We start from the raw sequence: 144,179 nt of genomic DNA, 5'->3' as shown, positions 1-144,179 counted from the left end.
ACACACTGGGGCAGATTGCTGGACAACATGGGGGTAATATGCTGGACACACTGGGGCAGATTGCTGGACAACATGGGGGTAATATGCTGGACACACTGGGGCAGATTGCTGGACACACTGGGGGCAGGACTTGAGGCATGGGCAGAATGTAGATACGGGGCATGATTGGAGACACGGGGCAGGATTGGATCATGGGGCAGGACGGATACGATGGAGGCTGGTGGGGCAGGATGGGGAGATCATATGGGGTAGAATGGATACTCATGAGGGCAGGATACGACAACATATGGCTGGAGCCAGGAATGAGATAAACGGGGCCAGGGTGGGGAATATTATTACCATAGGGGATAATTAAGGGATATTGTTACTGCAGTGATGTATTTATTTTATTTTTTGAGTATACTGTTTTAAATGGGGGGGCGGTCCTGTTACTGTGCAGAGTGACACTATATCACCTTTTTTTCTTCATGTGGTGTAATGTAGAAGTTGTGAAAAATTAAGTAATGTGTTCTGCAAGCGGAGCTCGAGATAACTGTGTTATTTCCTGCAGAAACGAGTCCTGGCTGGAAGGAATGATGGCGGTCTGTGCTGGATGAAAGATGAAGGACTTCACCTAGAGACATCACTGGTGAGTCAGTGTTACCTATACACTGACACTATACACTGTATACTATATAGAGGTCCTGTGTATAACGTCACCAGTGATCTCTGTATTACCTCTACACAGACACTGCATACTAAGTACAGATCTCCTGTGAATACTGGCACTTATGGTGATAGTATTGTGTTTTTTTTTTTATTACTGATCAGTATTGTAGTATTCAGTCACTATGTGGTGGTAATATGTGGTCTGGAAATGGTGCGGTGGTATTTGTCCCTTGTATGTAGTATTATTCGGTCACTATGTGGCCTGGTCATGGTGTGGTGGTATTAAGTCGCAGGTGTGGCATGTGGGGGTGACACCATTAGGCCCAGTTTAAGTTCTACAAAACAGGAAAACCATTTTTGGTAACCTTTGTGTGTATTGAGCTGGGGGGGGGGGATGGGGGGGGGGGCGCCAAACTCGGGAACAGCCCCGGGCGGCAAAAGCTCTAGCTACGCCTCTGCCACGTGCAGAACTAAGGCTACTTTCATACTTCCGTCTTTTGTCCTCCGTCGCAATCCGTCGTTATGGGCAAAAAAAACGGATCCTGCAAATGTGCTTGCAGGATGCGTTTTTTGCCCATAGACTTGTATTAGCGACAGATCGCGACGGATGGGCACACTTCGCATCCGTCATGCGACGGATCCGTCGTGTTTTGGCGGACGCGACGCACAAAAAAAGTTCAATGTAACTTTTTTTGTGCGACGTGTCCACCATTTTCGACTGCGCATGTGCAGCCGAAACTCCGCCCCCTCCTCCCCGGACTGCAGAATGGGCAGCGGATGCGTTGAAAAACTGCATCTGCTGCCCACGTCTTGCAGTTATTTCACATGTCCGTCGGTACGTTGGCCCGACACATTGCGACGGGCCTGTTCCGATGGAAGTGTGAAAGTAGCCTAAGATGTCCGGGGCCCTGTCCAAAATAACGCCATTATGAATTTCCCATAAAACTCTATTGCAGGCCATCCCCCGAAAGCCAAGCCACCGGACCACCGCCATCTTCCGATCAAGCCAAGCTGTCTACCCTCCTTTCACATGTCTGCACGCAAGGCTCCCCAATGGACGAATGAATGCCCGAAAATCCACACCAATAGCGGCAAAGGACCTGAAAAAATACAAACACAAAGCACTCAAAATACATGCTAACAAGGCTGGATATGAAAAAACACAATTGACATAACAAAATTAAAACTCCGCGACCTGTTCTTATGGCCTAACATAACTGCGATACCTATTGGAACGCCATCTCCCAATACGCCGGATAACATTAGGCTCCAAGCCCCCAACTGCCGCATCTGTTGCAGCCCCAATCCGAAAACAGTGAGAAGCAAAACTAGATACATCCATTCCCAAAAAGGTAACCGCCTTCCTAAAAACCACAGTAAACTGATAACGAGATAAAAATGAACTGTCAGCGTGACACAATAAAGATCCTTCCCGATTAGGCTGGAGCTCCCAAAAACTCAAACAATTAACCGGACACATAGCAGAACCAGTCACGGAGCCTACAACGATCCGTTTATCTCTCCCCTCCTGATCAGTCTTCGAACGACGCAACCAAAACTCAACTCGCCCTGCCGACAACAGTACATCCAGAGCAAAAATTCCTCCCAACACTGTTTTACTAGGCAAAAGAAAAAGCCAACCTAAACAGGCAAATTTCAAAATTCAACACACAAATAGATGGTAACGCCTCCCCCAATCTTTCCAACAAATTAAATGATACTGGCCGCCTCGAATCTACCTAACAACTCTTCCTACGAAAACCTTTGACGCCTGTCGCACCAAAAAGACCTTGGACAAATCCTGCTGACCCCTCAACTTAAATCCAAAGGTCAGGGCTGCCAAGACACGTGAAACCTTTGCGGACGACCAACCTTCCGAGGCCCCCAGACTCAACCAAGGCAGCAATATTCCCACCTGCTCATCTGCAGTAGACCCACAGGAACTCGCTACCAACACACCCTCCCAAGACAACCAAATCGCCTGATAAGCCTCCCAAGTTTTTGGAGCCAACGATGACCTTATCAATTCCTTGGCATCCCGGATACCACAAGCCAAAGTTCCGCAGGGTATTCCAAGCCGACAACGGCTTCTGGAGCCAACGACCGAAAGCGATCGAACTGAAAACGAGAAAGAGTCAGCGATGGAATTACGTACACCCGGCACATGAGACGCAATACACGCACAACAGGAGGTGAGGACGCGGTCACCCCGTTGATTGCACATACAACCCCCATATTGTCGCAGTTAAAACGAACCCGCCTATCCACAACTGTACCGCCACTAGAATAGGAAAGATCTTCAACAGCGCAACATTTCAAACCAGACCTGAAGAAACCCTTGCTGCACACCACTGGCCCTTAAAATGTGCTCCAAAACCGATCCCTCCCGCTGCGTCAGTGAACAATTCCAACGCATCACTGTCAATCACATCTTCCATAAGCAAAGAACGACCGTTATAATCTTTCAAAACATACTCCAAACAGCCAAGTCATCCTTCAACTCTGCTGACAACCAGATAAAATGATGAGGAGCCCGAACTCCAGTCATCGGCATGACACGACACGCAAAATTAAGCTTCCCCAGCAATGACTGAAAATCGCGCAATGACAATTTCTTCAAACGACGAGCCCAGGCTACCTCTTCCCATAACTCGACCACTTTCTCTTCAGGCAATCTGAACTCCCAATGTACCGTATCAATGACAATGCCCAAGAAACTTAAACACGTGCTCGGGCCTTCTGTTTTACCGGGAGCCAAAAGAACACCAAATCGATCCGCCACCCACTCAATTGCTCTCAATAACATATGGCAACAATCAGACCCGGCAGGGCCAACGCACAAAAAGTCATCCAGATAGTGAATTACAGAATCACAACCCAATACCTCCCAAACCACCCACCCTAGAAAGGAACTAAAAGCCTCAAACAGGGCGCATGATAAAGAACAACCCATTGGCAAACACCTATCCACAAAAAACTCCCCTTTCCAAAAGCAACCCAAAAGTTTGACACTGTTTGGATGAACCGGCAACAACTGAAATGCTGCCTCAATATCCGTTTTAGCCAAGATGGCCCCTTTGCCAAACTTACGAACCCCAAAAAACGGCTTCATCGAAGGACGTGTAAACCACAGAGCATAGCTCAGGGGCAATACCATCATTGACAGACAACCCCCGAGGATAAGACAGATGGTGAATCAAACAAAATTTTTCGGCTTCCTTCTTAGGAACTACCCCCAGCAGGGAAACCACTAAATCTTCAAAGGGCGGCAACGCAAAGAAAGGAGCCAGCCATGCGACCCAATGCCACCTCCTTACCCAATTTTTTCGGAGATCCCATGTTGTGAATTCCGCTCTTGGGCTCCCTCCGGTGGTTGTAAGTGGCACTTTTGTGAGTTCTGCTCTTGGGCTCCCTCTTGTGGTTTCAAGTGGTATGGCTGCTCCTTGGATTTAGCTGTCTGCAGCTGCTTCTACTGATTGTCTTTTCTGCTCGGTTATTTATGCCTGGCTCTTTCCTTCAGCCAGTGCCACTTGTAAATGGCTCCTGGTTGGATTCACATCTCTTTGGATTTCCCTGTTATCCTGACCAGTTCAGCAAAGCTAAGTTCTTGCTTGCTCTTTTCTGTCCACAGATTGTGGACTTATCCGTTCTGTGCTTTCTATGTTTATCCAGCTTATCAGTGTGAATTAACTCTGTGTTGCTGGAAGCTCTGGGAAGCAGATTTACCCTCCACACCTTTAGTCAGGTGTGGAGATTTTTGTAATCTCTGCGTGGATTTTTGTAGTGTTTTATACTGACCGCACAGTATTCCATCCTGTCCTATCTATCTAGCTAGACTGGCCTCCTGTGCTCATCCTGGTTTCATTCTGTGTACAGTTAGGTCCATATATATTTGGACAGAGACAACATTTTTCTAATTTTGGTTTTGGACATTACCACAATAAATTTTAAACAAAACAATTCAGATGCAGTTGAAGATCAGACTTTCAGCTTTCTTTTGAGGGTATCCACATTAAAACTGGATGAAGGGTTTAGGAGTTTCAGCTCCTTAACATGTGCCACCTTTTTTTTTAAAGGGACCAAAAGTAATTGGACAGATTCAATAATTTTAAATAAAATTTTAATTCTTTGTACTTGGTTGAAAACCATTTGTTGGCAATGACTGCCTGAAGTTTTGAACTCATGGACATCACCAGACGCTGTGTTTCCCCCTTTTTGATGCTCTGCCAGGCCTTCACTGTGGTGGTTTTCAGTTGCTGTTTGTTTGTGGGCCTTTCTGTCTGAAGTTTAGTCTTTAACAAGTGAAATGCATGCTCAATTGGGTTGAGATCAGGTGACTGACTTGGCCATTCAAGAATATTCCACTTCTTTGCTTTAGTAAACTCCTAGGTTGCTTTGGCTTTATGTTTTGGGTCATCGTCCATCTGTAGTATGAAACGACGACCCATCAGTTTGGCTGCATTTGGCTGGATCTGAGCACACAGTATGGCTCTGAATACCTCAGAATTCATTTGGCTGCTCCTGTCCTGTGTCACATCATCAATAAACACTAGTGACCCAGTGCCACTGGCAGCCATGCATGCCCAAGCCAGCACACTGCCTCTGCCATGTTTTACAGATGATGTGGTATGCTTTGGATCATGAGCTGTACCACGCCTTCGCCATACTTTTCTCTTTCCATCATTCTGGTAGAGGTTGATCTTGGTTTCACCTGTCCAATGAATGTTCTTCCAGAACTGTGCTGGCTTTTTTAGATGTTTTTTTAGCAAAGTCCAGTCTAGCCTTTTTATTCTTGATGCTTATGAGTGGCTTGCACCGTGCAGTGAACCCTCTGTATTTACTTTCATGCAGTCTTCTCTTTATGGTAGATTTGGATATTGATACGCCGACCTCCTGGAGAGTGTTGTTCACTTGGTTGGCTGTTGTGAAGGGGTTTCTCTTCACCATGGAGATTATTCTGCGATCATCCACCACTGTTGTCTTCCGTGAGCGCCCAGGTCTTTTTGCATCGATGAGTTCACCAGTGCTTTCTTTCTTTCTCAGGATGTACCAAACTATAGATTTTGCCACTCCTAATATTGTAGCAATTTCTCGGATGGGTTTTTTGTTTTCGAAGCTTAAGGATGGCTTGTTTCACCTGCATGGAGAGCTCCTTTGACCGCATATTTACTTCACAGCAAAACCTTCCAAATGCAAGCACCGCACCTCAAACCAACTCCAGGCCTTTTATCTGCTTAACTGAGAATGACATAACGAAGGGATTACCCACACCTGTCCATGAAATAGCCTTGGAGTCAATTGTCCAATTACTTTTGGTCCCTTTAAAAACAGGGTGGCACATGTTAAGGAGCTGAAACTCCTAAACCCTTCATCCAATTTTAATGTGGATACCCTCAAATGAAAGCTGAAAGTCTGAACTTCAACTGCATCTGAATTGTTTTGTTTAAAATTCAATGTGGTAATGTCTATAACCAAATTTCGAAAAATGTTGTCTCTGTCCAAATATATATGGACCTAACTGTATGTCCTTTCCCTCTCCACTCACAGTCATTATTTGTGGGGGGCTAATCTATCCTTTGGGGATTTTCTCTGAGGCAAGATAGTTTTCCTGCTTTTATCTTTAGGGGTAGTTAGCTCTTAGGCTGTGACGAGATGCCTAGGGAGTGTTGGGAGCATTCCACGGCTACTTCTAGTGTTGTGTTGAGCTTAGGGACTGCGGTCAGCACAGATACCACTTCCTTCAGAGCTCGTTCCATGTTACTCCTAAACCACCAGATCATAACAAAAAACCCCAACCACCCCCCCCCCCCCCCGGAAAACGCTGCTGACCACAGATTTTTAAACGCACAGCGAACAACAAAAGGAGGGGCCGGAGTAACGAAACCTTCCTTAAAAGCCCAAAAAAACAGATCCGCCTTTTCTCTATCGGGATATCTACTTAAATAAGGGGCCATCCTTTCCAGCTTCACTGGAGTCTCCCCCATAGGAATTACTGGCCCCCAATTTTGACTTGGCTTTTTTTAAGCATTTTGCGGCCCCATGAAAGGAGCCACTGCAGTGGGAGCACAAATGCTTAAATTTGCAGTTGGCCCCGAACTTGCACTGTCCGTCATTGAACTGCCAGCATAAGCCCAATTTGTGCCCCCTGGATTGTCCCGATTGACCTGCTGACCCCAACGCACTGGACTGATTAGCTTCAATGAACACAGGCGGAATCACCGTGTGAACAAAGGGGGGCGGCGCATTGGGTGGAGCAGGGTATCTGCTGCGTCCAAAGCGCTATGTTTCCTGACCGTGGAAACATAGCTTTATAGTAGTTATATTCTTGTACATAAGGGCAGTATTATAGTAGTTATATTCCTGTACACAGAGGCAGTATTATAGTAGTTACATTCTTGTACATAGGGGCCATTATTTTAGTAATTATATTCTTGTACATAGGGGTAGTATTATCTATATATATATATGATTGTCTAAGAGGTACTTCCGTCTTTCTGTCCCGGAAATCCCGCGTCGCTGATTGGTCTCAGCAGCTGCCTGTCATGGCTGCCGCGACCAATCAGCGACGGGCACAGTCCGATTAGTCCCTCCCCTACTCACCTGCAGTCAGTGCCAGGTGCCCGCTCCAGAATCCCCTCCAGTAAAGTAAATGTTCAGCACAGCCCGGGGTGGAGGTGCGTGAGAGTAGGTGCCCAGACCTTAAACTGTGATGGAGGATATATACACAGCACACTCCAGAAAGTCTGATGCAAAAGGGGGGTGTTTAATACATACAGTATTTATATTTACAAACGTTTCGGTCTGTGAAGACCTTCATCAGTGTGCTCTATCTAGAGCCGTGACTAGATCCCATCTTCATATTACATATTCTATATACAGTTAGGTCCATATATATTTGGACAGAGACAAAATTTTTCTAATTTTGGTTATAGACATTACCACAATAAATTTTAAACAAAACAATTCAGATGCAGTTGAAGTTCAGACTTTCAGCTTTCATTTGAGGGTTTCCACATTAAAAATGGATGAAGGGTTTAGGAGTTTCAGCTCCTTAACATGTGCCACCCTGTTTTTAAAGGGACCAAAAGTAATTGGACAGATTCAATAATTTTAAATAAAATGTTCATTTCTAGTACTTGGTTGAAAACCTTTTGTTGGCAATGACTGCCTGAAGTCTTGAACTCATGGACATCACCAGATGCTGTGTTTCCTCCTTTTTGATGCTCTGCCAGGTCTTCACTGCGGTGGTTTTCAGTTGCTGTTTATTTGTGTACCTTTCTGTCTGAAGTTTAGTCTTTAACAAGTGAAATGCATGCTCAATTGGGTTGAGATCAGGTGACTGACTTGGCCATTCAAGAATATTCCACTTCTTTGCTTTAATAAACTCCTGGGTTGCTTTGGCTTTATGTTTTGGGTCATTGTACATCTGTAGTATGAAACGACGACCCATCAGTTTGGCTGCATTTGGCTGGATCTGAGCACACAGTATGTCTCTGAATACCTCAGAATTCATTTGGCTGCTTCTGTCCTGTGTCACATCATCAATAAACACTAGTGACCCAGTGCCACTGGCAGCCATGCATGCCCAAGCCATCACACTGCCTCCGCCGTGTTTTACAGATGATGTGGTATGCTTTGGATCATGAGCTGTACCACGCCTTCGCCATACTTTTCTCTTTCCATCATTCTGGTAGAGGTTGATCTTGGTTTCATCTGTCCAAAGAATGTTCTTCCAGAACTGTGCTGGCTTTTTTAGATGCTTTTTAGCAAACTCCAGTCTCACCTTTTTCTTCGTGATGCCTATGAGTGGCTCGCACCGTGCAGTGAACCCTCTGTACTTACTTTCATGCAGTCTTCTCTTTATGGTAGATTTGGATATTGATACGCCGACCTCCTGGAGAGTGTTGGTCACTTGGTTGGCTGTTGTGAAGGGGTTTCTCTTCACCATGGAGATTATTCTGCGATCATCCACCACTGTTGTCTTCAGTGGGCGCCCAGGTCTTTTTGCATTGATAAGTTCACCAGTGCTTTCTTTCCTTCTCAGGATGTACCAAACTGTAGATTTTGCCACTCCTAATATTGTAGCAATTTCTCGGATGCGTTTTTTCTGTTTTCGCAGCTTAAGGATGGCTTGTTTCACCTTCATGGAGAGCTCCTTTGACCGCATGTTTACTTCACAGCAAAACCTTCCAAATGCAAGCACCACACCTCAAATCAACTCCAGGCCTTTTATCTGCTTAATTGAGAATGACATAACAAAGGGATTGCACACACCTGTCCATGAAATAGCCTTGGAGTCAATTGTCCAATTACTTTTGGTCCCTTTAAAAACAGGGTGGCACATGTTAAGGAGCTGAAACTCCCAAACCCTTCGCCCAGTTTTAATGTGGATACCCTCAAATGAAAGCTGAAAGTCTGAACTTCAACTGCATCTGAATTGTTTTGTTTCAAATTCATTGTGGTAATGTCTATAACCAAAATTAGAAAAATTCTGTCTGTGTCCAAATATATATGGACCTAACTGTAAATAGATACCATGTTCAGTTCCATGTGTAAAATGTTATGACCATGTGTGTATCATCACCCATTATCAAAAATGGTTTTGGGGTGCTCACAGTAAGTATCGGTGCTCAGGAGAAAATAACAATCTCAAATACTACGATGAACTCCGGCACTCTTCTGAGTGCCGGAGTTCATCGTAGTATCACCCATTATCAGTCAGACATGTGAGCAATGATATTACATTATCGCTGGGTTACTATTACAACCCATATGACCATGAATTTAAGTCCGCTTTGTATATACCTTTGTTTTTTCTTTCCTTTTATGTCTATGCAAATGTTGTTGTTATTTTGTTATTTTTTCTTTAGAGCACACTGATGAAGGTCTTCACAGACCGAAACGTTTGTAAATATAAATACTGTATGTATTAAACACCCCCCTTTTGCATCAGACTTTCTGGAGTGTGCTGAGTATATATCCCCCAGAATCCCCTCCAGTCACCGCTCACACAGGGTTAATGGCAGCGGTAACGGGCCGCAGTGTAACGCACTCCGTTACCGCTGATATTAATCCTGTGTGTCCCCAACTATTTACTATTGATGCTGCCTATGCAGCATCAATAGTAAAAATATGTCATGTTAAAAATTAAAAAAAAAAAAACCTGCTATACTCAACATCCGTCACATTTCCCGCTCCTCGGGACGCTCCATGCAAGCGGCAGGTTCCGGTGCCAAGGATTGTATGCGACAAGGACTTGCCATGATGTCACGATCATGTGACCGCGACGTCATCACAGGTTCTGCGCTCATACCAGCCCTGGGACCGGAAGCTGCTGATTGCAATGGAGCAGTCACCGGAGCGTCCAGAGGAGCGGGAAAGGCAGCGGATGAGTATAGCAGGACTTCAACGGGCCTTCGGAAGGTGAGTATATGTTTATTTTAGTCTCTATACTACGTGACTGGCCAATATACTACGTGACTGGCCAATATACTATGTGGCTGGGCAATATACTACGTGGCTCTGTGCTGTATACTCTGCCGCTGTGCAATATACTACGTGACTGGGCAATATACTACGTGGCTCTGTGCTGTATACTCCGTCGCTGTGCAATATACTACGTGGCTGTGCAATATACTACGTGGCTGGGCAATATACTACGTGGCTGGGCAATATACTACGTGACTGGGCAATATACTACGTGGCTGGCCAATATACTACGTGGTTGGGCAATATACTACGTGACTGGGCAATATACTACGTGACTGGGCAATATACTATGTGACTGGGCAATATACTATGTGGACATGCATATTCTAGAATACCCGATGTGTTAGAATCGGGCCACCATCTAGTCTACTATAGAAATGTCTAAGGGTCACTTCCGTCTGTCTGTCTTTCTGTCTGTCCGTCTGTCACTGATATTCATTGGTCGCGGCCTCTGTCTGTCATTGAAATCCAAGTCGCTGATTGGTCGTGGCAAAACAGCCACGACCAATCAGCGATGGGCACAGTCCGGCGGCAAAATGGCCGCTCCTTCCTCCCCGCAGTCAGTGCTCGCTCCATAATCCCCTCCAGTCAGCGCTCATACAGGGTTAATGGCAGCGTTGACTGCGGTGTAACGCATTTGGTTAACGCTGCTATTAACCCTGTGTGACCAACTTTTTAGTATTCATGCTGCCTATGCAGCATCAATAGCAAAAAGATCTAATGTTAAAAATAATTAAAAAAATAAAAAATCGTTATATACTCACCGTCCGTCGGCCCCCCGGATCAGGAACAGGCCTTTCCCGCTCCTCGCGACGGTGATCGCTCCATGCATTGCGGTCTTGCGAGATGATGACGTAGCGGTCTCACGAGACCGAGACGTCATCATCTCGCGAGACCGCAATGCACTCTTCAGACCGGAACGCGCGAGGAGCGTCGGTAAGCGCTTCCTGGATCCGGGGGCCAACGCAGAGTGAGTATATAACTATTTTTTATTTTAATTCTTTTTTTTTTTAACAGGGATATGGTGCCCACATTGCTATATACTACGTGGGCTGTGAAATATACTGCGTGGGCTGTGCTATTTACTACGTGGGCTGTTATATACTACGTGGCTGTGCTATATACTACGTGGCCGGCCGCGAACAATCAGGGACAGGCGCAGTCCGGCCGCGAATTGGCGCGGGATTTGAACCACGCTTCGCTCATTTGTCGCGGCCGGCCGAATCCTGTGTATTCAATATATTATTCTAAAATCTTCATAAATAAGCTACATACATATTCTAGAATACCCGATGCGTTAGAATCGGGCTACCATCTAGTAGTAGTTATATTCTTGTACATAGGGGGCAGTATTATAGTAGTTATATTTTTGTACATAGGGGAAGTATTATCGGAGTTACAGTGGGTATGGAAAGTATTCAGACCCCAAAAAAGTTCACTTTTTTCTAATTAATGTACACTCTTCACCTCTTCTGTTTTTTTCTCAATCAAGATATGTAGTAATTTTTGCAAATTTATTAAAAAAGAAAAACTGAAATAGCCCCTGAAGCTTCACATTTCAGACACATTAATTGCAGCTTTTTATGGGCAGCCGAGTCATCCTATATAGATTATTAAGCCCCATTATATGCAGACATGAATCAGATGTTCTGATTTATTCCTTCTCGACTTCTGGCACACATCACAATTTACAATGTCCCTATCACAGCTCGCAGCTCATATGGATACTATGATTCTTCCCCTTTATTATGATCCGTGGTGAAGACTGCCTGTGCATACATTGATACATGGCGAGTAAACCCGCATTCCATGGGTTCAGCTGTCAGGGGGCAGTTAGCAGCCACATGTCCTAGTGCTTGGCACTGCGGCGCCGTTAGTCCATGAGACTGGTTTAGGGGAAACAGGTCTCCTACCAATCTCAATATGGGCTTGGTCCTGACTGGTACCAGCAGAGGGTTGGGTCCCTTTCCTAGGCTCCTGGGCTGGCAGGGCCCGGCATGATAACCGTAGTGGGGCAGTGTCCCATATAAAGTCCTGAGTAGCCAAACACTGCTGGATCAGGCTAACCACCTGATCTAGGGTGCCTTGATTCCCTTCGGCCCACCCAACTCTGAATAGCGGCTGGCAGAATTCTCGCCAGCTGATCGGCCACCACCCTCTCTACCATCTGGGAAGGGGTTAAGGTCTCAGGCTGAAGCCATTTATTTACTAGTTGCAGCAAGTCATATGCCTGAGACCTGGCGGGTTGGGCCTCCACAAAAGGACCACTGTAACACCCGTTGTGCCCATACATAAGTGCTAATCCTCATTCGGGCAAGAATCTCACCTTTCAGTTTCCCATAATCCAGGACATCATTCCGACTGAGGTCAAAGTAGGCCTTCTGGGCATCGCCCATCAGGAAGGGGTCACCACTTCAGCCCACTGAGAAAACTGAAAGCTCTCCCGCTCTGCTGTGCACTCAAACATGGTGAGGAAAGTCTCCTCAGGACTCATCTTCCTCAGCGCTGACTGCACTTTGTCCCTGGCCTCAAAACGGATCGGGGTCGCCGCAATCTGCAGTATCAACAGGTTATTCATCTGCTGCTGCTGTTGCTGAGTGAGGATCAATTGTTTCAGGATTTTCTCCATCTTGTTGCCTGCAAATCCCTCTAAAAATAAAAGCCCTTGTCGGGTTTTCCTATAAGTCTGACTGGGTCAACTACTTGGACCCAGTCCATACTTCCTTTTTATTTTGCCTTGTGATTCACAGGCATTCTGCTATAAACACAAGGAGATCCAGCAGGTTTAATATGACTACGTCCACATCCTGGGGGACACATACCGACCCTCGTACACGATCCCCTCACTACCTCACAGGGGTTAACTAAAATGAGTGATTTGGTTATACACCGTCTATACAATACAACTCAAATGTTCTTTCTGTCTTATTAAAAGCTCTGTGCTGCTCTGCTCTCACGCTTTACACTGGAGCTCTGCTTAGTTATTTTATAATAACCATTGGTGCCTGCAGATGAAGACAGAATACAGAGACGGAAGGGTGGAGGAGGCGATCAAGTAGCGATGAGCATTTTTAAAGGAAAAAGACATCTGTAAGATCCATGCAACCCAATATTAGTTGTGATCAGCCTGGATTTATAAAGTGTATTCTCTCATAGGATGGTGGTTGATGGGAGAAGCTGGATTATTCGCTTCTGTACAAGGCTCCAGGTTTGGCGATTCGAGATACATAGGACACCTCTGTGAAGGGTGGACGCCTGAATCAGGTAGAATAATCATCTCTAGCTGCTCACAAACAACACTTTTCTAGGGCTATTCATAAAAAATGGTAAATGACTGCTATTGTCATGACAACGGGAGAATAGCCTGTAATCAGCCTGTAGAGGAAAAAAAAGAAAAATCTATTGTTCTGACCTAAAAAAAAAACAGAAGAGCATATGTCCTGGAAATGCTGGCCTGTGATAGGCCGAGAGCTCATCATGTGACCAACTAGTGGGAATTATTATCACACTCACGGGAAACCAAACAGAACAAACTGCAGAGACGCTGGGGCCGAAGGTACAGACGCACCTGACAAACGCTGCGCCATGTAATTACCATTATTATCAGCGTCCTGTAACTTCAGAACCGTCTGTGTGCTTTGTAAAATGTCTTCCTTCCATAGAATTTATTAAAGGATATTTAAAGGCACTTTCTGGGCAGAGAAGTCTGCAGTCGCTGTATGTGTGATAAGCTCACTGTCACGATTCTGAAAGTGCGGCTGTGTGGACTGCAAGTACGAGATTTGTTCTACTGAGAGAAGTGGAAGATAATTTCCTGGGCGCGTAAACGCAACTATACAAAGTATATTCCTGCAGTCATTTCACAGCTGCTCACACACTGGATATAGGGGCATGGTAACAGTGAGCGCATTACACACGGCCACGATTCCGCTATCTGCACTGGCATAGAGGGATGCAGACTTTTCCAGACTGGAATACCCCTTTAAAAAAAGAAAAGAACATTCTGAGATATCTAAATGGATATTCAGTTTCCACTCATTTCCACATCAGGAGGAGAGGGTGATGGGGATGTCACGTCTTCTGATACCTGCCAGGTCTCAAAGATTGCAGATACCCTGAAGATGTTTAGGTTTTTGTATGCCCTTCTGATGCAACTAAAGGAGGCCACAAATGTAGAACTTCATCTCTTCTGAGAGCTTTTACTAACGAGTATATTCCTGTGCAACATCTTTATAGTGAAAAACCTCTCTACCCGTCTCTCTATAGTGTGAGGCCCCTGTGCCCATTTATAGTGTAAGGCCCCTCTGCCCTTCTCTCTACAGTGTAAGGCCCCTCTGCCCTTCTCTCTATAGTGTAAGGCCCCTCTGCCCTTCTCTCTATAGTGTAAGGCCCCTCTGCCCTTCTCTCTATAGTGTAAGGCCCCTCTGCCCTTCTCTCTATAGTGTAAGGCCCCTCTGCCCTTCTCTCTATAGTGTAAGGCCCCTCTGCCCTTCTCTCTACAGTGTAAGGCCCCTCTGCCCTTCTCTCTACAGTGTAAGGCCCCTCTGCCCTTCTTTCTATAGTGTAAGGCCCCTCTGCCCTTCTCTCTACAGTGTAAGGCCCCTCTGCCCATCTCTCTATAGTGTAAGGCCCCTCTGCCCTTCTCTCTATAGTGTAAGGCCCCTCTGCCCTTCTCTCTATAGTGTAAGGCCCCTCTGCCCTTCTCTCTATAGTGTAAGGCCCCTCTGCCCTTCTCTCTACAGTGTAAGGCCCCTCTGCCCATCTCTCTATAGTGTAAGGCCCCTCTGCCCTTCTCTCTATAGTGTAAGGCCCCTCTGCCCTTCTCTCTATAGTGTAAGGCCCCTCTGCCCTTCTCTCTACAGTGTAAGGCCCCTCTGCCCTTCTCTCTATAGTGTAAGGCCCCTCTGCCCTTCTCTCTATAGCAGTGATGAGCAACCTTCTGAGCTTGGTGTGTCAAAATTCACCAAAAAAAACGAGCATAACTTGGGTGGTGTGTCACTTCGAGAAAAAAAAACATAATTTGCAATATTTATAGTTGAAATAACAAAAATGTATAATTGTAATATATAACTGAATTTAATAAACCAAAAACTAGTTATTTAACTTACATGCTTAGTGACTTCTTTGTTCATCCGTCAGTCAGTTTCTTTTGTTGGTCTTGATATTATTTAACTTGTGTGGGGTGCCGTGAACTAAGATAAGTGAGTAAAGGGCAGGGTTAATAAGCAGAAATAGGGGTTAATAAGGATGCACAACAGTAATAATGGTGAAATGGAGCCTGCACTATGCTGCAAGATGGAGTTCCTTATGTAAATTAAGATGGCTGCCGCTATTTCTAATGGCGGGAAATGGCACCATAGCACAGGTCCTTGCCTCTCCCAGCCTCCTCCTCACTTATCTCAGTAATGATGGTCAATTAGAAATCTATTATGATGGTATTGTGGTTATATGGTTGCTGGTAATGGCGATCACAGGGCCCCAGCGGCAATCCACTGCTCCCTGCTCCGCCGGCCAGAAGTGAGGTCAAAGATCCCATAACCAGCCCTCGTTCTCCTGTAATAAAACTAAAATAAAAAACAACAATATACCATACCTGTCCGTAATTCTGTCCCACGCCGTAATCCATGTCTGCGGGATAAACAGTTTTCAACCTAGATGGTGCCAAGATGCGACCGTCCAGGCTGAGAACCACTGAAGAACTGCTGCAAGAACAGGTTCAGAGACCGGTGGTGACGTCACCAAGGTTACCTCCGGTTACTGAGGCTCTGTTCTCAGCTAGGCTGAACTGCGGTAAACCTCGGTGACATCCCCGCTAGGACCGTGGGAGTTTTTCTCACAGTGCTAGCAAGGATCTCACAGAGGTCATCGCAGTTCAGCTCAGCTGGGAACGCAGCCTCAGTGACGTCACCGCTAGTCACTGAGGCTGCACTCACAGCTGCTCAGTCACCAGTGGTTCTCAGCCTGGCCTGGAAGGTCGCATCTTGGCACCGTCCAGGTTGAAAACGTTCTCCCCCAGACATGGATTACGGCGTGGGACAGAACGACAGACAGGTATGGTATATTGTTGTTATTTTCTTTTAGTATTATTGCAGGAGAACGAGGGCTTCAGTGGAAATAGGCAAGGTCATAAGTATGGTTTAATTAAGATTATTAAATGAGTCTGTGTCATTTTTTCAATTAAAATTCAATTATAAATTATATAGTAAGGCCCCTCTGCCCACCTCTCTATAGTGTAAGGTCTCTTTGCTTATCTCTCTATAGTATAAGGCCCCTCTGCCTATCTCTCTACAGTGTAAAGCCTCTTTGCCTGTCTATAGTGTAAAGCCCCTCATCGCATCTCTATAGTGTAAAGCCTCTCTGAGAGCCTATCTATAATATAGGGCCCCTCTGCCCACTTCTCTATAGTGTAAGGCCCCTCTCCCCACCTCTCTATAGTGTAAAGCCTCTTTGTTCGTCTCTCTATACTATAAGGCCCCTCTGCTCATCTCTCTATAGTATAAGGGCCCTCTGCCAGTCTCTCTACAGTATAAGTCCCCTCTACACGTTTCTCTATAGTGTAAGGCCCCTCTGCCTGTCTCTCCATAGTGTAAGGCCATTCTGCCTGTCTCTATAGTATAAGGCCCCTCTGCCCGTCTTTCTACACTATAAAGTCCCTCTGCCCGTCTCTCTATACTGTAACAACAGTGTAAGGCCCCTCTGTCCGTCTCTTTATAGTTTAAAACTTCTCTGCCCATCTCTCTATAGTATAAAGCCCCTCTGCCAGTCTCTCTAAAGCGCAATAAGGTAAGGCCTCTTGGCCTGTCTCTCTACAGTGTAAGGCCCCTCTGCCCGTTTCTCTAGTCTCTGTTTAGTGTAACAGTGTAAGGCCCCTTTGCCAGTCTCCCTATAGTGTAAAGCTCCTCTGCCCATCTCTCTTTAGTGTTAAGGGCCTCTGTCAGTTTCTCTATAGTGTAAATCCTTTCTGCCCATCTCTCTATAGTGTAAGGCCCTTCTGCCAGTCTCTCTATAGTGTAAAGCCTCTTTGCCTGTCTCTCTATACTATAAAGGCACCTCTGCCCATCTCTCTATACTATAAGGCCCCTTTGCCAGTCTCTCTATAGTGGAAAGCCCCTCATCCCCTTTCTCTATAGTGTAAGGCCCCTCTGCCCGTCTCTCTATAATGTAACAGTGTAAGGCCCCTCTACCCATCTCTCTATAAGCCCCTCTGCCTGTCACTCTATAGTGTAAAGCCCCTCTGCTCATCTCTATAGTATAAGGCTCCTCTGCCATTCTTTCTATAGTGTAATAATGTAAGGCCCCTCTGCCCATCTCTCTATAGCGTAAAGCCTCTCTGCCCGTGTCTCTATACTGTAAGGCCCAACTGCCCGTCCTTCTATAGGGTAAGGCCCCTCTGCCCATCTTTCTATACTATAAGGCCCCTCTACCACCTCTCTATACCATAAGGCACCCTCTGCCAGTCTCTCTATAGTGTAATTGTAATGCCCCTCTGCCAATCTCTTTATAGTGTAATCGTGTAAGGCCCCTTGGCCGTCTCTCTATAGTGGAAGATCCCTGTGTCCCTGTGTCTGTCTCTCTACTGTATAGTGTAATGCCCCTCTGCCCATCTCTCTATAGTGCAAGACCCCTCTGCCAGTCTCTTTATAGTGTAATATTGTAAGGCCCCTCGGCCCGTCTCTCTATAGTGGAAGGTCCCTCTGCCTGTCTCTCTACTGTATAGTATAATGCCCCTCTGACTGTCTCTCTATAGTGTAAGGCCCATCTGTCCATCTCTTTATACTGTAAGGCCCCTCTGCTCTTCTCTCTATACTGTAAGGCCCCTCTGCCCATCTTTCTATAGTGTAAGGCCCCTCTGCCTATCTCTTAATATTATAAGGACCCTCTGCCAGTATCTCTATAGTGTAATACCCCTCTTCCCCTCCTCCATGTTATTTTATCATCTATGTATAGATTTTTCCCATCTGCTGTTGATAATAAATTTCTGCCCAGACCTGCAGATTTTTGCTGGAGGAGCAGGGGCCATCGATCATACATATAATGCACAGAAAACGGCCACTATGCCCATGCTGCTCTGCCAGTCCATGTGTTGTGTGCGGACATCAGGAGCATCTCAAGGACAAAGTCAACAGTTCATCAGTTAATGCTCCTGATAGCCTTCCTATAAAACTTGTCTCTCCCATAATAAATGTCACTCTCAGCTTCTCCATGTGCTGTTTTATTTATAGTCTTGGCCTTTTTTTGTCGTGATTTCATTACGATGAGTGGAGACATAAGGGTCCTACAATGCTTGTAGCTGAGTGTCGTACCGCATTGTGGGTTCTACAGCACCTGAAGCTCAGTGTTGTATGAGATTGTGGGTACTACAGCGTCTTGAGCTGAGTGTTATATTGCATTGTGGGTCCTACAACGCCTGGAGCTGAGTGTCGTACCATATTGTGGGTCCTACAACGCCTAGAGCTGAGTGTTGTACCACACTGTGGGTCCCACAACACCTGGAGCTGAGTTTTGTACCACATTGTGCGTACTACAATGCCTAGAGCTGAGTGTTGTACCACACTTTGGGTCCCACAACACCTGGAGCTGAGTGTTGTACCACATTGTGGGTCCCACAACACCTGGAGCTGAATGACATACCACACTGTGGGTCCTTTAACGCCTGGAGCAGAGTGTTGTACCACATTGTGAGTCCTACAACGCCTGGAGCTGAGAGTGTTGTACCACATTGTGGGTCCTACAATGCCTGGAGCTGTGTATTGTACCACATTGTGAGTCCTACAACACCTGGAGCTGAGTTTTGTACCACATTGTGGGCCCTACAACGCCTGGAGCTGTGTGTTGTACCACATTGTGAGTCCTACAACGCCTGGAGCTGAGTTTTGTACCACATTGAGGGTCCTACAACGCCTGGAGCTGAGTGTCGTACCATATTGTGGGTCCTACAACGCCTAGAGCTGAGTGTTGTACCACACTGTGGGTCCCACAACACCTGGAGCTGAGTTTTGTACCACATTGTGCGTACTACAACGCCTAGAGCTGAGTGTTGTACCACACTTTGGGTCCCACAACACCTGGAGCTGAGTGTTGTACCACATTGTGGGTCCCACAACACCTGGAGCTGAATGACATACCACACTGTGGGTCCTTTAACGCCTGGAGCAGAGTGTTGTACCACATTGTGAGTCCTACAACGCCTGGAGCTGAGTGTTGTACCACATTGTGGGTCCTACAATGCCTGGAGCTGTGTATTGTACCACATTGTGAGTCCTACAACACCTGGAGCTGAGTTTTGTACCACATTGTGGGCCCTACAACGCCTGGAGCTGTGTGTTGTACCACATTGTGAGTCCTACAACGCCTGGAGCTGAGTTTTGTACCACATTGAGGGTCCTACAACGCCTGGAGCTGAGTGTTGTACCACATTGAGAGTCCTACAATGCCTGGAGCTGAGTGTCGTACCACACTGTGGGTCCTACAATGCCTGGAGCTGAGTTTTGTACCACATTGTGGGTCCTACAACGCCTGGAGCTGAGGGTTGTACCACATTGAGAGTCCTACAACGCCTGGAGCTGAGTGTTGTACCACACTGTGGGTCCTACAATGCCTGGAGCTGAGTTTTGTACCAGATTGTGGGTCCTACAACGCCTGGAGCAGAGTGTTGTACCACATTGAGAGTCCTACAACCCTGGAGCTGAGTGTCGTACCACACTGTGGGTCCTACAATGCCTGGAGCTGAGTTTTGTACCACATTATGGGTCCTTCAACGCCTTGAGCTGAGTGTTGTACCACATTGTGGCAAGCGTCGGACAGCTAGATCTGAGGCCATATATTAGAAAAATTAAATCATATTTAAAGGGAGTTGGACATCACGAAACAACTGTTCAAAGAAGCGGAGCTGCTGGGTGCACCCTTGTTGTGGTTGAGCAGTAAAGTGCACCGTCCCACCCAGACTCGTGTGAACAGTGTGCTGTGACAGACTTCTATGGGGAGAAAAAAAATATGAATACCTTTCTAGCTGCAAAATGTCAAGGGGTCTACACTAAAAAAAAATGCAAAAAACTCTGCAGCAAATCTGCACAAAAATCAGCAGTAAAAACTATCAGTGAAGTCTGTTACTGTGGATTTCGCTGCAGAAAAAAATGCACATTAGAACATAGTATTAATCATCCTGCTTCTTCTCCGTCATAGACTGTTCCAATACCTCCAATTTCAGTAATTTTCAAAATAATGAACTCACTGTTGCCCCCCATTAATTGCTACAATCATCTCCCTGGTATTGAGAGAAGTTACGGCTCTTGCCTCCGATGCCGCTACTGTAGCAGATTTCCATTGTAAGAAAGAAGTGTGTTGGACCCCCGCCATGTTATCTCCATAAATCCATAAGGTAATATGAGCATAAATTATGTAAAGAGAACAGAGTCTTAAAGGGGTTGTGCCTCTCTTCAGCCAAGAGCAGGGGACCCTTTTAATGATCTCCATAGGACATAACAGACAGTAACAGACAGCTACGGTAATTTTATGTAGCAGACAAGCAATTTCCTCACTCTGTCGGATCCACATGGGAGAAGAGTGGAGCTATAAGTGGCCGATTTACTAATTATTAATTGATGCAATCCAATCGATAGCTCTTAACAAGCAACGTATTGTTAGATACATGATGGCGTAGGGCAGATTGGTTAAAGCAAGAGCAAAAATATGCAAGAAGAGCAGAGTCTGATGAAGGATTACTGCCGATGACGAGATGATGGGAGATTAAAAAAAATACAATCGATAGGGATTGTACAACAGGTCTTTACACTGTATTATATCAGTAACGTCTGGGCTGAAGATTGGGCTCTATGGTGTATGACAGAGTGAGGGGGTGCAGGGTCTCATCAATGGTGGACACAGACAGGAGAAGGGCCCTGTGCAAGAGCAATTTATAGGCACTTTGCAGTCCAATAGCTCATCATAATGCATAATTCCACCTGTTTTGGAGGTGGCTGTGACCGCCTCAACAGTTGTGCCCAAGTGCAGCTGCACAGGCTGCACCAATGATATGTCCATCCCTGGGTCTCATGTCCCATACTGTGGTACAACGCGTAGGCTATGGCGTCTACTTCTAATGCCGACATGGTAAAATGGTAAGTGACAATGCTCTCCTCGGCTCCTCTCCTGGGGATTGGAAATTATTCTCCCTGAGATTACAAGACGGCACAAAGTTCTGATGGCAACAAGCCAGGAAGGATAACGGGTCAGTGCCCCAGATGGGCAACACTACAATTCCCAGCAAGGCGGGATAAATTACAGGTTTTATTTGATTCATTGAACAAAATATTCCACTTTCATTGAATGCGAAACTCAGTGCTGGGAAATAGTACGTCCACTGGTCTCCTGTACTACTGACCTGCCCAAGACAAAACCGAAGTAACAGCCGGAGCACGGGGGTGAGAGACGATCAGTGGAAGATGCACTGTTATGGGGGGAAACTGTTGATTACACTATAGTGAATGAAAAAAATAGAGGTGGCTTGCAGCACTCCAATATTGGAAAAGGACAAAGAGACGCCCAGGAGACCGGGATACCCAGCACCGGACCAATGGGGTCTGTCTCTTAAGGGGGATGTCACGGGTGGCTTGACCCGGTGCTGTAGCCTCAGGCAATGCACAGTGTAAGGGGTATCGTGAGGGAGCAGGCACTTACTTGATCAGCAGCAGGTTCTCCCAGCGGCGATGATCCCGATCCTGGATATTGGCTATTGTCCAAATGAAAGACTGAGGCACTGAAACGTTTAACCAGTTTACTTTAACATAAAGGGATTTACAACCAGTCCTGTCACCGGAGTCTGTATGGGAACTCTGAGTTACTTTGACCCTGCCGGGGTCTTCGCCTCTTATTGTACGCAATTTCTGTGTGGCCCTGCTGCTGTATGTGAACTGGCTGCCGGCCCAATCTGTCCCCTCCGGGTCCTGGTTCGACGGGCAACCCGAGTCCTTTTATCAGCTTACCCCCTCCGGGAGTACCGCTGAACTCTGTGTCTGTTGCTGCGTCCGGCCCTAGTGAAGCTGATATCACCTCACGTTTTTCCGGTTGCTGTATTATATATAATGAATACAGCCACGGATCCGGTATCCGTCTTTGCGCCTGTTCTGGGTAGTGATTAATGCTACCCGGTTCTCACAATGTCCTTTTTCTCTGTCCCTTTTCTCCTCAGGCCGGTGATTTGGGCCTGGAAACCGTCATAGGGCTGTTAGAAATTCAGCTGTATGACCTCTCACTTTCAGCTCCTTGGCCCAACTGCCATTTCTTCTCTCAGACCAGAATGGATCAAGGGGAGTCTCTGGAGCTCCCCCTTCTGGCCGGAGGTGGTAGTGCAGTCTTGCTATTTTAGTATTTGTATTTACTGTCAGTAACTATTTTTGTGGCAAATACCCCTAGGGGTGCCACATTCCCCCTTAGTTAAGAACAGTACTCCGGGACTGTGGGACGATAACATTTTGAAATAACAATTAATATGTACAAAGTCTTAAAAATGAAAAGTTACAAAAACCACTCAAGGAAACAAAAATAGAGTTCTGTAAAAAGTCACTTCAAATAGCGTCCATTAATACAGTTCTATCCTTGAAGGTACTAGGAAAGGCACTGCACTTTGTGTCCAAGAATTTAGTTCCATTTTTCCAACGAAGTTGTCAATATAAAGTCTAAAGAAAGTTCAAAAAGAGCAAAAAGCAACGTTCAAAAAGCAGTCTTTCCGGAGCTTTGATTTAGTGCCTCCGGGCTGATAACAAGTTCAAGAATATGCAAGAAGTTCATACAGACAAGTCTCTGTAGGTACTGGGCTTAAACGTTGCAGAATGATAACAATGACTATAGTTTTATAATTGGTAATCTGCATACCTGGCCGGTAATTGACCCTGGGTACTACGCTGTGATCTACGTAATAGCGGTATCTCTTCATGTGGTGTACTACTGTCTACTGCGGATGTAGTATCTGCCCGCTCTGCTAAAGATAATTCCATGACTATGGAGTTGGCAAGTCCACCGTGAATGGGATTACTCTGATCAGGAATCTGTTCTTCCTGGCCTGGAACCTCCTGTAGTACGGGGTCAGCCTCTTCCTGTCTTGGGACTTCTGGTATTAGGTTCGGTGTTGGGTAAAAGGCCACCATGGGAATCACTACTGCACCATGGTATGTTAGTAGGGTTTTGGGAAAGTCTCCTTTACAGGTGTGATACATTTCCTCTTCTTTTTCCTTTACTGGTTGAACCTGTATGGGTTGAATAACTTCTGATTCTGGCTGGACAACTTCTGGCTCTTTCAATGCTTCCGGACACAATTTAAGATTGTCTCTTGACACTAATACAGATGTTAAGCCTCCGTTTTTGCTAATGAGACACATTTTAGGATTATCCATTCTTGTTGGTAAAACTGTGTAGGGTACGGCTTCCCACTGATTGTCTAGTTTATTGGTTCGACGGTTTCTCTTGAGCACTTGATCACCCGGTCTTAATGGGGTCGCTAGAGCATTCTGGTTGAAAGTTCGCTCTTGTCTTTCTCTAGTTTGCTGAAGGCTTCTTTCCACACTCTCTTGCACTTGGCGATACTGCTTTTGCCGTATGATATTCCAATTGGAGTCTTGAACTTCTGCGTCTGGTTTCAGAATTCCCATTTCTAGATCGATTGGTAATTGGCCGGGTCTTGCACGCATAAGGTAAGCTGGGGTGCAGTTGGTGGAGCTCACCGGGACATGATTATACAGGTCCTTCTAAAAAAATTAGCATATAGTGTTAAATTTCATTATTTACCATAATGTAATGATTACAATTAAACTTTCATATATTATAGATTCATTATCCACCAACTGAAATTTGTCAGGTCTTTTATTGTTTCAATACTGATGATTTTGGCATACAACTCCTGATAACCCAAAAAACCTGTCTCAATAAATTAGCATATTTCACCCATCCAATCAAATAAAAGTGTTTTTTAATAACAAACAAAAAAAACAACAAATAATAATGTTCAGTTATGCACTCAATACTTGGTCGGGAATCCTTTGGCAGAAATGACTGCTTCAATGCGGCGTGGCATGGAGGCAATCAGCCTGTGACACTGCTGAGATGTTATGGAGGCCCAGGATGCTTCAATAGCGGCCTTAAGCTCATCCAGAGTGTTGGGTCTTGCGTCTCTCAACTTTCTCTTCACAATATCCCACAGATTCTCTATGGGGTTCAGGTCAGGAGAGTTGGCAGGCCAATTGAGCACAGTAATACCATGGTCAGTAAACCATTTACCAGTGGTTTTGGCACTGTGAGCAGGTACCAGGTCGTGCTGAAAAATGAAATCTTCATCTCCATAAAGCATTTCAGCCGATGGAAGCATGAAGTGCTCCAAAATCTCCTGATAGCTAGCTGCATTGACCCTGCCCTTGATGAAACACAGTGGACCAACACCAGCAGCTGACATGGCACCCCACACCATCACTGACTGTGGGTACTTGACACTGGACTTCAGGCATTTTGGCATTTCCTTCTCCCCAGTCTTCCTCCAGACTCTGGCACCTTGATTTCCGAATGACAAGCAAAATTTGCTTTCATCAGAAAAAAGTACTTGGGACCACTTAGCAACAGTCCAGTGCTGCTTCTCTGTAGCCCAGGTCAGGCGCCTCTGCCGCTGTTTATGGTTCAAAAGTGGCTTTACCTGGGGAATGCGGCACCTGTAGCCCATTTCCTGCACACGCCTGTGCACGGTGGCTCTGGATGTTTCCACACCAGACTCAGTCCACTGCTTCCTCAGGTTCCCCAAGGTCTGGAATCGGTCCTTCTCCACAATCTTCCTCAGGGTCCGGTCTCCTCTTCTCGTTGTACAGCGTTTTCTGCCACATTGTTTCCTTCCAACAGACTTACCATTGAGGTGCCTTGATACAGCACTCTGGGAACAGCCTATTTGTTGAGAAATTTCTTTCTGGGTCTTAGGGTACTGTCACACAGTGGCATTTTGATCGCTACGACGGCACGATTCGTGACGTTCGAGCGATATATCCGTGACGTTCCAGCGATCTCGCTGTGTCTGACACGCTCCTGCGATCAGGGACCCCGCTGAGAATCATACGTCGTAGCAGATCGTTTGAAACTTTCTTTCGTCGTCTAGTGTCCCGCTGTGGCGGCATGATCGCATGGTGTAACAAAGGTGTGCACGATATTGTATACGATGTGCGCATAGTAACCAACGACTTCTACATCGCACATACGTCATGAAATTATCGCTCCAGCGTCGTACATTGCAAAGTGTGACAGCAGTCTACGACGCTGGAGCGATATTGTTACGATGCTGGAGCGTCACGAATCGTGCCGTCGTAGCGATCAAAATGCCACTGTGTGACGGTACCCTTACCCTCTTGCTTGAGGGTGTCAATGATGGCCTTCTTGACATCTGTCAGGTCGCTAGTCTTACCCATGATGGGGGTTTTGAGTAATGAACCAGGCAGGGAGTTTATAAAAGCCTCAGGTATCTTTTGCATGTGTTTAGAGTTAATTAGTTGATTCAGAAGATTAGGGTAATAGGTCGTTTAGAGAACCTTTTCTTGATATGCTAATTTATTGAGACAGGTTTTTTGGGTTATCACTAGTTGTATGCCAAAATCATCAGTATTAAAACAATAAAAGACCTGACAAATTTCAGTTGGTGGATAATGAATCTATAATATATGAAAGTTTAATTGTAATCATTACATTATGGTAAATAATGAAATTTAACACTATATGCTAATTTTTTGAGAAGGACCTGTACAGATCCACCAAGTCAGGCAATTTCTCTGGCCATTGATTCCTTTCTGTCTCAGGTAAAGTCTTTAGTAGGTCTATTACAATATGGTTCATCTTCTCGCATAAGCCGTTTGTTTGTGGATGATAGGCCGTCGTCCGGATCTTTTTGCAACCATACATATTACAGAATTCTCTGAAGATCTCTGATTCAAAGGCTGTACCTTGGTCGGTGAGAACCTGTTCCGGATATCCATGGGGTCTACAAAAGTACGTTTGGAATGCTTTGGCTGCTGTTTTTGCTGTCAGATCTTTTACGGGTACTACTACCAAGAAGCGTGAATAATGGTCCACGATGGTCAAGGCATAGACATAGCCGGACCGGCTTGGTATTAACTTCACGTGGTCTATGGCTACAAGTTCAAGTGGTTGTTTGGTGATTATGGGCTGCAGTGGTGCTCTTTGGTTCTTTTGATCGTTTCTTCTGAGGTTGCACGGGCCACAATTTCTGCACCACTGTTCGATTGATTTTCTCATCCCGACCCAATAAAATCTTTCTCTTAGAAGTACTTCTAACTTTTTCCAACCGAAGTGACCAGCACCATTATGGTAAGCTTCGAGGACCATCTTCACATCTTGTTTAGGCACGATAATCTGCCAAACCAATTCATGTGTTTTCGGATTGGTGTACCTTCTACAGAGCTTCCCTTGATACAGGAACATTTTGCCTCTCTCTTTCCAGAGTTGATGCGTCTCTTCTGGGGCATCCTCATCGGGATATGCACTTTGCTCAGTTAACAGTTCCTTCACCAACTTCACAGCCGGATTGCTGTCTTGGGTGTCAGCCCATCTATGGTTTGCTAACGGATTAAAATTCACCTCTTGTTGTTTCTGATAGGTACTTGACTGATGATGTTTCGCCTTGGGATGATGGAAGGCTGGTAGTTCAATTTCTTCAAGCTCCCCCGTTTCTTCTTCTACATCTCTCAAGTGTGGCATCCGGGATAGGGCATCGGCATTTCCATTCTTGCGACCTGCTCGATACTTGATCTTGAAGTTGTAATTAGATAACCGGGCTATCCATCGCTGTTCTAACGCACCTAATTTGGCTGTGTCCAGGTGGGTCAACGGATTGTTGTCAGTATAGACAATAAATTCTGCAGTGGCCAGATAGTGTTTGAAACGTTCAGTCACAGCCCAAACTACTGCCAGTAGTTCCAATTTGAAGGAGCTATAATTTTCTGGATTTCTTTCAGTAGGCCGGAGCTTTCTACTTGCAAAGGCGATGACTTTCTCCCGACCTTCTTGCTTTTGTGACAGCACCGCTCCTAGTCCCACATTGCTGGCATCGGTGTAGAGGATGAAAGGCTGATGGTAATCTGGGTATGCCAGAACCTCCTCTCCGGTTAGTGCCTTCTTTAGTTGTTCAAAGTAGTCTTCCCTTTCGTCGTTCCACTGGAAAGGAGGGTTTCGGTTTGAAGGTTTTTTCGTCTGCCCTACCAAGGCGTCTTGCAATGGTGCTGCCAACTTGGTAAATCCTTTTATAAATCTGCGATAGTAACCCACCAATCCCAGGAATTGCCTCACTTCTTTTGCGCTGGTAGGTCTCGGCCAATCCCTTATGGCGGTTATTTTCTCGGGATCCGGTGCTACTCCCTCCGAACTCACAATGTGTCCCAGGTACTGTACCTTTGGCTTGAGAAGGTGACATTTGGATGGCTTGATTTTCATGCCATACCTGGATAAGGCTTCAAACACTTCTGCCAGGTCTTTTAAGTGTTGTTCGTAAGTCTTTGAGTAGACGATCACATCATCTAGGTACAGGAGGACGGTCTCGAAGTTCTTGTGTCCGAGGCAGCATTCCATCAGCCGCTGGAAGGTACCGGATGCATTGCAGAGTCCGAACGGCATGCGATTAAATTCACTTAGACCCATTGGTGTGGTGAATGCCGTTTTTTCCTTATCTCTCTCAGCCACAGGGACTTGCCAATACCCGCTTGTTAAGTCTAAGGTGGAAAAATAATTAGCAGATTTCAAAGCGGTCAAGGACTCTTCTATCCTAGGATAGGGGTAGGCGTCTTTATGGGTGATGTTATTAATCTGCCGGTAGTCTACGCACATTCTCATGGTTCCGTCTTTTTTTTTGACAATCACTAGAGGGGCCGCCCAGGGGCTACAGCTGTCTCTTATTACCCCGGCCTGTTTCATCTCCCTCAGCATATCTTTTGCACATTGATAGTGAGCGGGCGGTATGGGTCTATATCTTTCTTTTATTGGGGGATGGGCACCGGTGGGGATTGTGTGTTCTACCCCTTCTATCCGTCCGAAGTCCAATGGGTGTTTACTGAAGACTTGTTCATATTCCGTCACTAGCCTATACACCCCTTGTTTTTGATGGGTAGGTGTTGAATTTATGCCCACGTGTAGCTGTTGGCACCAATCCTCCATTTCTCCATCTGAGCCATTGCCTTCCACCTGACAGGTTGGTTCTAAGGGCTCAATGGTTGTGATGGCATTGTTGTCAACAGTATATAGCTTTGCCACTGTAGCATACCTTGGCAAAGTGACCTCTTCCTCTCCACAGTTCAAAAGTCGTACCGGCACCCGTCCTCGGTGTACCTCGACTATCCCTCGTGCTGTGAGTATAGTGGGCCTGCTGTCGGTGTACACTGGTTCTGTTAAGGCTTGATAATCTCGTCCCTTAGTACCAATGGCTGCTCTACACCATACCAGCATTTCTGTTTTTGGTGGGATTACAATAGACGTTGGATCACTTACCCTCACACTGCCGATTTCTCCACCTGCAACTTCTACCTGTTGCCTTAACATTAATACTTTTATTTCCCTCCGGAGAACTCTCTGCTGGCAGGATTGGGCAGTTTCAGCAATTTGCTGTAAGACAGAAATGACTTCGGAAAAGCAGTTCTCTAACACATTCATTCCTATCAATACAGTTGGTTCACAGTTCCGCCGGTCAACATCAACAACAATTATACCCTGTTTCTTCAATTCTACTTTACCAATCTTTATGGTCATCTCCCTGAAACCTAGTTTCGATACCAACTTACCATTACTGGCCCATATATCTAGTTCAACATCAGAGGGCCCTTTATCAATATCTGCATCAGCCCAGTACCTCTTATAAAGGATATACGGTATAGATGAAATCTGGGAACCTGTGTCCAGCAAAGCGTTGAGGGGCATTCCGTCCAGCATGATAGGGATAATGGGTCGTCCTCCGATATACCTGTCGTGCCAGGGTGTTGGGCCTTGAGAGTTCATTCCTGCGAAGCGGCCCGCATTCCCAGGGGATTCCCGTTTAAATCACAATCTCGTGCAAAGTGGCCTGGCTGCTGGCAACGGCGGCAAATGGGCTGTCCATCCGATTGGTAGCGGTCGCGGGGTCGTCCTCTCCATGTCGGGTATCTCCGGGGTCTCATCCATGGAACATCTTCACTACGGTTTGCCAACTCCATCTTGGGTCCTCTCATCTCCTGCATGGTTTTAGCCATTGAAGCAACAACATCAGTTAAAGAGTCAAGCTTTTGTTGAAGAGCCTCATTAGTACTGGGCCCCAGGGGCTTAACAATGGCCCCGGACATAGCTGATGTCACTGGCACTCCCTGTTGTTGAGGAGCCTCTGCCATGGGTTGCGCAGGCTCCTGATCCAGAGGTGCCTCTGCCAGCTGGAGACGTATAGCGCTCTCCTTTAATTGGGCAAATGTCAATTCAGGGTTCTTAAAAACAAGCATGCTCACATGCCCCCGGTGAGAAGGGGTGTACAGTCCCTCAATAAATTGATCTCTTAGCAGTTTATCCGCTCCGGTGTTAAAAATGGGTTCAGCCAGTGTAAGTGATTTAAGGGCTTCCTGCAGATTTAAGGCAAAGTCTCTCACGCCCTCATGAACTTTTTGTTTGCAATTAAAGAATCGTACTTTAGCTTTGCTGCTGGCAGTGGTTTCAAATGTAGCTTTTAATCCAGCAAATATGCGTTCAACAGTGCCTTTCAGATCAGCTGCCCATGCTGTGACTTCTCGCTTAGCATGGCCACTTAACTGCATCATCAGGAGACTAACACGCTGAACTTCGCCCACGGGGAACATGTCAAAATGGGCCAGCATCTTTTCTCTGAAATCGTCAAGGGTATTAGGCTCACCTTCATACATTGGAAGCCATGGGCCACCCGGGGTATATGGCATCAGCACCGGCATGATGGGCGCCACTCCTTGCACCACTGCGCTACCGGACTCTCTATCAACACTCTGTCTTTCAGCTGCATTAGCGTCGCCGGGTGCTGCGGCATCTCCGTGCTGTGACATACTGTGCCCCCTTAGTTAATCCGGACCCTTCCGGTCCTCCGCTTCCGTCGGGATAGTGTAGATTCGTTCCGCTGTGCAGCAGGATCGGTTTTCCCCTTGCTCTGACGTCAGAGCGCTCAGCTTGGTGCCGGCCACAATGACACGCCCCCTGCTGCTCCCGCCCGCCGCGCGCTCTGTAATGGCGGATTCTGAAGTTTTTCAGTCAGACTGGGGTTCAGGTGATGGCGTAGCTCAATTAACAGTCTCGTGCCTAACGGTTATGAGGTGATTACCTCAGGGGATGGCGGCCATCTTTACTCCATTATAACCAATGGGGAAAAGTCACTTTCAATAGTTTTCAATGGGGAATGGATTTTTCTTTAATAAAGTCAATTTTCAAGATTTTTCATCCAAGTTTTCACAGTTTTGGGCTCCAATCACGGCACACAATACCCGGTATACGGGCTGGCTAGATCCTGTTCGTGACGCCAATGAGACCGGGATACCCAGCACCGGACCAATGGGGTCTGTCTCTTAAGGGGGATGTCACGGGTGGCTTGACCCGGTGCTGTAGCCTCAGGCAATGCACAGTGTAAGGGGTATCGTGAGGGAGCAGGCACTTACTTGATCAGCAGCAGGTTCTCCCAGCGGCGATGATCCCGATCCTGGATATTGGCTATTGTCCAAATGAAAGACTGAGGCACTGAAACGTTTAACCAGTTTACTTTAACATAAAGGGATTTACAACCAGTCCTGTCACCGGAGTCTGTATGGGAACTCTGAATTACTTTGACCCTGCCGGGGTCTTCGCCTCTTATTGTACGCAATCTCTGTGTGGCCCTGCTGCTGTATGTGAACTGGCTGCCGGCCCAATCTGTCCCCTCCGGGTCCTGGTTCGACGGGCAACCCGAGTCCTTTTATCAGCTTACCCCCTCCGGGAGTACCGCTGAACTCTGTCTGTTGCTGCGTCCGGCCCTAGTGAAGCTGATATCACCTCACATTTTTCCGGTTGCTGTATTATATATAATGAATACAGCCACGGATCCGGTATCCGTCTTTGCGCCTGTTCTGGGTAGTGATTAATGCTACCCGGTTCTCACAATGTCCTTTTTCTCTGTCCCTTTTCTCCTCAGGCCGGTGATTTGGGCCTGGAAACCGTCATAGGGCTGTTAGAAATTCAGCTGTATGACCTCTCACTTTCAGCTCCTTAGCCCAACTGCCATTTCTTCTCTCAGACCAGAATGGATCAAGGGGAGTCTCTGGAGCTCCCCCTTCTGGCCGGAGGTGGTAGTGCAGTCTTGCTATTTTAGTATTTGTATTTACTGTCAGTAACTATTTTTGTGGCAAATACCCCTAGGGGTGCCACAAGCACATGGGCTCAAAGAAGTTCCAAGGAGCCACTTGGAAAAAATTAAATAGAAGAAAGAGACAGTGTCCAATTTATGACAAGTAGGAGATATATTAGCACTGGCACTCGGTTTAAAAATCGATTTTAAAATAATAATAATAATAATAATAATAAAAAAACGATTCCCAGCTGCTCATTTGGAAAGCACCTTCCACGTGTTACTGGTAGAAAAAAGAACGGAAAATCAGGGAGCGTCTAACCAACTGCACTATGGGAACCAAAGGAGAGCAATGTGGCTGCATACTTATAACACACTTTTCAGCACAAAAATGTCAGTACTGCCTCTCCACATGTATCCTATGGTTAGTTTAAACTTACCTATCAGGGGAGCGCCCCGTCAGGGCAAGGAAGGGTACTCGGTACCGGGTCCTGCGGTTCACAGGGGATGTCACGGTGGCTGTGACCCGGTCCGTAGGCTTGGGATGTCCGGATAAAAGGGAAAGGTCTTTAAAGGGATAAAGTTAATGTTCGTGACGCCACCTGTGGTATTCGGTCAGGGTGACCAACACTGCTTTAAGGGGGTCCGCTGGGGTGATGTTATGGCAGCTAGATGGTATACATTCCTACAGGTGAAGTATATCCCAGGGCTTCCCAGTGTGTAGGTAATAGAATGGTGAGAGGTGCAGTGAAGAACAAGGACACAGGTTTGCAGTCTCTTTACCTCGTTTACTGAAGTCTTCAGCAGCCTCAGTCCAGGGCACCAGATCACAGGGCAGGCAGAGTCCAGCCGGTTCGAAGGCAAGTCCAGAGTCTCCTTGTCCAGGTGGAAATCAATATCCTTCCCTTGCGCTGTAGTGGTGTAGTCCCTTACTGCATAAGCTTCAAATAAGGGCCTCACAGATGTGGTATCTCTCTCTCTGTTTCCCGTAGTCGGATAGGACAAAACCCGTATGACTGGTGGCTTGAGGCGGTTTATAGGGACTCTAGCATGCCCCGGCTTCTGAGGGGTGCCACCGTGCCTACTGGGTGTAAGTGCGGACAGGTAACATGCAATTAGCTGTCCTGCCGGTCTCTGAAGTAAGACATAGAGGTCCTTACTACCTTGGTGTTCCGGCTACCGGTGCTCTGCGCCTCAGAAAGAGGCAGCCTGCTCGGGGCTTGTCCTCTTTTGGTATCCTCTCCTGTGCTTTGCTTTTCTTCATGCTCGCTGCAATACAATTCTGCCTTCAAAATGTCTATTTCTGGGAGCTGCAGCTCTTAGGGCATGCACAGCTCCGTGGACCATCTGTCCTCCTCAGACAGATGTCTGGAAGTGACTGTGTCAGGAACTGACTCCTGTCTGGAACTAACTAACTTTTCCACCAGATATATATATATATATATATATATATATATATATATATATATATATATATATATATATAAAATATATAGGGAGTCACCTAGTAAATAGGAACAAAAGCTCCCCCTGGTGGCCTAGAGTGTGAATGTGTTGCATGTTTGTGATACCTGGATGCAGTTATCCTTCCTTGCCTCTGAACTTAGCATCACTCTCCCCTGGAGGAAAGCAATACCACTGTGACGACCAGGACCCTGGGGTGCTATATCAGCATCGGAATATATCTCCAGTTGCTCACAAGGCATATGCTACATGTGAGTCAGGTCAGAGGAGACCGGAGACATATCCCTCCCAGTTCACTGACATCTCCCCTCTCACTTCATTGACATCTCCCCTCACACTTCACTGATGCCTCCACTCACACCTCACTGACGTCTCCCCTCTAAGTTCACTGACATCATCCCTCACACTTCACTGACATGGGGCAGCAAGGTGGCTCAGTGGTTAGCACAGCAGCCTTGCAGCGCTGGAGTCCTGGGTTCAAACCCCACCAAGGACAACATCTGCAAAGAGTTTGTATGTTCTCTTCGTGTTTGCGTGGCTTTCCTCTGGGTACTCCGGTTTCCTCCCACATTCCAAAGACATACTGATAGGGAATTTAGATTGTGAGCCCCAACGGGGACAGTGATGATAATGTGTGCAACCTGTAAAGCGCTGAGGAATATGTTAGCGCTATATAAAAAGATTATTATTATCTTCCCTCACACTTCACTGACATCTCCCCTCACACTTCACTGACATCTCCCCTCTCAGTTCACTGACATCTTCCCTCTCAGTTCACTGACATCTCCCCTCTCACTTCACCGACATCTCCCCTCTCAGTTCATCGACGTCTCCCCTCCCAGTTCACCGACGTCTCCCCTCCCAGTTCGCCGAAGTATTCCCTCTCATTTCACAGACGTGTCCCCTCTCAGTTCGCTGACGTCTCCCCTCTCAGTTCGCTGACGTCTCCCCTCTCAGTTCGCTGACGTCTCCCCTCTCAGTTCGCTGACGTCTCCCCTCTCAGTTCGCTGACGTCTCCCCTCTCAGTTCGCGGACATCTTCCCTCTCAGTCCCCTGACATATCCCCTCACAGTTCACGGACATATCCCCTCATCATTCACAAACATATCCCTCGCAGTTCACTGACTCATTTGCACAGTGCTGGTCTGACAGCAAGGATACTCTATAATTGAGCTTATATCTCAATACAGTATAGGATCATAGGTTCTTTGGCATCCACACATGTAACTGTATTATTGATCCTTAGAGTCTGTCGGAATGAGTCACTTTTTTGGCTAGTAGTACTGACATTTATACGCTGAAAAAAGTGTTAGAAGTACGCGGCCATACTGCTCTCCTTTTTGTTCCCCTATGGGTCTTTAGCCCATAGAGCTATTTGGTTACACAGCCTCTGAGGGTCCAATTTAAACTTCAAGGGTCGGTATATTCTGCCATAGATGCCACATTTCAACTAGCCATAGGTCTTTTTCAGGCATACGTATGCGTTGCATCTTTGGCAAACTAAACGGAACCTTGAAGTTTTTTTTACCTAAATTGGACACTGTCCCTTTCTTCTACTATTCTATTATGGAGGATCTGCAGATGATGCAGTTATGGAGGGTGGGGAGGATCAGTAGATGACACACTGTTATGGAGGGATTTGTAAATGACAGTTATAGGGGACTTATGGGGGATTTGTAGACGGCACACTGTTATGGGGACCTGGGAAAATGCACTCTGGGAACTGTGGTTGATGCACTGTTATGGGTGATCTGTGAATGACACACCTATGGGGATCTGTAGTTGATGCACTGTTATGGGGGGGATCTGTGGATGATGCACCGTTATGGGGGATCTGTAGTTGATGCACTGTTATAGATGATCTGTAGCTGATGCACTATTATGGGGATCTGTAGTTGATGCACTGTTATGAGGGATCTGTGGATGATGCACTGTTCTGGGGGTCAGTGAATGACAAACGGTTATGGGGGATTTGTAGATTTCGCACTGTTATGCGGCATAAGGATGTGCTGTTATGAGGCATTTGTAAATAGGGGGATCTGTGGATGATGCACTATTATGTGTAATCTGTGGATGAGGCACTGTAATGAAGATCTGGGGATGATGCAGTTATGGGGAATTTGTGGATGATGCACTGTTATGAGGGATCTTCTGAGGATGCGCGGTTATGAGGCATTTGTAAAGGATGCACTGTTATGGGGAAACTGTAGACAACACTGTTATGGAAGGGATCTATGGATGATGCACTGTTATGGGGGAATCTGGGGATGATGCACTGTTATAGGGATCTGTGGATGATGCACTATTATGGTGAATCTGGAGATGATGCACTGTTATGGTGAATCTCTGGATGATGCACTGTTATGGGGGATCTGGGGATGATGCACTGTTATGGGGGGATCTGGGGATGATGCACTGTTATGAGGCATTTGTAGTGAATGCACGGTTATGGGGGGACTGTGGATGACATTTATGGGGGATCTGTGGATGATGCACTGTTATGGGGAATCTGTGGATGGTGCACCGCTATGGGGATCTGTGGATGATGCACTGTTATGGGGGATCTGTGGATGATGCACTGTTATGGGGGATCTGTGAATGAAGCACTGTTATTGGGGATCAGTGGATGACAAACTGTTATGGGGGATTTGTAGATGACACACTGTTATGGGAATCTGTGGATGTCAGAATGTTATGAAGATTTGGGATGATGCACTGTTATGGGGGGGAACTGTGAATGATGCACCGTCATGGTGAACTGTGGATGACACACTAATGGGAGATCTGTGGATGACACATTGTTATGGGGATCTGTAGTTGACGCACTGTAATGGGGGATCTGTGGATGATGCACTGCTATGGGAGGGATCTGTGGATGATACACTGTTTTGAGGGATCTGTAGATGATGCACTGTTATGGAGGATCTTTAGAGGACACACTTATGGGGGACCTGTAGTTGACACACTTCTGGGGGTGATCTGTGGATGATGCACTATTATGGGAAATCTGGATGATGCACTGCTATGGGGGGATCTACGGATGACGCACTGTAATGGGGATCTACGGATGATGCACTGTAATGGGGATCTATGGATGACGCAATGTCATGGGGGATCTGTGGATGATGCACTGTCATGGGGCGATCTGTGGATGATGCACTGTTATAGGGGATCTGGGGATGATGCACTGTTATGGGGGTCTTCTGAGGATGTGCTGTTATGAGGCATTTGTAAATAGGGGGATCTGTGGATGATGCACTGTTATGGGGGGATCTGAGGATGATGCACTATTATGGTGGTATCTGTGGATGATGCACTATTATGGAGAATCTGGGGATGATGCACTGTTATGGGGGATCTGAGGATGATGCACTGGTATGAGGGATCTTCTGAGGATGCGCTGTTATAAGGCATTTGCAAAGAATGCACTGTTATGGGGATCTGGGGATGATGCTCTGTTATAGGGGATCTTTTGAGGATGCTCTGTTATGGGGGATCTGGGGATGATGCACTGTTATGGGGGAATCTGTGGATGATGCACTGTTATGGGGATCTGTGGATGATGCTCTATGATGGGGAATCTGTGGATGATGCACTGTTATGGACATCTGGGGGTGATGCACCGTTTTGGGGGATCTGTGGATGATATACTGTTATGGGGGATTGTGCTGTGCTGTGTTTTACAGGAGGAAAATGTTTCCATCAGTAAAAAAAAGTGTTATGGGGATCTGTGGATGATGCACTATTATGGGGAATCTGTGGATGATGCACTGTTATGGTGAATCTCTGGATGATGCACTGTTATGGGGATCAGGGGATGATGCACTGTTATGGGGGATCTGGGGATGATGCACTGTTATGGGGACCTTCTGAGGATGCGCTGTTATGAGGCATTTGTAGAGAATGCACTGTTATGGGGGGACTGTGGATGACAGTTATGGGGGCATCTGTGGATGATGCACTGTTATGGGGGATCTGTTGATGATGCTCGGTTATGGGGGAATCTGTGGATGACGCACTGTTATGGGGAATTTGTGGATGATGCACTGTTATGGGGAAACTCTGGATGACGCACTGTTATGGGGAATCTGTGGATGATGCACTATTATGGATATCTAGGGATAATGCACCGTTATGGGGCATCTGTGGATGATATACTGTTATGGGGGGATTAGTTTCTTTCCTGTGCTGTTTTTTACAGGCGGAAAATGTTTCCTTCACTAAAAAAAAAAAAGTGTTTCAGTGACAAAAAGTGAGTGGCACAAAAAAATAAACCACATTGCAAATTGTGGCAGTTCGCTATACAAGAGCATCGCTTTTTTTTTGTGGCCACAAATGATTTCTAGCACTAGAAACTCATAGTATGTTCACACGGACGTTAATAATGTGGGCAAAAAAAAAAGTAATATTCAGATTTTACCGCAATCAGGAGCTGACCCTCGGGTTACTGCCACAGATTTGTGGCAAAGGACTAATGTACATGTGTCTTGTTCCTTCCTCAGTTCCAGAGCCACATCAGGACTAAACACGCATCTAGTGACTTGTCACTTACGGAAATTGTTTTTAGAACTACAGTAAAAATAAATTTGAGGCCGTATATAAGTGGATTTCCTTTTGGACTGCATTTTGATTCCTTTATCAGGAGTGACATTTAAAGAAGCACTCCTCCTCCTCCCATCAAAGTTTTTATCCTCTTAATATATTGCACTCATCATATTATACAGCACGGTGCACTTACAATTGATCATTTTGTCCTTCTACCCAGATAATTCTTCTCTTTTCCTTTAGGTGTATGCCATCATGTCATTAAAAACTGACCAACTGACTCCTTCTAAGCTTTGTGTGGAAACAGGAAGTCAATTTTCTCTGCACAAGTTATGAAATCACTGCAAAAGTGCCTGGCAGGGTGAGGGGTGGGGCAGCTAGGTCAGAAGTTGAGGAGGGGAATGATTTCTGCAGGGACTAGAGACTTCCTGTTTTCTACAGAGAGCAGCGAAGGGTTCAGCTAGTCAGTGTTTAATCAGGTGATGTCATAGACCTAATGGATAAAAGAATTACCTGTGTAGAGGATTTTGAAATTGTAAGTATACAGCGCTGTATAATATGATGACTGCAATATATTAAGAGGATGAAAACTGGTGGGAGGAGGGCTTCTTTAAGCAGAAGACATGGAGGATGCACCTGCCTTCTTCCTGCAGCTTTCCAGGCTGTTGACCCCCAGAGCTGCAGCTCCCTCTCTGCACTAGGCTCGGATTTGTATTTTCTGCATAAAGGGAAGACAAATTTGGTCTTGTGCCTGTCTGTGTAATGTGGCAGCGCAGCCAGAGACGGAGCAGGTCGCTTCCTCCTGCATTGTGCATCTGTGCATTGTTATTGCTGGAGGAGACGAGAACAAAAGACAGGCGGCGGAGGGGACGACAGCCTCCAATCACAGGAGCGCTGCACACCGACTGACAGGTCCGGTAAGCGAGCTGGGCAGGCAAATATTAATGGCCAATCTCAGCCGGGAGCACGACAGCCAATCAGCGATGCTCTTACAGCTTCCATATTGCTGGCAGAAATTCAGTCCTCTAAGGAAAAATTGTGGTACCTTTTCACTAGCTGCATCACTGCTAACCACCGCTTCTGTATTTTTTTTCCTCCCCTCTATCCCTGCCCTCCCTTTCAAGGCAAACTTTTGACAAAAGCAATACCATCATTTTGTGCTCCATTGAGTTCCTCCTTGCAAATGCCTTTCAATCCAGGAAGCCATTAATAAGCCCCAACACACAGAGACACAAGACGAGGAGCTGGGATATCGTACAAATATGCAAAGTGTGCACTCCACACAGCAGACTCCTCGCCTCGTCTCCTAGGGCTGCCGAGACGCGCCAGAAGGAACGAACAACGGACCCCCTCTGGAACAAAAGCACAGCGAACAGGAGGAGGAAGAAGAGAAAGGGAAAAAATCCTCAAGGCAGAGAGTGAGAGGAGGAAAGCGGATCCAGACTGGACCGGGCACCAAGAAATGCAACCCACAAGCAAGCTGATGAGCCTGTTCTTCCTCATCCTGATGGGCACTGAACTCACCCAAGTAGGTTACCCTGCAGCCGTCCTCGTCTCTGATCCCCTCCCCCATTCCCGTGAAAGTGATGGAGTGGCTCCGCCACTTGATATGGTGTATCCGAACCGGAGCATGGTGGCTACTGGCTCAAAATTCTGCTTGGTGCAACCTCCACCCCAGGGACCCACATTGTGTGTTGTGGTCGGGCGGGAGCAGAGGGCATGTGGTGGTGCTGCTGGAGGGGTGTAGTGGTCGGCTCAGCATGTACATACAGTCAGCAACCCATCGGCAGGGCACATAAGGGCGGATTCACACATGCCAGATATCTTGCGGAAATTCCTGTGTCTGCAGGTCTGCTCCCTGCACCTCAGTGGGGCTGCTTCTGCAGAGAGTGCAAGGATTTGTGCAAACCCTGTTCAGATGAATGTGACAGACGCAGAATATTCTGCAGCGTGTGAATGAACCCTATGACAATGTGCCGTGTACTAGGGTAATTGTGCCCTGCGCCGGACACACACCGCACCCCCATCCTTGTAAGAACAGGCATCGCATCTCCGACTACCCCTGACTACATTCGGTGGCATCTCCCTCGCTCCGCCGTGGACTTTTCTTTACACGACTATTCCTTCTGATTGACGGTGACATTTAAATGTCCTTTCTGGGTCTCTGGTGGGAGATATCCAGGGGGTAATTAGTTTCCAGTCTGCTGGAGAAGTTCACCTCCATGAGCGGCTGGGAATCGGCCCAGAGACTTTACGGATTTGTTTGATTACCAGCATAGGAGTCAAGTGAAAGGGGATTTACACTTTCCTAATGAGATTAGGGCTAAAAGTGCTCAGAGCAAGCAGGCGCTGAACCCAATTATATCAGGCTTACAGGACGCTGGAGATTGGCAGGGATTTCTCACCAAGTTTTTTAGGGGGATGTACGGAGGGGAGAGGGGCATTATGTGGATCCCCGCGAGTTGCACAATGTCCTTCCACTTTCCTGCACCCTGTGGTCGGTGTGGTGTGTGGGACAGATTTTCAGTGGGAGGGCAGCATTAATTATGTGTGACATGTATAGCACCATCCTCCTCCGTGGTGCAGTACACTGTGACCACTCGCCAGCAGAGAGCACATACATTGTACAGTACTGTCAGAGAACAGCTGCTTTATTACAGAAGCAGACATAAGTGGGAACCCTGAGAGGCAGCACTTGCACCTCGCTCAGGCGCAGGACGCGGCCCCCATGGGAAGCACAATCACAGCCAACATCAGACAACAGCCAGTGGCACAGCTGAAGCTTTTGATCTGCCCGGGCACAGGACACGAGGTTCCTGAGGGGGCGCTGCGCTGTCCAGGTTAGTAGGCAGTTTACTGTGGTGAGAAACATTGCAAGGAACGACTGTCAAAGTCCCTTTCTTGCACAAGGTGGGACAGAAACTGTAAGGTCAACAGAGGTGACATGTCCTACCCTGGAGATGGCTCATCTGCCGACATCTGGTCCTAGCACGGAGATTACCGACCGCAGAAGGAACAGTGTCCAGAGGTAGCAGAGCTGAGTAGTCGGATCACGGCCACTGGGACATCTACAGCATTACCCTAAATAAAAGAAAACCAATGGGTGGAACTGCAGTCCTATGTAACATCCCAACTAACAGTGATCACTACTGTATCATACAGTATTACCTGCAGTCCTATGTAACATCCCAACTAACAGTGATCACTACTGTATCATACAGTATTACCTGCAGTTCTATGTAACATCCCAACTAACAGTGATCACTACTGTATCACACAGTATTACCTGCAGTCCTATGTAACATCCCAACTAACAGTGATCACTACTGTATCACACAGTATTACCTGCAGTCTTATGTAACATCCCAACTAACAGTGATCACTACTGTATCATACAGTATTACCTGCAGTCTTATGTAACATCCTAACACACAGTGATCACTACTGTATCATACAGTATTACCTGCAGTCCTATGTAACATCCCAACTAACAGTGATAACTACTGTATCATACAGCATTACCTGCAGTCCTATGTAACATCCCAACTAACAGTGATCACTACTGTATCATACAGCATTACCTGCAGTCCTACGTAACATCCCAACTAACACAGTGATCACTACTGTATCATACAGTATTACCTGCAGTCCTATGTAACATCCCAACTAACAGTGATAACTACTGTATCATACAGCATTACCTGCAGTCCTATGTAACATCCCAACTAACAGTGATCACTACTGTATCACACAGTATTACCTGCAGTCTTATGTAACATCCCAACTAACAGTGATCACTACTGTATCATACAGTATTACCTGCAGTCTTATGTAACATCCTAACACACAGTGATCACTACTGTATCATACAGCATTACCTGCAGTCCTATGTAACATCCCAACTAACAGTGATAACTACTGTATCATACAGCATTACCTGCAGTCCTATGTAACATCCCAACTAACAGTGATCACTACTGTATCATACAGCATTACCTGCAGTCCTACGTAACATCCCAACTAACACAGTGATCACTACTGTATCATACAGTATTACCTGCAGTCTTATGTAACATCCTAACTAACAGTGATCACTACTGTATCATACAGTATTACCTGCAGTCCTATGTAACATTCCAACTAAAAGTGATCACTGCTGATCCCAACTAACCCACATTAAACACTACTTTATCATAGTGTTTCCTGCAGTCCTATACAACACCCCAATACAGTGTTCAATACTGTATCAGTGTTATCCACAGTCCTATGTAATGTCCCAACTAACACAGTGATCACTATTGTATCGTACAGTATTACATGCAGTCCTATGTAACCCAACAGATAACACACTGATAACATATTCTATGTTATCTGTACTCAGTTATGTACAGACCTGTATAACACATGGAGATTGTTTGATCACCACTAATGTAGAGGGTGTTATTTACTATCCTATGTACACGGCAAGAAATTGTTACCTGTAGTCCTATGTAAAATAAAAATAGCATTCTGGTATAGGGATAATCTGCACAAAATTATGAACTCAGGTCCATAACATCTTTAATTTAGCAGCACATTGTCCACATATTACCAACAGCCGCAGAAGAAGACTCAGCTGTAAATGCCCCCAGGTGCTTTATAGAGGAACATTCAACACATTCTTCATGTTGAACTGGACACATGAAGTAACAGCAGCTGCAGAGCGGAAAAAAACATTATAAAAACACAGCACAGAAGTGTGGGAATAACTGGAGTTCACAGCTCCACACCTCTGTGCCGTATAATGTATCCTCAGTGCGTATTTAAGTTTCACATTCTGGCTGGCAGGACCTGTGCACTCAGGTCATGTGACCATGATGACATCATCACAGGTCCTTCTGCACTTCTATGTTGCTCTCTGCTTATGATTGGCCAGCCTTATACCAGTGGCAGAAGTGCACACCCCCAGTGATAACCATCTAATAACACCCACTTGTAACTTAGTTAGCAAGGCCGAATAAAGACATTTGTCCATCCAGTTCAGCCTATATTCCATCAGAATAAATTCCCAGATCTGCGTCCTTCTAAAGAACCTAATAATTGTATGATACAATATTGTTACGCTCCAGGAAGACATCCAGGCCTCTCTTGAACCCCTCGACTGAGTTCGCCATCACCACCTCCTCAGGCAAGCAGTTCCAGATTCTCATTGTCCTAACAGTAAAGAATCCTCTTCTATGTTGGTGGGAAAACCTTCTCTCCTCCAGATGCAGAAAATGCCCCCTTGTGACCATCACCTTCTTTGGTATAAACAGATGTTCAGAGACATTTGTATTATTCCCTGATATACTTATACATGGTTATTAGATCGCCCCTCAGTCTTTTTTTCTATACTAAATAATTCTAATTTTGCTAATCTCCCTGGGTATTGTAGTTCCCCCATCCCCTTTATTAATTTTGTTGCCCTCCTTTGTACTCGCTTTAGTTCTATTATATCCTTCCTGAGCACTGGTGCCCAATACTGTACTCCATGTGCGGTCTAACCAGGGATTTGTACATACTGTACTCCATGTGCGGTCTAACCAGGGATTTGTACAGAGGCAGTATAATGCTCTCATCATGTGTATCCAGAAATGCACCCCATGATCCTGTTTGCCTTGGCAGCCGCTGCCTGGTACTGGCTGCTTCAGGTAACTTTATCATTAGCTAGGATCACCAAGTCCTTCTCCATGTCAGATTTACCCAGTGGTTTCCCTTTTAGTGTGTAATGGTGATATACACTTGGACATAACTAAAGATAACTAATTAGGTGCCAAATATTTGATTGCTGATATTTCTGCAACAGAGAGGCGAAATAGAAAAAACGTTAAAAAAAAAATAATTAATCCGCTGTGCAGCCACTGTTACATTGTGTGTACAGTTCAACATGAAAAATTTAGTGAAAGGTCCTCAAGCAAATGCGCATTGGAGAATAGGTGGCCGGGTGCTGGAGGCAAGCTGCCAGACTCTGGAGGATAGGTGGCTGGGCACTGGAAAGTGAGCAGGAGGGTGCTGGAGGATAGGTGGTTGGGTGCTGGAGGGCAAGCGGCTAGGCTGTGGAAGATAGCTGGTCAGGCGAGTGGCCCGGTGGTGTAGGGCAAGTGGCCGGACGCTGGAGGATAGGTGGCTGAGCACTGGAGAGTGAGCAGGAAGGTGCTGGAGGATAGGTGGTTGGGCAAGTGGCCTGATGGTGTAGGGTGAGAGGCCAGGCGCTGAAGGATAGATGGCTGGGCAGTGGAGAGTGAGCTGGAGGGTGCTGGAGGATAGGTGGTTGGGCGAATGGTGTAGGGTGAGAGGCCGGGTGCTGGAGGAGAGGTGGTCTGGTGCTGTTCGCAGAGTGGCCGGACGCTGGATGATGGGTAACTGGGCGCTGGAGGATAGGTGGCGGGTGCTGTAGGGCGAGTGGCCTGAGGATAGGTGTCTGGGAGCTGGAGCACAAGCTGCCAAGCTCCCCCCTCTTCCATCATCCAAGAGCAGATGATTCTGCAGATGACCCCGGTGGGGCAAATTGCCTGGGATAAGGCAGTCTTAAAAATAAGACTGTCACTGCCCAGGGTCTGACCACTGCACAGGTCAAACCAAATTCTCCAGTGTGTAGTGCCCTCTTTATACAGGGTGTAGGTTATACTCTCCGGGCAGAGCTGAGGGGGACATAGATGAGCAATAGAATAATCAATAAATTGTCAGAGGGGTCCAGGTGTCTTCACACATGTTACATGCATATATACATACATTGGTGTAGCAGGGCCAAAACTGACAAAGCCCTTGTGCAGGACACTATATGCTCAGGGATCCAGTGAGCTGCAGATCAGGGCAGCCATTGCCCCTTACAATGCTATGCTCCAGACTAGGACCGCCCTGTGTGTGATTTATGGAGAAAGTATCTCTTGCAGTTAATGACTTTGGACCGAGAGGGTGTAAATCTCACTACCTGCACTGACTTAATTCAGGAGCAAGAGGGACAATGTGTCTTTACCCTGTGTGCTCCAGAGCAGTCTGTATCTGGAGGAGGGGAACATATGAAGGTGCTCAGACTAGGGCCGGGCTTCTCAAACCTCTACTGGGGCCTCAACAGACAGACCAATATGGTATCTGGGCCCCATCACCTGGAGTAGAAGTTAATGGTGGAGTTCACAGTATCTCTAAGGCCAGTCTCACACGTCCAGATAATTCCGGTACCGGAATTATCGGTGTCCGTGTGCTCACGTTGAACATCAGTGTGGCACACGTGCGGCAGCCGTGTGCTGCCCGTGTGCCTACTGAGGACCACACGGACCGTGCAGGAGACAGCGCTACAGTTAAGCGCTGTCCCCTGCTTCTGGTGCTGAAGCCGCCACTCATTTGTTCTCTCCAGCAGCGTTCGCTGGAGAGAAGATATGAAAAATCTTTTTTTTAAAAAAAAAGATCCCTGTCCCCAACCCCCTCCCACCCCCTGTGCCCAACCCCCCCCCCCCCCCCCCGCTGTTAATAAAATACTTACCCGGCTCCCTCGCTGCTTCCTGTCCTCGCCGCAGCTTCTCCTGTATGAGCGGTCACGTGGTGCCGCCCATTACAGTGATGAATATGCGGCTCCACCTCCTATAGGGGTGGAGCCGCATATTCATAACTAATGGGCGGCACCACGTGACCGCTCATACAGGAGAAGCTGCGGCAAGGACAGGAAGCAGCGAGGGAGCCGGGTAAGTATTTTATTAACAGCGGGGGGGCGCACAGGGGGTGGGAGGGGGTTGGGGACAGGGATTATTATTGTTTAAACAAAAAAAACAAAACAATTTTTCATATCTTCTCTCCAGAGAACGCTGCTGGAGAGAACAAATGAATGGCGGCTTCAGCACCACGCTGGGGGGACAGCGCTTACTGTAGCGCTGTCTCTTGCATGGCACACGGACAACATCCGTGTGCGGTACGTGTTTTACACGGACCCATTGACTTTAATGGGTCCGTGTAATACGTGCGCTCCCACGAACACTGACATGTCTCCGTGTTTTCCAAACGGACACACAGTCCGTGAAAACATGCTGACATGTGCAGAGACACATTGATTTTAATATGTCTACGTGAGTCAGTGTCTCCGGTACGTGAGGAAACTGTCACCTCAGGTACCAGAGCCACTGACGTGTGAAACCGGCCTAAATGTTACTTTTTTTTCTCCTGACAACATTACAATAAGTACAAGTGAAAAAATTATGTGGTGAAACTGAATATTGCTGCAGCCATAGAAAGGATTGTGAAGAACATTGGCATTTCTAGGTGTCAACACAACACGTGTGCCTCGCCAACAACCAGGGGGTGCCTCGCTGAGACCATCCTCACAGCTGAAGAAGCGCTGTCACACTGACATCTACCATGTGTATAGATGAAACAAAGCTGAAATAGTCAGAGCGGTTTTCTTGCTGTAAGCGGTGTGCACCCATATAACAGCGGCATCGACATTACAGGAGGTGTCAACCTGCTATCCTATGTAACACCACAGATAATATCTCATGATGTTGTCCAGTATATTTGCACGGAGGACCCATTGCGGTGATCTGTCATCTATGTGACACGCGGCGACTCCCGCCGATCAGCTGTGTCCAGATGTAACAATGTACAGAGCAGAGCTTCAGGGATCTGTACATCCGACCGCTAAAGGCTTCTTTTACACTTCCGTTTTTACAATCTGCACAGGATCCGTCAAAATATTGAAATGACGGATTCTGTGCAGATTGTAAAAAACGGGTGCACTGGGCCCGTTTTTCTGACGGACCCGTCGAGGCTATGTGCACCTGTTGTGTTGCGTCTTTGCAGCGGGTTTCTGCTGCGAAAACGCATACATAACAAAACTCAGGTTAAAAATAATAATAAAAAATTGCAATATTCTCACCTTCTGGCGTCCCGCGCAGCGTTACCTATGCTCGCGATGCTCCAGGCAGCTAGCGTTCCCAGTAATGCTTTGCGTGCAGTGACCTCTGATGACGTCGGTCTCGCGAGACCACGACGTCATTGGGTCATTTTGTAATGCATTACTAGGAACGCTAGCTGCCGGGAGCATCGGTAACGCTGCGCAGGATGCTGGAAGGTAAGAATATTGCGATTTTTTTTTTTTTTATTTAGTAAAAAGAGAGAGCAAGTGAGAATTTCCCTGACTGGAAATTCTTCCACGCATGCTCAGTTTCAAAAGATGGAACCTGTCACTGGATTCCTGCTTTTGACGGTCAGCGACGGATCCTGTGTCCATAGGCTTCCATTATAGCCAACGACAGGCAGAGCAGGACCTGTCACTGAGCGATTTTCCAACGTGCAGAAAAAAACGTTCCTCTGAACGTTTTCTCCGCCAGACGGACAGCGATTTTCCGACGGATCCAGTGCACGACGGATAAAACGGTTGGCCATCCGTCACAATCCGTCGCTAATACAAGTCTATGGGCTTGTTTCCATTTGCGAGAAACACGTCCGTGTCTCGCATGTGGAAACAAAGCTCTGGTGCCGGCACTCCGGAGCGGAGCGTGCGGCTCCATGTGTTGCTATGCGGCCGCACGCTCTGCTCCCAAGTACCGGCGCCAGAGCTTCGTTTCCACATGCGAGACACGGACGTGTTTCTCGCAAATGGAAACAAGCCCTATGGGAAAAAACAGGATCCAGCTGAAAAATTTGCTGGATCCTGTTTTTTCAAAAATCGACGGATTTCAACGCGAGCTAAAAGATGGAAGTGTGAAAGAGGCTTAACCCCTTAATGACCGCCAATACGTCTTTTAACTGACCTGAGATATTAGAGAATAGCCTCCCCATACAGGTGACAATCCAGCAGCTGTCGGCTGTACACTATAGCTGACAACTTGCTGTATCAGCCAAGATCAGTGTTTGCACCTCCCAAATCTGGTTAACCCCTTAGATGCTGCTGTCAATAGTGACTACATCATTATAAATGGTTAACAGAGAGTGAGGGTTTCCTCTTTATCCAAACTGGTGCCCACAGATCATGATTTTGTGGTCCTGATGTTTGCGATGGCAATTCACGACCAATAGAGGCCTTAGAGTCTGATGGCTATAGTAACCTGCTCAGAAGTTTGCGTCATTTAGGTGGTAAAAATACACATTTTCATTTCTGTCATGTCACTTTGCATTAATTCCTGTAAAGCACCTGAAGGATTAATAAACTACCTGACAGCAGTTTTCAATATGTCTAGGGGTGCTGTTTTTAAAATGGTATCATGTTTGGGTGTTTCACCATATATGGAACCCCTAAAGTCACTTCAAACATGGATAGGTCCTTAAAAAAAATAAATTTTGTAAATTTCCTTGAAAAAAATGAAAAATTGCTGCTACATTTTTAAACCTCCTAAAATGCTAAGGAAATAAAATAACATTTTACAAATCATGCTGATGTAAAGCAGACACGATGGAAATGTTATTTATTAATGGTTTGATGTGGTATGACTATCTGGATTAAAGGGATAATCATTCAAATTTAGAAAATTGCAATTTTTTTAACATTTTTCTCAAATTTTTGATATTTTTTATAAATAAACACAAAACATATTGACCTAAATTTACCATTATCATAAAGTACAATGTGTCACGAAAAAACAGTTTCAAAATCACTGGGATTTGGTGAAGCGTTGCAGAGTTATTACCACATAAAGTGACACTGGTCAGATTTCAAAAATTTGGCTCTGTCACTAAGGGGTTAATATCCGTTGATTGGTGTAATGCCAAGAGTCAGATCCTAAATGCTCTTATATAATGACCCACCCTGAATATAAGTCATTAATATAAAAGTCACCACTGGGTGTATTTATATTACCGGTACTTTGTTTCTTACCATATATCGATTTTTTTACTTAAATGCTCCAAATTGGATTATGCAATCCTATGGTAAAAAGCTTTTCTCCTCTACATCAGTGTTTTCCAAATGTATCTCTATACATAGCTAGTAATCAGTCAGTGAGCTTGTCTCTGGTTAGTAAAGCTCATCTCTCTTCTCCTAAACCATCTTCTATATCCTCTATATATGACTGTACATACAGTGGGGCAAAAAAGTATTTAGTCAGTCAGCAATAGTGCAAGTTCCACCACTTAAAAAGATGAGAGGCGTCTGTAATTTACATCATAGGTAGACCTCAACTATGGGAGACAAACTGAGAAAAAAAATCCAGAAAATCACAGTCTGTTTTTTTAACATTTTATTTGCACATTATGGTGGAAAATAAGTATTTGGTCAGAAACAAAATTTCATCTCAATACTTTGTAATATATCCTTTATTGGCAATGACAGAGGTCAAACGTTTTCTGTAAGTCTTCACAAGGTTGCCACACACTGTTGTTGGTATGTTGGCCCATTCCTCCATGCAGATCTCCTCTAGAGCAGTGATGTTTTTGGCTTTTCGCTTGGCAACACGGACTTTCAACTCCCTCCAAAGGTTTTCTATAGGGTTGAGATCTGGAGACTGGCTAGGCCACTCCAGGACCTTGAAATGCTTCTTATGAAGCCACTCCTTCGTTGCCCTGGCGGTGTGCTTTGGATCATTGTCATGTTGAAAGACCCAGCCACGTTTCATCTTCAATGCCCTTGCTGATGGAAGGAGGTTTGCACTCAAAATCTCACGATACATGGCCCCATTCATTCTTTCCTGTACCCGGATCAGTCGTCCTGGCCCCTTAGCAGAGAAACAGCCCCAAAGCATGATGTTTCCACCACCATGCTTTACAGTAGGTATGGTGTTTGATGGATGCAACTCAGTATTCTTTTTCCTCCAAACACGACAAGTTGTGTTTCTACCAAACAGTTCCAGTTTGGTTTCATCAGACCATAGGACATTCTCCCAAAACTCCTCTGGATCATCCAAATGCTCTCTAGCAAACTTCAGACGGGCCCGGACATGTACTGGCTTAAGCAGTGGGACACGTCTGGCACTGCAGGATCTGAGTCCATGGTGGCGTAGTGTGTTACTTATGGTAGGCCTTGTTACATTGGTCCCAGCTCTCTGCAGTTCATTCACTAGGTCCCCCCGCGTGGTTCTGGGATTTTTGCTCACCATTCTTGTGATCATTCTGACCCCACGGGATGGGATTTTGCGTGGAGCACCTGATCGAGGGAGATTATCAGTGGCCTTGTATGTCTTCCATTTTCTAATTATTGCTCCCACTGTTGATTTCTTCACTCCAAGCTGGTTGGCTATTGCAGATTCAGTCTTCCCAGCCTGGTGCAGGGCTACAATTTTGTTTCTGGTGTCCTTTGACAGCTCTTTGGTCTTCACCATAGTGGAGTTTGGAGTCAGACTGTTTGAGGGTGTGCACAGGTGTCTTTTTATACTGATAACAAGTTTAAACAGGTGCCATTACTACAGGTAATGAGTGGAGGAAAGAGGAGACTCTTAAAGAAGAAGTTACAGGTCTGTGAGAGCCAGAAATCTTGATTGTTTGTTTCTGACCAAATACTTATTTTCCACCATAATATGCAAATAAAATGTTAAAAAAACAGACAATGTGATTTTCTGGATTTTTTTTTCTCAGTTTGTCTCCCATAGTTGAGGTCTACCTATGATATAAATTACAGACGCCTCTCATCTTTTTAAGTGGTGGAACTTGCACTATTGCTGACTGACTAAATACTTTTTTGCCCAACTGTACATAGACTGCAGAATGATGTAACAGTGATCTGTTAGTGAGCTGGTCTCTAGTCTATAATGCTCATTTATCTTCTAAACCATTTTCTCCATCCTCTATGTATCACTGTACATATCAGTGAGTGTTTCTCTTCTCCTGAACAATCTCATACTTTCTTGTGAAAGTCTGTGATTAACAGACTACATAATGAGTTACCAGTGATATGTTTGTCAGTTTTTATTTATGGCCTGTAATGCTTATTTCCCTTCAACTGAACAATTTTCTACATCCTCTATGTATCACTGGACATAGATCACTGGAAAATTATTCTGTGGTCTGCAATGTACAGTGATACATAGAGGATGTAGAAGATCATTCAGTTGACGAGAAATAAGCATTAGAGGCCATAGAAGAAAACTGGCAAACATCACTGGTAACTCATTATGTGGTCTGGTAATCACAGTGATGCATAAAGAATGTAGGAGATTGTTCAGAAGGGAAACACTCACTGACAGATCACTGGTAAATCAGTCTGCTATGTACAGTTATACACAGAGGATGTGGAAAATGGTTCAGGAGAAGATAAATAAGCATTACAGACCAGAGACTATTTCACTGACAAATCACTGGTAAATCATTCTGCAGTCTATGTACAATGATATATAGAAGATGTGGAAGATGGTTCAAGAGAAGAGAGATGAGCATTAGTAACTAGAAAAAGCTCACTGATGGATCACTGGTAAATCATTCTGTGGTCTGCTATCAGTTAGCTCGGCTCTGGTTGGTAACGTCCATTTATCTTCTCCTGAATCATCTTCCCCATCCTCTAAATATCACTATGTAAATAGACTGCAGAATAATTTCCCATTGATCTGCCAGTGAGAATCTGTGGTCTGTAATGCTTACTTCTCTTAACATGAATGCTTCTGGGTAGATTTCAGGATAATGATATTCTCTCTACTTATACCACAGATATACAGAAAAGTGTAATATATCATGAACACAGGAAAGTGCAAGATCCAAAGATCTGATGATCATCACCATCTACAGATTAGTGCCTTGCAGCTCTTTAGTGATTTTACTACTCCCAGCAGGATCACGTTACAGAGAGCACACACATTTCCCCTGTCGCAGCGTCTTCACAGCCCTCCGTGCATGTGTGGTGAATTCGCGTTCACGATCGTGCCTGACGCCAGCGGCCGGTGCAGGACCTGCGGACCACAGTGCGCACGCGCCACAAACACTGACATGGTTGGCCGGTTTATAACATGTGACCGGCTTTAATAGTAACCACCAATCTAATATATAAAGGTGTGTGTGTGTGTGTGTGTGTGTCTGTGTGTGTGTGTGTATGTCCGGGATTGGCATCTGCACCGTCGCAGCTACAGCCACAAAATTTTGCGCAGTCACACGTCTGGACCCCGAGACCGTCATAGGCTATGTTGTGAGGCGAAATTTTAACCCCGCGCGTTCCAATTCACCAAACAATTTTGCCCCTATCTACATAATGGGGAAAAAGTGAAAGGAAAAGTGTTGGAGGCAAATTGACAGCTGCCAGATGTGAACAAGGGGGACTTAAAGAGTGAGAGCGATGGCGCCAAAGAGTATATACCGTACAGTTGCTAAGGTGGGGCCCCGACATGGGATACTCACCACACACGGGGATATGAACAAACACACACAAAATGCACGCCACACTACCACGTGCTTGAACACATATCCCACCCTCAGCACACATTTCACCACACATACACCAACCTCGCCACATAAAAGTCGAAACACAAAAGTCGCCGCTCAAAACTCGCCACGCGCAAAACACGCCACGTGCAAAACTAGGCTCACGCAAAACTCGCCACACGTGCAAAATTCACCTCATGGAAAATTCGCCACACGCAGAAAAATTGCCACATGCACAAAAAGCCGGATTACTAATGAGTTCACGACAGCACCCCACATGAGAGAGGGATCCGCCCATAGGAACAGGAAACCTACAGAATAAAAGGAGGCGGTCCCCTCTCCTCCTCAGTTTAGTTTACAGAGTATAAAAAGGGAACCGCAAAAGCTTTAATATTCATTCTTAGCAACATAAATTTCTTAACTCTATACAACCATTACTTGTGAACTTAAAAGAAAGAACTGTGCATAATTTAGGGAGGGTAATACATGGGTGCTGTTGTGGACTCATTAAAAGAGCATTACCGGTAAGTAATCCGGCTTTTTACCCTTCGCCACGACAGCACCCCACCTGAGAGATTTTCAGAGAGTCATTATTTGGGTGGGATTACTGTACTAAGAACAGCTCTACCAAAGGTCAGATCAGAAGACGTAGAAAGGTCAAATCTGACTCTGTAATGGTTGTAGAAGGTAGAAGGTGTGGACCAGGTTGCGGCCTTACATATTAAGTGGATCGGTACATCTGCTTGTTCCGCCCAGGAGGAAGCCATGGCTCGTGTTGAATGTGCCTTTATCCTCACTGGAGGGGTTTCGCCCTTTGATGTGTAGGCCAGACAGATAGCTTCTCTGATCCACCGAGATATGGTAGCTCTTGTGTCCCCATGTCCTTTCTTGTGGCCCTGAAAGGAGATAAGCAGAGCCCTACTCTGCCTCCATGTCTGAGACCTCTCTATATACGTCAGGATGGCTCTTCTGACATTTAAGGTGTGAAACTTATGTTGTTCTGCAGTTACAGGTGAATCAAAAAAGGAAGGTAGAAAAATTTCCTGAGATCTGTAATAGGTGGATGCTACCTTAAGGAGGTATGAGGGGTCAGGCTTTAAGACTATTCTATCTTGAAATACCAGTAAGAAAGGCGGGTCTACTGATAGGGCCTGGATGTCGCTAACCCTTCTAGCTGAGGTTAGGGCTACCAATAGGGCTACTTTATATGTTAGAATATTTAGAGGTATGGAATCTAGCGGCTCAAATGGGGAGCCAGTTAAGGCCTCTAAAACTAAATTTAAATCTCACGGAGGTAGACGGGGAATATGGACCGGATTACTACGTTCACAAGACTTAATAAACCTGGAGACCCACTTGTTAGCTGCTATATTGTCTCCATATAGGGCTCCTAACGCTGAGACCTGAACTCTCAAGGTGTTTACCGATAAACCTAATTCTCTACCTTTTTGTAGGAACTCTAGAATAGGTATTACCGGGACTTGCTTAGTGAACGGTATTGTATAAAAATTTAAGAATTTTTTCCATACCCTACTATATAATAGGGTGGTAGATCTTTTCCTACTTAATAAGAGGGTGTTTACCAGTTCTTCTGAAAACCCCCTTGAACTTAATAACTGCCGCTCAAATTCCACGCCGTCAAGTGAAACCCTTTCACTTGCGGGTGGAAAAATGGGCCCTGGGACAGCAGTTTCTTGTCTAATGGGAGGATCCATGGATCGCATAGACACATGCTCTGGAGACAAGAGAACCATGGTCTCTTTGGCCAAAAGGGCGCAATCAGGATTATTCTTGCTTGTTCCCTCCTGATCTTCCTGATCACTAGTGGTATCAGAGACATCGGAGGAAAGGCGTATGCCAGTTTGAACTTCCAAGGGTGGTGAAGGGAGTCCAACATGTCTGGGTGATCCATGAGGTTCAGGGAGGCAAATCTTTTTACCTGTCTGTTGCCTCTTGTGGCGAACAGATCTATTTGAGGCATGCCCCATGCTTTTGTTATTATCCTGAATATGTCTCTGTTTAAAGTCCATTCTCCTTGGCGTAGTCTGTTTCGACTGAGGTAGTCTGCTTTGGTGTTTTCTGCCCCTCTGATGTGTAGGGCTGTTAAGGATGCAAGATGAGACTCTGCCAACTGGAAGATGTCTGCTGCTATGGTCATCAGGGTTCCTGATCGCGTACCTCCTTGACGGTTTATATATGCCACTGCGGTGGAATTGTCCGACAGAACTCTCACATATGCTCCCTGAAACTGTGGAAGAAAATGACTTAAAGGGACACTGTCACCTGAATTTGGAGGGAACAATCTTCAGCCATGGAGGCGGGGTTTTCGGGTGTTTGATACACCCTTTCCTTACCCGCTGGCTGCATGCTGGCTGCAATATTGGAGTGAAGTTCATTCTCTGTCCTCCATAGTACACGCCTGCACAGTGCAATCTTGCCTTGTGCAGGCGTGTACTACGGAGGACAGAGAATGAACTTCAATCCAATATTGCAGCCAGCATGCAGCCAGCGGGTAAGGAAAGGGTGTATCAAACACCCGAAAACCCCGCCTTCATGGCTGAAGATTGTTCCCTCCAAATTCAGGTGACAGTGTCCCTTTAAGGCATATTCTACCGCTTTTAACTCTTTCCAATTGGAAGAACATGTTAACTCTGCCTGATTCCAGGTGTCTTGGACCAGATTATCTTCCATATGTGCACCCCACCCCATAGGGCTGGTGTCAGTGGTAGTCCTCTTAGAAGGATCTATCATCCATGGTACACCCTTTAAAAGGTGATCCATATCTAGCCACCAGGATAGGGATTTTATGACATCTCTGGAAAGAGTTAATTTACTCTCCAGATGCCGTCCTCTTCCCCTGCACTGACAATACTTCATACTGTAATTGGCGGGTATGAAATTGAGCCCACGGTACAGCTGGTATACATGAGGATAACGATCCTAGTAAGGACATAGCCTTCCTCAGGGTCATGTAGGGTTTTTTCATTGCCTCTGACACCTTTGATTGTATAGTTACTTTTTTTGAATGCGGGAGGAAGCTTTTCTGACTTACTGAATCTAGCTGGATTCCTAGAAATATTTGAATGGTGTCTGGATTCAGCCTGGACTTTTCGAAGTTCACGATCCAACCCAACTCCTGTAGGGATGAGATCGCATTAGATGACCGCATTTTACATTGAGTTATGGAATCTCCTATTACTAGAAAATCATCCAGGTAGGGTATTATCAAAGTGTCCTGCTGGCGTAGATGAGCCATCACTTCTAGAATCACCTTTGTAAAGATGCGGGGAGCCATAGAAAGCCCAAAGGGCATTGCTACATATTGAAAGTGACGAACCTGTCCTGCCAGGATGACTGCTACCCTTAGGTACTGCTGGTGTTCGGCATGTATGGGGAGATGATAGTAGGCATCTTTTAGGTCTATCCCGGCCATGACACACCTAGGGAACAAAAGTTTGATGGCAGAACTAATAGATTCCATTTTAAAGGTATGGTTACACAAAAAGGAATTTAATTTCTTAAATTTATGATGGTTCTAAATGACCCATCTGGTTTATTGATCAAAAACAAAGGGGAATAGAACCCCTTTCCTTTTTGATCCTGGGGAACCTCTATCAAGACTTTTTTGGATAGAAGAGATAGGATTTCTGACTCTAGAGCTTCTTGTTGTTCCCGTCCTTCTGGCAATGTTACTATAAAAGAATCCCAAGGGATTCTATTAAACTCTAATTTTAATCCATATCTAATAATGTCCAGAATCCAATGGCTAGATGTTATTTGTTCCCATTTAGAAAAGAAAAATTTTAATCTACCGCCTACTTCATAGTTAGCGGTACTTGCCATGCTTTGTATTATAGGATCCGCTAAACAGAGGACCTTTTTGTTTAGGATCCTTTGTCTCCCAGCGATCCCTTTGCTCAAACGGTTTGTTTCTGGTAAAGGGTCGTCTTCTGAAGGCTCTCCTGTAAGACGGAAGATATTGGTTAGGGAAGCCTTTCTTTCGCTCTCCCGCTTTATTTAAAAGCTCATCCAGTGTTTTTCCAAAAAGGAACTCACCCTGGCAGGGGATCGCACAAAGTTTTGCTTTTGCCTGTGCGTCCCCTTTCCAGTTTTTTAACCAGAGTGCTCGCCGGGCTGTGTTCACTAGACCGGCTGATCTGGCTGCTAAGCGTAGCGAATCCACAGAGGCATCTGCCAGGAATGCTATCGCTTTTTTAATTAGAGGGATTTTCGGTAGGATTGACTCTCTCGAAGTTCTACCTCTAATTTGTTCCTCCAGCTGTTCCATCCACACTAGCAGCGACCTTGCAGTGCAGGTACTAGATATAGCTGGCCTGAATGCTCCCGTGTTAGCCTCCCACGATCTTTTTAGTAAGGCTTCTGCTTTACGGTCTAACGGGTCTGTCAGGACCCCTGAATCCTCCACTGGCAAGACCGATTGCTTAGATGTGGAAGCTACTGCGGCATCCACCTTCGCCCAAGAATTCAGCTCCTCGTCGCTGAAGGGATAGCGTCTTTTAGAGGATGATGGTAGGAAACCTCTTGTATTTTGCTTATCCCATTCTTTTTTGATAATCTCTTTAATAGTGGGTATAACGGGGAAGGATCTACGTTTTTTCTGTCCTAACCCCGCAAACATGATGTTTTGAGCTGTTTTCTTCCCTTTCTCGTCTGGGCACCCCATTGTGCTCCTGACAGATCTTACTAGGTTGTCTACACTGCTGTTGGGTAGACAAAGCCACCCTTCATCTTCAGATGAACTTGGCTGGGATCCAGACTCGTCCGAGGATTTTTGTATCTCCTCTGACTCTGAACTTGCTGGGGATCGGGACCTGCTTGGTTGGCGGGTACTGGTGCTACTTGTATGTGCTAACCCCTGCATTTCTTCCCGGATTATGGCTCTGACATCAGATGGAGTCATTATATTCTCCTGCCTCAAGGTTTGCATGATGCACTCTGAGCACAACCTCTTAGTATAAGAATCCGGGAGGGGCTGCGAACAAAAGGCACATTCCTTGTGCTTGGACTTATGTGTCCTTTTTTTAATCTAGAGGAAGGATATAGGAGGAACATATATCAGAATATGGGAAGAGTTTTTTTTTTTTTAAACTCACCCAGTGAAGCTGACAGGTACAGGTTCTGGAGGCGGATCTTTTTTCAGGTGATCTTTTTGTTTGGTGGTAGATCTCCTCTCTGGAGGCTGACCACCACTCTTAGTGCTGCTCCTAGCGCTCCTCTCCTTGCTGGGAGAACACTGCTCTGCTGCGGGCAGTTGCGCTTCGTCGGCCGGTGAAGCCATCTCGTACACACCGGCCCGACGCCATTGCCGCTTTTTTAAACATGGCGCCGAATCTCCTGCCTCCCCGGACCAACCCGGAAGTGCTCCGGCGACTTCCGGGTTAGACACGACGCTCTCACTCACCATGCAGCGGCCAGAGGTATTAAGCAGGCCGCTGCAGTGCGCGTCCTCATGGAGCCGGGCGGACCCACGGTGACCGGACCCGGACCACGGATGTTTGGCCAGACGAGGGGGGGAGGCTGCAAGCCGGGGCTCCCCCGCCGCTGCTTCTGGAACCGCAGCCCCTGCCGTTCTCACAGACACTGACGCAGGCGGGTGCATGGCCCAGGGATCCTCTTCATCTGTAGGTAAGCAGGGATTCCTATAGGAACAGGAAACCTAAACTGAGGAGGAGAGGGGACCGCCTCCTTTTATTCTGTAGGCTTCCTGTTCCTATGGGCGGATCCCTCTCTCATGTGCGGTGCTGTCGTGGCGAAGGGTAAAAGTTGCAACACATGCAAAAGTTGCCTCACACAAAACTTGCACATACTCAAAACGCACCACACATAAATCTCACCACGCGCAAAACTTGCTGCACACAACTGGCTACACTAACCTGTCACATGCAACTCGACACAAAAAGTTGCTACACGCATATTGCCACACAAAACTCATCTCACAAAAGTCGCTACATGCATGTCGCCACACGCAACTCAACACACACAACTTGACACATGAAACTCGCCCTAAAACACACACAAGTCTGATATTATCCTTCAAAAATAAAAATCTGATTAATAAGCAAACTACAAGAGCAACAACTGTACCATATAGGAAATACAGCAGCTGTCAGTCACATGACCTGTCTATTATGTGTATGTGTGAGCTAATATATACTGCCAGGGGGGAGGGCTTCCTGTTGGCTGGGGATTTATCAGGCTGCCAATTTAGCTTACAAATACTGAGGTAAAAATACTGAGCAAACAAAGTGTGAACAAGGTCTAATACAGGAGGAGATGACACACAGGTATATACTATACACAGGGGAGATGACACACACACATATATACTATATACAGGGGAGATGACACAGGTATATACTATATACAGGAGGAGATGACATACAGGTATATACAGGAGCAGATGACACACAGGTATATACTATATACAGGGAAGATGACACACAGGTATATACTATATACAGGAGGAGAGGACACACAGTTATATACTATATACAGGAGCAGATGACACAGGTATATACTATATACAGGAGGAGATGACTTACAGGTATATATATATATATATATATATATATACAGTAGGAGATGACATACAGGTATACACTATATAAAAGAGGAGATGACACATAGGTATATAGAGGAGGAGATGACACAGCAGGTATATACTATATACAGGAGAGATGACATACAGGTATATACTATATACAGGAGATAACATACAGGTATATACTATATATAGGAGATGACATACATGTATATACAGAAGAGATGACATACAGGTATATACACTACAGTTAGGTCCATATATATTTGGACAGAGACAACATTTTTCTAATTTTGGTTATGGACATTACCACAATGAATTTTAAACAAAACAATTCAGATGCAGTTGAAGTTCAGAATTTCAGCTTTCATTTGAGGGTATCAACATTAAAATTGGATGAAGGGTTTAGGAGTTTCAGCTCCTTAACATGTGCCACCCTGTTTTTAAAGGGACCAAAAGTAATTGGACAATTGACTTCAAGGCTATTTCATGGACAGGTGTGGGCAATCCCTTCGTTATGTCATTCTCAATTAAGCAGATAAAAGGCCTGGAGATGATTTGAGGTGTGGTGCTTGCGTTTGGAAGGTTTTGCTGTGAAGTAAACATGCGGTCAAAGGAGCTCTCCATGCAGGTGAAACAAGCCATCCTTAAGCTGCGAAAACAGAAAAAACCCATCCGAGAAACTGCTACAATATTAGGAGTGGCAAAATCTACGGTTTGGTACATCCTGAGAAAGAAAGAAAGCACTGGTGAACTCATCAATGCAAAAAGACTTGGGCTCCCACGGAAGACAACAGTGGTGGATGATCGCAGAATAATCTCCATGGTGAAGAGAAACTCCTTCACAACAGCCAACCAAGTGAACAACACTCTCCAGGAGGTAGGCGTATCAATATCCAAATCTACCATGAAGAGAAGACTGCATAAAAGTAAATACAGAGGGTTCAGTGCACGGTGCAAGACACTCATAAGCATCAAGAAGAAAAAGGCTAGACTGGACTTTGCTAAAAAACATCTAAAAAAGCCAGCACAGTTCTGGAAGAACATTCTTTGGACAGATTTAACCAAGATCAACCTCTACCAGAATGATGGAAAGAGAAAAGTATGGTGAAGGCGTGGTACAGCTCATGATCCAAAGCATACCACATCATCTGTAAAACACGGCGGAGGTAGTGTGATGGCTTGGGCATGCATGGCTGCCAGTGGCACTGGGTCACTAGTGTTTATTGATGATGTGACACAGGACAGAAGCAGCCGAATGAATTCTGAAGTGTTCAGAGCCATACTGTGTGCTCAGATCCAGCCATATGTAGCAAAACTGATTGGTCGTTGTTTCATACTACAGAAGGACAATGACCCAAAACATAAAGCCAAAGCAACCCAGGAGTTTATTAAAGCAAAGAAGTGGAATATTCTTGAATGGCCAAGTCAGTCACCTGATCTCAGCCCAATTGAGTATGCATTTCACTTGTTAAAGACTAAACTTGAAAGGCCCACAAACAAACAGCAACTGAAAACCACCACAGTGAGGGCCTGGCAGAGCATCAAAAAGGAGGAAACACAGCGTCTAGTGATGTCCATGAGTTCAAGACTTCAGGCAGTCATTGCCAACAAAGGGTTTTCAACCAAGTACTAAAAATGAACATTTTATTTAAAATTATTGAATCTGTCCAATTACTTTTGGCCCCGTTAAAAACAGGGTGGCACATGTTAAGGAGCTGAAACTCCTAAACCCTTCACCCAATTTTATTGTAGATACCCTCAAATGAAAGCTTAAAGTTTGAACTTCAACTGCATCTGAATAGTTTTGTTTAAAATTCAATGTGGTAATGTCTATAACCAAAATTAGAAAAATGTTGTCTCTGTCCAAATATATATGGACCTAACTGTATATACAGGAGGAGATGACATACAGCAGGTATATACTATTTACAGGGGAGATGACATACAGGTATATACTATATACAGGAGATGACATACAGGTGTATACTATATATAAGGGAGATGACAAACATGTATATACTGAGGGGAAAATGAGGTGTGAGGTGAAAATGAAAAGGTGTGAGTGCAAAATGAGAGGAGTGAAGGAAAATAGTGGAGTGATCGGAAAATGACAGATGTGAGGTGGGAATGAGAGGAGTGAGGGGGAAAATGAGGTGTAAGGGAGAAAATGAGAGATGTGAGGGGGAAAATGAGAGGCGTGATGGGAAAATAAGAGAAGTGAGGTGCTATAACTAACCACAGATATTTACTATGCCCAGGCAACGCCGGGCTCTTCAGCTAGTGAGATATAAAGGTCCTTGTCTGGCTTAACAGTTATCCCCTTGAGAAAGCTACAAACTAAGAAGCGAAACGTACGTTGGGGCTCTGCTGGATTAATTTTGGTGCCATTTACCCCATCTATTACTTGCTGGTAAGCGTTGCTCTAGTAATACCGTATTTATTCAAAGACCACCTGGTCATGATATGCTTACACTTTGATTAGAGTACGCTTCCCATTTTTACTTGTCCATTATTATGGGGCATGCGGCACCTGTGATCGTACACATCATCCTGTCTTTATCTTACTTTGTTGTATTTAATGTCATTTTGATATGTTGACAATAAAATATTCTATTTTAACCTAATTACTCTGCTTTTCCTCCGATTTTTCACTAAGTTACCATACATATATACCGTATTTTTCGCTTTATAAAGACGCTCCGGATTATAAGACGCACCCCAATTATTGAAGAGAAAAATAGGATTTTTTTTATATATATATATATATATAAAATGGTGGTGCTTCTTATAATCCATGCGTCTTATTGCTTACCGAGAAGGTGGCTGTGATAATAAATAAATTAAAAAATAAAAATAAAAATCACATACTCGCCTCTCCGTCGCTCAGGCCCCCGGCACTTTCAATATTCACCTAACTTTGTTCCGGCGCCGCTCCATCTTCAGCGTCTTCTGCACTAACGTTCAGGCAGAGGGCGTGCATTAACCAAGGCATCGCGCCCTTTGACCTGAGCGTCACTGCAGAAGACGCTGAAGATGGAGCGGCGCCCGGAACGAGGAGAGGTGACTATCGCACAGCGCAGCGCTCCCCTCCCCGTTATACTCACCTGCTCCTGGCGCGGTGCAGTCCCTGCTTCCCGGGCGCCACATCATCTTCCTGTACTGAGCGGTCACCGTTACTGCTCATTACAGTAATGAATATGCGCCTCCACCCCTATGGGAGGTGGAGCCACATATTCATTACTGTAATGAGCAGTACCATGTGACCGCTCAGTACAGGAAGAAGCTGGGGCGTCGGGAAGCCAGGGACCGCGCCAGGAGCAGGTGAGTATAATTAGACAGCCCCCGCTCCTCCTCCCCTGCCGACCCCTGGGTATGACTCGAGTATAAGCCGAGAGGGGGACTTTCAGCCCCCCCCCAAAAAAAAATGGGCTGAAAATCTCGGCTTATACCTGCGTATATACGGTATTACATATAACTAACTTATGGACATTTATGGTTTGATTTATTTGCCTGTGTGGATTGGATGCGTTGTTACCAACAACTGCTGGGAATTTCATGTCAATAGCACCTTTAGAAATCAATTTACTTAGAAAATTGGTGACCGTTCAATACTTATTCAGTATATCAAAAAAGTGAAAACGCCCTTCAAAATTTTGTAAATATTTTATTATATATTTTCATGGGACAAAACTGAAGATATGACACTTTGATACAATGTAAAGTAGTCAGTGTACAGCTTGTATAATATTGTAAATTTGGTGTGCCCTCTAAATAACTCAACACACAGCCATTAATGTCTAAACCACTGGCAACAAAAGAGCGTACACCTCTAAGGGTAAGTTCACACAGGGCGTTTTTACTGCAGCAAAATCTGATCTTCTTGGCAGGAAAGAAGCTGCGTCAAAAACGCAGGTTTAGGTGCGTTTTTTTTTCTCTTTGTGCATGCCAATAAAGTTGAATGTCCTCAGAGAGAAAAAAACAACTTCCTGTATATAGAATGAATAGATCGATAATAGAAGAATAGATCGGTAGATTACTTGCGGTAACCTCTTCACTGGCATTTTCCCATGGTGCAGAGGTTATCTCAGATCAGGCTGTGAGGGAGCGCAAGCTCAGTGAAGTCACCACTAGTTACTGAGCCTGCGCTTGCTGCGTATCATTCATTCCCCAGTAGTTTACAGCCGGTAGCAGTCGCATTAGCAGCCCTCCTGGTTGTAAACTTTATCTCCCCGAGATATGGATTACTGCGTGGGACACTTTATACATTATATTGGACTGCGTCGGAACAGGGAGTATTTGTGTTGGTTTATTATTTTTATTACAGGAGATCAATGGCTTCGCTATGATTACCTGAATAATAAAATGGTAAAACTGTGTGGTGTTTTATTTCATTAAAGGACTTTATTCTTGCCTTTTCTTTATTTACAATTAACAACTATAGGATTAGTAATGGATAGGTGTCTTGTAGACACTTCTCCATTACTAAGCCGTGGGCTTAATGTCACTGGTGACATTAAGCCCACAAATATTACCCCGCTTGCCACCGCTACAGGGCAAGTGGGAAGAGCAGGGCAAAGCGCCAGAATTGGCGCATCTAATGGATGCGCCTTTTCTGGGCAGCTGCGGGCTGCTATTTTTAGGCTGAGGGGGCCTATATCAATGGCCCCTTACCAGCCTGAGGATACCAGCCCCGAGCTGTGAGCTTTAGCAAGGTTTGTTGTCAAAAATGGGGGGGACTCCACATTGTTTTTTAAAATTATTTAAATTAAAAAAAAGCTCGAGGACCCCTCTATTCTTGATAACTAACCTTGCTGACAGCTGGGAGTTGCAGCTCCTAGCTGTGTGTTTTGTCTAGCTGGTTATCAAAAATAGGTAGAAACCCACAACGTGTTTTTTTTTTAAATTATTTATAGCGCAGGAGCGGCAGATGAAAACTCCCATCCACCGCTCCTGCTGTCACTGTTATAAGCGTTAGCAGGTGTCAGATGATGGAATCAGTAGTCCCATCAGCTGACACCAGATTTCCCCACCGATCAGAAGCGGTGTTTGCCGCGCTGTCAAACACTGTATTGTCGGATCCCCCCATTCAAGTGAATGGGGTTCTGGTCCGCTCTGCTGGGTCACAGGCTGTATGGACGCATCATGCAGCCTGCCATCTAGAGGTAACAGAGCCGAATGTGAGGTTGCATCTGGCTGTCCTTGACTTTTCTGCAGCAAATACGCTGCAAGAAAAGTCAACTCGCGTATTTGCATCGTTTTTTCACCATTTAATCAATGGGTGAAAAATGCTGAAAGTAGTAACATGCTCTATGTCCAAAAAAACACAGCAAAGCACAAAATCCTGATGACCCCCAAAAAATCAATGTGTGTGCATGAGATTTCTGAAATCTCATAGGTCTTTACTGGTACTGTAAAACGCAGCTGAAAATTAGCATAATGCAAAAAAACGCAATAAAAACGCCCTGTGTGAACTTACCCTAAGTGAAAATGGCATGGGCATGGAGTTCACTAGAGCTTCACAGGTTGCCAATGAAATTCTCTTTCACTCCTTCATGGTGACATCACAGAGCTGGTGGATGTTAGCCACCTTGTGCTCCTTCACCTTGCAGATGAGGATGCCCAACAGATGCTCAATAGGGTTTAGGTCTGGAGACAAGCTTGGTCAGTCCAGCACCTTTACCCTCAGTTTGTTTAGCAAGGCAGTGGCCATTTTGGAGGTGTGTTTGGGGGTCATTATGTTGGCATACAGCCTTGCATCAAATCTTCCAAAGGGAGAAGATCATGCTCTGCTTCAGTACGTTACAGTACATGTTGGCATTCATGTTTCCCTTATTGAACTGTAGCTCCTCATATCTGGCAGCTGTCATGCAACTCAAACCATGACACTCTCACCACCATGCTTGACTGTGGGCAAGACACATTGTCTATGTATTCCTCACCTGGTTGCCCCCACATACGCTTGACACAATCTGAAATCTGAACCAAGTAAGTTTATCTTGGTCTCATCAGACCACAGGACATGGTTCCAGTAATCCATGTCCTTAGTCTGATTGTCTTCAGCAAAGTGTTTTCTAGTGCATCACCTTTACAAGACGATTCCTTCTGGGATGACAGCCTTGCAGACCAAAATGATGCAGTATGCGGCATTTAGTCTCAGCACTGACAGGCTGACCACCAACTCTTAACCTCTGCATCAATGCTGGCAGCACTCATATGTCTACTTTGAAAAGGCAATCTCTCAATATGACGCTGAGCACTTGCACTCAACTTCTTTGGTTGACCATAATGAGGCCAGTTCGGAGTGGAACCTGTCTTGTGAAACCACTGTATCGTTTTGGCCACCATGCTGCAGCTCAGTTTCAGGGTGTTGGCAATCTTCTTATAACCTAGGTCATCTTTATGTAGAGCAGCAATACTTTTTTTTTTTTTTCAGATCCTCAGAGAGTCCTTTGCCATGAGGTTGCCATGTTGAACTTCCAGTGACCAGTATGAGAGAGTGTGATAGCGATAACACCAAATGTAACACACCTGTTCCCCATTCACACCTGAAACCTTGTAACACTAATGGTTCACATGACACCAGGGTGATAAAAATGGATATTTGGGCACAATTTGGCCATTTACAGTTAGGGGTGTACTCAATTTTGTTGCCAGTGGTTTAGACATGAATGGCTGTTTGTATTGAGTTATTTCATAGAATCATAGATAGAAAAATAGGAGACAAAAAAAGCGCAAATAGGGTCTTATCCACAGGATTGTTTCTAATCAATAGTGAGAGAACTGCTCACCTGATGGTACACAGTAAAGGCGTGTAGTTTGTCAGCTGCTGCAGATCCACAGGTCGGCGCTGCGACCTCTCAGAACCGTTATAATAAATGAAATGTGGATTACATCCGCGCTGCTGCGACAAATAATAGATCCAGATATACTTGTAAGATGTTCAGGTGGTTTATTCAACTCCTTTCGAAGCTCATGGCTTCTTCTTCAGGAAGTTTCCACACAAAGATATCTTTGTGTGGAAACTTCCTGAAGAAGAAGCCATGAGCTTCGAAACGCGTTGAATAAACCACCCGAACATCTTACAATTATATCTGGATCTATTATTTGTCGCAGCAGCGCGGATGTAATCCACATTTCATTTATTATAATAGAATCATAGATGTTAGTGTTAGACTTCAAGGGTCATCGTATCTAACCCCCTGCTCAATGTAGGATTCACTAAACCATCTCAGACAGATGTCTCTTCAGCCTCTGTTTGAAGATTTCCATTGAAGGAGAACTTGTCACCTCTCGTGGCAGCCTGTTCAACTCATTGATCAACCTCATTGTCAAATACTTTTTTCTAATATCTACCTAATCTGTATCTTCTTTTCAGTTTAATTCCATTGCTTCTCATTTTTCCATGCGCAAATGAGAATTTAAGGATGATCCCTCTACACTATGACATCCCCTTGGATATTTGTAGAGAGCTATTAAGTTTCCTCTTAGCCTTCCTTTTTTGAAAGCTAAAAATTCCCAGATCCTTTAACCATTCCTCATAGGACATACTTTACAGTCCGCTCACCATCCTGATAGCTCTTCAATGTACTTGCTCCGGTTTTTCAATGTCTTTTTTTTTTTTTAATGTGGTGCCCCGAACTGGACACAATATTCCAGATGCGGCCTGACAAAGGAGGAGTAGAAGGGGATAATTACTTTGCGTGACCTAGACTCTATGCTTCTCTTAATACATCTTAGAACGGTTTGCCTTTTTTTTCTGCTGCATCACACTGTTGACTCATGTTCAGCCTGTGACTTATTAGTATACTCAAGTCTTTTTCACAGGTGCTGTTGCTTAGTTCTATTCCTCCCATTCTGTAGATGTAATTTTCTTTTTTTCCCTAGATGTAGAATCTTACATTTCTCCCTGTTAAATACCATTCTATTAGCCGCTGCCCATTGTTGAAGCTTATCTAGATCTTTCTGAATCATTTCTCTGTCTTTTCTAGTGTTAGCTATCCCCCCTATCTTTGCATCATTTGCAAATCTGATTAGTTTCCCTTTAGTTCCCGTATATAATCATTTATAAAAATGTTGAACAACACTGGAGCTAGAATAGAGCCTTGTGGTATTCCACTTGAAACACCCTTCCAATTGGATGTGCAACCATTTATTACCACTCTCTGAATATGAATACTAAGACAGTTATGAATCCACCTACCTGTAGCCTTGTCAATCCCATACTTGGTAATTTTTCCAATAATGATAGTATGAGATACTTTAGCAAATGCTTTGATGAAGTCGAGATATACTGTATCTACCGCATTTCCCTGATCCACCCAGTCAGTGATTCCATCATAGAAGGAAATTAGATTAGTCTGGCATGACTTGTTTGTTACAAATCCATGCTGGCTCTAGTTAATTAATTAATTCTTATCCAAGTACTTACATACATGTTTGTTATGAACTGGTGATTCAGAACCACAATGGACCTAGAGGTTAAGAGCACACAAGGTGACCTGATAGTTACTAATAACATAGGACGAGCTCTGAGACGTGGGAACTCTGCTGACCGCAATCCCTAATCCTATAATACCACACTAGAGGTAGCCGTGGAGCGCTCCTGACCAGACCTAGGCGCCTCGGGCACAGCCTGAGAAACTAACTAGCCCTGAAGATAGAAAGATAAGCCTACCTTGCCTCAGAGAAATTCCCCAAAGGAAAAGGCAGCCCCCCACATATAATGACTGTGAGTAAAGATGAAAATACAAACACAGAGATGAAATAGATTTTAGCAAAGTGAGGCCCGACTTACTGAATAGACCGAGGATAGGAAAGATAGCTTTGCAGTCAGCACAAAAACCTACAAACAACCACGCAGAGGGCGCAAAAAGACCCTCCGCACCGACTAACGGTACGGAGGTGCTCCCTCTGCGTCTCAGAGCTTCCAGCAAGCAAGAAAAACCAATATAGCAAGCTGGACAGAAAAAATAGCAAACAAAAGTAACACCAGCAAAACTTAGCTTATGCAGGGTAGACAGGCCACAAGAACGATCCAGGAGAGAACAAGACCAACACTGGAACATTGACTGGAGGCCAGGAACAAAGAACTAGGTGGAGTTAAATAGAGCAGCACCTAACGACTTAACCTCATCACCTGAGGAAGGAAACTCAGAAGCCGCAGCCCCACTCACATCCACCAAAGGAAGCTCATGGACAGAACCAGCCGAAGTACCACTCATGACCACAGGAGGGAGCTCGACCACAGAATTCACAACACATGTTGTTTAATAATTTGTTCAAAGATCTTTCCTGGTATAGAAGTAAGTCTCACTGGACTGTAATTTCCTGACTCCATCTTCCTTCCATTTTTGAAGATAGGCAAATGTTGTTCCTTTCTCCAATCTTCTGGAACTTCTCCTGTTCTCCAGGATGTTACAAAGATTCTGGCTAGTGTTTCCGCAATTTCCTCTGCCAACTCTTTCAGTATCCTAGGATGTAATTCATCTAGACCAGGAGATTTAAATTCATTTAAATAAACTAAGTGTTCTCTCATCATGTCTGTTTATAGATACTGCGGATTCTTTAATTCCTTCGATGGCACCATGAAGATCAGTTTGTTATAATTGTTTTCTTAGAGAACACAGATGCAAAATAGGAATTTAAACATTCTGCCTTCTCAACATAATTTTTAACTACTTCATCCTTTTCAACCTGTAAAAATCCTATAGAATCATTGACTTTTCTATTGCTTTGACATATCCCCAAAATCCTTTTTTACTGCTTCTGGTCTCCCTTGCAACCCTCACTTCATTACTGGCTTTAGTTCTTCTAACGCTAGCCCTCCCTGAAAACAGCATTATATTCTTCTCTAGCTATGCCCCCTCTTTCTATTTAATATACATTTTTTTTCCTTTTTAACAAGTGATGAAGTAATGTATTCATACATCCTGGTCTCTTTAAATGCTTCCAATTCCTTCTTATTTTCAGGATTGTTACCAGTTGTGCAGTGAGAATTTCATTTAGCAAAATCTCCCATCCTTCTTGGACATTTCTGTCCTTTAGAACATCCAGCCATTGCACATACCCTCTTTCTGAGTCCATTAAAATCTGCATTTATTAAGTCCAACCTTAAAGTCTTTTTCCTCTTGTAATCCAAAATTTGAGGATAGCATGATCGCTGCCTCCTAAATTCCCAGCCACCTTTACTTCCGCAGCCGTTTCCTCCCTGTTGGTAAGCATTAGGTCCAAGATTGCAGATCCTCTTGTTCTCTCTTCCACCTTTTGAAAGATAAAGTTGTCAGCAAGATAAGAATTTTCTGGACCCGTTAATTTTGCCTAAGATTCCCAACAAATATCTGGATAGTTAAAATCTCCCATGTCACTATGTCATACTTTTTTGAAAACAAAGACATCTGTTGTAGAAATTCACAGGATGGAGACTTGTTATTAAATGCACTTGGGAAAACCATCAGGATCCGCTTCTTGTAGCTCCTCTCATGATCCAGACCGGGTTTTGTCTCTCCTTTCTCTGATCTGGTCATGTCAGGGGTTAACTTTCTGCTTCATTTCGGTTTCAGGTCTGCCTACGGCATGAGTGGCTGACTCTGGTGAAACCCTGATTTGTCCTGCTGCGTTTAGCTGACTTAGCCCGTTTCTGTTCATTCCTCTCTGCCCGCCCCAACTCTGTTTTCCTTCTTGTCTGGATTCCCCGGTACTCGACTCTGCTACGGCTCTGGCCTGACTGTCTCCTCCTGGTACTACTGCTTCGGACTGGTAAAGACCTCTTGGCGCTCCTTTGAATCTGTGTTTGATATTTCCCTTTGTGCTACGCTACTCTCTGGTTTTGACATGGCTTGTTTGACTATTCTGCTGCTACCTGGTGGTAGCCTTGCTGCAGTTCTGCTGGTCTGCTCTCAGCTTTTCAGTCCTCTCTCCACTCTACTGCCACCTAGTGGAATTTGCATTTACCTGCAGAGCTGCAGTGTGACAGCTTCTTTAATCAATGGCTAATGACTCTCTGATGTGTACGATGGAGGCAAGTTCAGAGATGCTACAGCCATGGGAGAAAATGTAGGCCATGGAGGCTACAGACTGAGCTGTTAGTGACCAGGAATGAAGACTACAGGGGTCCAAATGCCCTACATTATGGCCCACTCCATACACACACCATAAATCAAGCACTATGACCGGTGTTAAGCCTCTTCATGGTGTTCCCCACATGGCCTCCAGATCAATCTTTGACTATCATTGTGTCCAAGACAAAAGCCAAACTCATTACTGACAGGACAGGCATGTGTTCCAGCCTCCATTGTTCTGCACCATAATTGCTTTTGAGAGCAGTGACGTGAGTTTAGTGTATATCAGTAGTCGGATGTCTGGATAAAATCTCACTCATGAAAACTCCTGATGGTTTGCGCAGGCTCTGTTATTGCCATAGGCTCTGTACGCGACATCTAATTTCACTTGCGGTATAGAATGGATGAATTGTGGATCATTTGTGGACCTCATTGTAGATTGTAAGCGCTCACAAGCAGGGTCGTCTTATTTTGCTTTAATTATTATATTCTTAACGTTGTTACTTATGACTTGTGTTTGAAACTGTTAGGCTATTTGCACACATCCGGAATTGCCGTGGAAATTTCCGTGGCAATTCTGAAACTCCCTGCCGCCGGAAAAACGCATGCGGAATTGGCATGCGTTTTCCCGCTAGACACTAGCGTTTTACAAGCGTAATTAGCTTGCAGAATGCTAGCGTTTTCCAAGTGATCTGTAGCATTGCTTGGAAAACTGATTGACAGGTTGGTCACACTTGTCAAACATAGTGTTTGACAAGTGTGACCAACTTTTTACCATTGATGCTGCCTGCTGCCTATGCAGCACCAATAGTAAAAAGATCTAATGTTAAAAATAAAAAAATCGTGATATTCTCACCTTCCGGCGTCCCCCGCAGGGTTCCCGATGCTCGCGATGCTCTCGTTCCCAGTAATGCATTGTGAGAATGACATGTGATGACGTAGCGGTCTCGCGAGACCGCTACGTCATCACAGGTCATTGCCACAAAGCATCCCTGGGAACGGAAGCAACGTGAGGAGCGGGAAGGCTGCAGGGGACGCCGAGAGGTGAGAATATCACGATTTTTTATTTTACGGTAATTTTTCTTTCTTTTTTAACAATTATATGGTTCCCAGGACCTGGAGGAGAGTCTCCTCACCTCCACCCTGGGTACCAACTGCACATGGTCCGCTTACTTCCTGCATGGTGGGCATAGCCACATGTGGAAAGTAAGCGGATCAATGCATTCATGTGTGCAGAATCGCGGCGATACCGCACAAAGAATGAACATGCTGCGTTTTTTTACAGAATGTGATTCCGCCGCGGAAAAAAACACACCATGTGCACAAAAATTGCGGATTGCATTCTAATAATAGGATGCTTAATGTATACGTTTTTTCCCGCAATTTATAGCGAAAAAACGCGAAAAATCCTGAATGTGTGCAACAGCCTTAAACTGTAAAGCGCTGCAGAATATGTTGGCGCTATATAAAGATTATTATTATTATTATTAATAATAAATAATAGTGGAAACAGTGGCACGACTATTTCTGCAAAGTGTCCCTTAACACCCTCAGGCTGCAAGTTTCTCGTACAACTGTGAGCAGCCTGCGTGGCCTAAACCTGCACCAATGGCTGCAGTATCTCCGGACTTGTCTCCATTGAGCACATTGGGGACATCATTGGTTGGTGATCACACTGGGGATGCCAGCAATGGATCCTAATGATTTGCCAAAGTGCATTCAGCTGCAGAACCTTGCTCAGACTCCAGACTGGATACAGCCAGAGATTTTGATAAACATTGCTTTCATTTTTCCATAATTTGCATAGCAGTAACATATCTATAGTGCGATTCACAGTGTTCCATGACTGTTTCATCCTGCCGATATCATTTAATATATTTATATAATGTATAAACAAACACAGGTGCTTTTCACAAAATTAGATTATCATCAAAAAGTTAATTTATTTCGCTTTTTCAATACAAAAAAATGAAACTCAAATATTATAGAGAGTCATTACAGAGTGATCTATTTCAAGCGTTTTTCTGTTACTGTTGATGATTATGGCTTACAGCCAATGAAACCCCAAAAGTCATTATCTCAGTAAATTAAAATAATTAACAAAAACACCTGTAAAGGCTTCCTAAGCGTTTAGAAAGGTCCCTTAGTCTGTTTCAGTAGCTCCACAATCATGGGGAAGACTGCTGACTTGACAGATGTCCAAGGCAGTCATTGACACACTCCACATGGAGGGTAAGCCACAAAAGGTCATTGCTAAAGAAGCTGGCTGTTCACAGAGTGCTGCATCCAAGCATATTAATGGAAAGTTAAGTGGAAGGAAAAAATGTGGTAGAAAAATGTGAACAAGCAACCGGCATAACCGCAGCCTTGAAAGGATTGTTAAGAAAAGGCCATTCAAAAATTTGGGGGAGATTCACAAGGAGTGGACTGATGCTGGAGTCATTGCTCCAAGAGCCACCACACAGACGTATCCAGGACATGGGCTACAAGTGTCGCATTCCTTGTGTCAAGCCACTCATGACCAATAGACAACGCCAGAAGCTTCTTACCTGGACCAAGGAGAAAAAGAACTGGACTGTTGCTCAGGGATCAAAGGTGTTGTTTTCAGATGAAAGTACATTTTGCGTTTCAATTGGAAATCAAGGTCCCAGAGTCAGACGGAAGAGTGGAGAGGCCACAATCCAAGCTGCTTGAGGTCTAGTGTGAAGTTTCCACAATCAGTGATCGTTTGGGAAGCCATGTCATCTGCTGGTGTAGGTCCACTGTGTTTTATCAAGACCAAAGTCAGTGCAGCCGTCTACCAGGAAATTTTAGAGCACTTCATGCTTCCCTCTGCCGACAAGCTTTATAGAGTTTGAAATTTCATTCTCCAGCAGGACTTGGCACCTGTCCACACTGTCAAAAGTACCAATACCTGGTTTACAATCAACAGTATCACTGGGCTTGATTGGCCAGCAAACTCGCCTGACCTAAACCCCATAGAGAATCTATGGGGTATTGTCAAGAGCAATATGAGACACCAGACCCAACAATGCAGATGAGCTGAAGGCTGCTATCAAAGCAACCTGGGCTTCCATAACACCTCAGCAGTGCCACAGGCTGATCACCTCCATGCCATGCCGCATTGATGCACTAATTCATGCAAAAGGAGCTCCGACAAAGTATTAAGTGCATTTACTGAACATTTCAGTAGGCCAACATTTCGGATTTTAAAATTATTTTTCAAGTTTGTGTTATGAAGTATTCTAATTTACTGAAAAAATGACTTTTGAAATATCACATGGTCATAAGAATTCAGACCCTTTGTTCAGTATTGAGTAGAAGCACCTTTTGAGCTAGTACAGCCATGAGTCTTCTTGGGAATGATGCTACAAGTTTTTCACACCTGGATTTGGGGATCCTCTGCCATTCTTCTTTGCAGATCCTCTCCAGTTCCGTCAGGTTGGTTGGTGAACGTTGGTAGACATCAATTTTCAGGTCTCTCCACAGATGCTCAATTGGGTTTAGGTCAGGGCTCTGGCTGGGTCAGTCAAGAATGGTCACAGAGTTGTTCTGAAGCCACTCTTTTGTTATTTTAGCTGTGTGCTTAGGGTCATTGTCTTGTTTGAAGGTGAACCTTAGGCCAAGTCTGAGCTCCAGAGCAATCTGGAAGAGGTTTTCATCCAGGATGTCTCTATACTTGGCCGCATTCATGTTTCCTTCAATGGCAACCAGTCATCCTGTCCCTGCAGCTGAAAAACACCCCCATAGCATGATGTTGCCTCTACCATGTTTCACTGTTGGGATTGTATTAGGCAGGTGATGAGCAGTGCCTGGTTTTCTCAACACATACCGCTTAGAATTATCACCAAAAAGGTCTATATTTGTCTCATCAGACCAGAGAATCTTATTTCTCACAGTCTGGGAGTCCTTCATGTGTTTATTAGCAAACTCTATGCAGGCTTTCTTATGTCTTGCACTGAGGAGAGGCTTCCGTCGGGTCACTCTGCCATAGAGGCCTGACTGGTGGAGGGCTGCAGTTGACTGTCTAACTTTCACCTATCTCCCTACTGCATCTCTGGAGCTCAGCCACAGTGATCTTGGGGTTCTTGTTTACGTCTCTCACCAAGGCTCTTCTCTCACGATTGCTCAGCTTGGCTGGACGGCCAGGTCTAGGAAGACTTCTGGTGGTCCCAAACTTCTCCCATTTAAGGATTATGGAGGCCACTGTGCTCTTAGGAACCTTGAGTACTGCAGAAATTCTGTTGTAACCTTGGCCAGATCTGTGCATTGCCACAATTCTGTCTCTGAGCTCCTTGGCCAGTTCCTTTGACCTCATGATTCTCATTTGGTCTGACATGCTCTGTGAGCTGTGAGGTCTTATATATACTGTTGTGTGCCTTTTCAAATCAAGTCCTATCAGTTTAATTAAACACAGCTGGACTGCAATGAAGGAGTAGAACCATCTCAACCAGGATCACAAGGAAATGGACAGCATGTGACATAAATATGAGTGTCTCAGCAAAGGGTCTGAATACTTTAGGACCATGTGATATTTCAGTTTTTATTTTTTTTATTAAATTTGCAAAAATTTCCTCATTTCTGTTTTTTTTCAGTCAAGATGGGGTGCAGAGTGTACATTACTGAAAAGAAAAATGAACTTTTTTGAATTTACCAAATGGCTTCAATTAAACAAAGTGTAAAAAATTTAAAGGTCTTAATACTTTCCGTACACACTGTAAGTCCTAACGGAGCCACTGAACGTGCCTGAACGCAATGATAAATCACCCTAAATGGGGACATGCACTGAGCTAGGCTCCTATCTCTCCTCAGCTAGGTTTCCTACATTCCCTTTTTACTAAATTAGTTGTACAGAACTAAGACTTTTCTTCCACACTAGTCCACAAGTTGTGTCTGTAGTTCCGATGCTGTGCTGCAGTGCAGGGTGTCCTCTGGCCCCAAGGATGGATATGAGGTGTGGGTTATGTTCTTCGTGTAATGATCATGTGACCAGCTGACATCATAACTTACTGATTATAAGGATATTAATATGTTTGGGTTATATTGGAATAGGATTCCATTTTATGTCAAAATCCTGGAAAACATTCACCCGCTGTATTTCTGCATTGAGTCCCTTGCGGCAAATAATCACTATGTACAACTGCTACTCGTGCTGAACATGACCACGATCTACGCTAGGTCTTTTTGGCTCCTACTTTGATGGTATACATCGGTATACAGTAACTTGGCTCTGATGACTACACAGCTTTGTGCCATACAGCGGCATATGTTGGTGACATAGGCTTGATGTGTACATTAGGTGATTGTCCTGACATATATACACGGTGTATGGGAAAAGGGTCGCTGCTGAGCGGTTTGCACAGACAGTGTGCGCCTCCCTGGTCTGGTGTCTGTCTGCCACACAGGACAGGAGGGCATGTAGGCGCTATTCCAGGTAGTAGTGGGCTGTTTCTCCACCATTAGCGCCATTCTCAGGAGCTCTTAGGCTGTAGTGAGGACGCACAGTATTAGATCCCACTAATATTTAATGATAAGTGCAAAGTCCTGAAATATTCATGGCCTACTGTACTTTCAACCTGGTGAAGATTGCATGAGCCCAGGAGAAGTGTGCTGTGTCTCCTGTAGGATGAAGCGTGAACACATAAATTACATTTGTCCTCGCTGGGGAGGGTGCGATGATGGTCCAGTCTGGTAGCTGGAGATTGTAGGTGCTGCCACCAGGATGGCGGAGATCTGAGTCTCATTGTCTATATTGTACTGCCTTCTACAGCCGGGCTGTGGACCTGCAGAATCTCTCAACAAGCCATACACTATGCACACTACTAGGAAAGTAGGGCGATGTCTTCTCCCTCCCAAGTATCAGAATCCCCCTCCTCTCCACTCACAGTCACGACAAAGGCAAACTACAGAATTAAGTGTATGTCTAACTAGCTTGTACGAGGAGTGTACAGGAGCGGAGTGATGGTTTTGAAGAGCAGGTGCGAGATGGACAATCTCAGGAAAATGAGGCTTTTCTGGCTTTATGTAACATGGACACTACAGTATATGTAACAGAGTGACAGTTCTGCATCATTTTCATGTTCTCTGGTGGCTGTCAGTGAATGTAATAATGCAGTTCACACTCTGAAACGGGGCACAATGAGATTTCAGCTGCTGGATGTAAAGGATTTACACTGCACTGACAGAAAGCAGACATGTTGGGAAAAAAACACTGACCCTGCAAAATTGGAAACCAGCTCCTACGAATGCGGAATAATGGAATGTGACCAGGAATAATGCAATGATGGAATCTGATATCTAGATCTGGTAGGAACATGGGAGTAGTGATCCCTCATAAGTATATCTGGTAGGAACATGGGGGGTAGTGATCCCTCATATACATCTGGTAGGAACATGGGGGTACTGATCCCTCATAAGTATATCTGGTAGGAACATGGGGGTAGTGATCCCTCATGTGTATCTGGTAGGTACATGGGGGTAGTGATCCCTCATATGTAGATCTAGTAGGAACATGGGGGCAGTGATCCCTCATATGTAGATCTAGTAGGAACATGGGGGCAGTGATCCCTCATATGTAGATCTAGTAGGAACATGGGGGCAGTGATCCCTCATATGTAGATCTAGTAGGAACATGGGGGTAGTGATCCCTCATATGTAGATCGGGAGGGATTAGGAGGGTAGCGATCCCTGATGTGTAGATCTGGTGGGAACATAGGGGTAGCGATCCCTGATGTGTAGATCTGGTGGGAACATGAGGGTAGCGATCCCTGATGTGTAGATCTGGTGGGAACATGAGGGTAGCGATCCCTGATGTGTAGATCTGGTGGGAACATGAGGGTAGCGATCCCTGATGTGTAGATCTGGTGGGAACATGAGGGTAGCGATCCCTAATGTGTAGATCTGGTGGGAACATGAGGGTAGCGATCCCTGATGTGTAGATCTGGTGGGAACATGAGGGTAGCGATCCCTGATGTGTAGATCTGGTGGGAACATGGGGGTAGTGATCCCTCATATGTAGATCGGGAGGGATTAGGAGGGTAGCGATCCCTGATGTGTAGATCTGGTGGGAACATAGGGGTAGCGATCCCTGATGTGTAGATCTGGTGGCAACATGAGGGTAGCGATCCCTGATGTGTAGATCTGGTGGGAACATGAGGGTAGCGATCCCTGATGTGTAGATCTGGTGGGAACATGAGGGTAGCGATCCCTGATGTGTAGATCTGGTGGGAACATGGGGGTAGTGATCACTGATATGTAGATCTGGTGGGAATATGGAGGTAGGGGTCCCCGACATGTAGATCTGGAGTGAACATGGGGCAGAGATCCTTTTCCCTGGTTGCGTCTTGCAATGTGTGCTATAGATATGATATAGGTTATAGTCACGCACAATGTGCGCGATGTACACTAGACACCTGCAGATCATTTTTAGAGATGAGCAAATATGTTTGGAAAAAGATCGCCAAACATAAATTCGGCACGAATATGGTATATTCGGATTAGTGATCAGTAACACAAACATTTTTCTTAATACCTTTACCCCCAAGGGTGGTTTGCATATTAGGCTATTTTCACACATCATGTTTTTTGCATCAGGCACAATCTGGCGAGTTTTCAAAAAAACGGATCTGTTTTTTTTTCCGCCGGATCTGTTTTTTTCTCGTAGAGTTGTATTAGCGCCGGATTGTGCCTGATGTCCCAACGTTTCATCCGTTTTTTGCCGGATCCGGCGGCTGGAGAAGTGTCCAGAGGAACTTTTATGTTGCTGTGAAAAACCTGATGGCGCCGGAATCGGCGCTGTCCAGCTTTTCTGACAATGGACACTTATGGGAGCCGGATGCGCCACATGACGATAGCCGGCGCCGGAGTCCGGCCTCCAAACTGCGCATGCCCTGTTCTCTCTCTCTTGCAGCATCAAAAGTAAAAAGATATAATGTAAAAATAAAATTAAAAAAATTGTGATTCTCACCTTCTGGCGTCCCCCGCAGCCTTCCCGCTCTTCGCGATGTTCCCAGACCCAGTAATGCATTGCGGCAATGACCCCAGATGACGTCATCACAGGTCATTGCCGCGATGCATTACTGGGATCGGGAGCATCGTGAAGAGCGGGAAGGCTGCGGGGGACGCCAGAAGGTGAGAATATCACGATTTTTTTTTTTTTTACATTACATCTTTATCCCAGATCCGGAAGAAAAGCTGATCCGGCGCAATCAGTTTTTACACTAATTGCGCCGAATCCAGCAATCCGTCCTGCCGTCGGATTATGCGTGACGGAATTTTCGTAATTTTCCAACTTTGAATTTTCATGCCCTTAAATCACAGAGATATGTCACACAAAATACTTAATAAATAACATTTCCCACATGTCTACTTTACATCACCACAATTTTGGGACCAATTTTTTTTTTTTTGTTAGGAAGTTATAAGGGTTAAAAGTTGACCAGTGATTTCTCATTTTTACAACACCATTTTTAGGGACCACATCACATTTGAAGTCATTTTGAGGGGTCTATATGATAGAAAATACCCAAAAGTGACACCATTCTAAAAACTGCACCCCTCAAGGTGCTCAAAACCACATTCAAGAACTTTATTAACCCTTCAGATGCTTCACAGGAATTTTTGGAATGTTTAAAAAAAACAACGAACATTTAAAGGGAATCTGTCACCTCATTTTTCGCATGTAAGCTGCGGCCACCGCCATTATGGGCTAATCTACAGCATTCTGTAATGCTGTAGATAAGCCCCGGATGTAACCTGAAAGATAAGAAAAACATGTTAGATTATACTCCCCCGGGGCGGTCCCGGTTCGGGTCCGATGGGCGTCGCGGGTCCGGGTCTGGTGTCTCCCATCTTCATACGATGACGTCCTCTTCCTTGCTTCTGTCGCAGCTCCTGAGCAGGTACTATTTATCTGCCCTGTTGAGAGCAGCGTAAAGTACTGCAGTGCGCAGGCGCCGGGTCTCTCTGACCTTTCCCGGCACCTGCGCACTGTAGTATTTTGCTCTGCCCTCAACAGGGCAGATAAAGTACGCCTGCGCAGGAGCCGCGACGGAAGCAAGGAAGAGGACGTCATCGTAAGAAGATGGGAGGCGCCGGACCCAGATCTGCAACACCCATCGGACCCAGACCACCCCTGGGTGAGCAACATCTAAAGGCCCCTTCACATTAAGCGACGCTGCAGCGATACTGATAACGATCCGGATCGCTGCAGCGTCGCTGTTTGGTCGCTGGAGAGCTGGCCCACAGACAGCTCTCCAGCGACTAACGATCCCGAGGTCCCCGGTAACCAGGGTAAACATCGGGTAACTAAGCGCAGGGCCGCGCTTAGTAACCCGATGTTTACCCTGGTTACCAGCGTAAAAGTAAAAAAAAAACAACCACTACATACTTACCTACCGCTGTCTGTCCCCGGCGCTCAGCTTCTCTGCACTCCTCCTGTACTGACTGTGAGCACAGCGGCCGGAAAGCAGAGCGGTGACGTCACCGCTCTGCTTTCCGGCTGACCGACGCTCACAGCCAGTACAGGAGGAGTGCAGAGCACAGCGCCGGGGACAGACAGCGGTAGGTAAGTATGTACTGTTTGTTTTTTTTTACTTTTACGCTGGTAACCAGGGTAAACATCGGGTTACTAAGCGCGGCCCTGCGCTTAGTTACCCGATGTTTACCCTGGTTACCAGTGAAGACATCGCTGGATCGGTGTCACACACGCCGATCCAGCGATGTCCACGGGAGATCCAGCAACGAAATAAAGTTCTGGACTTTGTTCAGCGACCAACGATCTCCCAGCAGGGGCCTGATCGTTGGTCGCTGTCACACATAACGATTTCCTTAACGATATCGTTGCTACGTCACAAAAAGCAACGATATCGTTAACGATATCGTTATGTGTGAAGGTACCTTTACTTCTTTTGCTTATCTTTCAGGTTACAATGGGGGCTTATCTACAGCATTATAGAATGCTGTAGATAAGCCCCTAATGGCGGTGACTGCAGCTTATATGCGATAAATGAGGTGACAGATTCCCTTTAACTTTTTTCACTAAAAATTTACTTCAGATCCAATTTGTTTTATTTTACCAAGGGTAACAGGAGAAATTGTACTTCAAAAGTTGTTGTACAATTTGTCCTGAGTGCGCTGATACCCCATATATGCAGGTAAACCACTGTTTGGACGCACCGCATAGCTTAGAAGAGAAGGAGTGCCGTTTGACTTTTCAATGCAATATTGGCTGGAATTGAGATCGGACGCCATGTTGCGTTTGGAAAGCCCCTGATGTGCTTAAACATTGAAACCCCCCACAAGTGACACCATTTTTGTAAACTAGACCCCCAAGGAATTTATCTAGAAGTTTATAATGTAGAGCAGTGAAAATAAAAAATATTTTTTTCCACAAAAATGATCTTTTCGCCCCCAATTTTTTATTTTCGCAAGGGTAACAGGAGAAATTGGACCTTAATAGTTGGTGTGCAATTTGTCCTGAGTACGCTGATACCTCATATGTGGGGGGGAACCACTGTTTGGGCGCATGGCAGAGCTCGGAAGGGAAGGAGCGCCATCTGACTTTTTCAACGCAGAATTGGCTGGAATTGAGATAAGAAGCCATGTCGTGTTTGTAGAGCCCCTGATCAGGGCTGCCACTAGAAATTTCGGGGCCCCATACTGGCAAAATTTTCGGGGGCCCCTTGAAACTCCGCCCAGGCTCCACCCCAGCCCCGCCTCCAGGCTCCACCCCACGAACTGTCCACAGTCCCACCGCTCTCTCTTTTAAAATCTCCACTTCTCACCTATCACACATTAACAGTACCCATCACCAGATCACACATATAGCCGGCAGCTTTTGTTTTGGCCAAAAGATTTTTTAAGCCGCCACCGTAACACGGTAGACACTTTTGGCCGGGCCCTACTCTACTGTAACCTACTAAATATTTGTTAAAATATGCAATACAATTTAGGTATATTTTTATTTATTTTCCAATTTTTAAAATGACCTATAATATCACATACAAGGAACAAATACAACACCATGACCAGACCACATATTACCACCACAGTGATCGAATAATATAAAATACAAGGAACAAATACCACAACACCATGTCCAGACCACATATTACCACCACCAATGACTGAATACTACACTAGTGATCAGTAATAAAAAAAACACCCCACAATACTATCACCATCAGTGCCATTATACACAGGAGATCTGTAATTAGTAAGCAGTGTCTGTGTACAGGTAATACAGTGATCACCGGTGACATTATACACAGGAGCTCTGTATATAATGTATAGGTAATACAGTGATCACTGGTGACATTGTACACAGGACCTCTGTATATAGTATACAGTGTATAGTGTCAGTGTATAGGTAACACTGACTCACCAGTGACGTCTCTAGGTGAAGTCCTTCATCTTTCATCCAGCACAGACCGCCATCACTTCATCCAGCCAGGACTCGTCTCTGCAGGAAATAAAACAGTTATCTCGAGTTCCGCTTGTAGAACACATTACTTAATTTTCCCAAATTCTACATTACACCACATGAAGAAGGCAACATAGTATCACTCTACACAGTAACAGGACCGCCCCCCCATTTAAAACAGTATACTCAAAAAATAAAATAAATACATCACTGCAATAATAATATCCCTTAATTAGCCCCTATGGTAATATTCGCCATCCTAGCCCCCGTGTGTCTCATTCCAGGCTCCAGCCATATGTTCTCCCATCCTGCCCTCATGAGTATCCATTCTGCCCCATATGATCTCCCCATCCTGCCCCATCTGTCTCCATCGTTTCCATCCTGCCCCATCTGTCTCCAATCTTTCCCCATCTGTCTCCATTCTGCCCCATCTGTTTCCAATCCTGTCCCATCTGTCTCCATTCTGCCCCATCTGTTTCCAATCCTGCCCCATCTGTGTCCAGCACTCTGCCCCATCTGTGTCCAGCACTCTGCCCCATCTGTGTTCAGCACTCTGCCCCATCTGTGTCCAATCGTGCCCCACCTGTGTCCAGCACTCTGCCGGATCTGTGTCCAGCACTCTGCCCCATCTGTGTCCAGCACTCTGCCCCATCTGTGTCCAGCACTCTGCCCCATCTGTGTCCAGCACTCTGCCCCATCTGTGTTCAGCACTCTGCCCCATCTGTGTCCAGCACTCTGCCCCATCTGTGTCCAATCCGGCCCCATTTGTGTCCAGCACTCTGCCCCATCTGTGTCCAGCACTCTGCCCCATCTGTGTCCAGCACTCTGCCCCATCTGTGTCCAGCACTCTGCCCCATCTGTGTCCAATCCTACCCCATCTGTGTCCAATCCTGCCCCATCTGTGTCCAATCCTGCCCCATCTGTGTCCAGCACTCTTCCCCATCTGTGTCCAATCCTGCCCCATCTGTGTCCAGTACTCTGCCCCATCTGTGTCCAGCACTCTGCCCCATCTGTTTCCAATCCTGCCTCATCTCTGTCCAGCACTCTGCCCCATCTCTGTCCAGCACTCTGCCCCATCAGTGTCCAGCACTCTGCCCCATCAGTGTCCAGCACTCTGCCCCATCAGTGTCCAGCACTCTGCCCCATCAGTGTCCAGCACTCTGCCCCATCTCTGTCCAGCACTCTGCCCCATCTCTGTCCAGCACTCTGCCCCATCTCTGTCCAGCACTCTGCCCCATCTCTGTCCAGCACTCTGCCCCATCTCTGTCCAGCACTCTGCCCCATCTCTGTCCAGCACTCTGCCCCATCTCTGTCCAGCACTCTGCCCCATCTCTGTCCAGCACTCTGCCCCATCTCTGTCCAGCACTCTGCCCCATCTCTGTCCAGCACTCTGCCCCATCTCTGTCCAGCACTCTGCCCCCGTGTCCAGCTTTCTGCCCCATCTCTGTCAAGCACTCTGCCCCCCTGTGTCCAGCTTTCTGCCCCCAGCTTTCTGCCCCCCCCCCCCTGTGTCCAGCTTTTCTGCCCCCCCTCGTGTCCAGCTTTACTGCCCTCCCTCGTGTCCAGCTTTACTGCTCTGGCGCACATGTGCGCGGGCCCGCACATCAATAGCGTTAAACAGCTGTAGCGCCGGCCGCCGCTAAGGGCCCGGTTCAGCCTGCGGCTGCCAGTAGGGGCCCGGTGAGCAGGTTAGAGGCCCCCTCTGCTCACCGGGCCCCATACGCCAGTCACGGCTGTAATGCCCTGATGGTGGCCCTGCCCCTGATGTGCCTAAACAGTGGAAACCCCCCAATTCTAACTCCAACCCTAACCCCAATACACCTTTAATCCCAACCCTAACCCTAATCCGAACCCTTATACCAACCCTGATCCAAACCCTAACCCAACTCTAGCCCCAACCCTAACCCTAATTTTAGCCCCCAACCCTAAGGGGAAAATTTAAATAAATCCTTTATTTTTATTTTATTATTTTTCCCTAACTAAGGTGGTGATAAAGGAGGGTTTGATTTACTATTTATAGCGGGTTTTTATGTTTGGCAGCTGTCACACACTAAGGGTATGTGCACACGTCCGGATTTCTTGCAGAAATTTCCTGAAGAAAACCGGAAATTTTCTGCAAGAAATCCGCATTTTTTTTCCCTTTTTTTTCACGTTTTTTTTAGCATTCTGCAAGCGTAATTAGCTTGCAGAATGCTAAAGTTTTCCAAGCGATCTGTAGCATCGCTTGGAAAACTGACTGACAGGTTGGTCACACTTGTCATACATAGTGTTTGACAAGTGTGACCAACTTTTTACTATAGATGCAGCCTATGCAGCATCAATAGTAAAGGATAGAATGTTTAAAAATAATAAAATAAAATTAAAAAAAATGGTTATACTCACCCGCAGACAGCAGATCTCCTCAGCGGCGTCCGTTCCTATAGATAGTTTGTGTGTGTAGGACCTTCGATGACGTCGCGGCTTGTGATTGGTCGCGTGAGTGGTCACATAAGCGGTCACGCGACCAATCACAAGAACTGCGACGTCATCGCAGGTCCTTCACACAGACCATCTAAAGGAACGGAACCGGCAGCATGCACCGGAGAGGCGGGAACACTCCTGGGGCCATCAGAGGGTAAGTATATCACTATTTTTTATTTTAATTCTTTTTTTTTAACCAATTATATGGTGCCCAGTCCGTGGAAGAGAGTCTCCTCTCCTCCACCCTGGGTACCAACCGCACATAATCTGCTTACTTCCCGCATGGTGTGCACAGCCCCATGCGGAAAGTAAGCAGATCAATGCACTCCTAGGTGTGCGGAATCCCCGCAATTCCGCATATTTAATGAACATGTTGCTTTTTTTTCGCGGAAAAAAATGCAACATTTGCACAAAAAATGCGGAATACCCTGCAAATAATAGGAGGCATATGTTAGCGTTTTTTTCACGTTTTTATAGCGAAAAAAACGCGAAAAATCCTGAACGTGTGCACATGGCCTTAAAGATGCTTTTTATTGCAAAAAAAATAGTTTTTGCATCACCACATTTTTGAGAGCTATAATTTTTCCATATTTTGGCCCACAGAGCAATGTGAGGTCTTGTTTTTTGTGGGACGAGTTGACGTTTTTATTGGTAACATTTTCGGGCATGTGACATTTTTTTATCGCTTTTTATTCCGATTTTTGGGAGACAGAAGATTGGTAAAATTGATAAAGCAGTTTTATTCTTCGGGTCAGTACAATTACATCAAAACCTAATTTATTTCATCTTTTTATGTTTTGGCGCTTTTATATAAAGATAATGATAGAAAAAAATAATTGTTTTTGCATCGCTTTATTCTGAGAGCTACAACTTTTTTTCTGATGATGCTGTATGGCGGCTCGTTTTTTGCGGCACAAGACGACATTTTCAGCGGTACCATGTTTATTTGTCTTTTTGATCGCGTGTTATTCCACTTTTTGTTCGGCGGTATGATGATAAAGCGTTGTTTTTGCCTTTTTTATGGAGTTCACTAAAGGGGTTAACTAGTCGGCAGTTTTATAGGTCGTCTCGTTATGGATGCAGCGATACCAAATATGTGTACTTTTATTGTATAGATTTTTTTTTTTATTCAAATATTTATTTAGTGATCAAATAAATATAGATTTTTTAATTATTATTTTGTTTATTTGCCATTATTTTTTTTTTTTTTTTTTATTTCATTCTAAGTTTTACACTTTGTCCCACTATGGGACAATCATTTTGTACAGGTGATCGCTTCTGTAACATGCACATCTGCACACTATAGATGCTGTCAGCTTTGCAGCTTCTATTACATTGATCTGAGAGATTTCCTGGTCATCACTGCACATGACAGGAAGTCTCTCAGGTCAGGAGACCCCGATGTTGTCATGACGACGACATTGGGTCTCCATGGCAGCGATCGGGACCCCACGTCATGCTGCGGGGTCTCCGATCCAAAGGCAGAGGGGCATGTTACGTTCGGCGGGCATGTCAAAACATCGCACGGGGACGCATCCGCATACAACGCATTACCACGCATGTCCTTGCGTACACAATGTTAAAGATAGGTATGCAGGACGGATACGGACCTGAAGGTAAGAAGTGTGCAGCCCTATGCTGCGCACACAAACGCTAGTGTGAAACCTGCCTGAGTCATGTCACATAACAGGCCCCGAGTGTAGGAAACAATCTACATCCTACATCCATTTATTGTGGTGGTGAACAAGTGACTGGATATTTCCCTGTGGATTTCTGATGTCTTACTACAAAAAAAATCTTATAAACATTTAGTTCAAAAAAGGAAAATTTGGTACAGAAAACAAAGGGGGGGGGGCAACCTTTATTTACATGTACAAGAAAAATGTATTCATCACAGATTGGGATTCTTTACTGTTCGAGCAGTGAGACTATGGATTCTTTGCTGTACAAGCAGTAATGCTATGGATTATTTACTGTGCTAGAGTTTTATGCAATGGATTATTTACTGTACAAGCAGATAGACTATGGATTTACTGTACGAGAGTTTATATCATGGATTCTTTGATGTACAAGCAGTGAGACTATGGATTTACTGTACGAGCACTGACACTATGAATTAACTGTACCATAACTTATACTATGAATTATTTACGTATGAGCGGTTAGACATAGTTTAAATGCTTGTACAGTAAAGAAACAATGGATTCTTTAGTGTGCAAGCTTTTATATTGTAGGAGCAGTGACACCATGGATTTTTCCTGTACTAGCCCTGAGACTAGAAATCTTTACTGTACAAGTAGTTAAATTGCGGATTCTTTAATGTATGAGCAGTAAGACTATGGGCAATGTATCTATAGATTCCTTATTGTATAAGCAGTGAGACTATGCATTTTTTACTGTATGATCATTTAAACTATGGATTTACTGTGCGAATATTGAGACTATGGATTTTTTGCTGCACGAGCACTGACACTGGATTCTAAACTGTAACACAATTTACACTGGATTCTTTACTGAAGAACAGTTAGACTATACTTTGTTTTTAAGCTATGGTTTCTTTGAGAATCTGAATATTTTGCTCTACAAGCAGTGACACTATGGATTATTTACTGTACAACCAGGGAGACTATGAAATCTTTAGGGTATGTGCATACGTTGCGGATTTTTCCGTACAGGCGTTTTACCTGCGGATTTACTGTGGATTTTCCGCCGTTTTTGTGCGTTTTTCACATGCGGTTTTACACCTGCAGATTCCAATTATGGAGCAGGTGTAAAACGCTGCAGAATCCGCACAAAGAATTAACGTGCTGCGGAAAATAAACCGCAGCGTTTCCGCGCATTTTTTTTCTGCAGCATGTGCACTGCAGATTTTGTTTTCCATACGTTTACATGGTACTGTACACCTCATTGAAAACTGCTGCGAATCTGCAGCCAAATCCGTAACTTGTGCACATACCCTTTATGTACGAAAAGTAAAACTATGGATTCTTTACTGTATGAGCATTTACAGGTTATTTACTATACAAACATTTAGACTAAGGCCGGCGTCACACTGGCGTTTTAAACGGCTGAGTGCAATGCGATATCATCCGAGTGATGTGCGTTATAAGCTGATCCCAGCAATGGAGGAGATGGAGAAATTCATTTCTCCGCCTCCTCCGCAGCTGTGCGAGAGAATCGGAGCACAGACGCATGACACTCGGCTCCTGCTCTGCTGCGAGCAGGAGCCGAGTGTCATTAGCATATCGCATCCGATGATCTCGCATCGGATGCGATACGCCAGTGTGACGCCGGCCTAAGGATTTTTACTGTGCGCGCAATGACACCATGGATTCTTTACTTTATGAGCAGTGAGACTATGAATTATTTAGACAATGGATTCTTTACTAGGCAAGCAGTGAGACTGTACATTCTGTGCTGTATACAGTGGGTACCGAAAGTATTCAGACCTCTTTACATTTTTCACTCTTTGTTTCATTGCAGCCATTTGGTAAATTCAAAAACGTTCATTTTTTCCTCATTAATGTACACTCTGCACCCAATCTTGACTGAAAATTCCCAGAAATGTAGAAATTTTTGCAAATTTATTAAAAAAGAAAAACTGAAATATCACATGGTCATAAGTATTGGGACCCTTTGCTCAGACACTCATATTTAAGTCACATGCTGTCCATTACCTTGTGATCCTCCTTGAGATGGTTCTGCTCCTTCATTGGAGTACAGCTGTGTTTAATTAAGCTGATAGGACTTGATTTGGAAAGGCGCACACCTGTCTACATAAGACCTCACAGCTCACAGTGCACGTCAGACCAAATGAGAATCATGAGGGCAAAGGAACTGGCCAAGGAGCTCAGAGACAGAATTGTGGCACAGTTCAAAAGTGAAGGACAGCATCCAATCCGGGTGAAAAGAAATAAACAATTTATTGTGCCTTAAATGCGACGTTTCAACCCCATTGGGGTCTTTATCAAGCATGCTTGATAAAGACCCCAATGGGGTTGAAACGTCGCATTTAAGGCACAATAAATTGTTTATTTATTTTCACCCGGATTGGATGCTGTCCTTCACTTTTGAACTTTGGTATGTACTCCTCCACTTGGATCCTGTGGAGTTAGGACGAGCAACCATTATATACCACAGAGTGCTGTCTGCTGCCATTTTGTTGTTAGAATTGTGGCACAGATCTGGCCAAGGTTACAACACAATTTCTGCAGTACTCAAGGTTCCTAAGAGCACAGTGGCCTCCATAATCCTTAAATGGAAGGAGTTTGGGACCACCAGAAGTCTTCCTAGACCTGGCCGTCCAGCCAAACTGAGCAATTGTGGGAGAAGAGCCTTGGTGAGAGAGGTAAAGAAGAACCCTAAGATCACTGTGGCTGAGCTCCAGAGATGCAGTAAGGAGATGGGAGAAAGTTCCACAAAGTCAACTATCACTGCAGCCCTCCACCAGTCCGGCCTTTATGGCAGAGTGGCCCGATGGAAGCCTCTCCTCAGTGCAAGACATATGAAAGCCCGTATATAGTGTACTAAAAAACACATGAAGGACTCCCAGACTGTGAGAAATAAGATTCTCTGGTCTGATGAGACGAAGATAGACCTTTTTGGTGATAATTCTAAGCGATATGTGTGGAGAAAACCAGGCACTACTCATCACCTGCCCAATACAATCCCAACAGTGAACCATGGTGGTGGCAGCATCATACTATGGGGGTGTTTTTCAGCTGCAGGGACAGGACGACTGGTTGTCATTGAAGAAAACATGAATGAGGCCAAGTACAGAGATATTTTGGATGAAAACCTCTTCCAGAGTGCTCTGGACCTCAGACTTGGCCGAAGGTTCACCTTCCAACAATGACCCTAAGCACACAGCTAAAATAACAAAGGAGTGGCTTCAGAACAACTCTGTGACCATTCTTGACTGGCCCAGCCAGAGCCCTGACCTAAACCCAATTGAGCATCTCTGGAGAGACCTGAAAATGGCTGTCCACCAACGTTCACCATCCAACCTGACGGAACTGGAGAGGATCTGCAGGGAAGAATGGCAGAGGATCCCCAAATCCGGGTGTGAAAAACTTGTTGCATCATTCCCAAGAAGACTCATGGCTGTACTAGCTCAAAAGGTGCTTCTACTCAATACTGAGCAAAGGGTCTGAATACTTCTGACCATGTGATATTTCAGCTTTTCTTTTTTTTTTAAATTTGCAAAAATTTCTACATTTCTGCTTTTTTTTCAGTCAAGATGGGGTGCAGAGTGTACATTGAGAAAAAAATGAACTTTTTGAATTTACTAAATGGCTGCAATGAAACAGAGTGAAAAATTTGAATGGGTCTGAATTCCGCACCCACTGTAAGCACTGACAATATTAATTAACTGTACCAGAATTCATACTATGGATTCTTTACTTAACCCCTTCATGACCCAGCCTATTTTGACCTTAAAGACCTTGCCTTTTTTTGCAATTCTGTCCAGTGTCCCTTTATGAGGTAATAACTCAGGAACGCTTCAACGGATCCTAGCGGTTCTGAGATTGTTTTTTCGTGACATATTGGGCTTCATGTTAGTGGTAAATTTAGGTCAATAAATTCTGCGTTTATTTGTGATAAAAACGGAAATTTGACGAAAATTTTGAAAATTTCGCAATTTTCACATTTTGAATTTTTATTCTGTTAAACCAGAGAGATATGTGACACAAAATAGTTAATAAATAACATTTCCCACATGTTTACTTTACATCAGCACAATTTTGGAAACAAAATTTTTTTTTGTTAGGAAGTTATAAGGGTTAAAATTTGACCAGCGATTTGTCATTTTTACAACGAAATTTACAAAACCATTTTTTAGGGACCACCTCACATTTGAAGTCAGTTTGAGGGGTCTATATGGCTGAAAATACCCAAAAGTGACACCATTCTAAAAACTGCACCCCTCAAGGTACTCAAAACCACATTCAAGAAGTTTATTAACCCTTCAGGTGCTTCACAGCAGCAGAAGCAACATGGAAGGAAAAAATGAACATTTAACTTTTTAGTCACAAAAATTATCTTTTAGCAACAATTTTTTTATTTTCCCAATGGTAAAAGGAGAAACTGAACCACGAAAGTTGTTGTCGAATTTGTCCTGAGTACGCTGATACCTCATATGTGGGGGTAAACCACTGTTTGGGCGCACGGCAGGGCTTGGAAGGGAGGAGCGCCATTTGACTTTTTGAATCAAAAATTGGCTCCACTCTTTAGCGGACACCATGTCACGTTTGGAGAGCCCCCGTGTGCCTAAAAATTGGAGCTCCCCCACAAGTGACCCCATTTTGGAAACTAGACGCCCCAAGGAACTTATCTAGATGCATAGTGAGCACTTTGAACCCCCAGGTGCTTCACAAATTGATCCGTAAAAATGAAAAAGTACTTTTTTTTCACAAAAAAATTCTTTTAGCCTCAATTTTTTCATTTTCACATGGGCAACAGGATAAAATGGATCCTAAAATGTGTTGGGCAATTTCTCCTGAGTACGCCGATACCTCATATGTGGGGGTAAACCACTGTTTGGGCACATGGTAAGGCTCGGAAGGGAAGGAGCGCCATTTGACTTTTTGAATGAAAAATTATTTCCATCGTTAGCGGACACCATGTCGCGTTTGGAGAGCTCCTGTGTGCCTAAACATTGGCGCTCCCCCACAAGTGACCCCATTTTGGAAACTAGACCCCCAAGGAACTTATTTAGATGCCTAGTGAGCACTTTAAACCCTCAGGTGCTTCACAAATTGATCTGTAAAAATGAAAAAGTACTTTTTTTTCACAAAAAAATTCTTTTCGACTCAATTTTTTCATTTTCACATGGGCAGTAGGATAAAATGGATCATAAAATTTGTTGGGCAATTTCTCCCGAGTACGCCGATACCTCATATGTGGGGGTAAACCACTGTTTGGGCACACGGCAGGGCTCGGAAGGGAAGGCGCGCCATTTGACTTTTTGAATGGAAAATTAGCTCCAATTGTTAGCGGACACCATGTCGCGTTTGGAGAGCCCCTGTGTGCCTATGCATTGGAGCTCTCCCACAAGTGACCCCATTTTGGAAACTAGACCCCCCAAGGAACTTATCTAGATGCATATTGAGCACTTTAAACCCCCAGGTGCTTCACAGAAGTTTATAACGCAGAGCCATGAAAATAAAAAATAATTTTTCTTTCCTCAAAAATGATTTTTTTAGCCTGGAATTTCCTATTTTGCCAAGGATAATAGGAGAAATTGGACCCCAAATATTGTTGTCCAGTTTGTCCTGAGTACGCTGATACCCCATATGTGGGGGTAAACCACTGTTTGGGCGCACGGCAGGGCTCGGAAGGGATGGCACGCCATTTGGCTTTTTAAATGGAAAATTAGCTCCAATCATTAGCAGACACCATGTCACGTTTGGAGAGCCCCTGTGTGCCTAAACATTGGAGATCCCCCAGAAATGACCCCATTTTGGAAACTAGACCCCCAAAGGAACTAATCTAGATGTGTGGTGAGGACTTTGAACCCCCAAGTGCTTCACAGAAGTTTATAACGCAGAGCCATGAAAATAAAAAAAAAAAATTATTTTCTCAAAAATGATCTTTTAGCCTGCAATTTTTTATTTTCCCAAGGGTAACAGGAGAAATTTGACCCCAAAAGTTGTTGTCCAGTTTCTCCTGAGTATGCTGATACCCCATTTGTGGGGGTAAACCACTGTTTGGGCACATGCCGGGGCTCGGAAGTGAAGTAGTGACGTTTTGAAATGCAGACTTTGATGGAATGCTCTGTGGGCGTCACGTTGCGTTTGCAGAGCCCCTGATGTGGCTTAACAGTAGAAACCCCCCACAAGTGACCCCATTTTGGAAACTAGACCCCGAAAGGAACTTATCTAGATGTGTGGTGAGCACTTTGAACCCCCAAGTGCTTCACAGAAGTTTACAATGCAGAGCCGTGAAAATAACAAATACGTTTTCTTTCCTCAAAAATAATTATTTAGCCCAGAATTTTTTATTTTCCCAAGGGTTACAGGAGAAATTGGACCCCAAAAGTTGTCCAGTTTCTCCTGAGTACGCTGATACCCCATGTGTGGGGGTAAACCACTGTTTGGGCACACGTCGGGGCTCAGAAGGGAAGTAGTGACTTTTGAAATGCAGACTTTGATGGAATGGTCTGCGGGCGTCACATTGCGTTTGCAGAGCCCCTGGTGTGCCTAAACAGTAGAAACCCCCCACAAGTGACCCCATTTTAGAAACTAGACCCCGAAAGGAACTTATCTAGATGTGTGGTGAGCACTTTGAACCCCCAAGTGCTTCATAGAAGTTTATAATGCAGAGCCGTGAAAATAATAAATACGTTTTCTTTCCTCAAAAATAATTATTTAGCCCAGAATTTTTTATTTTCCCAAGGGTTACAGGAGAAATTGGATCCCAAAAGTTGTTGTCCAGTTTCTCCTGAGTACGCTGATACCCGATATGTGGGGGTAAACCACTGTTTGGGCACATGCCGAGGCTCGGAAGTGAAGTAGTGACGTTTTGAAATGCAGACTTTGATGGAATGCTCTGTGGGCGTCACGTTGCGTTTGCAGAGCCCCTGATGTGGCTTAACAGTAGAAACCCCCTACAAGTGACCCCATTTTGGAAACTAGACCCCGAAAGGAACTTATCTAGATGTGTGGTGAGCACTTTGAACCCCCAAGTGCTTCACAGACGTTTACAACGCAGAGCCGTGAAAATAAAAAATCATTTTTCTTTCCTCAAAAATGATGTTTTAGCAAGCATTTTTTTATTTTCACAAGGGTAACAGGAGAAACTGGACCCCAGTAATTGTTGCGCAGTTTATCCTGAGTATGCTGGTACCCCATATGTGGGGGTAAACCACTGTTTGGGCACACGTCGGGGCTCGGAAGTGAGGGAGCACCATTTGACTTTTTGAATACGAGATTGGCTGGAATCAATGGTGGCGCCATGTTGCGTTTGGAGACCTCCTGATGTGCCTAAACAGTGGAAACCCCTCAATTCTACCTCCAACACTAACCCCCCCACACCCCTAACCCTAATCCCAACTGTAGCCATAACCCTAACCACAACCCTAATTCCAACCCTAACCCTAAGGCCATGTGCCCACGTTGCGGATTCGTGTGAGATTTTTCAGCATCATTTTTGAAAAATCCGCGGGTAAAAGGCACTGCGTTTTACCTGCGGATTTTCCGCGGATTTCCAGTGTTTTTTGTGCGGATTTCACCTGCGGATTCCTATTGAGGAACAGGTGTAAAACGCTGCGGAATCCGCACAAAGAATTGACATGCTGCGGAAAATACAACGCAGCGTTTCCGCGCCATGGGCACAGATTTGGTTTTTCATATGTTTACATGGTACTGTAAACCTGATGGAACACTGCTGCGAATCCGCAGCCAAATCCGCACCGTGTGCACATAGCCTAATTCTAAAGGTATGTGCACATGCTGCGGAAAACGCTGCAGATCCGAGTTTACAGTTCAATGTAAACCTACGGGAAACAAAAATCGCTGTACACATGCTGCGGAAAAACTGCACGGAAACGCAGCGGTTTACATTCCGCAGCATGTCACTTCTTTGTGCGGATTCCGCAGCGGTTTTACAACTGCTCCAATAGAAAATCGCAATTGTAAAACCGCAGTGAAATGCGCAGAAAAAAACGCGGTAAATCTGCCATAAATCTGCAGCGGATTAGCACTGCGGATTTATCAAATCCGCAGCGGAAAAATCCGCAGAGGACCAGAATACGTGTGCACATACCGAAACCCTACCCCTACCCCTAGCCCTACCCCTAACCCTAGCCCTACCCCTAACCCTACCCCTATCCCTACCCCTAACCCTATTCTAACATTAGTGGAAAAAAAAAATTTCTTTATTTTTTTATTGTCCCTACCTATGGGGGTGACAAAGGGGGGGGGGGTCATTTATTATTTTTTTTATTTTGATCACTGATATATAATCTATCTCAGTGATCAAAATGCACTTTGGAACGAATCTGCCGGCCGGCAGATTCGGCGGGCGCACTGCGCATGCGCCCGCAAATTTGGAAGATGGCGGCGCCCAGGGAGAAGACGGACGGAGCTCGGCAGGATCGGTAAGTATGATGGGGTGGGGGGGGAGCACGGGGGGGGGGGGATCGGAGCATGGGGGGCGGGAATCGGAGCGCGGCAGGCGTGGAACGGAGCACGGGGGGCGTGGAACGGAGCACGGGGGGCTGGAACGGAGCACGGGGGGGTGGAACGGAGCACGGGGGGGGGGGTGGATCGGAGTGCAGGGGGGGTGATTGGAGCACGGGGGGGGTGATTGGAGCACGGGGGGAGCGGACAAGAGCACGGGGGGAGCGGAGCACAGGACGGAGGGGAGTCGGAGCAGTGTACCGGAGGGATCGGAGTGCTGGGGGGGCCATCGGTGGGGTGGGGGCACATTAGTATTAACAGCCATGGCCGATGATATTTCAGCATCGGCCATGGCTGGATTGTAATATTTCACCCGTTATAATAGGTGAAATATTACAAATCGCTCTGATTGGCAGTTTCACTTTCAACAGCCAATCAGAGCGATCGTAGCCACGAGGGGGTGAAGCCACCCCCCCTGGGCTAAACTATCACTCCCCCTGTCCCTGCAGATCGGGTGAAATGGGAGTTAACCCTTTCACCGGATCTGCAGGGACGCGATCTTTCCATGACGCCACATAGGCGTCATGGGTCGGATTGGCACCGACTTTCATGACGCCTACGTGGCGTCATGGGTCGGGAAGGGGTTAAGAACAGTTAAGATTGTGGAGCAATGACACTGGATTTTTTACTGTACGAGCAGTAAGACTATGGGTTATTTACTGTACGAGCATTTAGACTAAGGAATTTTACTGTGCAACCAGACTATAGATTCTTTACTGTACGAGTAGTGAGACTGATTTCTTGGTGAAGAGCAAAGAAACATATTACCGTAAATATGAATAAGGACACTATACTCTTATTTACTGTACAAACAGATTATGAATTTGACAGTATGAGCAGAGAGAATATGGATTCTTTACTTTAGGAGCAGCGAGACAGTGGAACTTTCTACCACATGATGTTGTGATGGTTGAGCCAAATAGGGGGTCTTCCTGTAATTAGATATAATAAAGGCCACAAATAGGAACCCTCCATACCGAGGGATGGTGCTAGATACGTATTCCATGTGAATACAGAGTTCAGCTCTGCAATGCCCGAACACTCCGCTCCCTATAATCAGGGACGTGCCCTCCTGGAAGCAGGATGAGGGTGAGTAGGAAGAAGATGATGCTTTCCACCAGTCATTCCCTGGGCTCACGTCCATAGTGTTTCTATATGACGTATGGTCGTGTTACATAATCATCGATTATCATATCTGAAGCTTGTACAGCAGAGGTGCTAAGGTGTGATCATGAATACATATTTTCTCGCTGCCACAGTTACAGAAGTATTTGCATCACTGTTTGCTTTACATCCCCCTCCACTGTTTGTTTCCTCTGAAATCATCATTTTAATAAGTCTGTGCCTGGTCCAGTGCAGTAATCAAAGTCTGAATTCTGCCATTGGTGAGTGGGCTGCAGTGCAGGAGTGGGGCAGCAGATGGCGCTAGAAGATCACATATCTCCTGTTGTCATTTGGCTTCTGCTAATTACCATGGAATATGGAATAAGGATCGGGGGTCCTTCCCTCCAAGGCTCCAGCAGCTGCCGGGCTCCTGCCAGAGGGGCTCTACCTGTATAAGCACGGTCACAGGGCACCACTTAAAATATATTATGTTAATGGCTTTCATACCTGAGCTTCTGTCAGGATCTGCAGCCTCCTCAGAAATTCCTAATGTATTCCCTGAAGGGACCTGCAGAGTGCACTTCACATCCATCACTGTCACCGGTAACCCCTTCCTAGCCACAGCCAAATCTGCTGCCTCTTCAGGAGTTACAAGAGGCCTAGAAAAAGAGGAAAACAATGTAGAATGAGTAGAACAGCTAATTACATGCAGACCCTCATATATAATGATCACATATATATTGCGTACAGACCCTCAAATATGAGGATCACCCCCATATATAATTACACACAGACCCTCAAACATCAGGATCACCCCCCATATATAATTATACACAGACCCTCAAACATCAGGATCACCCCCCATATATAATTATACACAGACCCTCAAACATCAGGATCACCCCCATATATAATTATACACAGACCCTCAAACAACAGGATCACCCCCCCCCATATATAATTATACACAGACCCTCAAACATCAGGATCACCCCCCATATATAATTATACACAGACCCTCAAACATCAGGATCACCCCCCATATATAATTATACACAGACCCTCAAACATCAGGATCACCCCCCATATATAATTATACACAGACCCTCAAACATCAGGATCACCCCCATATATAATTATACACAGACCCTCAAACAACAGGATCACCCCCCCCCCATATATAATTATACACAGACCCTCAAACATCAGGATCACCCCCATATATAATTACACAGAGACCCTCAAACATGAGGATCACCCCCCATATATTATAGAGACCCTCAAACATCAGGATTACCCCCCATATATAATTATACACAGACCCTCAAACATCAGGATCACCCCCGTATATAATTATACACAGACACTCAAATATAAGGATCACCCCCACATATATTACACATAGAACCTCAAACATCAGGATCACCCCCACATGTTAAACATAGACCCTCAACCATCAGGATCAACCCCCATATATAATTACACAGACCCTCAAACATCAGGATCACCCCCATATATAATTACAGAGACCCTCAAACATCAGGATCACCCCCATATATAATTACAGAGACCCTCAAACATCAGGATCACCCCCATATATAATTATACACAGACCCTCAAACATCAGGATCACCCCCATATATAATTACACACAGACCCTCAAACATCAGGATCACCCCCCATATATAATTACACACAGACCCTCAAATATAAGGATCACCCCCATATATAATTACAGAGACCCTCAAACATCAGGATCACCCCCCATATATAATTATACACAGACCCTCAAACATCAGGATCACCCCCATATATAATTACAGAGACCCTCAAACATCAGGATCACCCCCCATATATAATTATACACAGACCCTCAAACATCAGGATCACGCCCATATATTACACACAGACCCTCAAACATCATGATCATCCCCCATATATAATTACACAGACCCTCAAACATCAGGATCACCCCCATATATTACACACAGACCCTCAAACATCATGATCATCCCCCATATATAATTACACAGACCCTCAAACATCAGGATCACCCCCATATATTACACACAGACCCTCAAACATCAGGATCACCCCCCATATATAATTACACAGAGACCCTCAAACATCAGGATCACCCCCCATATATTACACACAGACCCTCAAACATGATCATCCCCCATATATAATTACACAGAGACCCTCAAACATCAGGATCACCCCCATATATTACACACAGACCCTCAAACATCAGGATCACCCCCCATATATAATTACACAGAGACCCTCAAACATCAGGATCACCCCCATATATAATTACACACAGACCCTCAAACATCAGGATCACCCCCCATATATAATTACACAGAGACCCTCAAACATCAGGATCACCCCCACATATTACACATAGACCCTCAAACATCAGGATCACCCCACATATTACACATAGACCCTCAAACATCAGGATCACCCCCACATATTACACATAGACACTCAAACATCAGGATCACCCCCCATATATAATTACACATAGACCCTCAAACATCAGGATCACCCCCACATATTACACATAGACACTCAAACATCAGGATCACCCCCACATATTACACATAGACACTCAAACATCAGGATCACCCCCACATATTACACCTAGACACTCAAACATCAGGATCACCCCACATATTACACATAGACCCTCAAACATCAGGATCACCCCCACATATTACACCTAGACACTCAAACATCAGGATCACCCCACATATTACACATAGACCCTCAAACATCAGGATCACCCCCACATATTACACCTAGACACTCAAACATCAGGATCACCCCACATATTACACATAGACCCTCAAACATCAGGATCACCCCCCATATATAATTAGACATCCCCCATCTCTATATAGAATTACTCGCAGCCTCTCCTGTATAATGATTACCCCCCATAGTGTAGAATTAACCCCTCACGCCCCGGCAGCACTGTCAGGCCCTCTGGAGTCGGCAGTGCCCCCCACCCCTGCTGACCCTGGGGGGCTGCTCTATGACTATGCCTCCATTACTTGCTGCGCTTTCCCTGAGTGCAGCTGACGAGCACGGAGGGGCAGGGCAGCAGCTGACATCAGCCTGCGTTATCACCGCTGCAGCCCCTCCTCCAGCACTCAGCTCCCAGCGCTGCTCCGATCAGTAAGTTGCGCGTCCATCGCTCGCTGGGATCCGGAGCCCGGGTCGGAGCCGCAGGGAAGCTCTTCCACTAACCTCCCCGGGACTGTGAGGCTGCGGCCCGCCGGTGTGCACGGTGCCCAGCGCTGCCGGATCCAGGCTTTCCCCGGACTGACGATGTGTAGGAAGCGGCTGTGTGAGGCGGACTCCGGGGAGGCTCCGATGTCCCCCGCCTGCTCCCTGCAGCGTGCCGCGGCCGGCCGGCTCCCCACAGTATGAAGGGCTGCGGCAGGACGGAAGCCTCGCAGAGATGTCGGTGCCTTTACTCAAAATTGGGGTTGTCCTGAGCACCATGGCGATGATCACCAACTGGATGTCACAGACGCTGCCATCACTGGTGGGCTTAAACACCACCAAGCTGACGGCGGCCAGCGCGGGCACCCTGGACCGGAGCACGGGGGTAAGGCGCCCGACCACCCTGCAGCCCCGGGAGCTGTCGGGGGAGACGAGACGTTCGCTATGGAGGTCTGTGCCCCTCGGTGCAGGGTGGCGAGTCCTGGGGGGCGCTCTTCTCACAATCTGAAGGCTGTTTTGTAGAGCTGCCACCATAGGACCGGCACTAGAGGGGCCAGGGGGCAAGACGAAGGGGGACAAGAGAACAGGGGACACAGGAGGGACAAGAGACTGGGGTGGGACACAGGATGGGCAGGGGGATCAGACTGGGGGTCACACCAGAACAGAGGGTCTGGGGGACAAGGGGTCCAGGGAAAAGATATGGGGTGACACAGAAGGTCCCAAGGGACAAGAGAAGACTGAGATTGAGTAGTGGCCGGAGGACAAGAAATTGGGGGGGGGGGGAGGGCACAGGAGGGGTCAGGGGGACAAGAGACTGGGGGGTAGCCAGCAGGTGCTGGGGGAGATATAGGTAGGGTCGGTGGACAAGACAGAGGGGGGGGCAAAAGACGGGAGAGGGGCGGGGGGGGATGAGATTCTGGGAGTCACACCAGAGGGGTCGGGGGACAAGAGACTGGGGGGAGGGGTAGCCAGCATGGGCTGGGGGAGACACAGGCAGGGCCTGGGGGCAAGAAATTGGGGGGGGGGGGGCAAGAGATGGGGGAGGGGCAGGGGACAAGACTGGGGGTCACGCCAGAGGGGTCGGGGGACAAGAGACTGGGGGGAGGGGTAGCCAGCATGGGCTGGGGGAGACACAGGCAGGGCCTGGGGGAAAGAGATGGGGGGGGGGGGGGGGGCAAGAGACTGGGGGTTACGCCAGAGGGGACAGGGGGGCAAGAGACTGGGGAGACGTGTTTAGGAGGGGCTGGGGGACAAGGGGCTGAGGGAAAAGATATGGGGGAGACACAGAAGGACTGGGGGACAAGGGGTCCAGGGAAAAGATATGGGGTGACACAGAAGGTCCCAAGGGACAAGAGAAGACTGAGATTCAGTAGTGGCCGGAGGACAAGAAATTGGGGGGGGGGGGGAGGGCACAGGAGGGGTCAGGGGGACAAGAGACTGGGGGGTAGCCAGCAGGTGCTGGGGGAGATATAGGTAGGGTCGGTGGACAAGACAGAGGAGGAGGGGGGGGGGGGGTGGGACGAGACTCTGGGAGTCACACCAGAGGGGCCGGGGGACAAGAGACTGGGGGGAGGGGTAGCCAGCATGGGCTGGGGGAGACACAGGCAGGGCCTGGGGGCAAGAAATTGGGGGGGCAAGAGATGGGGGAGGGGCAGGGGACAAGACTGGGGGTCACGCCAGAGGGGTCGGGGGACAAGAGACTGGGGGGAGGGGTAGCCAGCATGGGCTGGGGGAGACACAGGCAGGGCCTGGGGGAAAGAGATGGGGGGGGGGGGGGGGCAAGAGACTGGGGGTTACGCCAGAGGGGACAGGGGGGCAAGAGACTGGGGAGACGTGTTTAGGAGGGGCTGGGGGACAAGGGGCTGAGGGAAAAGATATGGGGGAGACACAGAAGGTCTGAGGGACAAGAGAAGATTGAGATTCAGGAGTGGCCGGAGGACAAGAAATTGGGGGGGGGGGGACACAGGAGGGACGGGGGACAAGAGACTGGGGGGGTAGCCAGGAGGGGCCGGGGGAGACATGGGTAGGGCCGATGCACAAGAGACTGGGGGGGAGGGAGACGGCAAGAGACTGGGGAGGCGTGGGAGGGGCTGGGAACGAGAAGGAGAGATACAGGGGGGGGACAAGACTGGGGGGCGGGGGACAAGAGATGAGGGAGACACAGGATGGGCCGGAGATAAGAGATTGAGGAGACAGGAGGTGGCAGGAGACAAGAGAAGGGCAAGACACAGGTTTGGCCAGCGAGAAGAGGGACACACAAGGGGTCGGGGAACAAGAGAAGGGGAGACACAGGATGGGCCGAGGTCCCTGCCCTTGCCAGAGATAAGGGGAGATACAGATCATCAGCTGCTACAATGTGGCAGGTTCCTGATATCACAATGTCGGTCGCAGATCTCTACTCTTCTGCACATGACATCTAACTGTGCAGACTGCACTCCCTGTCAGAATCCTTCCAGGATGACACAGATGGAGCAGACCCTGTGCCCATCACAAAGTTAAGGAGCCGCCCGCTGTGCCCACTCTGGGCCTTACATTATATGCATTCTGGCAGATGGTGTTATTGTTTTATTATTATTGTTACAATCTTTATATAACAGGATATTGTCTACGTTGTTCGATCTGTTCCTTTATTAGAGGTGCAGGTTCTACCCTCCCCATAGTAGATGTACAGAGGGAACAATATACAGGGACGGCAGGTTCTACCCTCCCCATAGTGATGTACAGAGGGAACAATATACAGGGACGACAGGTTCTACCCTCCCCATAGTGATGTACAGAGGGAACAATATACAGGGACGACAGGTTCTACCCTCCCCATAGTGATGTACAGAGGGAACAATATACAGGGATGGCAGGTTCTACCCTCCCCATAGTAGATGTACAGAGGGAACAATATACAGGGATGGCAGGTTCTACCCTCCCCATAGTAGATGTACAGAGGGAACAATATACAGGGACGGCAGGTTCTACCCTCCCCATAGTGATGTACAGAGGGAACAATATACAGGGACGGCAGGTTCTACCCTCCCCATAGTGATGTACAGAGGGAACAATATACAGGGACGACAGGTTCTACTCTCCCCATAGTGATGTACAGCGGGAACAATATACAGGGACGACAGGTTCTACCCTCCCCATAGTAGATGTACAGAGGGAACAATATACAGGGACGGCAGGTTCTACTCTCCCCATAGTAGATGTACAGAGGGAACAATATACAGGGACGACAGGTTCTACTCTCCCCATAGTGATGTACAGAGGGAACAATATACAGGGACGGCAGGTTCTCCTCTCCCCATAGTAGATGTACAGCGGGAACAATATACAGGGACGGCAGGTTCTACTCTCCCCATAGTATATGTACAGCGGGAACAATATACAGGGACGGCAGGTTCTCCTCTCCCCATAGTAGATGTACAGAAGGAACAATATACAGGGACGGCAGGTTCTACCCCCCCCATAGTAGATGTACAGAGGGAACAATATACAGGGACAGGGCCAACAGGTTCTACCCTCCCCATAGTGATGTACAGAGGGAACAATATACAGGGGCGACAGGTTCTACCCTCCCCATAGTAGATGTACAGAGGGAACAATATACAGGGATGGCAGGTTCTACCCTCCCCATAGTAGATGTACAGAGGGAACAATATACAGGGATGGCAGGTTCTACCCTCCCCATAGTAGATGTACAGAGGGAACAATATACAGGGACGACAGGTTCTACTCTCCCCATAGTGATGTACAGAGGGAACAATATACAGGGACGGCAGGTTCTCCTCTCCCCATAGTAGATGTACAGCGGGAACAATATACAGGGACGGCAGGTTCTACCCTCCCCATAGTAGATGTACAGAGGGAACAATATACAGGGACGGCAGGTTCTCCTCTCCCCATAGTAGATGTACAGCGGGAACAATATACAGGGACGGCAGGTTCTCCTCTCCCCATAGTATATGTACAGCGGGAACAATATACAGGGACGGCAGGTTCTACTCTCCCCATAGTATATGTACAGCGGGAACAATATACAGGGACGGCAGGTTCTCCTCTCCCCATAGTAGATGTACAGAGGGAACAATATACAGGGACGGCAGGTTCTACCCCCCCCCCCCATAGTAGATGTACAGAGGGAACAATATACAGGGACGGCAGGTTCTACCCCCCCCCCATAGTAGATGTACAGAGGGAACAATATACAGGGACGGCAGGTTCTACTCTTCCCATAGTAGATGTACAGAGGGAACAATATACAGGGACGGCAGGTTCTACTCTCCCCATAGTATATGTACAGCGGGAACAATATACAGGGACGGCAGGTTCTACTCTTCCCATAGTAGATGTACAGAGGGAACAATATACAGGGACGGCAGGTTCTACTCTTCCCATAGTAGATGTACAGAGGGAACAATATACAGGGACGGCAGGTTCTACTCTCCCCATAGTATATGTACAGCGGGAACAATATACAGGGACGGCAGGTTCTACTCTTCCCATAGTAGATGTACAGAGGGAACAATATACAGGGACGGCAGGTTCTACCCTCCCCATAGTAGATGTACAGAGGGAACAATATACAGGGACGGCAGGTTCTACTCTCCCCATAGTATATGTACAGCGGGAACAATATACAGGGACGGCAGGTTCTACTCTTCCCATAGTAGATGTACAGAGGGAACAATATACAGGGACGGCAGGTTCTACCCTCCCCATAGTAGATGTACAGAGGGAACAATATACAGGGACGGCAGGTTCTACTCTCCCCATAGTAGATGTACAGAGGTAACAATATACAGGGACGGCAGGTTCTACTCTCCCCATAGTAGATGTACAGAGGGAACAATATACAGGGACTGCTCTGATGCATCCGCCCAAATTTGCACTAGTATGGTGGTGATCGGAAGAACTCTGTCCGGTATGCAGAATATATGGTGGAGCTGGAAATCTGTTCTGGATATTGGGGGATGATTTGGGTTTCCTTCCAGCGAGGTTCCTACACCCTGAGCCCCAGGAGGCTGCTGATTTTCCAATGCTCTTAGTGTTTTGCCTGTTTTCTAAATGGTGATGACAGGAGGAGACTTTTCTCCATTTTTCTGCTGAGCAGAACATCCAAGTCTTCACTTAATCATTATATTAAAGGGTATCACTGTTCTGACTGCCTGAGCAGAGAGCTGACAATCGTGTATACCTGCTAGTCACAGTGTATACAATGGTATATAGAATATACACAGTAGACTAATCTTGCAGACTCAGCGTGACTCTCAGATTTCGGCCACAGAAAATTATCTGCTCAGGCATCCATTAAACATCATTGACCTGAATTCCTTTCCTCGCACCTTCTCCTCTTCTAGGGGTGATATTTTACTTTCTTCGCCATGTCCTTCATTCCTAGGTTTTGCCAACCAACCCAGAAGAAAGCTGGCAGGTATACAGCTCTGCCCAGGACAGCGAGGGGCGATGTATATGCACAGTGGTGGCTCCACAACAGACCATGTGTTCACGAGACGCCAGGACAAAGCAGCTGAGGCAGCTATTAGAAAAGGTAAGAGGCTGTCCGGCGCCCCTCCAGATTTCACAGGCTGCGCTGTACCCCTGGGGCAGTAAGTGTTCCCATCCTGCGGTATCTCGCCAGTTGCTTAAAAGCTCCAATTTCTAATAGACATGGACGACCCTCTTAAGTGTTAAACTGTGGGAGACCTGTGTACTACAACTCTCACTGTCCTCTATAAGAGAGACCTGACAAGACGACTCCTGCCAACATGGCGGCCAAGTCAGGTGATGTCAGCACTGACCTCTTACACCTGAGGTGTAATGACGTTGGCAGGCCAGTCCTTGTCCGTTATCAGAACCGACCCGTTTGTTATACAGAGATCTGATAGGGATTATTATGGGATGGGGGGTGTTTGGGAGAAATGGTTTCCCTATATCGTCTTGCAGGTGATGGCGCTATATACTATTAATATTGTGCTGTAAACTGATGTCTGTAGGTGCAGAACATGTCGCAGTCCATAGAAGTCCTGGACAGGAGAACTCAGCGGGACCTGCAGTATGTAGAACGAATGGAGAATCAGATGAAAGGCCTGGAGTCCAAATTTAAACAAGTGGAAGAGTCTCACAGACAGCACCAGGCCAGGCAGTTCAAGGTGGGTTCTCTCCCGCTGTGCACTACAAGTCCCAGCATAACCATAAGGCCCTAAGTCAGCTAAAGCATTACACAAAGCCTATGTAAAGGAGGCTCCTGACAAATATTTTATAGAAACACTATCTAATAGCTGGTAAACACATAATTCCTCATTTCCTGCCGCCTTATAGTCCGATGGTGGATGTTTCCATCTATTGGATAGGCGCCGTCTGAGCTGTCACCTTTCCCCGCACCCCTCTCCTCATCAGACGTTTCCTTGCTCCCCTGCTTATACGGAGGAAGATTAGCTTATAATGTGCAGGAAATGTCCAGATGTTCCATTATCAGCCGGAGGATGGGTGATCGGAATAAAATACTGGTCAGGGGTCTCCTGCTGTAATGATGCAACTTTTGTAGAGCAGAATATTGGACCGCACTGAGATCTCTCCTCCTAATGGGGCAGAAATCCCCCATCCTGTGATAGTCACCTGTATAGACGATTCTGAGCCTGTGGTCCTTTATGAATGAATGGAGTTCCCAACCAAATGTCCTAAAAAAAAAAAAAAATGAAGTGTCTAAAGAGGACATATCATAAACAATGGCATCAGCACATGAAAATGAGTGATCACAGCCCGAAACATCTAAAGCAGGGGTGTCGAACTGCATTCCTCGAGGGCTGCAAACAGGTCATGTTTTCAGGATTTCCTTGCATTGCACAGGTGATAATTTAATCACCTGCAGAGAATGATTCCAGCACCTTGTGCAATGCTAAGGAAATCTTGAAAACACGCATGGTTTGAGGCCCTCGAGGAATGCAGTTTGACACCCCTGATCTAAAGCCAAAATCAACCTTGTAAGAACCCGAACCCCATCTGGGATGCTGGAGAATCAGCGCCCATCTTACAATATGTCTGCCATGTTCACATAGCCACCAGATTATAAGAACGGGCCGATACATCTATAAACTCCAAGCTGGTAGCAAACACAAGACCCAAACAGATTCATGCCAGAGGCAGCAGACCGGAAACCAGTGGTAGAAGGTAGGTTCACAGCTGAGCATAGATCTGCAGGGTACACATAGAATTACAGTTCAGGCACTTTGTGAATTCTGCAGCTTCAGAGCTGAAATCTCTCAGCATTCCTTGCTTGTTCTGTGCAGGGCGCACTGGTGAAGTGCATTCTAGGAAGTGTCATTTTCCAAACCGATGAAAGAAAAGCCATCTACTACCCCCCCCCTTCCCCCGAATAACAGGAGCCCAACTCCACTGCTCAGCAATCTGGCCATAAGCTTGATGACTGTTTCCAAATTACAGTAGTTTCCAGCTCTGGAGCATAATACTTTTGTTGTACTGATCCTAAGTACAATGTGACTCCGCCATTAGAATAGTCTGGAGTATGTATAATTCAGAATATAACTCCGGATCAGTAATGTAATTTATGTACACAGGGACTCCACCAGAAGAATAGTGAGTTCAGCTCTGGAGTATAACACAAGATGTAACTCGGGATAAGTAATGTACAGTGGGTACGGAAAGTATTTAGACCCCTTTCAATTTTTCACTTGGATTCATTGCAGCCATTTGGTAAATTCAAAAAAGTTCATTTTTTTTCTCATTAATGTACACTCTGCACCCCATCTTGACTGAAAAAAAAAAACAAATGTAGAAATTTTTGCAAATTTATTAAAGAAGAAAAACTGAAATCACATGGTCATGAGTATTCAGACCCTTGGCTCAGTATTGAGTAGAAGCACCTTTTGAGCTAGTACAGCCATGAGTCTTCTTGGGAATGATGCTACAAGTTTTTCACACCTGGATTTGGGGATCCTCTGCCATTCTTCCCTGCAGATCCTCTCCAGTTCCATCAGGTTGGATGGTGAACGTTGGTGGACAGCCATTTTCAGGTCTCTCCAGAGATGCTCAATTGGGTTTCGGTCAGGCCTCTGGCTGGGCCAGTCAAGAATGGTCACAGAGTTGTTCTGAAGCCACTCCTTTGTTATTTTAGCTGTGTGCTTAGGGTCATTGTCTTGTTGGAAGGTGAAGCTGCCGCCAAGTCTGAAGTCCAGAGCACTCTGGAAGAGGTTTTCATCCAGGATATCTGTATTTGGCCACATTCATGTTTCCTTCAATGACCACCAGAACTTTCTCCCATCTCCCTACTGCATCTCTGGAGCTCAGCCACAGTGATCTTGGGGTTCTTTACCTCTCACTAAGGCTCTTCTCCCACGATTGCTCAGTTTGGCTGGACAGCCAGGCCTAGGAAAACTTCTGGTGGTCCCAAACTTCTTCCATTTAAGGAGTATGGAGGTCACTGTGCTCTTAGGAACCTTGAGTACTGCAGAAATTCTGTTGTAACCTTGGCCAGATCTGTGCCTTGCCACAACTCCTTGTCCAATTCCTTTGCCCTCATGATTCTCATTTGGTCTGACATGCACTGTGAGCTGTGAGGTCTTATATAGACAGGTGTGCACCTTTCCAAATCAAGTCCTATCAGTTTAATTAAACACAGCTGGACACCAATGAAGGAGTAGAACCATCTCAAGGAGGATCACAAGGAAATGGACAGAATGTGACTTAAATATGAGTGTCAGAGCAAAGGGTCTGAATACTTATGACTGATATTTCAGTTTTTCTTTAATAAATTTGCAAAAATGTCTACATTTCTGTTTTGTTTTTTTTCAGTCAAGATGGGGTGCAGAGTGTATATTTAATGAGTAAAAAAAAAATAACTTTTTTGAATTTACCAAATGGCTGCAATGAAACAAAGAGTGAAAAATGTGATGGGGTCTGAATACTTTCCGTTCCCACTGTATGTACACAGTGACTGCACCAGCAGAATAGTGAGTGCAGCTCTGGAGTATAATACAGGATGTAACTCCGGATCAGTAATGTAGGTCACAAGTGGTCCAATTACATTTAGCATAGACTTTGAGAAATCCAGATTAACCTTGTAGTAGCTCTTAAACTTTTAATGATTATTTAGTGACAAGATATAAAAATATGAAAAATTCATGGGGTCGAGTACTAGCCAACGTTAGGCTAGATGGGCAGCTTCCCCTTCCTTACCAAATAGACTGAACCCCCCAATATACTATATATTGACCTTTCAGCATTGACTCTATTCACATGATGAATATTTTTGGATAGTGAGGTGCCTCAGCTGCACATAATGAGATTGGAGAGACCAATTCTTCAGCAGGAATGAGGTGTGACGAGCCGTGACACTTGTTAATTAGAAGGAATTCATGTAAGCATGGCTGGCGTGACTAAACTCGCGTTTATGGCCATTTCTCTCGCTTGTGGTCAGACAGAATATGAAGGATTATTAATATGATATCCCAGCAGGCAGTGCCAAGTAGATGGGGCCACCACTGTATATATTGGGGTGTTTTAGAACGAGACCATCCTGCTGCAACTTCACCAGACAACACTAGAATAAATGGTGCCGACCTGTCACCAACATGATTGAAGGTTGGGATCAGTCTCAGGTGGCAGCTCCTAAATGGTGCAGCACAATGACCATTTTAATCCCTTAAATAAGGACATGTCTGGTGCAGCGGCCTGTGTGCCAGTGGCTGAGGCGCTCACACAGTAAGCTGCAGGTGATAAACCCCTCGCACCTAGTTTTCCTGTTAGTGGTTGGCTCGTGCCCACCTGGCACCGTTCCCACAATGCATGCTCAATAATGGACGTATCGAGGCATTGCCTGTTCTATACCTGGTCTCACCACTAGGAAAAATTTCCAAATCATAAAGTACCTTACAGTACCATAATTGGTTTCCGTACGCTGCCTCAAATGTTTCTTTAGCGAGTCCCCCTTCCTTTAAGTAAGGGGTGTCTGGTCTACTGGTGGAACAGTGGGGTTTGATGCCAATTATAAGCGCTGCAGTTGGCACCTCAGAACAGCCCGGAAAGTTTAACCACAAACTAGGGTCAAGTCAGGAGGATTCAGGGACGTCACTGGCACTGCTGCTCTCACTTCCTGCTATTTTAATTGCTCCCACTGGGAGAGCAGCGGCGCCTATAGACCAATTCTATTATTAGAGGGACCCTGCGCAAGAATCGGGAAACCTCAGACTTCTGTCATCACATATGGTGTGAATCCCCTCTAGATTCCTGAACTAAACATGGGACACAATGAAATAAATGTGTGCAGCGTCTCGTAGGAAACTTAAAGAATCACTAAACCTTATTATTTTACATAATTATCCTCCAGGCATTGCAAAGTTCTGAATCTTGTTAATGTAGATTACACTCCATTACCTCATTTTGCTTCTCCTTCTCTGTTCTAACTTCCCAGTTCATGCTACTTTAGAAGCTCCTTTGATCTGCTGCTCTACCAAGAATCTGTGCAGAGGGGAGGTGGGAGCAGAGAGGCTCATGTAGGAAAGGGTTTGCAATTACTATTTGAGCACAGATTCTTGCTGCAGCAGCAAATCTAAGCGGTCCCTAAAGGAGCATGAACTGGACAGGTAAAACAGCACTTCCAGCATGTGATTTAGAAGAGAAGGCAGTAAATTAGGCTAATGGAGTGTTATAAGAATAACTTGGCAAAGACCAATCAATAAATAAATTAGTTACTCTTTAGCACATACAGAACAGTATATCTTATCACATATGGCCCTCAGAAGGTAGTCATAGACCACAATAGGCATTGTCCTCCTAATATGTAACTCCACCGTATCCAGCATGACCTAAGGTTAACAACTTAACAACCAGGTCCCCCAATATGGAAAGCTCTTTATTATACTATAGTGCTATTAATTCTGCAGATGACCTCTTTGGGGCTCACAATCTTCATCCCTTATCAGTATGTCTTTTGTAGTGTGGGAAGAAACCAGAGGAAACCCATGCAAACATGGGGAAAACATTCAAGTCCCTTTTCTTGTGGGTTGTTCTTGGTGGAAATTGAACCGAGGACGCAAGTGTTGCAAAGCAACAGTGCTAACCACTGATCCACCTACAATATATATAGTACACTAACAACTGAGCCACTGTGCTTCCGCACATATCATACATTACTAACCACTGAGCCATCTTGCTGCCCTACATGTAGTACATTTTTAACCTAACCATTGGGCCACTGTGCTGCCTCATATATAGTACAGTGCTAACCACGGAGCCACCATGCTGCCTCTATCCTACATATAGTACAGTGCTAACCACTGAGCCACCATGCTGCCTCTATCCTACATATAGTACAGTGCTAACCACGGAGCCACCATGCTGCCTCTTTCCTACATATAGTACAGTGCTAACCACTAAGCCACCATGCTGCCTCTATCCTACATATAGTACAGTGCTAACCACGGAGCCACCATGCTGCCTCTATCCTACATATAGTACAGTGCTAACCACGGAGCCACCATGCTGCCTCTATCCTACATATAGTACAGTGCTAACCACTGAGCCACCATGCTGCCTCTATCCTACATATAGTACAGTGCTAACCACGGAGCCACCATGCTGCCTCTATCCTACATATAGTACAGTGCTAACCACTGAGCCACCATGCTGCCTCTATCCTACATATAGTAGTGCTAACCACGGAGCCACCATGCTGCCTCTATCCTACATATAGTACAGTGCTAACCACTAAGCCACCATGCTGCCTCTATATAATATATACTACAGTGGTAACCACTGAGACACCGTGATGCCCTATATGTAGTACAGTGCTAACCACTAAGCTACCGTACTGCCTCTATATATAGTACAGTGCTAACCACTGAGCCATTACGCTGTCTCTATATGGCATATTCTATGACGACCAGGTAGTTTACCTTTAGCGTTCTGTGCTGGTAAGTAATTAGTGAGGTTGATGGAAGTTATTTAGGATTAGAACAGATGTATAACTTGAGTGTCCCAGAGTCCTGCAACCTTCATGTATAGTCACCTGTATCATGCTCGTACTCCATTCACATCCAGAGCTGCATGCACACTTCTGCTACATATATTGTGTGTATAAGGAGTATTGTGACCTGTTCCGCTTTATTCAAGGTGTGCGAGTGTGCACGGTGGAAAGCAGAACAGCACACACAAAAAAATGTGAATACAGTTTGATAATTGGAAAATAAAGTGAGGGGTCATAACTAATCTCCAGTGCAAAGCAAGGGGATGGGGCTACTTTAGATGTACAGACCACTTGATGGCCATTCTGCCCTGTGTGATCTGAGCTAGAGCGTGGTGGAGGACAGGTCCCAGCTGAGGGAAGACTTTTTTTTTATTTTAAACTGCAAACCACAAAAAGGCCCAGAGAAAAAGCTACAAAGCAATTTATCATAGCGCCCCCTAACTGCATGATGTGGAAGAGCGAGTCCAGCTCCGGAGAACGTGTTGATGAATGCAGATTAGTGCTCCGACTCCTCACCACTATTTCGTTTTCTTGATTGCAGGGCTAACTTAACTTGCAGTGACTGAAGAGGCAGTTAACTCCTATGTTACCATGAAAGACACACAGCAGTTTGGGCACCAAATCAGAATTCTCTTTTTTTTTTTTACCCTTTTAATTTCCTTTTCTGTTATTTTTGTAATCTTTATTCTCCCAATTAGAGCTTTTCACTAAGGAACGTTGAACACGTTGAATTCCAATCTTCCTTTGCATGCGAATGTAGCTGCATTTCATGAAGAATTTTTAACCCTTGTTGATGCATTTTTTTTTAAAAATTTTTTTTAAGAAAGAAAATCTTTGTGTATGTGTTTAAAAAAAAAAAAAAAAAAAAAAAAGAAAGAGAAAAAAAAACCGCATGTAACCATAAGATGTTGCATTTGAAACAAAAAATGACTAATAAAGGCCTTTCCCAAATAAGTTGTACTGAAGATTTTTTAATATCTGCCAGCACTCTCATGGCCTCTGTGAGGGGTTTATGCACCACTGCACCCATGTAAGGAGGGGGTAGGCAGGTTGAGGGCAGGACAGGCACAAGGGCAGGAGAGGGTGTTGCCAAGTTTTGCATGCAGAGCACTGAACCAGCTTATTTTAACCTTGCAGGCAATAAAACAGAAAATGGAGGAACTTAGGCCTCTGATACCAGTGTTGGAAGAGTACAAAGCCGATGCCAAATTGGTATTGCAGTTTAAGGAGGAGGTCCAGAATCTGACGTCAGTTCTTAACGAGCTTCAGGAGGAGATTGGCGCCTATGACTACGAGGAACTTCAGAGCAGAGTGTCAAATCTTGAAGAAAGGCTCCGTGCATGCATGCAAAAATTAGGTAGGCTCAGACCTGTCATGGTGGCAACAGCCTGCTACCTTCATCTCCAAACATCCATACCTGTAGCTAGTGGTGCTGATCGGACAGCTCCCAAGGCTCCGTCACAGAACAGCATTGCATTATTGCTTTCTGATGACCTGCACAATGCATGGGAGGGTTAGTTAGCAAAACACAAGGTTTATGGTTACACACTTGTAGTGGGATGCTGATTTCATTGTGTTTATGTAGCAGAGCTGAGCATGCTGTTGGATAAGTTTGTGACATACTCGGCTCTGCTACATCCAGCTTATTTTAACTGAATAAGGCACATCTAGATTTAGTGCAGAAAATGTGTTTCCTCCATTCCTGCCCATCATCTGATTCGCTATGGAAGCAGCAGTTTGCATGGACAGACACAGGGTGCCGCTTGCCTCGCAGGCACAATTATGGTCCAGCAGACTGGCTGCTTTCACCACGGGTCGGTGATGGGCCATCATAGTGTTTTATGTGTTGCTTTTTCTTCGGGGCCTTGGACAATGATTTCCAGTGTAGTTCCTTTTTAATGATGAAGTGGTGGTCCTCACTGACATGGCCAAAACCACTCCAGCAGGGCACCTTTTATCAAAAAGCAAGACAAACGCCAGATCAGTAGGTGAAATCCCAAACACTGCACAAAGCTTTGATCCGGCTTTTGGGTTTTCTTTCTGGGGACGTAGAGTAATGCAATGATATATTGTTCTGTTGTGAAATCCGTGAATAATACAGAGGGTGTAAAAATAGTAATTAAATGTCAGACAGAACATCGCTCAGATGCTCCACGGAGGTGACGCTGCTTACTAGAGGGGGACTGAAGGCAAGTACGATGCCACTGCCATACATGTACTAATGATGCAAACGTTCACTGCAAAGTAATCCACAGCATCTCCACCTATTATGTGTCTGATCATTCCTGAACCCCAGTGCAAACTTTACAAAGCTTTCCCTGTAATATATTGCTGACATTAGAAACGGTAGAGAGGGGCGCAATCGCGCAGTTACCAAAATAACAATTAGTTTACTGTAAGGTAAAATTCTCACCTTTACACGTTGAGTATGCACAACACATATAGTAAGTATGATAGACGGGCTGCAGATGGCAACGGACCCGCGAAGAATCTTCAAGAAATTCTGGATGAGATATTCAAGATGCCGACAATTCCGCGCTCCTTCAAAATCAGGCAAGGGAATGAGTTCAGAAGAGTTGCAGCCAATCTATGTACCTGAGGAAGTGGACAGGACGTCCACGAAACGTGTAGTTTTATAGGCCTGAATAAAGTATGCAACTCTTGTGAACTCCTGTGATTACCTTGCCTGATTTTGGAGGAGCGCGGCATTGTCGGCATCTTGAATATCCTATCCAAAATATTGCTGATACTAATATGTTTGTGGGTCGCACACGTGCATTGTATGGAAGCTCTGCCTTCATAAAGGGGGTCCACGGTACGGCCAAAGGCTGTACTCCTGAGCATGGGACATAAATGTGTATGAAGTTGCAGGCAAGACCTCCATTGGTGCCACTACAAACAAATTGTATTATTAGTAGTGATGAGCGAGTGTACTCGTTGCTCGGGTTTTCCTGAGCATGCTCGGGTGACCTCTGAGAATTTGACTGCTTGGAGATTTAGTTTTCATCGTGGCAGCTGAATGATTTACAGCTACTAGCTAGGCTTAGTACATGTGGGGGTTGCCAGGTTGCTAGGGAATCCCCACGAGTAATCAAGCAGGCTAGTAGCTGTAAATCATTCAGCTACTGTGATGAAAACGAAATCTCCGAGCAGTCATAAATATTCGGAGGTCACCCGAGCGTGCTCAGGAAAGCCCGAGCAACGACTACACTCGCTCATCACTAATTATCAGCACTTTAGTCATTTTGCAGAAAGTGCTAGTGCCATGAAGTCGTAGGGAACGCCTATTAACGCAACTCTCCACACTGCAACTGAACAGTGACACTTTCTCATGTGTAGTCGCTCTACCTGGAGCCTCTGCTGAGACTGGCGTTCTGGTCCTCCTTATTCCAAGATGGCCACTTTCATAGAGAGCAGTGAAAAGTCTAAGCCAAGCATCAACCCACTGTTCTATCCCACAGCACAGGGAGAGCGGTTTAGACTTACCACTGCCCATATCACAATGGTGGCCATCTTGGAAGAAGGAGGAAATGAGCATTGATCAGAGGTGGCAGCTGGTAGGCCAACTATACATGAGAAATAATCTCTTTTCACCCAACTTTCCTGTAGGCAGAATGTAGCTGCCAATTATTGATGGCGGGTGGGGGGGATCAGGTGTGCTAGATCGAACATGAACATGATTTGCTTCCTCTTAAGGGTATGCTCACACTGAGGTGTTTTTGTCTGTGTGTATTAAATCTGTTTTGTTTGAACATCCACATCAAAAACCACTTCATATATTCTGTGATGCAAGATATGCTGCAAAATCAACATAAAAAACCCCCCTGAGAACCTCTCCTTATGGCACAAGGGTTAATAGTCTTCCACATGCAGCTTGTCTAATGGATGATGGCTTAGCCATGGGATTTGAAGTGGTGTGAAAAAGTATTTACCCCCTTCCTGATTTCCTTTTCTTTTGCATGTTTGTCACACTTAAATGTTTCAGATCACCAAACAAATGTAAATATTAGACAGAGATAACACAAGTAATCAAAAAATGCAGTTTATAAATGAAGATCTTTGATTAAGGGAAAAAGAAATTCAAACCTACAGTGCCCTGTCTGAAAAAGTAATTGCCCCTTAAACCTAATAACTGGTTGTGCCGCCCTTAGGCTTGGTTCACACTACGTTACAGCAGCCCGTTCAACACATACGTTAAATGGGCTGCTGTAACGCAAGTGCCGCCTTTGGCACAGCGCTAGCGCAGATGGAGCATCTGCTAGCTCTATCTGCGCTAGCAGTGACTGACCTGGAAACGCTTCAGCCCGCGTCTCAGGGTCCGTCACTCAATGATGGCACATGGCTAGCGCACGCCCATTGTGGGCATGCGCTAGCAATGCGTCCGACATTGGAGTCAATGGCGGCGCTAGCAGACTACGTTACACCGCGTTATGCTGCGGTGTAACGTAGTCCGTCTAACGGACTGGGGGAACGCAGTGTGAACCCAGTCTTAGCCGCAACAACTGCAATCAAGCGTTTGCGATAACTGGCAATGAGTCTTTTACAACGCTCTGGAGGAATTTTGGCCCACTCATCTTTGTAGAATTGTTGTAACTAGGCCACAATAGAGTTTCCTGGCACAAACTGCCTTTTTAATGTCATGCCACAGCATCTCAATCGGATTAAGGTCAGGACTTTGACTAGGCCACTCCAAAGTCTTAATTTTGTTTTTATTAAGCCACTCAGAGGTGGACTTGCTGGTGTTTTTTTTTTTTTTTTTTTTATCATTGTCCTGCTGCATAACCCAACTACGCTTCAGCTTGAGTTCACAAACAGACATTCTCCTTCAGGATTTTTTGGTAGCAGAATTCATGGTTCCATTTACCACAGCGAGTCTTCCAGGTCCTGAAGCAGCAAAACAGCCCCAGACCACCACCATATTTTACTGTTGGTATAATCTTTTTCTGAGATGCTGTGTTACTTCTACGCCAGATGTAATGAGGCATACGCTTTCCAAAAAGTTAAACTTTTGTCTTGTCAGCCAACAGAATATTATCTCAAGTCTTTGGGATCATCAAGATGTTTTCTGGCAAAGCTGAGACGAGCCTTTATGTTATTGTTGTTCAGCAGTTGTTTTTGTCTTCGAACTCTGCCATGCAGGCCATTTTTGCCCAGTCTCTTTCTTATGGTGGAGTCATGAACACTGACCTTAATTGAAGTTAGGCCTGCAGCTTCTTTGGATATTTTTGTGGGGTCTTTTGTAACCTCATGGATGAGTCGTAACCTTTTCCATACTGATAATCTCAATTACTTTCTTTCTCATTTGTTCCAGAATTTCTTTGGATCGCGGCATGATGCCTATATTTTGAGGATCTTTTGGTCTACTTCACTTTGTCAGGCAGGTCCTATTTAAGTGATTTCTTGATTGAGAACAGGTGTGGCACTAATCAGGCCTGGGTGCAGCTAGGGAATTTGATCTCCACTCCCCAAAGATGTCATAAACCACAGTTAAATTTATGTTTTAAGGAGGGGCAATGACTTTTTCACGCAGGGCCCTGTTGGTCTGGATTTCTTTTTCCCCTAATAATAAAGACCTTGGTGTAAAACTGCATTTTATGTTACTTGTGTTATTCTTGCCTAATATTTACATTTGTTTGGTGATCTGAAACATTTAACTGACAGACTTGCAAAAGAATAGGAAATCAGAGGCAAACACTTTTTCACACCGCTGTACATCTGATTACAGCTCTATGGGGAGATGGACATGTATATACAGCATATACTTAGCAGTCCCCATCACAGCTGTACCCAAATTCAGATCCACTAAGCAGCTCCTATTGTGTGAGCAGAACCGCACTCCCAATCTGTCCTGTGCAGTAACGTTCACAGTAGAGATCCCATATGGTATACAGATCAGGAGAGGAGGAAACCGGCGGCGGTGATATCTCATGAGCTGTTATAACGAGATGTTATTTCATCCTGGGCACTTGCAACTTGCTGTTACGAGCACATTACACTGGTTCTAACTAGGCAGAGGGAGCAATTTCTAGATATAATCTATTTGTTTGTGATTAGGATCTTTCACCTATGTTGTATTGTTAATTACTATGCCCCAGTAACATTCAGAGCTGCAATCACAGTGCACATCCTTCTACCTGGCATTGTGTCCATACTGTGAATACAACAGGAGCTGAACATCTGCAATGCAATCACTGTGAGAGTCCAGCTATGAGGGTCCTCTTTCTTGTTTCTGGGAGTCCTTCATTTTGATTCCTTTCAGCATGGATAATTTACCTTCCGCGCTGAAGACACATGTCCCCATAAAGCCTATAACTATAATAATCACAAGACACCTTTAATGGTTGGAATAAATGGCCGTGAGGTTTTATTTTGGGTTACAAAATCCAATTAATTAAATAAATAACCAATAAATAATATCCATAAGTTCATAAGTCCAAATGTCCATAAACTTCCAGAAACCAAATCCACCCAAAGTTGAGTGATTTTTACCCACAAATAAAACCAAACGACAGGTGAATGATAACATAAAGGGAGGGAGGGCGGGCTCTTCTTTTCTTCAAGCGCCGGCGAACTGAGTCTCCAACGCCGGTGCTCAGGTATATATCATAACAAAATCTGCCCAGCAACTGATTGACAACCAATCATCCATCAAAAATTTAGGCGGGCAAAAAGCCAGTCAGAACCAGATCTGACTGCTTTTACATACAGTAACAGTAAATACCCTGACCTCAACTTGACCCCTAATATTCATAATAAATGAATGTGCCAGGCCTATGTGGACATGGGACCCCCGCTATATTTCTGCTGTCTGAGCGGGGGGGCTTACATTATCAGATTTGAATTGGGGTATACGAGCAGGTTCTCGCCATCCCTGTGCAGAGCTCTCGGGGATAAATTAGAGGTCCATCCTCAATCCCAACTAAATAAAACCTCCTCTTCTTCTGGGGATGATGAATTACAGCAGGTGAGGCTGTCCAGCCTCAGAAAGCAAATGAGCAGCCACAGCAAAGCAGGGAATGGGACCCCTGGACGACCTGCATTGTGTACAGGGGCACAATGTCACCCTGTCATGTTGGAAACGTAGCACAATCTAGTTATATGGATTCTTGGGGAAATAATCTACAACTTGCATCAAATTCGTTCACCTTTTAATCATCCTGGGCTTAGGAGTCCAGTGGAAAAAACCTGAAGTAGAAACAAAATGAACATATACTCTGCTATAAGTAAGTAAAAAGCAATAGTGCATATAAAGAACACGAGTTACTTAGTAAACACTTTTTTTTTATCACAAAAAGCAATCCCACCAGCGCCAATGTGTACCCAGTTATGATGGTCCTAACCTCTAGTATTAAAGCCTTACCATGTATCAAACATGACCTCTCGCTTTCTTTGTGCTGGGAATTAAGTTTTGTATAGCTTCCCATCGCTGGGCATCCACAGTTGGGCCCAGGTCTTATTCACATTAAGGCTACTTTCACACTAGCGTTTTTTGTAAATCCGTCACAATGCGTCGTTTTGCAGAAAAAACGCATCCTGCAAAAGTGCTTGCAGGATGCGTTTTTTCCCCATAGACTTCTATTGGCGACGCATTTGCGACGGATTTGCACACTTCGCATCCGTCTTGCGACGGATGCGTCGTGCTTTGGCGGACCGTCGGGAAAAAAAACCCCTACATGTAACGTTTTTTTCTCCCGACGGACCGCTTTTTCCGACCGCGCATGCGCGGCCGGAACTCCGCCCCCAACTCCCCGCACCTCACAATGGGGCAGCGGATGCGCCGGAAAAATGCATCCGCTGCACCCATTGTGCAAAGCGTTAAACGCTAGCGTCGGAATCTCTTCCCGACGCATTGCGACGGGGAGATTCCGACGCTAGTGTGAAAGAAGCCTAAGGTAATTTTTGACACATGTAAGGTTTTAGTACTAGAGGTTACGACTGTCCCAACTGGTGGGATGGCTTTTACACTTTTTTTTTTTTTCTTTTTTTGGCCAGTGTGAAGATGCTCCTATTCTGCATGCATACCAGCTGAAGCTCTAGTTCATTTTTTCGGTTTAGTTTCAGGTTTCTGCACTTGGTGCCAGTAATGTTGTGGTCTCCCTTTCTTTCAGCTGGACATAAAGTTTTATAGTTCCCAATTGATGGGTATCCATATTCAGCACCCGGTCTTTCTCTGCCCTTATTCACACTGACGTTACTTTGACACATGGTAAGGTTTTCATACTGGAGGTTACCACCATCCCGATTTAGGTATACCTTGGCACTGGTGATGTGGCTCTTACACTTTTTTTTTTTTTTTTTTTTAAATCAGAAATAGTGTTTACTTAGTACTCTGTTGTTTATATGCACTATACTAACTACTCTGTTATTTATATGCACTATTACCTTCTACTTACAACACAGTAATTGTTCATTTTTGTTTCTGTCTTAGGTTTTGTCTGTTTAATGGCCAGTCCGAACATCCTCCTACACATTGCATGATTACCCAATTTATAATCCAGTTAATTTCTTTCAGTTTTGCTTTAGGAGTCCAGTGGGCGGTCTCTTCACTGATTGCCATCCTTCCTGTTGCAGTCTGTTCATTCACCTCTAATCAGGCTGGGCTTAGGAGTCCAGTGGGCGGTCTATTAAGGTACTGATGGTCTCCCACATTTGTGTGCACGCAGATATAGCTGTTAATCCCCAGTTAAGACCACCCACTGCATTTCTAAGCCCAGAAATTATTAAATGTTTTAATGAATAAATGATTGGATAAGAAGCCAAACCAGACCCTCCATATGCAGGTGTGTTTTGGGGTCTTTGCCCCTCCTCAGCTTAAGACTGGAGGTGTGATTGGGCTGGGGGAAAGGTCACCAAAAGTGGTCAAAATGGAAATGTTTTTCCTTGTGGAGAATAGATATACTGAGGCTTTTACTACAAAAGTAGGGTTTAATGTGCTCGGCTCATTTTGCTTGTATGGTTTACCAATATTAATAAATCTGCCCCCAATGTGTGCCGCCCATACAGCTCCTCACTGGATCGCCATTGACCTTGAACTGTTCGGCGCTTGCATCTGCTCATCAGCCAAGGATAATCCTTCTTCTCAGCGTGTGATGCACAGGGAATAAAGAATAGGGAGAAAGGTTAGAGGAAGAGTTTTTAAGCTGCTACCTGGGGACCGTATGCAAATAACACCCTTCTACTGAAGGCAGAGTTAATTCTCCTGGATATAGCCACGATTAATTAAAAACATTTGGTTGGCAACCATCCCTCACCACTTAAATGTCAATCCAGTAAGACAGACTTTCTTAAAGCGCCAGGAATGAGCCGTGATGCATACCGTCCGCAGGCTCCAGCTGGGAAGGTCCCATAACCTCCGTGCCGAGGGCAATGTCCTGGCCACTAGTGTTCCTGAGAGTAAAATCAATCAGAGACAAATAGATTTGGCAGCAAAAGGAGCTCTTTAAGGAAAATGACCAAATAGATTGTGAGACGGCTTTAAATGGATCATGAAGTATAGTCAGAATTGTGAATCCTTCCTCCTCCTGTTTACAGCAGGTCACAAATAAGGAAGGGGGTCTGTAATGGGCACAAGAGAGGCCGCCTGACTGCTGGGGATTAAAGGCCCCCCCCAGGCTTCAGGAAGCTCCGCAAGCAATTAATTACACATCCGGTGACATTTCAGTGACAGGTGAGGGGTAAGAATAATTAGCAGCAGAACAATACAGGTGCAGGGGGGCTACAATACTGTGCCCCCAAGAGTCCACATCTTATCTCAGATGTGACACTTCCCACTAGGGGTCTCAGGGACTTCAGATACAGGAATCTTAATAAGAAATGAGCAGCTACCTAGAGGACAGAGCGATGGGCCACAGATTCACATTATGTGACCCAATAACACAGTATTTTCTAATTACGGAAAATGTGATTGTTCAGGCAGCGATCAGACGGCATGGCCTCCATGATCATCCATCTGATCCTATGCGTCCCCCTAGCTGCGATCCAGATGCCTCTGGAGGTGGATGTCAGACTACCACGGGCTCCAATAGATAGTGTAGATGACTTATAGAGCTAGTGTTAAAGGGAACGGCTCAGTGTTTGCAGTTATTTAGCCACTATGCATATTGCTGGACTGGTTGACAAGGGTTAATTCCATTTTTAGAAAAGACGCCTCAGAGCATAAATCATAACCCAATTCTCTGTCCTTCCTCATCATATGTCGTCAGAAAGAATAGTCCATAGTGAATATAATTGTATAGGCCCCAGTCTGAACCTATGGAGACAATGTAGAGACTGAGGACTCTGAGGTTAATAAGCGGAGGCGTCTGCCACTCTTGTCTTTACTCATTAATCTCCGGTCTGTCCATTTGTAATATAATATTACAGGGGTTAGCTCACTGAATAATGCTGATATCTGCAGCTGCTATATAAATGCACTGTGTATGGCAGTGACTGGAGCAAACACCTTATGGATATTTTACTACAAGGATTGTATTTTAGATATACACGCGGTAGTAAAATTCTCATGTACAGATCTGCAGAGCTTTACTCCCACTATTTCATCCATATTTTACTCATCTGTGATGCACTGTTTGAGTGTGTGGCATGAATCCATTGAGAGGATATAAATTGTGGTTTTTCACAGTGATTGGGAAGTGAAAATGCATGAGATTGTAATTCATTGGTGTTTTGCAGCCTGTGGAAAGCTGACGGGCATCAGCGAGCCGGTCACAGTCAAGGCATCTGGATCCAGGTTTGGTTCTTGGATGACGGATCCTTTGGCTCCCGAAGGAGATAACAGGGTAAGTGGCATTTATCTTCTATATCATCTTCAGCAATGGCCACAAATAGGGAGATCCCTCAAATGAACAGGCAGAGGAGGAAGTGATGAGTACGAAACAGGAATAGGAGGACGCAGACATCACCCAACAAGTACAGACTGAAGAGGCCATTACCCAACAGGGAGAGGAGGAAGAGGCCATCACCCAACAGGGAGAGGAAGAAGAGGCCATCACACCCAACAGGGAGAGGAGGAAGAGGCCATCACCCAACAGGGAGAGGAAGAAGAGGCCATCACACCCAACAGGGAGAGGAAGAAGAGGCCATCACACCCAACAGGGAGAGGAGGAAGAGGCCATCACACCCAACAGGGAGAGGAAGAAGAGGCCATCACACCCAACAGGGAGAGGAAGAAGAGGCCATCACACCCAACAGGGAGAGGAAGAAGAGGCCATCACACCCAACAGGGAGAGGAAGAAGAGGCCATCACACCCAACAGGGAGAGGAAGAAGAGGCCATCACACCCAACAGGGAGAGGAAGAAGAGGCCATCACACCCAACAGGGAGAGGAAGAAGAGGCCATCACACCCAACAGGGAGAGGAAGAAGAGGCCATCACACCCAACAGGGAGAGGAAGAAGAGGCCATCACACCCAACAGGGAGAGGAAGAAGAGGCCATCACACCCAACAGGGAGAGGAAGAAGAGGCCATCACACCCAACAGGGAGAGGAAGAAGAGGCCATCACACCCAACAGGGAGAGGAAGAAGAGTCCATCACACCCAACAGGGAGAGGAAGAAGAGGCCATCACACCCAACAGGGAGAGGAAGAAGAGGCCATCACCCAACAGGGAGAGGAGGAAGAGGCCATCACCCAACAGGGAGAGGAAGGAAGAGGCCATCACACCCAACAGGGAAAGAAGGAAGAGGCCATCACACCCAACAGGGAGAGGAAGAAGCAGCCATCACCCAACAGGGAGAGGAGGAAGGGGCCATCACCAAACATCCTAGAATCTAATACTGCTCACAGGCACTATTTTTATTGTATATACAGTTGAAACCAGAAGTTTACATACACTATATGAAAAGACACATTCATGTTTTTCTCAATAGCTGACATGAAATTAGAATAAACCTTTCCCATTTTAGGTCAAGTCGGATTAACATAATTATTAATATATGCCAGAATGAGAGCGAGAGAGAATATTTTAAGCCATTATTATTACTTACTGCAGTCAAAAAGTCAGAAGTCAAAAGTTTACATACAATTCATTAGTATTTGGTACTACTGCCCTTAAACTGAATGACTTGGGTCAGACGTTTGGGATATTCTTCCACAGGCTTCTCGCAATAGTTGATCGGAATTTGCACCCATTCCTCCTGACAAAACTGGTGTAACTGATCCAGGTTTGTAGGTCGCCTTGTTCACACCTGCCTTTTCAGCTATAAACAAAAATCTTTCAATAGGATTGAGATCAGGGCTTTGTGATGGCCACTCCAAAACATTGACTGTTATCCTTAAGCCACATTACCATTTTGGCAGTATGCTTCAGGTCATTGTCCATTTGGAAGACCCATTTCCGCCCAAGCTTGAACTTCTTGGATGATGTCTTGAGATGTTGCTTTAGTATTGCCACATAATCTTTTTTTTTTCTCATGATGCCATCTATTTTGTGAAGTGCACCAGTCCCTCCTGCAACAAAACAAACAACATGATGCTGCCACCCCAGTGTTTCACAGATGGCATGGTGTTCTTAGGCTTCCAAGTGTCTCCCTTTTTCCTCCAAACGTAACGATGATCATTATGCCCAAAAAGTTCAATTTTAGTTACATCAGACCACAGAACATGTCCCCAAAAATTAAGGTTGTTGTTCCTATGTTCATTTGCAAACATTAATCTGGCTGTTTTATGTTTCTTTTGGAGTAATGGCCTCTTCCTGGCAGAGTGGCCTTTCCATGTTGCAGTACTCATTTCACTGTGGTTATTGACACAATCTTACCAGTTTCTGCCATAATCTTCACAAGATCTTTTGCTTTTGTCCTTGGGTTGATATGCACATGTCAGACCAAAGCACTTTCATCTCTGGGACACAGAACCCATCTCCATCCTGAGCGGTGTGTTGGCTGAACATTCCCATCTTGTTTGTACTTACGTATAATTGTTTGTACAGATGAACGAGGCACCTTCAGGTATCTTGAAATTGTACCCAAGGATGAGCCATACTTGTGAGTCCACAATTCTCTTCTTGATACCTTGGCTGATTTCTTTAGGCTTTCCCATGATGCTACACAAAGAAGCAGTGTGTTTCAGGTGTGCATTAAAATACATCCACAGGTGTGTCTCTAATTAACTCAGGCTTTTTGGCAACATCTATCAGAAGCTTCCAAACACATGACATCATATGGGCAGTCCAGAATTGTTTAAAGAAATAGTATTCTTAGTGTATGTAAACTTTTGACTTTGCAGCAAGTAATAAAAATGCCTTAAAACACTTTCTCATTATTCTGGTATTTGGCAAATATTACTAAATATGGTAATCCTTATTTACATAAAATGGGAAAGGTTTATTTTGATTTCATTTCAGATATTGAGAAAAACATGCATATGTTTCTTTTCATATAGTGTATGTAAACTTCTGGTTACAGCTGCAACTAGTTCTACTACTGCCTCTCATACTAGGTGTTACTATTACAAGATGGAAATTGGTGCCAATGTGGTCTTTATTCGAAAGCAGCTCCCTCCTCTAGATGTATGGTGATTGCTTCTGTATGGCATTCTCCCAGTGTAGTGGGCACTAGTCCCCTGTTCCACCAGTTGCATCTTTCCCCGCAGTATGAGATGCCACCTCAGTTACTGGTATGTGGTGAGCTCGGCAATGCCGGCCATGTGAACAGAGAGGAGATGAGGTGGAAATAGGCACGGGGCATCTAGATGTAAGTGGGCACCCTCTGGTCTGAAATCTCACTGGCTTGTAGCTAAAGGTGCTGGGGGGAAATTCTTTTTATGAGATTTTTGTTGGAAATGTCATATGTAAATGCGGTAGCCGGTGGGTGCATGAGCCTCACCGTCTGTAACTGCAGGGGCGTATTCATGCAGACACTGAATGGAAACATTTGGAGAAACCATGGGGGGCCTTTGAAGATCTCAGTCATCAGTGAATATGAAGATGGATCTAGGATCATTTATCCGCTGTTACTCCTTACCATTAAAAGGATCCTAGATCTCGCAGTGCTTTTAGGGACTTACTGAAACATCAATGCAGCAATGAATACACACCTCCCTGAAATAATCTGTACTGCTGTAGAGCCTACTCCTTCATTCCCAGTCTGTGGCCACCAACTACACTAGTATATATCTCCTGAAATACTCTGTGGACCCTGCTTATTCCACTATTTAATGCAGTCCGTGCCCTCAGAATGTGACTACATGCCATTAGTCAGCCCCGGCCTTACATGGCTTATTATCCCACTCCTCTCCTGAGATACTCTGTGCTGCTGTAAATATTTAATACTTTAACGTGTTTGTTCTTTGGCCCAGCAGGTCTGGTACATGGATGGATATCACAATAACCGTTTTGTAAGGGAGTACAAGTCTATGGAGGACTTTATGAACAGCGACAACTTTACCTCTCACCGCCTCCCCCACCCTTGGTCTGGGACTGGTCAGGTTGTATATAATGGATCCATATATTTCAATAAATTCCAAAGTCACATCATCATCAGATTTGACTTGAAGTCAGAGACAATCCTGAAGACTCGTAGCTTAGACTCAGCTGGTTACACCAATGTCTACCACTATGCATGGGGGGGCCAGTCGGACATAGACATTATGGTGGATGAAAATGGGCTATGGGTGGTTTATGCCACAAATCAAAATGCTGGGAACATTGTGATCAGCAAACTGGACCCCAATACACTGCAGATATTGAAGACTTGGAATACAGGTTACCCCAAGAGAAGCGCTGGCGAGGCCTTCATGATCTGCGGCACTCTCTATGTCACCAATGGATATTCTGGAGGAACCAAAGTGCACTACGCTTACCAGACCAACACGTCCAACTATGAATACATTGACATCCCATTCCAAAACAGATATTCCCACATCTCCATGTTGGACTACAATCCCAAGGATCGCGCTCTTTATGCCTGGAATAACGGACACCAGGTCCTCTACAACGTCACCCTGTTTCATGTTATCAGGTCCGATGAGTTGTAGCCGAATTTGCTGCCCATGAATGAACTGACCAAAAAAAGAAAAAAAAAAAAAAAGAAAAAAAAAAATCAAACACAAAAAGAAAACCACTAGGGTGAAAAGAACTCAAGATGTAGAAGAAAAAAATGGCTGCCAAAACTGAACCTTCCTTCTATACGTTCCGACCGGATCTTACGATTCCCCTGAAACGTAAACAGAATCCTGGGAAACGTTACATTTAAATACCACAAAGATGACGGAGATCACAAATCATCTGCTGCACTCGATCGAAGACAAAACCTTCTATACAAGGCAGTGACTGTTTGGTATAATGGACAATGCTCTACAGAGGCGCTGTCGGGTTCAAGTCGTTACTATTAGGAGAGCAGAGACTTTCTATCATTCCAGAGATCGAACTAACTGCGGCTTGAGCGTCGCCATTGGTGAAGGATGTATTGTTAGAGGAAGATGAATAAATCTATACAGGATCTATAGAGATATATGAAGGGGCCGCGGCTCCACAAGTATTCGTAGTAGAGAAGCTCTCTCCTAGTCGCAGTGGATTGCGGTCGGTATTGCGGCAATATCAGTAGATTGTCCATATTGTTTAAACTTATGTATCATGTATAATGTCTGTCGTTCTGAAGTATTCCGCTGTATTTGTCTGTTCACGCGATGAATGTCGTTCAGTTTGAAGTAGTTTGGATTTATTAACAGCAATGAATTTCGTTTCTGTAAAAATTATAAAAGAAAAATGAAGAAAAATATTTATGATATATAATCTATACATAGGGATATGTGCGAGTAGAGCAGGTCGTTCTCAGTCACGCTTTAACCTGAGGAAATGCTTGGTAGAGATTACATCCGTTCATAGGAACATGATGGGGTAGATCCTTCCTCCCACATCCAGTACATGTCGGGTGACACGCCGGGGTTTTGTTTTATAATGACTGTATTATTATTATTACTTCACCTTTCATGAGAAAACACCGAACCACAAGATACAGGACAAAGCGATTTGTATGATCCACAACTATGTAAAGAACAATAAAAAGAGATATTAGACCCTGCGCCTGCTTTATGTTGGACGTTGTGCCCTGACGGGTCACTGCTGTGGTGGGGGTCCCGGACAAGACTTTTAGGGTTGGTTACAGACTGCCTCATCATCTCTGAGTTCAGCATGGTGTTACTCTGCTGCAGTCCCGGTTGTTCCTGTTACTGTACCACGGGCTTGATTGTTACCATTACTGTACCACGGGCTTGATTGTTACCATTACTGTACCACGGGCCTGATTGTTACCATGTTGCAGCCCCAATTGTTACCGCCACAATGTTCTCAAATTGTATCAGTGTGGCCGGTATCTATAGATTGGATACAATGGTAGCAACATAAATTGAACCATGAGATAAAGTGATCTTAGTGTCAGGACATAGGGTCCAGTTAGTTATTGCTTTTGTGTCTGTTTTATGTTGAGCTCTCAATGTTTTACTCCATATTAATCTTCCCAATTGCCCCTTTTTTCTCAGTTTTTGTCATATGCATTACCTGTAAATGTGTTTTTTTTTTTTTAGTTCATCATTGTGAACAGGGTTGAGTTGTTCCAGATGTTTTCATCTGTTTCATTATTTCTGACCCCCTTCCTCCCTTTTCTCAACTCTGGAGCGATTTTTATATAAGTCGGAAATGTTGGCACCGTTTTGTGAAAATGAGCAACTTTTTCACTAAAATGTCACAAGAAAAAAAGGTGAAAGACAAAAAGACCACTTTTGACTTAATGCAAAATGCATGAAACTCGTGCACCATTTTGAAGAATAAGCAAACATTTGCAACAAATACAACACAAAAGAGAAAATTGGCTTAAAAAAAACCAACTTGTCAGATGACAACTTGGGGCCATGTTCCCTGGTCATGTGACACCACTACTTGTTAGACATTTCAATCAATCGTTTCCTAGACGACGGTTCACGCGGTCAGAGCGCACACACAGATGCACACGGTTGTCACATGATTACCGCAGGCGCCTGCAGAGCCACAATCTCCTCTGAATAAAGAGAAATAACCAATCCAACGTTTCCCTTCTGGACCAGCATCACACTTGGAGCGGTGCTGCGCTCCCTGCCCCCGTCCACATCTAAGCCCTCATTGTATTTTCTTCCAGCCGTAGAATGTCCCCCTCATTACTGGAGCAGACCACGGGCCGTGACGCTTTCAAGACGTACCCAGATGGAGACCACCCGCTGGGTTTGGACATTCAGGCCCTTAAAGGCAAATGCCAGCTGACAAAGAGCAAAGTCAGATGAAAGCTGCAATTAACGGCTCCACAATATCCTGATGGCAGTCTGACATTTCTCCTCCACACTCTGCTGTCATCCATGTAGGACGATAGGAACTGGAGGAGATATTACACCTGAATGTTCTCCGGGAAAGCTTTCCAATAGCGGGGAAGGGGGGCATAATGTACCTGGGCCCAGATAATCCAGTCCTATAAATTACTTCTCAGTGTGGTGTCAGGAGTCCAATGAGCGGTCCTAGCAGTGGTTGACAGCTGCCCCTATATGACTATACCACCTCTTGGACCCCAAAGCTTAGAATGAGCAAGAGCTTATAAGTTGTACCCAACCTTTCCCAAAAAGGAAAAAACATTCTGCTCTATACAATCGTTTTCACACTTGGCTCTCGTCACAAACCACATCTGTACACTTCCCATTCACTAGAAAAAAACCAATCTGACCAGTGGGCAGTGTTACTATTCTCGTTAGCAGGGCAGTCGGTGATATTCCATACACTGCGCAGTATATATATTTATGTCTGCAACGTGAGCTTATACATGGTGATGCCAGTCTGGTACCCGTCACCGGCTTCTCCCAGCATATAACATACAGCCTATGCCTAGCGCCGCTCACACAGGTAATAATTCTGCTGTCTTCGATGACATTATTAATAATTTAGGCTGTAGTCCTATAAGGACATTTGGCGGGGCTTACTATATAGAGGGCTGTATGACCGCGAATATCACATCCCAGTTACTTCATATACTGCAACTCTCCAATGTTACACAATGTCACACACAGATGCAATAGGGGAAGGCGCCTCGCCTGTGTCCCCCGCCTCTGACCACCTCTAGCAGGACAGGGGAAGTGCCATCATTCCACGCAACCTCATGGCCGCAGAGGGCAACAGAAGAGAAATACTTGCTTTTTTTAATGTATCGTACTGTCCCCAAAAACAGCTCCACAAAGCAGCTCTGACGATGGAAAGGTCAGATGCAAAATGTTATTGTGGATGTGTTACCATAGGCTTCCCATGGTTCTCTAAAAATAGCAGCGGCCTGTGAATCCCAGGAGAGATTTTCTTTCAGTAAAGTGGAAAAGGAAAAAAAATGCTGGACTGGAAACACGTCCAGAAATAATGGATCTCAACGGGAGGCTGTGCAGCCGCAGAGACGATACTGAATACATTAGGAAACCAGTCATTGTACTACTATCCTCATCAACCGCAGTCACTGTACTACAACCCTCATCATCCAGTAATTATAGTACTGTCCTCATCATTCACAGTCAATGTACTACTATCCTCATCATCCACATGTATTGTTCTACTATCCTCATCATCCACAGTCATTATACTACCGTCCTCATCATCCAGTCATTGTATCCTCATCATCTAACTATTGCTCTACTATCTTCATTATCCAGTCACTGTACTACTATCCTCATCGTCAGTCTTACTACTATCCTTGTCAGTCATTGTATTACTGTTCTCATCATCCAGTTATTGTATGCTCATCATCCAGTTATTGTACTACTATCCTCATCCATAATTATTGTACTGCTATCATCATAATCCAGTTAGTGTACTACTCTCCTCATCATCCACAGTTATTGTGCTACTATCTTCATAATCCAGTCATTGTACTATTATCCTCATCATCCAGTGGCTGTACTTCTATCCTCATCATCCAGATATGAATGGCAGCTTCAGCACCAGATGCAGGGGACAGCGCTAAACTTTAGCGCTGTCTCCTGCACGGTGCGTGTGGTACCCAGTGGGCACACGGGCGGCACACGTGTGCCACACTGATGTGCCACAGAAACGCACGGGCACACGGACACGGGTAATTCCGGTACCACTTTTTCCGGTACCGGAATTATCTGGACGTGTGGGACTGCCCTTAGGCCAGTGTCAGACTCAGCGTATGAAAATACGGTCCGTTTTTTACGGCCGTAATACGCAGAAATGTTCCCAAAATAGTGATCCGTATCTCCTCCGTAGGCAGGGTGTGTCAGCGTATTTTGCGCATGTCATCCTCCGTATGTAATCTGTATGGCATCCGTACTGCGAGATTTTCTCGCAGGTTTCCAAAACGGACATACAATGGATCCATGGTCTCAAATATTCGTGAAAACATATATACTGTCTATATATATATGTATATATATATATGTCAGTGAGACACATATATGTATATTAATATTTCATACAGCGCTAGATAGCAGAAAAGCCGGTAATTCAGTGCGGTGTACAGTAAAATCACACTGACAGGTTGGAATAGAATAGCTATAATAAATGTCTACACATAGTATAGGTCTGTGTATATATATATATATATATATATATATATATAATGTCAGTGAGACATATATATATGTATATATTAATATTTCATACAGCGCTAGATAGCACAAAAGCCGGTAATTCAATTCAATTGCCGGCTTTTCCTATCTCCTTCTCAAACCCGACATGATATGAGATATGGCTTACATACAGTAAACCATCTCTTGGTGTAAAATTTGGGGGCTCTAGCTATTAAAGGGTTAAATCGCGGAAAAAATTGGTGTCGGTTCCGTGCAATTTTCTCCGCCAGAGTGGGAAAGCCAGTGACTGAAGGCAGATATTAATAGCCTAGAGAGGGACTATGGATATTGGCCCTCCCCTGGCTAAAAACATCTTCCCCCAGCCACCCCAGAAAAGGCACATCTGGAAGATGCGCCTATTCTGGCACTTAGCCTCTCTTCCCACTCCTGTGTAGCGGTGGGATATGGGGTAATGAAGGGTTAATGTCACCTGGAACAAAGTTAAAAACAAAACAAAAAACAACAATATTCCATACCTTCCGTCGTTCAGTCTTGTCCCATGCTGTAAATCCATGGGAACTTTTCAGAATATTTTCCCACGTTTAAGTTCATGTGAGAACACATTTCAAAAACCTGACCGGCACATCCAAACATAGACTCAGTGTGAACAGGTGCTGAACCTAGAGTCGCCAACTCGTATATAGTTAAGTAAATAAGGCAGCACACTGCAGCGCTAGAAGATACAAACTTGAAAAACGAAATTTGAACTGCATTACTGCACTAGAAATATGAAAAATGAGAGCTTTTAGCACATAAAAATGGCCAATATATTCTCAGCAAGGTAAGGCAAGTTTAGGACCTGGTATAAGAGAGATGCCATAACGGGGCTACCAGGTACACATAAAATTGGCCATTTTTATGCGCTAAAAGCTCTCATTTTTCATATTTCTAGTGCAGTAATGCAGTTCAAATTTCGTTTTTCAAGTTTGTATGTTCATATGAGGACATCCAGCAGAGGGCACATCACCGCGACTCGAGGTAACTATAGGTCATTCCCCTGCATTCCATTCATTCGCTGGGATTTCAACAGCCGCGAGCACAGCTGCATTAGCAGAGCTCCTGGGTGTAAAATGGTTTAACCCCTTCAGATGGATTTACAGCGTGGGACAAGACTGAACGACGGAAGGTATGGAATATTATTGTTTGTTTTTTTCAACTTTGTTCCAGGTGACAAGGGTCTTCAGGTGAATTAAGAGTATAATAAAATATTAAAATACCCTGTGTCTTTATTTCATTAAAATACTTTTTAATAATGTGTGTGTGTTTTATTAACCATTTCATACTATTGGATTAATAATGGATAGGTGTCATAATTGACGCCTCTCCATTATTAATCTGGCTTAATGTCACCTTACAATAGCAAGGTGACATTAACCCTTCATTACCCCATATCCCACTGCTACACGGGAATGGGAAGAGAGTGGCCAAGTGCCAGAATAGGCGCATCTTCCAGATGTGCCTTTTCTGGGGTGGCTGGGGGCAGATGTTTTTAGCCAGGGGGGCCAATAACCATGGACCCTCTCCAGGCTATTAATATCTGCCCTCAGTCACTGGCTTTCCCACTGGCAGAGAAAATTGCGCCGGAGCCCACGCCAATTTTTTCTGCGATTTAACCCTTTAATAGAGCCCCCAAATTTTACACCAAGACACTTCTTACATTACTAAAGAGGAATATGTAATAAAAGAAGGGATATGAGATGGTTTACTGTATGTAAACCATGTCTCATATCATGTCGGGTTTGAGATGGAGATAGGAAAAGCCGGCAATTGAATTGAATTACCGGCTTTTCTGCTATCTAGCGCTGTATGAAATATTAATATATATACATATGTGTCTCACTGACATATATATATACATATATACTGTATATATACCCCTATACTATGTGTAGATATTTATTTTAACTATTCTATTCTAACCTGTCAGTGTGATTTTACTGTACACCGCACTGAATTACCGGCTTTTCTATAGAACACCGCTGCGTATTTCTCGCAAGTCACACTGTTGGTCCGTGTGTAATCCGTATTTTTCTCGCCCCATAGACTTTCATTGGCAATTTTTTTGCGCAATACGCTGACAAACGCAGCATGCTGCGATTTTCTACGGCCGTAGAAGACCGCATAATATGGATCCGTAAAATATGGCAGATAGGAGCTGGGCCATAGAGAATCATTGTACCGTGTGCAATCCATATTTTCTGCACCTCTCATACGTCCGTAAAACTCGCTAGTGTGACGCCGGCTGTTGTGATAAGGTAATTCAGTACCACAATGGACATAGAGGTCAGAGCACATACAGTGACCTGACAATAACCCAAAAACATAGAACGAGCTCTGAGACGTGGGAACTCTGCTGACCGCAATCCCTAATCCTCTCCAACCACACTAGAGGCAGCCGTGGATTGCGCCTAACGCTCCCTATGCAACTCGGCACAGCCTGAGAAACTAGCTAGCCTGAACATAGAAAATAAGCCTACCTTGCCTCAGAGAAATACCCCAAAGGAAAAGGCAGCCCCCACATGTAATGACTGTGAGTTAAGATGAAAAGACAAACGTAGAGATTAAATAGATTTAGCAAAGTGAGGCCCGACTTTCTGAACAGAGCGAGGATAGGAAAGGTAACTTTGCTGTCAACACAAAACCCTACAAAAACCACGCAAAGGGGGCAAAAAGACCCTCCATACCGAACTAACGGCACGGAGGTACACCCTCTGTGTCCCAGGGCTTCCAGCAAGCAGAAAAAAACAAATAGACAAGCTGGACAGAAAAAAACAGCAAACAAAATAGCAAAGCGGAACTTAGCTATGCAGAGCAGCAGGCCACAGGAACGATCCAGGAGGAAACAGGTCCAATACTAGAACATTGACTGGAGACCAGGATCAAGGCACTAGGTGGAGTTAAATAGAGCAGCACCTAACGACTTCACCACATCACCTGAGGAAGGAAACTCAGAAGCCGCAGTACCACTTTCCTCCACCAACGGAAGCTCACAGAGAGAATCAGCCGAAGTACCACTTGTGACCACAGGAGGAAGCTCTGCCACAGAATTCACAACAGCCGGCCTTACTCAATGTAACTCCCAGTCTATGATGCGAGACTCGATCTGCATACTCCCCTTTTTGGTGCTGTATTATCCCTGCAATGTTCAGGACTCCATCTCCATCCCTCCATAAATCACTGTGATAAGAGCACCTTTTTCAGCAGGTCACTAAGCAATTAGATATTTTGGACCAGACCTGACCTGCCAGCCTTATTGATTACTATTACCATCAGTATTTCTTGGTCAGACTTTGCAGTGTATATTGATCTGTGTGAACCTGACCCACATAACCCATTAAATCAGAGACCGATTTCAGGGGCTGAATAAACAAAATCATTACCAGAAACGCGTTGCACAAACTGTCGGCGAGAAAGTGATTAAGACACAATGGTTGTGCAGATTAGCTGGCGCACTCCATCTGCTGATGTCCCTTTTTTCACAGCTAGAAGCGATCTGTCATCTAGGCACAATGAAAGAATAAATTGCTACAGACTAATTACCTGCTCAATGTGGCTGAACCTAGAAAACAGCGCACAAAGGCCAGCACAAACACTCTGCCAGCGAGCAATTAACATTTCCAAAATGTTACAACTCCTTACCCCTGATATCTACAAATCACCTCTAGAAGGGTTGGCGGAGCCATTGTGGGACAGGGTCGATATAATGAGATCTCTCCCTGGTGTGTATTGTGTGTCCTAGTCAACCAGATCATCAGACAGGGAGCAGATCCGCGACTGCCTCTTCTTATTTAATAAGATGATGATTTCTTCACAGTCCGAGCTATGCAAAGTATTACAGAATATTTCTAGAATATTCAAAACTGACCAAGACGGAGGTGTCAGTTTCTGGGGCACAGTACAGAATCCGCAGAAGGGCCCCACCGGGCATATATAATATTGGCATTATTCTAGGTGTCAGGAATCTTAGGCTCAGAGCCGGTGCAGCCCTAACCCCCAATAATCCCAACAGAGCTGGAAAAGCACAGAGTGCCCTCGTTCGACTATTCTAGACCATATTGGCTGGTGATACTATATAGGCCAAGACTAAGACTTAGGGGGTGTTACCCAGTTTTCCCATATACCAAGAATAACAGCTTGCCTGTAGTGCTACATCCAACCAATTATTCACATTAAGAGAACATTAAAGGGTTATTCCATCACAGCACAGATACGCCATAAATGTCTGATGGGTGCAGGACCCAACTATACCCAGACCAGTACCCAACTCCTCCATTCATTCCTCATCGGGCAGGACAGTGGTCCGAGGACATCTATTTTGGAGATGGATATGAATTTAAATTATTCTAGTTGCAGACATATCTGTGTAAATCAGGATGATGTTCCATGGGTAGGGCAATGGCAGCCATTTCTCTAACCAGCAAGTGACAATATATGCACCTTTAGCCAGTCAGGCTCTAATCTGGCCTTCATTGCTTTCCAATCGGTATGAGGTTTTGGTCTTTGTGAGACCCGATAACCAGCTGCAATGTGCCAATGTAAAGGGCGGGGTGGCCAAGGTTCACATCCATGCCCCGCAACACAACAGGAAAGTGGGCACCCTGGCTGACTGTGTGTACTTTTACCTTTGTGACAGCAGACCACATGCTGCCTTTTGACATAGCAGGCCAGGACTCAATGAAGTACAGATGAATGAGACCAAAGTCCAAAAAATAAACTTTTCTTAGCAAGCTGATGAGAAGTATATACATTAGATAGCAGGCACAAAACATAAACAACACATCTTCTGCACACTCCAGAGACTGGAACTTCACGGTTACACATGGCGGAATATTACTTCTGTTGCATGTTACAGTAGACCAGCAAATCACTTTGTGACCCTCTATCTTTTGTGTGAGGACCTCATGGGCTGAGGTGCATCATTATGGGTCCTCACAAGCATTCTCAAAGTCCATTTGATGTGGGCCATATGATCATTGCTGCGCCACTGAATCTTCAATTCCCCATAGGAGAACATGTTTCCCAGCCTCACCATCTACTCCTTCTATGATCTTCAGGACTGGCTACACTTCCACTTCTTATCTTCAAGGTGGGTGTCGACATCTTCTCCACTCTTTTAAGGTACCGTTACACTAAACGACTTACCAACGATCACGACCAGCGATATGACCTGGCCGTGATCGTTGGTAAGTCGTTGTGTGGTCGCTTGGGAGCTGTCACACAGACAGCTCTCTCCAGCGACCAACGATCTGGGGAAAGACTTCGGCATCGTTGAAACTGTCTTCAATGATGCCGAAGTCCCCGGGTAACCAGGGTAAATATCGGGTTACTAAGCGGAGGGCCGCGCTTAGTAACCCGATATCTACCCTGGTTACCATTGTAAAAGTTAACAAAAAAAACAGTACATACTCACATTCCGATGTCTGTCACGTCCCCCGGCGTCAGCTTCCCTGCACTGACTGTCAGCGCCGGCCATAAAGCAGAGCACAGCGATGACGTCACCGCTGTGCTCTGCTTTACGGCCGGCGCCGACACAGTGCGGGAAGCTTCCCTGCACTGACTGTCAGCGCCGGCCATAAAGCAGAGCACAGTGGTGCCGACAGAGTCAGTGCGGGAAGCTGATGCCGGGGGACGTGACAGACATCAGAACGTGAGTATGTACTGTTTTTTTTTTTTTAACTTTTACAATGGTAACCAGGGTAAATATCACGTTACTAAGCGCGGCCCTGCACTTAGTAACCCGATATTTACCCTGGTTACCAGTGAACACATCGCTGGATCGGCGTCGCACACGCCGATCCAGCGATGACAGCGGGTGTTCAGCGACCAAAAAAAGGTCCTTATCATTCCCCAGCGACCAACGATCTCCCAGCAGGGGCCTGAACGTTGGTCGCTGTCACACATAACGAGATCGTTAGCGGGATCGTTGCTACGTCACAAAAAGCGTGACGTTGCAACGATATCGTTAACAAAATCGTTATGTGTGAAGGTACCTTAACACTCTCCCCTCCTTTAATTACGGCTGTCCTCAGCCATGCAGTACCTGCGACACAATAAAAGCAGCCACACCATAAAACACAACATAATGCATTCTTGAATTAGGGGGAATCTGGAATATCCCATTGAACTGGAGTCCATAACTGATGATGTAGGACCCCCCAGCCGCCCTCAATCCAGCAAAAAAAAGAGTGCAATATGTACAATAAAAAAACAAAATAACAGTTCAGTCGTCCAGCTGTTTGTAAGTAAGGCCCATCCTCTGCTTATTTGGGGATATAAACTGAACAGTGCCTCTCTTCCTGAACTCAGGAGCTTGGACTCAACTGGTCCACCAGAATTAGCTACCTTAAGTGTTTGAACTACTTCATCTCAACTGGGGTGTAACAGGCACAACTGTGTATCGTCTTCAGCAGCTCAAAGAGGTTGTTCAGGCATCCTTTGGAATTGATCCATCTACTTCTGCTGTGCCTCCCTAGCCCTTGCCTGATGGGTGTCTCCCCCTTCTTGTCTCTTTTTGTCAGACAGAACCCTGCTGTCAAGCAGGACATGTACTATTATAGGCCAACAGGCCAATTCGGCATCCCCTCCGCAAAAGACCAACATGGCCAGGCTCTGATTTGGGGTCACCAGGGTTGGGTTTTGGCAAGTGGGGGTAGTGGTGGCTGTTGACTCTCCCCTTCCATTACATGCCCCAGAGATATGTAAACACTGCATCTGTGGTTCTGTCGACATTCTTTTGGTTGTTAGCCCTCTTGTTCCTCTTCCTACTGCTGTAAACTTATCCCCTGACAATGACCTGTAACGGTACCTTCTTGCCTCTTCACGTAAGCTATAGGGCTTGGCGACTTCTGGGCTCTCTACCCACATATCTGGAGAAAGAAAGGTCCTTGTCACCCCAGTGGCGAAGCTTCCCCTTGGGTACTGCATCTTTAGGAATTCCACTTCTGCCCCGGGCCTGAAGTTGAGAAGGCAAACATCCGTGCTTTACTGATCATCTATTAACATACTTGTCTTTTCCGTGTCATGTTCCCAGATAAACCTGTACCCACAGAGTCTGTCACAGTTAAGCACAGTGCCAAGGGTATAAAGAGCCTCCAACTTATGTACGTTCGGCCCTTGTAACTACTCTACTACAAAATTCACCTTAAATTTATTATCTTCTAATACTTCATATAGCAATTTCATGTGGCTGTTTTTGTACTTAAATCGCTCTTGCCCAGACTTACAACCGAGTTTCTCCTTCGACATCATTTTGTTCTTATTTTCCAACAACCTTTGATGGGAGCATGGTGATGGGACCTAAGCTGCCAGCTGTTTTCGTGTAGCTCAGGGTATTCTGATGTATGCTACCAAAATGTGTCACAGCCGCATCCATCAATGTAACTTCCCCCACTCTTTCAATTACAGCAGACAAATCGCCAATGTCCTCCTTCTATTCCTCCATGCTAATGGTATCGCCAGACCGAAGGATTTTCTCCTGTGCGGGCTATAGCACCAACTCTTCAATAGACTGCAGACCATCCTTATCCCCCTTAACCGCTTAGAGCGAAGGACACGGAGTGGCGGCGCCTTGCTCCTTCGCCAAGGCTAGTGTACTCTCGAGGAACTCAAAACGTTTGTCCGCTTCTGTGTTCTGGATGTTCTTTGAACACGAGTAGTGCTGCTTCCATTCCAACTTACAGAAGACTAACGGTGTAGGCCTATTCTAAAATAAGGTGTATCCCCTGTACCACTCCGCGTCCCATGCAGACTTGGGGCCCCTCTTTCCACGCACGGCAGCAGGTTGGTTCGTATCTCATTTGTTCTTTACTGCTGCTATGCAGGTACAGATTAGCTTCAACCCACTTTCGCACATGGGATTGTCCCAGGATATTTGAGACTGTGCATTAAAGGGACACTGTCACCTGAATTTGGAGGGAACAATCTTCAGCCATGGAGGCGGGGTTTGGGGGTTTTTGATTCACCCTTTCCTTACCCGCTGGCTGCATGCTGGCTGCAATATTGGATTGAAGTTCATTCTCTGTCCTCCGTAGTACATGCCTGCACAAGGTAATCTTGCCTTGCGCAGGCGTGTACTATGGAGGACAGAGAATGAACTTCAATCCAATATTGCAGCCAGCATGCAGCCAGCGGGTAAGGAAAGGGTGAATCAAAAACCCCAAAACCCCGCCTCCATGGCTGAAGATTGTTCCCTCCAAATTCAGGTGACAGTGTCCCTTTAACGTTAGTAGAGCTATATGGGGTACCTTGCTATATATGCTATATAAGGTCTGCACTAGGCACTTTATTTGCATTTATGTTTATATGTTTATATCTTAGAACCTCCCTGCACTAATACACTATTTGAGAGCTTCTTTCCATGATTGTGGTTACCATCTGCCCGGCTACTTATGTGACACTATAGTCTTTTATTGCTTGTATGCAGAGTTACCACCTTATTTATTGTTGTATGCTATTTATACGTGTATAGATATACCCGTGGTATGATTACAGTTGATTACCTGCTCTTCATTTGATTATAACGTCCGTGTGTGGCACTAGTGTCGCCTTTCTGTTTTCTCATTGTGTCTTTTTACTCTGGTTCCTATTTGTAGTACTCATGTATATTTTATATAGCTCTTTCAATAAAATTGTTTACTTTTAGCTCAAGTGTCCATTTTCTTTTGGTTCTCTATTATATTTTTTATGGCGGAGCATTTATCTCTGGTGCCCTCTTTATAGGTTTATTGGTACAGCCCCTAAACTAGGTTGTAAAAATTGCACCTACTCCAAAAATCCAAGGCACCGGATATCTACCAAAATTATTTTTATTGACACCAGTTGTCAAACAAGAAAATTAGCAATGTTTCAACTTTTGTCACTTATTTTTTCTTGGCTTGACAAAGGCCCTGCGTGGTCGAAATGTTGCAAATTTTCCTGTGTGTACACTGGTGTCAATAAAAATAATTTTTGTTGAAGGTTTTTTTTTTGTGTTGGCCTATTATTCACTGGACTCTTCCTGTAGTAGATCCATCCATGTGTCTCCATTATGATGTGTAACATTTCCTGGTGTTTCTGCCTCCAGCCACTCCTTATGTTTTCTTCCTTCGCCTCCCGGTTGGCAAGTCTTTTCTTTCCATCGCACCTTCCTTTATTCTGCACCTGCCACAGCTGGCCAGCTACTCTTCACAAGGCTACTCTTCACAAGGCACTTCCTTCTTGGAACTGAACCCCAAATGGGCTGGGCAAATCTTCGTGCTCTTTTGCCCTCTATGCCCACGATATTCTGAGATTCTTGATCCTGACAACTATGCCAAATGTAACAGGAGGGACGGTTGAGGTTAACTCGTGCCCTGCCATGCTACAGGAAAATGGGGACCGTTGTGTACTTTTACCTTAGCGATACACTACTGCAGACTGCCGTCTGCCGCTTGACGTGGCACACCAGGCCCAAATGAGGCAGAGGTGAATGAGGGAGACCAGAGTCCAAAAACAAACTTGTCTTTACTGAACAAGCTGATGAGAAGTATATATATCAGATAGCAGGCAAAACACTTCAAGAATACATCTGCACAATCTGGAGGCAGGTACTTCACGGTTACAGATGGCGGTACATTGCTTCAGTAACATCTTACATTAGACCAGCAAACCACTATGTGAACCTCCATCTTCCCTTCTTATGAGGACCTCACTGGCTGAGGTGCTTCGCTATGGCTCCTCACAACTATTCTCAAAGTCCATTTGATGTGGGCCACATAAAATTGCTGTGCTGTTGTATCTTCAGTTTCTCATTGAAGGACACATGTCCCACCTTGGCCATCTTCTGCTTTATTACCCTCAGGTCAGGCTACTTTTTTGCTTCTTATCTAGTATAGATAATGTTTGCTGTAGGCCCCACTTGCCTGAGATAAGGAATCCTTCTGCCACTTAATCCTTGTTTACTTCAGAATGTGGATACTGAGATTTATCTCCCTTCTTCCCAAACAACACTGTTTTCAATGTAGGTCTGTTAACATTAGGATCATTGGTACTTCTCTCTTCAGTACTTTTCCCTATCTGCCTCACAAACAGGAAACTGAATTTCCTATGCCAACTTAACTCCTCCCTCCATGGACTGGCCCCAATAGTTAAACCTGTCCACTGGTTATCTAAGTGCTGAAGGCCACAAACTATATAGAAGAAATATAAAACATGGCAATGAATTATATCCAGAGGCATAACAGTCGCAGAGGGTGCCACCGCAACCGGATCCGTATGGGATGGGGGTCTGCCAAAACCAATAGCCATTTCAACTGGATGTGCGTCCTCAAACAATGAGGTCATGTACTGCCCACACCGGCAGGCAGAAGCCTGGCAGAAGGATGGGTATATTTTTACTGGAAGGGGTAAGAGTGTGGGAGAAGTTGCCAGGTAGGAGAGATTATTGTGACACAATGAGCCAGGAAGGGTGACATTATTACTTGGAGGACGCACATGCATGTATTTATAGTATTCAGAATCCCACAAGGGCTTATCTTATACATTTGACCAACATGCAGATGGGGCCGCAGGTCCAACTTTTTCATCGGGATGCATTGGACTGTAGTTACCCCACTGATTATATCATTATAGGATCTTCAAGGGGGTGTCAACAGCTTCTCCACTCCTTTTCAAAAACACCACCTGCACTGGAGGCGGCTGTGCCATGTCAGTGTGGCCTTGGATTGTGCCATTGTGAGGTCACACTAATCTTTACATGTAATGGTCTCTTTAATCTGCTCGATATGCAGCTTTGGAGCAAATTTTCCCTTCCGCGTGGTTTCTATTATGATTGCAAAGGAGCAAAAGCGACATTGTTCCCATTCCTATCCCTTCATCGTCTACGACGTTAAACCCTGGAGATTACATCAGACAGGATGAGGGATGAGACCACAAATCTGCCATCTGCTATAATTTACAGCTCTCTCTTTGTATTTGGACAAGTTAATCCATGTTTTTTTCGGGGGACTTCAGATAGTTTGCCTCTTCTAACGGCTAATCATCATTTATTTTGTGCATGCATTGTCATATTTAGCATCAATATGTGGTGATGATAATAAAATGTGGCGTCGGGGTTGTGAGATGTAGATTCAGCGAGCAGATGATCGCTTCCCATGTGAGATAACGTCACTTGATGTCCTGTTATTTACTGTGAGGCGGTGCATTAGATGGAGAATTGTACAGATGCTGATGTATGATGTGCCCTGGGTGGCAACGGGGGCCTCCTTCAGGGGCTGAATGCAGCAGCGGAGGAGCACTGTATGGTAATGGCGGCTATTTACAGCAATCCTGAGGTAAACATCTACAGATCCTTCCATGATTGATTTTACAAAAAAAAAAACACCTAAATATCGAATTGACCAAAAAGATTAATGAAAATACATGTGCCCATAAAGGAAAGGTCAAGACACCTGGAGGAGTCCAAGTGCCCCTCTGACCTAGAGATCACCAGTGAGTCCACGCTCCCAGACCCCGAGGTACAAGCTGCTGATGTCTCTATGAATTGGAAAACTCCACAAAACCAGAGGCAATGTAATTGGAAGGCTAGTGATGTCACAGTGAGGTGGCGGTATTTTCTGTGGTAGGCTAGTGATGTCACAGTGAGGCTGCGGTATTTTCTGTGAAAGGCTAGTGATGTCACAGTGAGGCGGCTGTATTTTCTGTGGAAGGCTAGTGATGTCACAGTGAGGCTGCGGTATTTTCTGTGGAAGGCTAGTGATGTCACAGTGAGGCTGCGGTATTTTCTGTGGAAGGCTAGAGATGTCACAGTGAGGCGGCAGTATTTTCTGTGGAAGGCTAGTGATGTCACAGTGAGGCGGCGGTATTTTCTGTGGAAGGCTAGAGATGTCACAGTGAGGCGGCAGTATTTTCTGTGGAAGGCTAGAGATGTCACAGTGAGGCGGCGATATTTTCTGTGGAAGGCTAGTGATGTCACAGTGAGGCGGCGGTATTTTCTGTGGAAGGCTAGTGGTGACACAGTGAGGCGGCGGTATTTTCTGTGGAAGGCTAGTGATGTCACAGTGAGGCTGCGGTATTTTCTGTGGAAGGCTAGTGCTGTCACTGTGAGGCAGTGTTTTTTTCTGTGGTAGACTAGTGATGTCACAATGAGGCAGCGATATTTTCTGTGGTAGACTAGTGATGTCACAGTGAGGCAGCAATATTTTCTGTGGTAGGCTAGTGATGTCACAATGAGGCAGCAATATTTTCTGTGGAAGGCTAGTGATGTCACAATGAGGCAGCGATATTTTCTGTGGAAGGCTAGTGATACCACAGTGAGGCAGTTTTTTTTTCTGTGGCAGGCTGATGATGTGACTGCTCATCTCCAGTTGTGCACTGACCTGTATGTAAAGAACCTGTGGTTCATTCACACCAAGTCTAAGAACATGTCCCATTCGAAACGCATATGGTGAACATATGTCCTTTTTTCTTCCCATGTTTCCCCCTCTTTTTTCCAAATATCCTTTGGCAAAAAAAAAATTATATTTCTTTTTTTTAATGAATAAGAATAAATCTTGGATTTTATCTATAACGTATCGGGAGCTGGATCATTTTTTTTACCTGCGTGTAACTGAGCTCTCGCAGCAGCACTAATCGCGGACTCCCGAACCTGCAGCAGCTGGTGGAGGGTGAGCTGGTTTATTGCTTTGCATTCACTAACCTGTATGTCACTTTATGAGGTCATAACTCTGGAACACTTCAATGGATCCCACTGATTCTGTTAATGTTTTTTTCGTGACACACTGTACTTCATGATAGTGGTAACGTTTCTTTGATATTACTTATGTTTGTTTGTGAAAAAAAATCGGAAATTTTGTGAAAATTTTGCAATTTAAAAAGTTTAAATTTTTATTCCCTTACATCAGAGCCATGTCACACAAAATAGTTAATAAGCAACCACACGTCTACTTCACATCAGCACAATTTTTAAAATGATTTGTTTTTGTTAAGAAGTTAGGGTTAAAAGTTAACCAGCGATTTCTCATTTTTACAACAAAATTTACAAAACCATTTTTTTAGAGACCACATCACATGTGAAGTGACTTTGAGTGTCCCATATGACAGAAAATACCCCAAAGTTGTTTGTTCCGTCAGATCCATAGATAGGTCTGTGGATTTAGATCCTGAACCACGAGCCTGACTGCCTCTCTGTGAAGCCCCACAATGGCGCACCTTTCACCCCTGGACACTGATGCTCATCCCGCTGACATGTAGCTGCATAGCGGGTGCAGACTTCTCTCCTGCAGATGTGACAGTGCTGACAAGTATATGCTTTGTGAGTGGGTCAGATGCAGTCACTGACCCCAGAAGCAGACTGAACCATGCTACATTAGCTCTGGTGCAGAGGATTCTGACAACATGGAAAACCATCAAAAATAAGCACAAGTGTGTGTAAATTCTGTATAAAAGGGTCTCGTAGTATAGTAATTCAATAAGTCTTAGATATGTGACAAGTGAGGCTGAGACCAAGAGTCCTCAACATGAGACCTGCATACACTTTGCTCTGCAGAACTGCAAAATTTAGCACTAAATTTGTGCTAAATAATCTCACTTTGGTGATAGATCTGCACATGACATGGAAAACATCAGATTCGCTGTTTGTGCAAAATTGCAGGACATAATTATAGTGAAGTCTCAGTAAATCGTGCTGTTAGATTAAAGACCAGAGCAAGAATCCATTGCTTACACTGAATGAGTCCGCACAATGGAAGTACGGTAATCTAGATTATCAGGAGCAAAGACTTGCATACTATATACCCACCAGGCGGACACGCTTCCACTTATCTCCACCGGAGCTGCTGTAAGAGGGTGAACTGTAGTCCCACTGAGAGGGCACTAGGACCCTGTGGTTTTTGCCTATTGCAGAAGAGAACAGACCGTGCAAAACTCCCAGAGACAATGTGTGCTGCTGGGTGGGGTCTAGTGTCTCGGGTGTAAAGTGAAACTAGGAAGTGAGAGCTGAGAGAGAAAAAGGCGGGAAGCAAAGGCAGAAGCTGCTGTGATATCTAAAAGAGAGACTGTGTGTGGATTTACTGCAAGTGTTTTTGGAGGAAAAGAAGCTTTTGAGAGACTTTTTGTTGCTAACGTTCCCCTGGAGAAGAATTAACCTTTTGTTTAACTCTGTGAGAGACTTGTGTGGCTAACGTTTCCTGGAGAGGAGTTAACCCTTTATTTAACAAAAGACTGAGACTTTACTAAGAACCCAGTACGTATTTGGAAGTCTGTGGATTCCCTGTGCATTGAGTGGAGAACCAAGTCTGAACAGACTGCTGATACAGAGACGGACGGATTGTCGTGGAAGCATTCCTAGGAGCTACAGAAGCAGAGACTACATCGTGAGACCACTAACTAAGTCCCCGGCGTTTGGGCTCGGCATCGGCCGACAAGACAAGAGGAGTTTGCTGTAACTTATTGGCGCTGAAAATATGAACTGGCTGCAGCCTGTGCGGATTCCTGCCTGAGAGGAAATCCATCTCAGGATACGGTACCATAGTTATAGATACCCGGGTATCTCTGCTCAGAGTGTTAAATTGTTACTTTAGAGGTGTATCTTATATTAGAGTTGTGTAAGTTATACTCAGTGTGCCATTCCAGGGGCTCCCTTAATAACACTACATTCAATTTACACTTGTTCCTGTTTTTAGTTGCCTGTTAGGTAAATTTCTTACTAGTCTGTTGTAGTACACAGTTCTCAGGAGACCTTGGAGTGGCACAGTGATTTCAGCTGCTGCTGAATTAGTGTATCTTTGGGGTGCATCTGTCTTAATATTCTCCATATTACCTTGATTATTTTGCCTTTGAGTAAATACCGTTGGAGATTTCTGCCTTGGTCTTGGTTTGTGACTCACTGGATCTTATTCGG

General features: G+C 45.3%; 1 protein-coding gene across 4 annotated transcripts; it reads left to right on the top strand.

Annotated features, from left to right (window-relative positions):
- The first annotated feature begins 38,492 nt into the window (after window positions 1–38,492).
- OLFM1 (olfactomedin 1) lies at window positions 38,493–125,760 on the top strand. Of its 4 annotated transcripts, none has more exons than XM_069747485.1 (6): window positions 38,493–38,993; window positions 103,164–103,313; window positions 103,759–103,914; window positions 110,883–111,102; window positions 120,417–120,523; window positions 124,040–125,760. In XM_069747485.1, exons 1-6 carry the CDS (start codon window positions 38,928–38,930, stop codon window positions 124,712–124,714), a joined length of 1,374 nt encoding a protein of 457 aa, XP_069603586.1. In that variant the 5' UTR covers window positions 38,493–38,927; the 3' UTR covers window positions 124,715–125,760. The 4 variants fall into 4 exon arrangements, with proteins under 4 accessions (XP_069603586.1, XP_069603587.1, XP_069603585.1 ...); XM_069747486.1 differs by lacking the exon at window positions 38,493–38,993 and adding an exon at window positions 97,615–97,720; XM_069747484.1 differs by lacking the exon at window positions 38,493–38,993 and adding an exon at window positions 97,658–98,156.
- Window positions 125,761–144,179: the final 18,419 nt, after the last annotated feature.

Source organism: Ranitomeya imitator, chromosome 2 (assembly GCF_032444005.1).
Source record: "Ranitomeya imitator isolate aRanImi1 chromosome 2, aRanImi1.pri, whole genome shotgun sequence".
NCBI lineage: Eukaryota > Metazoa > Chordata > Amphibia > Anura > Dendrobatidae > Ranitomeya > Ranitomeya imitator.
Note: the sequence above shows the minus strand (reverse complement) of the source record. Positions and strands in the feature narration are given on the sequence as shown.

Excerpts from the sequence above, each read along its gene's own strand:
- OLFM1 (XM_069747484.1), top strand. The coding sequence starts at position 98,007 with ATGTCGGTGCCTTTACTCAAAATTGGGGTTGTCCTGAGCACCATGGCG. Across the intron at positions 111,103-120,416 it reads TGCATGCATGCAAAAATTAG|CCTGTGGAAAGCTGACGGGC; the intron begins GTAGGCTCAGAC and ends GGTGTTTTGCAG. Across the intron at positions 120,524-124,039 it reads CTCCCGAAGGAGATAACAGG|GTCTGGTACATGGATGGATA; the intron begins GTAAGTGGCATT and ends TTGGCCCAGCAG.